Source organism: Cupressus sempervirens, chromosome 1 (assembly GCF_028749045.1).
Source record: "Cupressus sempervirens isolate cs-2001-9-10 chromosome 1, ASM2874904v1, whole genome shotgun sequence".
Taxonomy (NCBI): Eukaryota; Viridiplantae; Streptophyta; class Pinopsida; order Cupressales; family Cupressaceae; genus Cupressus; species Cupressus sempervirens.
The window spans coordinates 357,865,777-358,009,955 of record NC_143118.1 but is presented as its reverse complement, the minus strand read 5'-3'; positions in this window follow the sequence as shown (position 1 = coordinate 358,009,955).

Genomic DNA, 144,179 nt, shown 5'->3' with positions numbered 1-144,179 from the left:
AATGCTTCACTCAGAGAATGAGGAAGTAAGACTATGACCATTGCTACAATTTTCTTTGGGTCAATCTCCTTAGTGTTTTGAATTTTAGGTAAATCTTCCTATTCCTCTTCTTGTTCCTTATCATCTATATTGTCATAATGTGTTACTTCTTTATCATCAATTTCTTTATCTTTTTCATGTTCATCATCATCTTTTTCACTAACATTGACAAAAAAATCACTTTTCTTGTGAATATTGTAAATGTTCTTCCATGTATTGGTGGCATTCCTTACCACATGTTCAATGTTATTGATCAATATCAAGCAAGTGTTGAACTTCGAGGTAAGCTTTTCTTGATTCTTCTTTAATGATTCTTTCACTTCCTTGTCATTCAAGCTCAGCATGAGTTGCCTTATAGTTTTCTCATATATGTCTTTAGCAATTTGCCTTGCATGCTCCCATATTGGCTTTATCTTTTCTAATAACTCATTTGGAATCTACAGAGTAAGTTGATCTGGAGAATATTTCCATTTTCCCAATTTAGACATGACCATGTCTTCAACTTGCTTCTTGATCTCCTCTGTAGTCCTAGTTTTATACCTTGAATATTTGAAGTTTGTTATGTTGGAACCTAAATCTATTTCTTTCAACCTTTCCTAAAATGTGGGTGGAGGCTTCTTGAAAATTATGTACTTTGCTTCTTAACCCATCTTTTATTTCTTCTTAGTTGTCCTCCTTATGAACACATCAATAGATGGCTTGGCAGGTTTGGTTATAATGACCTTCCCTTTCTCTTTCACTGGCTCTTCTTTCTCTAACTTCTCTTCGTCTTCTTCTTCATATTCCTCAATGTCATCACCTTTTCCTTAGTCAATACAAGAGTGGATCTAGTTTTTAATTTTGCAATTCTCTTCTTTCCTTCATTGACTACCTAAGGGAGTTTTATGTCTAGTTCTATTCTTTCATTTTCTTCTCCTTCTCTTCTCTTGTATCCATCTTGATGATGGATCATGGAGTGTGATCCGAAATGTTGATGCAAAAAATTGTTCATAAAATCAAATCTAGATAACAAATTACAACATTGATAGATTGTGGAAATCTGATAGCTCTTATGTAGCTTTTGGTCAACTAGCTCATTTAACAAAGTTTCAGTAATATCCTTGATTTCATCAATGTTAACCTCATAACCTAGAGGCTTGATCCATACAATTCTTGGTCTAACTACTTGTATATATGCTTTTTCACTATTAATCATGAAACAAATATCATCTTTGTAGTATTAAAAAAGTTTTTTTGGTATCCTAAATCTATTATTCATCTTGTCCTTAGATAAATCAAAGTAATTATCCATAATACTCACATATTTTTCTCCCATTTCAGCTATATATTCACTGATCTAATAAAGAACAGGTACATACTTCCTCCATACAATTGTAATCTTAGATGGGAAGAACTTTTGTACATAGAAAAATAGACAAATTAAGCATGAACCAAAATTACAAGGATTGTTCTTTGAAGTTCTTATACTCTCCATATTTTTGTTGAACTAGTTTAGCATCAACTCAGTAAGGGCAAGTGACATGTTATTCTTGTCCACTTTGTATGTGAGATATATTGCTTCACATGATACACTATTGAGACTTCTTGAGCTATATATTTTATGCACAATGACATGTATTTTGAACTTTAGTTTCATATCTGCAACACATCTAATCTTCATTCCCCTTCCATCTCACTTGGCAAGGGTTTTCTTTACAAGCTTGACCCAACTTGGGATTTAAGTCATTTTTTCTTTCACCAGCATAGGAAGATCAGTGATCATATGGATCATCTTCTTTTTTATCAAAATAGATTTCTTTAACCACAGTTGACCATTATGCACATGGCTAAGGATAAATCTTATCCATTTGATCTAAAAATCTCATGGCATGTGCATAATGTGAGTCAAACCCTTTACTTCAAGGTGTTGACACTCTAATTTTAATGCACCATTCACACATATCTTCTCCAAGGTTTCATCCATTTCTAGTGTTTCAATATCTAGAATAGCACAATGAAAATGTGAGTAAATTCCATTAATCAACAATACCTTTGATAAAATTTGAGATTGCACTCTGCTCAAATTTATGGTTTCTGTGACAACCAAACTTAGCTTAAAGTCTGGTGCCTTCCATTTTATGCCTTACACTTGTTACAAGATAGAGTTACCATTGCACCAAAATATTAACCTTTCAATGCCTAATAGAACCACTAGACTTATAGCATGAATCCTAAAGGGGAAGGCTAGCGGTTAGTCCAACAATTCCCACCTCAGCATTACCCAAGGAGATTCAAACTTGTGACCAAGCTCTAATACCATTATGAATTATCCAAAAGTCCTTTTCTTAAAAATGTGGAGCCATTTGAACAAACATAGACTTATTAATCTTAGGCCTCCATATCTTAGTTACTTTAGTAACAAATTCTTTATCAACTTATAGACTAGCATAAGATTGATCATTCTAAATTGACTTAGTTTTGCAATTACTCATAACATGACCAAAGACATTGCAATTGTAACATCTTATACCATTCATTTTAGGAAAGTAATAACCAAAATGAAAATTTGAATACCTCCTTGACATGTATCTGCAATTACTTATTCTATGTCGATATTGATGATGCATAAAGCAATACCCATCAAAGAAAGAAGTGAACATATTTGAGTATATTTTACCCATGAATGAAATGCTTGATATAAAATAGTTTTTATCATTAGAAATTTGATTAAAATATTCATTTTTACCTACATTTGAAGTGGCAAAATTTTTATTTGTATCCTTACTTTCATATTTAAATATCTCAAATAAAGATTTATCTTTCTTGTCACTAGAACATTGTCCAAGTTCACAACCAATTCCTATTAGATCATCAATTCTTCTTTGTTTTAACATATCATCCAAATAAGTGTTCTAATATTTTTCTAACTTTCTTCTATATGATACCACTTCATTCATTAACCTTGTATATTCCTAATCTTTAGTACTTAACTCTTCCTTAGTGATAAAGACAATTCTCTTTTGTTCCTCAACTTGTAATTTCAATTCTATAACTTGTTGGTTTAAGTCCTTAGTTTCTTTTTCAAAGTTCTCTTTTTCTTTTAAGAATTTATTTTCTTGAACACTTAAATTCCTTGTTAATTCCTTGATATTTCTAAATGCATAAAGAAATTCACATTCTAAATCAGCCTCAACAAGTTCAACATCATCATCACTATCTGATTCTTGACAAGTAGTTTCTATAGCCATGAATGAAAATTCATTTTCATCACACTCAAAACTACTAGAGTCACTATTTGATACATCAACAATACAACTCTTCTTCTTCTTGAATAACTTATTTTTGTTATAGAATTTCTTTTTACTTGATTTCTCTTTCTCATCATCTACTTCATAATGACTATTATAAAGACATTTAGATGCAAAGTGCTCTATTTTACTATAATTAAAGAATTTGAAAGGAATTTTATCTTTGTATTTACCCATTCCTTTATTTAATTTCCTTAATAAATGTGCTTCAAGAAAATCAAGATCTTCTAATTATGAAGAGATTTTCTTCACTTTCCTTTCCACCTTGAATGCTGCTTCTTTGCTTGTGGATTCTTGTTTGCAAAACTTTCTCATTTCACAAGCTACAAGTGCTCTACGAATATCTTCCATTGTATACTTGTTAATATCTCTAGTTTCTTCTATAGAAAATTTATTAGAATCAAATTTATTAGGAATATATCTCAAAACTTTCTTTACAAAATCAATATCATCAAGTGTTTCACCAATTTCTCTTATGCCATTTATAGTTTCATCTATCTTAAGGAGATAATCTTCTACCTTTTCATCATCACCCATCTTAAGGTCTTCAAATATTGATTTCAAATGTTGTATCTTGGCTTCTTTAACTCTATCATTACCATGATATGTGTTTTTTCAATTTGTCCCATACTTCTTTAGAAGAACTACAATGCATTACCTTAACAAAAACATCTTTAGATAAACTGTTAAGTATAGAAAACTTAGCTTTCATATTAGTTTCAAACTTCCTCTTTTCATCAAGATCTTTAGGCAAAGTATTAGGAATTTTATAACCATTAACAATTGAAGTCCAAACATCAACATTAATAGATAACAAATATGTTTGCATCATTACTTCCCAAAAAGCATAATCCGATCCATCAAATATAGGAACCTTTGAAGAACTATCTTGAGCCATAAAAGATAAGTATTCCACTCAACCAAAATTTACCCAAAGTTGTTAAACTTGATATAGGGAACCTTGCTTTGATACCACTTGTTACAAGCTAGAGTTGTCGTTGCATAAAAAAATTGACCTATCAATGCCAGATATAACCACTAGACTTATAGAACACAGGAGGTAGTTAAGCCATGTCATGAATCCTAAAGGGGAAGGTTGGCAGTTAGTGCAATAGAACTAACATATCAAATACTTTCTTTGATTTATTGTTGGTGGATGCCATTTTTTTGGGTAGGGTTTTAGAGAACATGAAAATATTTAACAAAAATTTGCATAGATTGCTCAAATGCACTAAAAATATTCTTGCACAAATAGCTCTTGAAGATTCATAGTGAGAAATGACTTCAATTTTGCCCTTTTTATCAATTTTTGCCTTTCGATCGCCATAAATGCTTGGTACAATTGTTCACTTAAATGATAGACTATCTTCCACTTTAATTGCACTAAGTAGTCAGTAGAGTCATCCATGATGCAATGACCACACAATGATCTTAGTATCTCTCGACCTTTCTCGACAGGGTCTTACTGTTAGAAATAGGGATTACTGAGGGGTGGATGAATCAATAATCTACAAACTTTAGTTGCCAACTAGATATTATTAATTACTTTAAACCATGCATAAAAATGCAATAAACTAATGTTGAATAGTAATAGTAATTATGCACAAAGATAACTCATAACACCATATTTTGTTAACTAGGGAAACACTAGCCAGGGAAAAACCTCAGTGGGGATGATGTCCACTAGATATTATACTGATATATAAGCTCCTTTTTAGATGATGGACCCTATTAGGAGTCAATAAGAAAATTTAGTATAAATTTTCCTATTAGGAGACTTTGAATCCCCATTAGGAGATTCCAACCTTGTTACGAGTTGTGGTACAATGTATGTAAGAAGATCCCATTGCTCAAACATGAAATTTCAACTACAAGAAGAGTTCACTACTCAAACAAGTAATTTACTATTATCTTTCTTCCTTGACTAATCTCTATTCTTCAACTCCATCTTGGATCACCAAATATCTCATATAATACTTTGCATATATCACTTTCGTAGAAGTTTGCATATAGTCACAACTCACATTTTAAACTTGTACTTCAATTCAAGATAGCACACTTCTTACCGCTAAATTTCCTTTTCATAAATATCATGCCTTTACACAAATTTCTACTGGGTCAACTAAGACCACAAACCACTTTTCAAGGTTAAAGTAAAATCTAGGATGTCAGACCTAATTGGACAAGTAATTATTTTGTAAACAAAACAATTCTTTCCTTCAATTCCACTATCTTGTTTCACTACAAACATTATTATCTATGTTTTGTATAGTCCCTACTAACTTTTGAGGTTATACACATCATCACCAACATGTATACTATCTCCATGTAACTTCTCTAATCATAACATGATGTCAGCACCAAGTTATAAAAAAAACAATACACTACAATAAACCAAACTCTATACTTAGACAATTTTTTGATTACCAAACACTAAGTATCTTTATTTCTATGGTTTCCTATGAACATGTACTGTTAGAAACAATAGTCTACCAAGATAACTAAGAAGGGAGGGGGGTGTGAATCAATTATTCAATAATTTAAACAATTACTTTTTATAATCAAACTTAACCATTCAACCAAAGTAAACAGAAACCATACAAAGATGCACATGAACAGTTACACCATATATGTTGACTAGGGAAACCCTTGATCAGAGGGAAAATCCTAGTGGGACTAATGTCCACAAGATGATGTACTAATATGAATATTTCTTGTTAGAGGATGGACCCTATTAGGAGTCTATTACAACATTTAGTACAATGAGTCCATATTAAGAGACTTTGAATTACTAGTACAAAAACAACTATATGTCACTTAAAAAACCACTAAAAATTATATATGTGTGACTAAAATCAATCAAGTAACTAATAGTAGTTAATATCCAATAATTTAAAACACTACTAAATATACTACTAAGTGATTTTAGTCATTGATTTTGATCTGTGACTAAAATATACTACTAAATTATATTTTAGTCATAGATCAAAATCAAAGACTAAAATCACTACTAAATATACTACTACATTTAGTAGTATATTTTAGTCACAGATCAAAATCAATGACTAAAATCACTTAGTAGTATATTTATTAGTGTTATAAATGATTGGACTGATGTTTAGTAGTATATTTTAGTCACGGATCAAAATCAGTGACTAAAATTGCTTAGTAGTATATTTAGTAGTATTATAAATGACTGGATTTTAACTACTATTAGTCACTTGACAGATTTAAGTCACTATTTTTTATCCTTGATTTAGTCACATATTTAGTCATATATTTAATAGTATTTTTAATCACTATTTAGTCATATATTTAGTTTTATATATAGTGATCTATTTAGTCACATAATTAGTATATTTAGTAGCATATTTAGTAGTATATTTAATTATAATAGGGAAATGATAGAATCAAACCACCATCCTCCTACTTTAAAAGCAAGTGCTCTTCCATTGAGCTAATAACCTTTGAAGAATAATCATACAATGTGTATAGCATTGTATGAGTACATTTTGTAACATATTTAGTAGTATATTTAGCTATAATAGGTTATGTATACCATTAGGAGTTCTAGAGCTAGATGACTTGAAGTTGTTTTCAATCCTATCTTTCATTATATCAAGTATTGCAAGGAGTACACTAGAATTTGTGCCTTTCTCAGATCGTTTAGCTTGCAATATTTTCATACTCAAGTGTTTGCATTTACGTACTAGCATTGCTTTTCAACTTATGATTTTAAGTATTTCCTTAAATTTTGATGTAACATCATGCATCAAACATGTAGTTGGTACTATAGATTTTGCATCCACCCTTTGACCATGCAGTTACACAAAATAAATGCTTATTTTTTAAGGAAATAATGGATGAAAAAATTGATTATAAATTATTTTTCATTTCAAAATAAACTGGTGACTACTAAGCCCACATGACATTGCACACATATAAGGCACAAAAGAGTTTATTTTTAGGAGTAATAGTAGCCAAAAGGAAGTAAGTGAAAATGTATCAAGAACACTAAAATAATAATTACCTATATAGAAAAATTCAAAATTTTTGTTGAAGCCACATCAATGAGCACAAATATGAATGAGAAGTGTTCCATGGGTATGTATAATATTTCTATTATTAAATAAATTATCTTTAAAAATTGGACAACTAATTCCACCCAAATTCTTTGGAGGGGACAACTTGTAAGATTCCATGTTAGAAAGGCTAAAGGGGTTTTATTCATTATTGAAAACTTAGTTACTCTATTTTGTTGGTTAACACAAAGGTTTGAGTAAAAATTCATATCAAAATTTTAAGTACCAAATCACTATTATATTTTAACTACTATGGTCCACATGGAACATCATATGAAAGGAAACTCATAGTTGATAATTAAGGTTGAACAAGTTACTGAGGTTGATGTAGTTGAGGCTGATATTGTTGATGGGTCTGTTGAAGTTATGGTTGCTATTGTACATTGGAATACTACATCTAAGGCTATTTTTGTTGTTGGGGTTTCAACATTTGAGAATTTTTTTGTTGATGAGGTTGTTGTAGTTCTAGCCAAGGATGTTATAGTTGCTTTTGTTGCTAAATTTTTTTTTAGCATGACTACTAGTTGCAAGATAACATAAATTGGAAAACATAAGAAACTGTATCATATTTTTTTCAAATGATAGAATTTTAGCTTAAAAGAGTGGCCTCTACTAAGAAAGTTGCATAATCTAAATGTCTACCATTAATCACAAAGTTTCAAGTGAAGCTAACAAGATTGAATACAAGAATGTTTCTTTAAACCTTACTTTTTCCTATCACATTATTATAGAAATACTTGTATCCCTATGGAGATGTATGTCCTATCTAGACACAAGTTAGCAATATAGAACTAAGGGCACTAACTAGTGCAACAACTACAATAGTCTTGGTTTTAGCAAACATAAAAATTGGGTTGGTGAAGCTAGTTATCATAATTCCTTGCAGCTGTGCTAAGAATGTCCATGGCTTTATCAACAACATATAACAATGTTAATATTATACCACATTAATAGTCCTAAATAAATCAACAACTAAGTCATAGATACATTGTTGACTTGTTACAATCTATCTTATTGTGTTGGAGCCACTTGAGAAGAACCATAAAAAATGAAAATCATAAAAAAGTATTCTCAAGATATTTCACATTCACTCAAGTAGTTTGAGTCATTACATTTATTAACTATATTTATCCTACACTTTCTTTTGCTGAGGGCACATCAATAGTGGTTGCTGCTGGGATTGAGTTGAGGCCTACACTAAAGGTGCTAGTACCTTAGGTAACTGGATCTTCTTTTGAAATGAAAGGTGTTTTTGGGGTTGAATATCATTCTATACAATAGGTGCCTACTATTGTAATAGCTAACTAGAGGGCCATTTTTTTGATGCACTGGCTACTATTGTGATAGTTGTTGCACTGGTTGCTATTGTGATAGTTGTTGAGCTTGGGCATGTATGTTCGATAATGACATGCTAGGATGAATCTTCTAGAGAGAGGAAACAACATTTGGCTAGATTAGAGACTGATAAATAGGTAAATACCTATATGTAGATATTTTTTATGAAGTTAGTGCATTGCCAAATGAGGTTTGTTGAACATGTTTCTATGAATATTGTAAATGTTGACGATAGTATTGCAAAGATTGTTTGGCATACAATTATGAATGAAATTGTGTGGGTTATTGGGCATGTGGTTGTGAGTATTGTTGCACCTATTAATAATCCTTAATAAAAAAACATTTTAAATATATAATGAAGGTGTATTGCAGCGTGGTATATCTTCAGTACAGTTCTTTCTCAAAGGTAAGAGCTACTATCTATGGTACATCTCCCTTGTATTGATAATTGTTGGAAGTAAAAATAGAATCTTAAATTAATTTTTTTTTAAATATATGCTAAAGTAAGTGTACTCCATCTATAAGGTATACCAAAATAATTTTCCAAGACAACTTACTAAGTTACATGAGAGACTTCCATGAAACAAATCTTGCACCATAGTTTTTTCTTAAGGAATATTCGAGTGACTAAGAAATTGTTCCAATAAAGAGAGAAGTAATGTAAAAAATTCATGAAAATCCTTTTGGAATCCATTATCTAGTTCCAATGTTCTTGTAAATACAACTAAGTCTACTATAACCTTTTTTCTCGAATGTAGCTATGAAAAAAGTCATGAAAGTTGGCATAAAACTGGCTATTCTTGCAAAAGTTCAAGCTCGACAGGAAAAGAAACCATTTCTAAATGTTGTATTCATGCAAAGGCATTGAATTATGTTATTAGCATAACATGTTGCACCTAGGTTTGTTAAACCTAAAGGAAAATCCAAACTAGAATGTAATGATTCATGTGGGTCTAGACCAACTATTGTTATGGTTTCTACCACTTTTTTCCATAGCCCTTATTTTCATGCTCCATTGTGTAGTGGGATCAATCTACAAAAGAAATTTGGTAAATATTTGGAGTTGACTTGGAAACCTTGGCAGATAGGTTTCCCAACATGATATAATTATATCATATCATCTCTAGTTATCTGACCAGTCAAATTAATTTTCCTACACAACCAACTCTATTAAGATCAACATTCAATTATATTGAATTTTGTAGAAATGACCATTTCTCAACTTTTATAAGATAAGAATCAAAAGCTTGACAAGAAAAATTAACTACACAAAATATGGAATTTAAAAAAGAAAACAAATTTCAAAGATACTACATATTACATACAATACCCAACTAGAGTTTTTGCAAGGAGTTTGACATCTAGTATAACATACTTATATCATATCAAAGTGGTAACTTGAAATACATAATAACAAGGGAACACATCAAATCTCACACAAAAAGCCAAAAGTTACTTGAGACATCAGACAAAAGGATGACACACCTTAATATTTGGTAGTGGGTACCCTCAACATTTCCTTGTCATTTCCTTTTTCTCTTGCCTCATGTATTTTCCCAACTCATTTTATACCTGCTAGTGTTTGTACAGTAACAAACTTCAAAGTACCTTCAATTTAAAGTCATCCAAAGTTTTTAATGATTATTGCTAGCTATGTAGAAAAGAATCAATAAAGAAATGACCAAATTTTATGTACTATAAGAAAAATTTGTCCTCTTTTGTTCAAATTCAGGTATTGACAACTCCTAAGGTAGGGTCATAATTGTAATAATATGCAAACTAAAAAGAACATTTGTAGCCTAGAAAAATCAACTTAATGCTATTTTACTTGTGCTTCACTAAATCTCAAAAGAGCATTTAAACATTACTTAAAATATAAGTACACTAGTACTACAACTATCTTGACATAAAAATGAAATACATTACATTTTCCTTATAGTTACACTCTCTAGCATTCATAATGAGATATCGAAATCTAATTTATAAAAACAATACTACTCTCTTCATTTCAAAAAGTGAACCTTAACTATAAGGCAAGGAGCCTTCAACTCAGGCAAAAAATTAAAGAAATAATTTTCACTTGATGACAATGAATTGGTAGGATACATTCTAGTTATTGAATGTGGTTGGAGAAAAAATCAACAAGATTCAAATTGAATCCATAACAGAATCCATGCAAAGATTTGATGATGGTAAAGAAAAAATTCAATGTGAAGTCAATAGATATCCCATGTAACACATTCCAAGACATGACAACAAGATCGCATAGAAAAAATTGAAAACTAAAAAAAGACCAAGATTAAAGGATTGACTCGCCTCCTCCTTTGATACTAGTATAAGCTAGTAAAAGGAAAGTGCAAAGTAGACATCTTGTGCATCATCATACAAAGCATTAGCTTGGCATTGACCTAGCAATGGTCAAATTAGTAACTATTTCTTATAAAGCTCAAAGATCTCAAATTAACATAATTCTCCATGAAGAGTGTACTAGAGTTTCTCCATTAAATCTACTACACAAATAGAGAAATAATGGATGATACTAAAGACAATGATTTTAGGAATGTCAAAATGGAGCTAAATTGATGAGAAAGAAGAATATCTCCCATCTATCATAATTATAAGTGTAAGTGTTTGTTGAGTATTAGGAAGAAAGAAATGAAAAAATTATTCATAGTTCAAACCTTGAATGTACATCCTCCTCAGTAAAGAGAACTTGTAGATAAGCTGGAAGAATAATGAGAGGAATCCATTACTTCTAAGGCACAATAAATAATCTTAACTTTTGGCTAAAAAATGAGAAAAAAGAGAACAAAGGTATTTATATCACTCTCCCTGCAAGGGCAATGAAAATATTACAATAACAAGATGAAACTATGAACTTTAGAAGGAAATGATGTAGATTAGCATATGCTAAGGAAAACATCACCAAAAACACTGTAAAAATTGGCTTGTCAACTATGATTTCTTTCAAATAAACTAGAAGAAAAAGGTTCTCATTAGAGACCAGTGATATTCTAGACACTACAAAAAATTCTAATTATACTAGATTTGTATCCAAGTACGTGACCGCATAGATGTACTCAAATATATTAAAAACTCAATAAAGACAAAACATTAAAAATGTCACTATAAAACATAGAGTGTCACTTTCTAACAAACAACTTTACTACTTCAATAACAAGTTACAAATTATGAGTATCAAAAATCCAAGAAAAACACAAAAATGTCATAATCCTTGGAATAAGAAAATTTCAAGCTCCTTAAAGGATTTTGTGACACTAGTTCAAGTCACTTAGCGCCATAATTTTTAGCCTCAAGCCTAGATAGAGTAATGTCTTCCAATTATCAAAATAAAATTTAGCTATATATATATAAATAAACATCTTGCTACCACTAGAGTGTATATTGCAAATTAGCAAACTAATAAAATTCAATTGAATCAGAGATGGAACATCGAATCTCAACTGTCTCACCTAAACCTTACTTGAAACAAATATTTGACCCTCCTACTAGAGTAGACACATGAAGAGTCCCTTCAATAGGGCCATTTACTGAAATTTTGGGGCCACCAATGGATCTAACCTATACATCACACTTGATGTCTATATTAAACAATGATACAACTCTCCTTAAAAAGATTAGTGGAAACTTCCACATGTTTACAATATATATAAATAATATAGTCTATAAAGTGATACTCGAATGGCCTTACCAATGGTGAATTTCCTCCTCCAAATCATGATCTTCCACTAGGAGATGATGGTCTACCATATGGATGTTATGCAATTTGTGGAGATGGTATTCTCATATTTTCTACACCTATGGGTAACTAGTTTTTGAGTGCACCCATCCTCTTATGTGGCCTCCACCACTCATAATAGGCTACATGAGCAACACAAATGATTCTACTAAATGCATTATTCAAAGCCTCCAACTCAAACACATTAAATTACTAATGGCTCACCTAGATCCAACTGGCCTCTATTATTCAACAAAAGATCTTGGTCCTCCAAACATAGGGCCATTTCTAGATAATATAACAAAAAAATTAACACCTAAAATAAGTTGGGAATACACTAACATTTCAAAAAATATATTGATGTAAAATGTTTTAGGTGACAAGATAAATAGAAGTTGATTGCATCCCTCAAACAATACATTTGCATAAGGCTAAAATTTATTTTACATTTGATAACTATATAAAAAATAAGCACCCACTACAGGAAATATTTGCAATTGAAAACACAATGTTTACCTTCATTGTGAAAGCTCCATGTAATTTGTTACTTGTGAAAGACTTTATAAAGATTACCAGTACCATACAAGCCTTAAGAATCAGAAAAGGAACCAGAATATTTCAAATTACCCACCTCATATATTTATTGATAGTACACTTAATTCACAAAAAGGAGGGAAAAAAGGAGAAAGTGTTGAAAAAAAGTAGTGAGGAGGTTAAGGTCAATGTAGTTTGTATTTCAATTGAACCCACTTCAAATTCCTTTGTGTGCTTGAAAAAAGTTGTGACACTTAAGGAAAAAAAGGAGGAGAAGGAAGTGACTGCTAGTTTTGAAGAAAGAAAGATTAATATTGTTCATGTTTCAGATGAGCCAACAGTGAAATAAAAAGAACAAAAGGGTAGAAGGAGGGAAAACTTAATTGTAATAAACAATATTGAGGAGGCCAAGAACACAGTAACTGGTGTTCCTATTGAAGCCATCATGAATGATTTTGGATCTCCCAAATGAGTGATCACTTGAAAGGGTTATAAGCTTGAGTAGCCTGAGCACAAGAAGGAGATGTTGCAAAATAGTAGTGAAGAGGATAAGGTTGATGTAGCTTTTGTCTCAGTTGATCCTACTACAAGTTATTTAAAGTCCCCAAGAAAAATTGTGACTCAAAGGGGACAAAAGTCAAGCCACAAGGAGGAGATGGAGACAAATGCTAGCTCTAAACAAGACAAGATTGATGTGGTAAATGTTTCAAATGAATATTCTCTTAATCAAAGAGGCTGAAAGGGTGGGAGGAAGGGAGAGCTAGTGGTATCCAATAGTGTTGTGAAGGACAAGAACATTGTACACGATGTTCCTATTGAACCCACTATGCATGCTTCTTAATCTTCCAAAGGAGTGGTCACTCACAAGGGTTGTAAGGGTGAGCATAAGGAGGTGCTGACAATTGGTAATGAAGAGGATAAGTTTAATGTAGTCTATGTCCTAGTTGAACCCACTTCAACTTCTGTTGAGTCCCTAAAACAAGTCATTTCTTGAAGGGGACAAAAATGTAGCCTCAAGGAGGAGAAGCTAATGAATGCCAGCTTTGAAGAATACAAGATTGATGTGATTAATGTTCCAAATGAACCTATTGTTAATCAAAGAGGATGAAAGGGTGGCAAGAAGGGGGAGATATTTGTAACTAATAGTATTGAGGAGGCCAAGAACACTATAACTAATGTTTTTGTTGAAGCCACTGTGAATGTTTCTAAATATCCCAAAGGATTGGTCACTCACAAGGGCCATAAGGGTGAGCATAAGGAGGATTGAAAACTAGCAACAAAGAGGATAAATTTAATGCCTTTTATGTCTCAAATGAACCCATGTCAACTTATTTGCAATACCTAAAACAAGTTGTCACTCGAAGGGGACATAAGAGTAGTCACAACAAGGAGAATGTGGTCAATGCTAGCTTCAAGGATATTTTTGACATACCTACTATTAATCAAAGAGGATGAAGTGGTTGGAAGAAGAAAGAGTCTATTATTACTAAAGGTTCTCAAGAGATCAAAAAAAAATTGAAACTGATGTTCCTATTAAGGTCACTATCAATGTTTCTGAATTTACCAAACAAATGGTTAATTAGAAGGGTTGTAAGGGTGAGCACAAGAAGGGAGAGTTGTTGAAAGCTAATACTGAGCTGACTATGAATTCTTTGGAGAGCCTCAAACAAGTAGTAACTCAAACGGGTGTAAAATGTGGCAAATTATTGGTAAATGATACTATTAAGGAGTCTAAGAATGATAAAACTAACATTTCTATTGAAGATAATGTGAGTGATTTTGAGTTTCTTGAGAGACTAGTGCATGAGAAGCTATTGGATGCTAAAGAGAGAAAGGCCAATTTAGTTAGTATCCTAGTAAAACCCACTATTAAGTGTTCTAAAAATCTCAAGCACGTGGTCACTTGAAGATAAAGAATCAATAAATAGGAGGGGAGAAAATTAGTCACTAGGATTTCCTGTGAGTGTCAAACACTAGTAGTGGTAATTCATTTATCAAAAGAATATTAATAGGTTACAAGAAAGTCTCCTCTTCATATTTGGCCAAACAATGTGGTCTCCATATTCATAATCATAGAATAAGATTTTTTCCTATGTGTGTAAATTTTAGAAGGGAGAACACACCAAATGTAATTGCAAGAGAAAATATGCTAGCCAGAGGTACATTCTTAGCAAACAAACCTTAGGAGTATTGCCAATGTGACCACTCATCTCAATAAGAGAAATATCCCTCTCCATGTTGGAGTAAGCTGCACTTGTCCTCGAACAGTGAATTAGATTGATCATGTGAACTATGAAATACATCTTCATAGTTTTCAAATGTGAGATTAACATCTAACATATTAAGACCATCACCATTATCACAATCATGACAGAGGCCAAGATCTTGCATGTGGGATCCCACAACTATAGATTTCAATAAAACAGAGTTTTTATAGAGAACACTAGAACATATAAGAGGCTAATCCAAGAAAGAATATGTTATATAGCCCTTTTCAAGTACATATTTAGAAGCATATCATATGGATGATTGAGGACAAGGAAAAGTAAAAAGAGATGAAAATAAATAAAACTCCTATCTTATCACAATATTAATTTGTACTTCTGCTTTATAAAAAACATTAAGTTTTGTAACTCCAATGGATATCAAAATAATTTATGGTTTATCAAAAAAAAAATTAATTTATTTTATTTCTTCAAAGAGAACAAGCTATAATAACATATATACTACCACTTTAGGAATCATAATTATTCTTAGTTAGAATCAATTTTTCTAAGAGTGTCATTAAGTTATCTACAAGGTAATGATTCTGAAAGTAACTTTTATTATTATAAAATATCTAAAGAATTCATAATTGAATGAATAAGATAAATCATTGAGAATGTAAAATATCCACTATACTTGTAATACACCTGGTTAGTATCATTTGTAGGATTGCATCATCAATATGTGTCTCCTTCCATGATATGTTCAATATTAGTATTAGGCTACAGTTGTTGCATTCCTGGCAGAAACAATTAAACTGATGGACTCTCCTTCCATACTAATGGTAGAAATAATATTGAAACATGACTAGGTTCACTACAACTTCTGTACAGCCTTGGTAGCATGAAGCACTGTTGAAGTCTTGAGTAAATCCTAGCTTAGTTAATGAGATGAATTCTATCTAGAGGAGTACAAAAAGTCTCTTTACAACTGATTTTTTCCCCTTCTATATGGCTGGGGACAAGAATAATGGATTCAAATGAGAAATCCAACTTGATAGGAAGTTGGGAGATCTTCTTATATTTTATTTTCAATAAGTCTAAGACTCTAAGGTGGAGAATTGAGGGAGAAATCTTATCACAATCTGCAAGAGGTTGTTATTGGCACATAAACTAGGTTACCCAAGTTCAAAACCCCTTATGTCCAAATGCAACCATTCCAAAAAGGTTCTAAACCTAGTTCAAATGAGAGGTAAGGGAGTTTATTCTAGTTTTCAATTGGCTTCAAATCAATTGGTTATAGCTCATGTGAGATATACATGAAACCCTATCTAGGCATCTCAATGTGACTAGCACAATTAATTAGGAAAGAAGCAATAGTCCTCCATAACTTTGGATGGTCATTGAATCAAAGCTTCAAATTAAAGGATTGATGCTAATTTGAATACCCCTAGATGTCCCTATGGTTCTTTTGACTAGATTCCAAGTTTGCAGGGTACTTCCAATTGGTAGAATGTTTGTGATAACGAGCTCACAAAAGTGGATTTGAGTGATAGAATCACCTTTTGAGATTGCAAATAGTCTATAGTGAACAATAATGAAATTAATGGCACTATTCACCATTATTGGATATAATGAGGCAAGTGTTCAAAACTTTGGAAGAAAGGATCCATCAAATCTTAAGTCATAATTATTTCTAGTCTTTAAATTCATAGAGTGTGAGACACGCGTGTGATAAAAAATGATTGCATAAGGATGAGATAGGAATTAGGAACCTTTTTCATTTGCAATAATACTAATATTTATTTCCTCAAAGCAATAGTTTGAAAAAGAGTGTTACAAATCAATGTCTAGTAGAAGAAAGGAGAGAAAATGTTCTATGTATCAAACAAGGATTATAATGAGTTATAAAATGAAAAGGATATACTTTATTTGTCAACTTAAACAAACATGTGTGAACATTAAAAGATCACTAAAAATGTGTTCAATAAATTACATCAAGTGCATAGAAGAAAATATAGTAGGATAAGTTGAGTAAAAAGTTAAAACCAGTATCTATAAATTTAATCAATTGAAATGTAAGCTGATTAATTTTGATTGATATTACTATAGTGTATATATCTAGAAAATCTAAAAGCTAGCCCCAAAAATTAAAAAATTTAACAACATGATACATTATATCATTTACGAAAGAAGGAAATCAAGCAAAGCAATTAGTAAGATTGCACCGGAAAGAATTATTATAATGGAGTGCATTCATAACAACGCTATTATAAATCATTAAACAAAAAAATATTGCATATGGAAGTAGAAATTTCTTTTGATTCTTACCCTCAGTTCACCATAGGCCCATAAGTACTATGGATATTTTCCTCTAGAAACAACAAAAGCTTCTTGCAAGGAATATAGTAGTACTAGGATCTTGTCTCTCACATTCATGTCTGCCTAAATAAAACATAAGAATAATTTATTACTCTTTAAAAAAGAAGATAAAGTGACATACACAAGATACATGGAATCTTAGCTATCTAATCCAAGTCCAATTAATTATATTAATGAGGCTTATAATTTTAAGATAAATTAATCATTTGAATTACATGAAATACTAAGCCTAGCATTGCTTCTTGTCTCCATAAATTGCAATAAGACAAGTAAAGAAATATAGACATATTATAGAAGAACAAGAACATTTCTAGATTATAATCAATAAGAAACTACATCAAATTTGTGTAGAGAGACACGTTACACCTACAAATGTGAGAGGTTCCACATACAATGAGCTAGTCATTTCTTCTTGTCTCCATAAATTATGATAAGATAGTTAAAGAAATATAGGGGTATAATAAAATAACAAGAAAATTGTTGGATTATTCATACACATCCTTTTTTCATTTTATGGTCTATGATTACTGGCACATACATTTAGGCACAAACCCATTGTTTAGATATATAATAATGTTAAATAAAACAAGAATCTTAAAGGTAATTGGATCAATTTGTAATGAAATCATTACACAAGTAGTTACTTCAACTGAAGTATTAGAAACCATGTACCTTGAACTCTCCAAGTTGAAAACAAATTCACAAGTTACATTTCATCTCTTTGGACACTATGTCACCTAGGCCTTGCAAAGTTTTAGTTACTACTTGTAACAAGCTCTGTAATAATATGATATGCATCAAATTGGTGCAGGGCACTTTGACCATCTCCCATGGAATCTTGAGTCTTATTTCTAGTAGGTTTTTAGTCTTGATAAGATTAGGAATTAGTTATTTCATATCATCTTATTAGGTTTTCACATTAAGGTCATGTTGACCAATTCTAGTGTTTTAAGTATTATGAGTCATAATGAGTAAAAAGTGGGAAAATTCCATGCAAAGGCATAAATGGAATATATGATAGTCTTAAGATGTTATAAGGTGATGATAAACATTTTAAGGTGCCTAGGAAAGTATATTAGAACTTAAAATGCAAAATGTGGAAAAAGTGTAAAAATTGCCAAGAAATGTTGTGAACACTTTCTTTGCAAAATTGATAAAGTATAGAAGTTGAACACTCATGCATATTGTTCAAACTTCTTAGGGAGGTAAATATTCATGCCATGTTATAAAGAAATGTAATATCATATCAAGAGATATATAGAAGAGGGAGTTGAAATGTGGAGAAGGGAAAGGAATGGATAGTGTTTGGTACTAAATAAGAAATCAATTATTTTGGGAAGTTCTATAGACATACTATGTAATGCCCGACCCAAAGATCCTTGGAAACAAGGATGAAATAAAAGCCAAGAATTTTTATTTTTATTTTTACAAGTATGAATGCACATGACAACATCATACAGGGATCACAATGATCGCAATGGAAGACTTCACCACCATCTTGGCAACCAACGAATCTCCAAACACCACTACCAAACTGACACACACAAACAAAGCCAACAAAGAAAATGCACATGATGAAGGCATGAGAAACAACCACTCATCAACAAAACACCAAGTTGGGGTAAAGTGCAAAAACCTGAAATTTGGCTAAGCCTGAAATCCTGAAGCCTTGAAAATTGGCTAAGTCTGGATTTCTGAAGCCTTGAAATTTCCTAGAATCCATAACTTATCTCCGAGAGGTCTGAAACCTATCTCAAAAGATTCATCACATATATTAAAATATATCTTAAGTATAAAAAACTAAATATACATCAACTTATACTTAAACGATATATTTTAAACCCCAAGAGACTAAAATAGAAACACAAAAATTGGATTTCAAGAGAAATCGATAGAATTCAAAATACAACAACATAGGGTTGAAGAATGCCCAAAAGGGTATCCAAACAACTCTTACAAAGTTTGGATCATGAAGAAAAGTGCTTGCTAACAGCACACGCAGGTTTTTTTACAAAAATCGTGCAACACTTTTTACTAAGGGAGGGTGACACTTCTCCTTAAGGCGTCTGACACTCTTCTAGTGTCGTACGATATTTCTCAAGAAGCGTGCGATACTTTACAAGATCATATGACACTTCTCAAGAAGGCATGGAACACTCTTCCAGTGTCATACAACATTTCTCAAGAAGGCATGTGATACTTTACAGTATCGTACGACACAGTTTGTATGGGGGTGCGATACATTTTTATGTCACACAATGCCAACAAAATATCGCCCATAGAAACATGAAAATGCTTCTAGAAGCACAAAAGATTGAAATAGAGCGAAGAACCTCCACACTAGGGAGTACTGGATCCACAAAGGCTCGAGGAATGAACACTCGAGTGCAAGAACAACATAGAAAGAAGAACATCCATCCATCTAAACCATAACAGCAAAGAGCATACTAAAATAAACATCACCATGAATAGAAATATATAATAGAACTAAACAACCAAATAAGTACACAATTACTCCCAATCGTCAATAGCATCATAAGACCATCATGGGTCCTAGCCATCCCTCGCGCGTAACATCCCAAGCAACCAACCAAATCATCAGTACTATCATAATAGGGATGTCACTACTAAAACATGCAACAATATAAGCATAAGGAAATCTAACATGCTAGTAGTAAAGCATAAGATAATCCTATAGTAGATAACATCACCTATCACATGCTAAACAACAGTAAGCAACAGATATACTACTAAAGAAAATCACATCATCTAATCATATGCTAAACATCATGATAAGGAAATGTGTCAAATAAACTAACATCATCTAAACATGATATCCAAGCATTCCAATGAAAGCATAAATCACAAGGAAGCATACTTCAAAACCCAAAGTACCAAGTGAAAACATCTAGCAACAGTCGCACTAGGATAAAGATCATCTCTGTACATTGATCCCTAGTAGTGGTGAAGGTAGCTATGCCTCCCAACCACATGGCACCCATAGGTCCACACCTACCATGCTGATGGAGATAAAGATCCAACCACAAACACACATAAAGCACAACATCCAAGGCTAACACTCACGCCAAACAGTATGATGGCTGCAATCAAGAACCTAAGACAATGTAAGGAGTAAAGGTCTTGGTCAGACACTCAAAAGGCTACTAAGTAGGGTCTAACATCATGGAGAGTCACTTAGCATTGACAAGCCCAAGCTTGAATCATGTGTAGAAACACTCGCAAGGTACTTCCCTCTCGAGGTACTCCCTTGGAACCATCACATGAAGTTTTATTATCTTAAGTTTTATTACCAATCACACATTTTATTTAATTATCACTTATTCAAGCTCCTCTCAGCCATACCCATGGTGTCATGATCGTTGGGCTGCGAGATAGAAGCCTCCTCCATATTTTACCCTACCCTACCCATGCTCATCCTACGACAAGTGCCCATGGGCATGCATACTCCCATCCTAACCCTAATGATCATAACTTTCGGCCAAACCACGAAAGATCAAGCCTCGCAAGTCACCCAATAAATGTACACACACGTACTCATGTGTGGTCCACCACCATCATGAAGATCACAACACAAGGATAGGAATGAGAACACAATGCAAAGAAAACACCCAACTAAAAGCAACACAGGAAGGATGGATTCTACATGAATCCCAAATCCAACAAAACCATACATCATGAAATCACTCAACCAGCCTCAATCCAAGAGTTTGGATTCTACGTGAATCCCAATGATGCAACAAGACCAAACATCATGAACTCACTCAGTCAGCCTCAATCTGAGAGTATGGATTCTACACAAATCCTAGCGCTCATGAAATAAAAGCAAAGGTCTAAAAGAAACAATAACACCAGGTATAAAATCACTCAACCGAACACAACATCAAGAGTACAGATGTAACATGCATCCCAATGCAACATAAAAGTGTAGAAGTGGTCTGACTTATATCCAAATGGATCATCCAAGTCCATGGCCCACATTGTGTCAAGAAAACCCAAGAAAACAAGGAGGCGCACAAAATGAGGTAAAAACCCCAAATTTTAGAAAAATTCCAAAATTAAAACCCATTTGACCTTTGGGTTCAAAAACTCTAAAAATCCAAAAATAAATGGAATCGGACACCGTATGAAAAAATGGCAAGCATAACAGCATAAAATCCCAAAACCTCATCCTGAAAAATAGGAAAATGATCATACCCACCCAACCGGGTAGAACTAGCATACAGAAACGGAGGGGAACAATAGTTCTCAGCCTCCAAACAAACGGCTACCAAAAATAGAAGCAAAAATGGAGTAGAAACAATAAAATAGAAAAGCCCTACCTCACAGCCAAAAGGGAAAAATGAAAATCTAAACCATAAAATAAAATGCCCGCAAAAGTGGCTGAAAATCATGCCAATCCAAGGTTTCCCCAAGTTGGATCCAACGAGCTCAACCTTGCGACGATCCCACGCCCGTAGCTCCCACAACGAACAAAACAGTAAATCCTCATGAAGAGGATTTTGGGTTTTACTCTCCAACTTTCCAATTCGAAAGTGAGAAGTGAGGAATTAAATTCCTTTTTGGATACTTATTCACTTTTCGAGTGAATAATCGATTAGGGAAAATAACCAACCAACCTAGTTAAACCCCAAATCGACCCAATCAAAAATAGGCTACTCCTATAAATAGGAATTCATCTATGGAAAAGCTACCAAAAATTAAAATAAATCAATTGAAAAGCCTAAAAACCCAAAAACACATAAATCTCCTTAACAACTTTCGCGACAATGCGAACCTCTAAAATGCACAGACACGCTTATTGGTCTAATCACATAATGCAAATGAGTTTGGATTTAATAATCACTAAAAGGTTTAAATTAAACTTTTAATAAAGGATACATCGACCATATAAGGACGACATTGGTAAAATATGAATGGTTGAATCACTAACTCCATGTGCCACTGCTAGGGATATAAATCATGCACACTAAACAGCACGATCAAGTGCAATTGCATATAATAACATAAACAAAGCACTAAATGCATTAAATCACCTAATTTAACCATTTATTTAATTATATTAAAATAATCTATTTACATCACTCACGTTCGCATAAAGCATAGCAATGCAGGAATGAAGTAAATAACCATATCATTAAATCCATCAAATAACATAATGAGAGATATGTCCAAATACTAGATAACCAAATATCATCATAGAACACACTGTCATCTCAAAATGGAATCATCATGCAATATGATTAACTGAACAACATAGTAGTCTAAAATCCATGATACTGGAATCAAAGTGTAACATCTGACCTTCAGGTCCTCTCAAATGTAAACATAACATGAGTAACAAATATCTCTCTAATCAGAAATATAACAAGGTAAATGTCCATAGCACATAACCAAATAATCCAACATGAACAATCCATTCTAATTACTTAAGAATTTAATAATGATTTATTACTCTGCATTAAAAAGGCAATTTAAAACACATAAACAACCATAGTCATAAACATGACTAACCACTGCTACAGGAACCTAGTCCAGTGTAGCATGGTAATAGAACATAGTGCAATCTCTGCACATATCTCAAGGTAATCATGAAACAACCTCATGACACCACATCGATCCTGGTAACCACTAGCACAAACCTCAGTGAACCAAAAATCACATCATAATCTCAAAGATTAATCAAAAGCATAAACAAAGCAACTGATACAAAAACATAAATCTGAACACCTCGACAGTGTAGACCACTCAGGGTCACAATCATGATCCCATCAGAACAAAAGATCAACAAGATTGCATCCATCAGGATGACTTACAGAAGTTAAACAAGAGAGGCACTACATACTAGTATTCAAATCTCAATCCTCATATCTCCTTTTCTTACTTCATGGTTCTAATGGTCTTTGAGATTCCATATATATAGTAAGGAAGGTTAGAGTCAATACTAATGCAACATATATATCCACCATCACTGGTTGTACAGATTATTCTATATATATATATATATATATATATATATATATATATATATTCAAAGTGTAAACAAAAAATTGCTTACATCCCCAAGTTAATTAATCTCAATATCTACATTCTTCCATTGTGTAAAGATCGGGAGAGAATTAAAGACTTCTTTTGGCTTCTCTAAATGATCATCTTAAGAGTTGGAACCTTTTTTTTTATTTCCATTCTACCTAAACAATATAGGTTATTGATATAGTTGTATGGATTTATTGGATAATTAGTAGAACACTATAATTTTAGGATTAATTATCCACAACAACTACATATGACCTTGGTATAAAGATTGGTTAAGATTTGGAGGATCATTCTTGTGGTTTAATTTCCAACTTATCAAGTTGACTCGCCACCTTTGTATTAGAAGATGTCATGAATCAGTAGTGTTTTTGTATGTAAAAGAATGGTGATTCATCATTCTATAAAACTATGTGAGCTTGTTTTGAGAAATACATATGTTGAAAATCCATTGGAGTACAGAAGAATCATTTTAAAGAATGGGACCAAAGAGATATGGGAATTTGGAGATACATTTATAATATACAGCATGGAGCTCACATAATAGCATGGCTTTGACATGCTAAATGATCTCTTCAATCATTGGGAGTGAGACATCTGCAATTTGGAAAGACCTTGATGAGGTAAAGAAGTATATAAGTTCTTTTGGTAGAGTAAATTGAGGTTGTTAAGAGTCATAGTTTAAGTGAGAATTGTATACCTAATGGCATAGTCCCAAGTCTTTGAATTATATGCTTAGATAAGCAAGTCATAATCTCAGATTTTGGAGTTAGAAAAAAAGTGTAGTAAAAGGTATTGGAGTTTACTTTTAGTATTGATAGATGAGTTCTTAACCTAAATTCCAAGGAAGGCTATGGGATAGAATAGTTTGTATGGGTGTTTTGAAGTCTCTAAGGTGTCTAGAACCTTTTAATTGTGAAGGTATTGTATTGGAAATTAGTTAATTCCTTTGAAATATTATAGGGAGATGGTTTTGATAAAGATCTTGAAGGTGCAAGGTGATGGAGGTGGTGTGTGGGGTGGTGTAAGGGAGTGGTATGTGATTTTGTGTAGGTATAGGTAGAGAGAATTCAAATAGGTGAAAGTGGCACAAGGAATAGGCTATTCACCTTGTTTCTAACCTTAGAGAATTGAAGGGGATAGCATATTTTATGCTTAGATAGGCTTGGAAGAAACCTTGCCTAGTTTGAGAGTTTTATTATTATTAAGAAACTAGTATCATCTCCACCATCCTTACATCACAAACTCAACCCAACTGGTAAAACCTTGCCCACCTTTTCATTCATTTAGCATGGGAGTTCAAAGAAATTTTCATTCAACATAAGTACATGGCTCAAATCTCGTAGGAATTGCAGTAAGACTTAACTATTGAAAGCTAGGGACAATAGGTAGAATGAGTTGGAATTCAACATAATGGTAAATTTTAATTCAACATAATGGGTCATCATTGAGCATATTGGTCACAGGAGTTGGAAGGAATCATTGGCCTTGATCCATCTATCAGACCTTCATTGGGCTTGGAGTGCTTAGAGGCATTGTGCTAGACCCAATGTTACTCTAACTAGTGGGACAATTTTTCTAAAGAATTTTAGGCCTTTTCCTTAAGCCACAAAGATTGACTAGTAAAAGATATCAATAGTCTAGAAAGGTGCAAGCCAAGATAGGACAATTTAATCATTTATTTCCACATTAAATCTCGTATATAGTCTAATCAATATAGACTAGATTTAATCATGGCCTCTTTGTCTATCTTATTGATATAATATAGATCATCATGATGCACAATTGTATTAGGTATGACTAACCTTCTTTTTTTTAAGTATAGTTTGCATTGAATTTTATTTTCAAGCTACTTCATGCTGATTGTGGATGTTTAAACAATCCCTTTCATTTTCACCCTTTCACAATCTTCATGGCATTAGAATTGTAGAGTGTAGGTAATGAAAGATCATAGCATATTTGAGGAAAAAAGGTCTATTTTATTTTATGATACAATTCTCAGAAGGAAGTGAATTATTTTACCACTTACAATAATTATTAAAGATAGAATCTTTTAAATTGTTAATGATAGAGGAGTTAATATGTTTGACTTAAAGACTCTATAGTTGAATATGTGGAACAGCTCTATGATTATTGTGCATAAATGGTTGTAGTGTGGAAATATACCACTATTGAAATGAACTATTTTCTCTTATCTTATCTTAACTTATCTTATGAAGTGTTTGAAAAAATGCCTTAAAGAAATGATCACATGCATAAAGTTGCTAGAGGAAGTTATGAAAGAGGCAGGCTAGCCAAGAAACATAAATGCCTTCCAAAAGCTAATTAGTTATGAATTATCTCATCAGAAGAAAAAAAAGAGGTTAGACTATAAGTGACATGGCAGTTTACTAGAATTAGAAGGGCCAAAGCATGGGGTGCAAATAGAAACCCAATCAAACATAGATCAAATAATAAAAAAGAACCATTGGCTACTTGGGAGGATGAAGGAGACTGAGTGACTAAACATATATAGCCATGAAAGGTAATAAGGAAGGGTTATGTGATAATTAAGAAGGTTTTCACACATAGAGAGGACAACATCAGGCATGTGAAAATGCAAATCAGTCTAATTTCTTAGGTTGGACGTATGGAGGAAAGAAAGAATGAGTAACAAGATAGAGGTACAAAGTGTGGAATTTACAGTTAGGATCTATGTGAAGATAGATGCATGATGGAATTTACAAAGTTTAAAATCTATCTAGGGAGATACTCTGTATAGAGAGAAAGGCCGATGAAACGCTATTACTATAGTTTACTATTACAAATTTGACACAAATGTAAGTTTGATGATTGTAAAAACTTGAGGGAACTTATTTGTAAGAAATATTTGCATCTATTTTGATGTTTTAAGTTTGTAATTTATATGTTGAGGGAGTAGATCTTGCATCAAATAGTATCAATTTCAATGATATTGAGTATGAGGAAAAATCACCAAGCATGAGTTAGTCTATGCCAAGACTTAAGGATAAAGAGAAGAGTCATGTAAACAAATCACCAACCACAAGATAGTTTGCATGTGGAGGTAAGAAGTAGTTGTGGAAGGCTAAAGAGGATTGAACTAGGTGTAAAAATTCTTGATTTATTAAGAGCTTGAAGCCATAAAAAGAGTAAACTAGTGAGAGTCTTGAGAGATTGGTGTAGGTGTGAAGGAGTCCTGGAATGGTGAGAGCTAGAGCAACTTCAAACCATTGATGGAGAAAATGAAGAAGCCTAAGTTTTTTATTGGTTAAGTTTTGATCATCCCTATGTTGGAGAAGGGGAGAAAGAATAGATGGATGACTGCATTGAGAAGGAAACATAGAAATTACAGCAAGAACTACAAGATGCTTAGACAAGATAAGGTTGGAATTAAGATAGAGAAAATTTAAAGAAGTAGAGAAATGTCCTTTGGGGACTATGGATACAATAAATGAGCATAAGGATGAGATAGAGTGTCTAGTAATGCATAAAGCTTTGGTATTTGATGAGAAATCTAACAAATAGAACAAGTTTCTTGAGGAATAAATTGAGGGATAAAATAATATTTTAGTACAATGGACAAATCTATAATAGTGGTGATTGAAAAGGATGAATATGTGACTATAGTGGAATGTAACAAAGCTAAGGATGATAAAGATGATAATAAAGAGGATGTTGGGGCAAAAAAAGAGAATGAGGTTAAATGTGAAGATGTTGAGTTTAGTTTTCCTTTATTTACAAGGGTGAAAATAAGAGACAAATTTGTATATTAGTGTTGAGGATGTTGATGACATTGGTGGAATTGGTATATTTAGGATGGACAAGATTCCATGAAGTAGAGGAGAGTAGAGACTATTTGGAGGAGAAGAAAGAGATATTGGTGGAGGTTGGAATATAGTGAGCATGAGTCAACAAGGAAGAGGAGAAGAGGGCACACTTGGTGGAGGAGGTTGGCAATAGCCCAAGCTAAGTGTTGGTTTTGATGTACCTGAAGTAATAATGGGATCTTTTAGGTTGTTTACAACCTAGAATTGTAGTTTTATTCTTACCCTCCTTTTTGTAAGCTTATGCCCATGAATTTTCTTACCACTAGATCAAACCAATTAAAATGGGTCATGTAAATCATAAACTAAATCAAACCAGTTAAAATGGGTCATGTAAATCGTAAAATAACAATTAAAGCATTAGAATGTTGATGTAATCTAAGAAGTAGAAAGTCTCATGCATTCTCTATCTAGTAGATTTAATTGAACTACTTTCCAGTTCTAGATCCTGAAGGAATCTGTCCATCTTAGGGCATGGAAAAGTTGCATATTTTTCCCTATTTATTATCGCTAAAAGACATTTAAATCTACATATGTTTCCTTAATCTTCTTCCAAATTTCACTAAAAAGATCAATTATAGATTCAAATTCATGTGGCCACTTACCTAATCAACTTATAACAATACTCTGAACCTTCACATGGGGAAGGAGATCTGATCTTAGCATTAATCTGATGATGTTTACTCCCTATTAGGGAGCTCCAAACTTGGCAACAGCTATGGCTAACAACCAAGTGAATTATAGTAAAAAAAGGTGAATCTTCCCTAAATTTGACCAACCCCTCATGTTGAGAAACTAGACATCTCATAGATTTGTTGCTTGATAGCTCATTTGATTGTTCCAATATATTTTCCCTCCATGGCAGTGTCACAAAATTCATGTTTTAATTTTTGCATCAAGTTTGCTTCACATTATATTACCATTTTATTGTCTTATTTTCTTATTTAAACTTTGAAATTCTATGTGAGAAAGTGTGCTTTTCTTAACATTTAACTAAATGGTGTTGTATTTTAATGTTATTTTTAATTCTTATATAGATTATATTATTTTTTATTTTAAAATTTTGAGTTTTACAAGAATAAATAATGTGTGTTTAAATTTTGTTGTTTGATTTATAAGTTGTATATCTTATTTTTATCAACATTTATTTCATGGTCCTAGTTTCTATTTGTAAGGTATACATTGACTAAGACCATCTTCTATTTTGATAAATAAAAATAAGATAGTGAGTTTCCTTGCATAGCACTAAAAAATTATCTGGGGTACCATTAATGAGAATAGAAAAACAAGTCCCAAATAGACAAGAAAATATCTGCTTACAAAATTTATCTTTAAAAAAAAAAATTTAAGAACCTTGATAACAAATAATCACTTAACATTATTATAAGTATTTATTTAATAGTTTTGGTGACTAGTTATTAGTGACTAATTATTTAGTAGTTTTTATTGAGGGAACTAAATATTAGTGACTAACAATTATTTAGTAATCTATTTGGTCACTTAGTGAATTAACCTTGTGATTTTACCAGATGATCAATTAAATCACTTATTTAGCACCTTTAACTATAAATTACAAAGAAACAATAGAATTTGATCACTTTTAGTCACTTGACTATATATTTTAGTGGTGTGACTAAAGGTTTTAGTCATGTAGTCATGTATTTGCCAAAATGTACTAGTGAATCCATGTTAGGAGATTCCAACCCTATTAGGAGTTGTAGTACAATGTATGCAAGAAGAGCCCTTGTCGAAACATGCAATTTCAACTACAAGAAGATCTCACTACTCAAAAAAGTAATTTACTATCTTTCCTTTTTCTTTACTTCATCTTGTCAACTAGACCAATCACTGTTAGACCTTTTGGACTAGGTCATGAGCCATGGATCCAAATACCAAACCTCAGATCACTTAGCAAAACCTCGATAATGAAGTTTTCTTCACTTCCACACTGCTCTACTTAATTTCACATTCCACAATCTCTATTTCTTTTTGAAAATTCATGCTTCACATATATCGATGTCATGATAAAGGAAAATATCCTTCCTTTATACCAAGTCCATTAAATAATTCATTAAGTTGGTTCTTAGTCCTTCTCAATTAATTATTATAGGACCACATTAAGAACTTGTTACACTTAGCGATAACACAAATCTTCCACCTTGTAACTTAAATAACTTTTCATACACATAATATTATTGTGAGAAAAATTAGTCACACCATCCTCAACATGTATTCTCCATGCCCTCAATCTTGATCCTCAAGATATCAACTCTACTAAGAGATATAACAAGTTTACTAGAACATGGCTCTATAAACTCTATCTCAGAATAGATATTACAAAAAATTTCATAACTTCTTCTAGACTTATCCTTTCTTCTTTCAACATTAATTGCATATAATAGATACTTCAAAGTATCTCTCATAACCTCAGATGGTTATCATGCTCAACTATCAATTTGTACCAACTTAATATTTCCAATGTTCTTCTATTAGATACCATAGAAGACATCAAATATGCTATGTTGACATCAATGACAAACTCAAACATGAATGTAACATATCATCATCAAACATATCATCATCAAACCAAACTCTCCAAGCTTCCAAAAATCTTTCCAATCTTCCAAAAATCTCCCACTTTGGATTAATGGCAACATAGATGAAAAACCATCTAGTTCCAAGAATACCAAAAAAAGAGACAAACAGTCTTCAAAACCTCTTCATCAATCATACTCCCCATTTATGTAACTCAAGGTGTTCTTTACCAAAATTTTATTTCAAATTCATGCCACACTCTCCCATATTCATGCAAAATATCTTCTCAGCCATATTATATTGTTTTTCGTGCCAGACTCTCCCCCATTGACATCAATGTCAAAGGTTTTAGCAACCAACATCTTTGCACCAAACTCTACAATAATTTACTATCCCAAGTTTCAAAAGGAAATGTTTACAACAATAAAAGTCTTAGATGACTCTATCCAACACAGATACTCCCCCATACATGAAGCATCAAGATCCAATCCAGACAATCAATAGTGCTTTGTTACCCTAGATTGACACATTTGTGCATCTTTAACTCTGATGTAGGAAGGGGCATAACCCCAAGCATATCTCATCAATACTCAAAATTTTCTTAGGGAAGAGGCTTAGTGAATATATCTACAATCTAGTTTTTAGTGCTCACATACTCTAATTTGATTTCCTTTTCTACAACTTTCTCTCTCAACATATGATACTTAATAGAAATGTGCTTGGTCTTAGAATGCAACACTAGATTCTAAGAGATATTTACCATGCTTTTGTTTTCACAATATATAAAAATAGGTTCACTGATTCCTATCCTTATATCCTTTAGCATCTATTTCATCCAAATAACTTGATTGAAATTATTTTTTGTTGCAACATACTCTACTTCTATTGTACTTGTAGATGTACAATCTTGTTTCTTGCTTAACCAAGAAACTAATCTTTCTCCAAGAAATAAGGATCATCCACTAATTCTCTTTATGTCATCCATACTTCCTACCCAATCTACATCAATATAAGCACTTAGAGTAAAATCATTATATCTTTCATACCATAATTCAGATTTTGAAGTTCCCTTCATATATCTAAATATCCTTTTAACAACTGCATAGTGTGCTTCTCTGGGATCAACTTAGAATCTTGTAACAATTCCAACTACATTTGCTACATCTAGCCTTGTGTGAGTCAAATATTTCAATCCTCTGATTATAGATCTATACTTTTTCTACTCAATAGTAGGTGTCTCATCCTCTATAGATAACTTGTGTCCAATTACCATAGGTGTTCCAACAGGTTTACATGTTTCCAAACCAATACTTTTCAATAAGTCCTTTAATTACATAGTTTGAGAAATAAATATTCCTTCCTTATTTTTTACTATCTACAATCATTGGAAATATTTCATTTCTCCTATCATACTCATTTCAAATTCTTTCTTTATTTCTTTTGCAAACCTTTTTCTTTCTTCATCATTATCTCCAAATATAATGTCATCAACAAATATTACCAAAATTATCAAACCATCATCAATTTCTTTCCAATACATATTTCTATCTATCTTACCTTTGCTATATTTGAGCTTTGTCAAATGCTTGTCTAACCTTACATACCAAGTTCTAGGTGTTTGTTTCAACCTATCCAATGCTTTCCTCAATTTGTATATAATATCCTTGTCATTTGTCAAAGGAAATCCTCCAGGCTACTCAATGTATACCTCTTCTTCATGTTCTCTACTAAGAAATGTTGACTTGACATCCATCTGATGTATTTTTAAGTTCTTATGTGTTGCATAGGCTAAAAATAGTCTTATTACTTCTATTCTAGCCATTGTAGCATAAGTCTCTTCATAATCTATTCCTTCTTGCTATGAGTAACCTTTACATAACAACCTTGCATTATTTCTTACAAATTCTCCTTGTTCATTCATCTTGCTCCTGAATACCCATTTGGTTCCTATCACATTATTGTCTACTAGTCCAGGGACCAATTGCCATGTTCCATTTTTTTCTATCTGATTCAATTCTTCTTTCATAGCCTATTTCCAGTAGTCATCTTTACATGCTTCACCTACATTCTTCGGTTCAACTTGAGATATGAAACATAGTTCTTCATTCACTCTACTTCTTTTCATCACACTTTTGTCTTTTCTTCTAATGATTTGTTTGGATGGATGATTCTTTATCATTTTCTTTCTTGAAGTAGGAGTTGCTATCTCAACTCTTGGTTCTATTAAAGGTTCTAAGCTTTGTCCCTAACTTGTCTCTCCTCCATTCTACAAATCATTTTTAGTCTCAAGAAATGTCTCATCATTCCTTGGTTTAGTGACAACATCATTATCTAAATTTTAATCAACTATTCCCTCTTGTATTCTAAATTTCTCATCAATTATCACATTTGCATTTTCTATAATAGTCCTAGTTCTCATATTATAGCATCTATAAGCCTTGTTTTTCATTGAATAACCAAGAAACATACCTTCATCACTTCTAACATCAAACTTACTAATATCATCATCTCTTTTGATATAACACTTACTACCAAAATTTTTGAAATACTTAATTGTAGGTGAGTGACCAAACCATAGTTCATAAGGTGACTTGTTTGTGTCCTTCTTAACTTGTACTCTATTCATAGTGTAAACTACTATATTTAAAGCTTTTCTCCAAAATATCTTGGATACATCATTCTTTTCTAACATAGTTAATGCACCTTCTATAATAGAATTGTTCCTTCTCTTTGTGATGCCATTCAGTTCTAGAGTTCTCAGAGATGATAGCTTTCTTTTAATTCCATTTTCTTCACAAAACAAGTTAAACTCATTTGAAATAAATTATCCTTCTCTATCTAGTCTTACAAATTTAATCTTCATACTAGATTCATTCTCAACTCCATTCTTGAATAACTTGAACTTGTCAAATGCCTCAAATTTCTCTTTAAGTAAATCAACCCACATCATTCTAGAAAAATCATCAACTAGGATCGTAAAATAACTTTCACCATAGAATCCTCTAGTTTTTATAGGACTACCAAGATCTATGTGTAAGTCTCCAACTTAACTATAGTGGTAAACTTCTTGCTAGAAAAAGAAGTTCTATTATGCTTTGCCAAGACATGCTCCTTACAAATTGTGTTAGTGAGCTTTACAATCCTTGGCAAATCTCTAACAAAAAACATTCTACTTTTCCATACAATACTATCAAAGTACATATGATAGATTCTCTTATGCCATTGCCAGATATCATCTACCTTTGAAACCAAACATGCCATTTTAATAGGACTCAATTGAAATACATTACCTCTAGATCTGGTTCCTATTCCAATCACCTTTCTATCTTTATCTTTGATCTTGCATGTCTTTTCTGAGTATTGCTAATATCCTTTGTCTACTAGTTTTTCAATGCTCAAAAGATTGTTCTTTAAACCATCAAAAAAGTATACATCCTCGGTATTAGTTTTAATATCAAGAGTTATAGATCCAATACCTTTTACTTGGCATACTACATTATTTCCAACTTTGACAATTACTCCATCCTAACTTTTGAAGTCAACAAACTTGTTCACATCACCAGTCATATGATCTGAACAACCATTTTCAATTATCAAATTAGATTTCTTCTCAACATATGATAACAAAGCTACCTTCTCTAGAATTTCTTCTTTAATTGCTACAAATCCAATTTCACCACAAGTAGAGCTCACTACTCAAATAAGTAATTTCATATTATTTATGTCTTTCCTTGTTCTTTCCTTTGTGTTTTCAACTAAACCAATCACTTTCAAACCTTTTATATGAGTTTATGAACCATGGATCCAAATACAAAGCATAAGATCACTCAGCAAAACCTCAGCAATGAAGTTTCCTTTACTTCCAAAATGCTCTTCTCAATCTCACACTCCACACTCTCTGTTGCTTTCTAAACATTCAAAATTTGCATATATCCATGTTGTGATAAAGGAAAATATCCTTCCTTTATACTAAGTCCATTAAATAATTTCTTAAGTTGGTTGTTAGTCCTTCTTAATTGATTATTTTAGGACCACATTAAGAACACATTACACTTAGCAATAACACAAACCTTCTGCTTTGTAACTTGAATAAATTTTTGTACACATCATATTATTATGAGTGAGCTTAGAAACATAATCATAAGCCTATCTTCTCCATGGCCTTACCCTTGATCCTCAAGATATCAATTCTTCAAAGAGATATAACAAGTTTACCAAAACATGCCTTTGTAAACTCTATCTCAAAACCAATATCACAAAAACTTACATATCTTCTTCTAAACATATCCTTTCTTCTTCTAACATTAAATACATATACCAGATACTCCAAAGAATTTCTCATAACCTTGGGTGGTTGTCATGCTCAACTATCCATTTGTACCAACTTAATCTTTCCACTGTTCTTCTATCAAATACCACATAATATATCAAACATGCTATGTTGACATCAATGACAAACTTAGTCATGAATGTAACATATCATCATCAAACCAAACTCTCCAAGCTTCCAAAAATATTGCCAATCTTCCAACATGTACATCATGTATTGCCATAAATGAAAAAAATTATATATCATTGATAGCCAATTGTCAACAATCTCGCCCTTTGGTATTGATGGCAACAAAATAGGGAAAATTGGCTAAGTGACAAAAACAAACTACATAAAAATAATAATTACATCTATTAAAACTTGTTCAAATTTACATATGAGCCCCCTTACAATATAGTTTACACTCTTTTCTTCTACAACTACTACTCCCAATTATATCTCTCCCTTTTACTATCCAAATTTTTTGCTTTCCAATTTTATGCAACTATTACTCCCCCTTTGACATCAATGAAAAAGGTCAAAATGTTAAGATTCTGTCCAAAACTATCCAAAAATGTTGTCCTTCCTTATGCTTATATGATCTTCATGCAATTGTCAAAATTATCCTTCAGACTATCCATTCCCTTAGTCCATGTTTCCTTGGTAGACTCAGTTGAGTTGAGAATTGCACATAAACCATATGATGCAATCTCAACTACAATAATATCTAAATAAAAAATTTGGAATATGTGTCTTGGCCTTGACACATTCTTCTAACTATTTCTCAACAACATATAATTTCACAGTAATAGATTCTTTGAAATCAGACGTCCTCTTCAAAATTTGTTCTTTTTGAAGTTCCAGTTTCCTGATGTCATTGTAAAGACTGGATACTTGTCCTTCAAAATCATCTACTTTACAAGATGGATGTTGGATCTAGCTTAACAAAAGCCTCTAACTTGCTCATCTTTATATCTATCTGACTATCAATGTCTTTAGTCAGCTTGTATGATAAAGCACACTTAACATACAAATTTTTCCCTTCCTGTTGGCATTTTCAAAGTTCTTTTATACAAGCATCAAGATTAACTAAGTCATTCTTAATATTCTAATAGTTGGTGCTAAACAATTTAGCATCATACTAAATTTGTGCCTTTGCCTCTATAACATTCAACAAATTTGTAAACTCTTCATCAAATGATTTTAGCACTTCTTGTGCTCTCTATTTAGGATTTGATTCTGTGTGATGTATTGCCAATGTACTGTGCAGTCTATTTGTCACTTCCATTAATGTCCTTCATAAACTCTTCACTTTCCTATTCTTCTTAATAAGTTTGGTCAAGGATGAGATCAGAGCTGTTTGATCATCATCATTAGTAGATAAACTACCAAGAGAGAGTGGAATAGATGAACTAGATGGTTTAGTATCATCTTCCCTCTATATCTTCATTGCTTCTATTGTTCTTCTCTCTTCTTCTTCTTTCTTTTCTCTTTCCTCTCTTTCTCTCTTCTCCTCCATTCTCTTCTTTTCATCTTCCTTAGTTTTCTTTCTCATTTCTTCTTCTGCAATCCTTTTATTTTCTTCCTCTTTCTTTCTTTTCTTTTCTTCCTCAAGCAATTTCTGCTTGGCTTCATCTATTTTCTTCTTCTAGTAGAGTTTCCTCTTGCTCAATATATCTCAATTTATCCTTAATATCCTTGGTGTCTGGTTCATTTGGTTTAGAACCACAAAATGGATTGGTATCATCAATGTTAATGGTAACATTGGTCTGATCAATTTGCATAGCATCACCACTTACTAACACTTCTAATGTTCTAGGTGCTAGAGAAGATGTCACCTCTATCAACATTTGACTAATAGCTTCTACAATCTCACTTCTTAACTGGTAGATTTGATTTTTAGTAATTGGTTAGGTACGAAAGAGGTATTATTCCATGATCAAGTTTTAAACTATTTTACTATTCTCTTTACTTCAATCAAGACTAGGGATTGGGTGCATAAATTCAAAGGGTGGTTCTGTAAAGGTTTTGGCATCTCTACCTGCCCATTTTCCCCAAAATTTTCCCCTAAATTGAGTGATGTTATCTTTTTTCTCCACTGGATAGAATTACCAGATTTTCCCCTCAAATACAAAGATAAAGAAATTGTTGAATTGATAGCAAACAAGGTGGGTATCTTTATCAGGCATGATCTCATCCCTTTTGAACAAGTCTTTCAGCCAATTAGGATTTTCTTACTTCTCAGCAATTAGAAACCAATTCCACAATTTATAATTTGTCATTCTAAATGGGGGGATTGGAAGCAAATTGTTCATATTCAAGAACCAGAGGTAATTGATAAACATTCTTTGATTTTGGGTCATTTTAATGTCAATTTCCAAGGTGTTGATTCAAACTAGATTATGGTATGTGAGGACCATTCATCAATGCCTGAGAAATGTAAATTTAGATAGGTTGTTGATGTAAATAGTATAGATAATCATTGAAGTAATAATGATGCTATTTAGTCTATTTCTCATTCACGCTTGGATTTACCAAATGAGCCTTCACAAGGTCAGATCCTTTCATCAAATTTGGAAATTGAGGGTAACAATCAGTCTCTTTATTCAGATTATTCATCCCTCCCCTTCTCAGGTCATTACTCTTGTGTAAATACTACAATGGAGGTATGTAAGTATAATCAAACTATTCCTGGGGCAGAATTATAGATTTCTAATACTTTAGAGAATTGTCATAAGATGATGGACAAAAGGGGCCTCGTCAAATGTCATTTTCGAAATAGTTTCCAATATATTTCTAGGAGTAAGTTTTAAAAAACAATTTTTTTGACGGTACATGCTCAAAAAGTCCATAACATTTCATATCATCAAACAACTTGTAGGCAGTTGAATTATTAGGATTTTAGTTTGTCTGATTGGAACAAAAAAAGTTGGTCTATGGTAAATTTAGTGACACATCATATTATGTTTAGTTAGTCCACTGTAGAGATGTTTGTCCCAACATGTAAATTGACTATGCAAGGCCTCAAGTTGGGCAGTAATGTGGAATCTAAATTACATCAATTAGCTAATGAGATTTCAGCATTTGTGGTATCAAAACAATTTCAATTAATTGAAGATGAAGTTATGCAAGAAGATATGTCCTAGATATCAGTAGAAAATTTTGAGGAATCTCAAAGGAAATTAGGATATTTCCAACCTGAAAAAATGATCAATGAAAATATTGGTTGTGGATCCACTTTTGATTTCTCACAAACCCTTTCAATTATGAAGTCACTTGGAGATCCCACTATGGTATCTTCTACACCAAAGACTCGGGGCAGAAAGAGTAAAAGTAAAAAAGCTAAAGAAGAAATTACAATAGGCATTCAATCCACTTTGGAAGAAAATTTTCAATCAATAAAAAGAGTCACCAAAAGGACTAAGTGTCCTCTAGTGGAAGGATAAAGATCATAACATGGAATAAAAATTGCTTGATGAGTTGAAAGGTGACATTATATTACTTCAAGAGGAAAATTTATTAGATGAAAAGTATCATGAGTCAATTGTTGAATGGAAACAATGGAAATCTGTCCATTATCCTAGTGCTACGACATTAGGAGGTTTAACCACTTTTTGGAACCCACAGGTTGTTACTAGAAGCTTAATAGATCAAGATTTGGGTTGAAATGTTTTAAGTTTCAACATTTTAAAATTTAGATTGTTATCTTTAACATATATGGTCCCTCAAGTATTTTAGATAAGGTTAAATTGTGGAATGTCATTTTAGAAAAAATCAGATCTTTACCACAACAAAATTGTATCATAGGTGGTGACTTCAATGCAATTTGAAATAATAAGGAGAAATAGGGAGTAATTTTTCCATCTCTAAAAATTATGGAGGAATTTGATAACTTTATCACTACCAATGAATTTTTTGAAATTGAAACATCCAGTGGATGCTTCACTTGGCATAATAGAAGAGATGGTTTCCTACAAATTGTTGAGAAACTGGATAGATTTTTAGTTTCACAAGCATGGAAAATAACATCTATCTCATTCTCAAAAAAAATTCTCTTTCTCTCTCTCTCTCTCGGGATCAAATCACTTTCCTATTTCATTATCCTTAGATAATAAAGTGGACTAGAAAGCATTGTGTTATAAATCTTCAATTAAATTTGAAAGAATGTGGTTTAGACATCCAATGTTTCTTCCTTTAATTGGACAATGGTGGGTCAGTACTCCATAGGAAAAAGGTAATAGTATGTTTTAGTTCTATAAGAAACTCCAATATCTTAAAGATAAAGTTAGAGTCTAGAATAGATAGGTTTTTAATAATATTTTTGAGGATAAAAACAAGGTACAGAAGGAACTTCAAGAAATCAATGAAGAAATCATTAGTTTTGGCTTGAATTCAAATTCATATTCTCAATAGAAAGAGAAGAAAGTTCAATGGGTGGAGTTGTTTCATAGGGAGGAAGAATATTGGTGGCAAAAATCTAGAGAATTATGGTTAAGTGATGGTGACCATAACACAAAATTATTTCATGCTTTAGCAAGTCAAAAAGAGGCAAGTATATCCATTTTTTCAATCATGGAACAACTTATGGGTAAAATTTTATTACATCAAACAAGTATCAAAAGGGAAGGGGTCAGATTCTTTAAAGAACTTCTTGATCCATCAGTGAAAATGGATGTAAATGATCATCAACTTAGCTCTTTCTTAGAGGTAGTTCCAAGAATTATATCAGATCAAGATAATGATGCTCTAATGAAACCCTTCACTTTGGAGGAAATTCAAAAAATAGTTCAATCCATGCCCCCAAATAAAGCACATGGCCATGATGGCTTTATAGTTCTCTTCTATCAGAAATGTTGGGATGTTCTGGGTTGGGATTTACTTATGGCCATAGAATCCTCTCGATGCAAGGGTTACATGTGTGGGAATTTTAATTCTTCTAATATTTCCATCATTTCTAAGTTTGGTGATCCCTAAACTTTTGCTGATTTCAGACCATTTTCATTGTGCAACACTATATATAAAATTTTTACAAAGGCAATTTATTCTAGACTTCAATTTTTCTTGCCCAATATCATTTCTCCAGAAGGGGCAATTGTGGCTCATGAAACTCTTCATCATATCAAAGAAAAAAAAATCCATTCCTTTTTTATTAAACTTGATATGATGAAGGTGTATGATAGAGTTAATTGGTCCTTTATTATCAAAGTATTGGAAAAATTTGGTTTTAGTAAAGCTTGGTGCAAATGGATCAAAGCTTGTATTTCGAGGGCTACATTTTTAGTTCTTATTAATGAGTCTTTGAAGGGGTACTTAAAATCTTCTCAAGGAATTAGACAAGGTGATCCCCTTTCACTTGCCTTAGTTATTCTAATGGTAGAAGCTTTTAGCGGGCCATAATTCAATCTCAATAGTTGGAAATTTTGAAAGGCATCCAATTTGGGGGAAATTACCTAGTAGCCACTCACTCTCTCTTTGTAGATGACACTTTGTTGTTTGGATTTGCAAACATTAATAAAGTCAAGCATATTAAGTATTTACTAGACCAATATTCACTATTCTCAGGTTAGAAGATCAACATGGTTAAATCTAAAATCTTCTTCTTCAACACAGTGCCACCTATTGCACAAAGGATTAAAAAGATTCCTGACTTTGAGGAGGAAAAATTACCATCTACATATCTGGGTGTTCCCTTTTTCATGGGTATTAATAAAGCTTCTTATTGGAAAAATACAGTAGATAGAATTAAAGCTAGAAAAATGGGTTGGAAGGTAAGATGACTCTCTCTATCCAAAAAAATTCTTTTAGTTAAGTCTATCTTATCAGCTATCCCAAATTATTACTCCTCTATATTATTACCACCGAGGTTTATTATTAAGTGGATTGAAGGCATTATTCAAGGTTTTTTATGGACAAAAAATATATTAGGTAATGGAAAATTTCCTCTCCTCTCATTAAAGAAAATGTCTTTAGAGAAGCAATAAGGTGGGATTAATCTTCCTAATCTGGCTTTAACGAATATTACTTTTGGAGGAAAATTAGTTTGGTCTTTGTATGAGAAAGTAAAGGCTAAATGGTGTGGGATATTATAAAGAAAATATTTAGATTCTTCTGACCCCTCCATAATTTTCACTAAGGATCACTTGCCTAAAGGGTCAACTATTTGGAACTTCTTGGTGGAATCTTGAGATTTAGTTGCTAGATATTTAACTTGGAAAATTAAAAATGGTTTTAAGGCACTCTTTTGGAAAGATTCATGGAATGGCCTTCCTCTGCTTTGCAATTCTCAATCCTTTGACAATTGGATTACAATTTTTTGTGCTGAATGGGGGCCCTATGTAGCTGATTATTTTCAAACTATTGATCCAACTTCAAGTAGAGTTACTTGGAAAGCCCAGACAAGTTACCAATTCCTAATCAAATCAAAAAATAATTTTTTAGTATATGTAATACAAGGACTATTTTAGTGTCTAATATCCCAAATACACTAATCTAAGCCCCATAGTAGGAGGGTAGATACTTAATAAAATTGGGTTACTTAGTTGCCAAGAACCTAGAAATTGGTTACAAGTCATTTCGGGCATTCAAATTTTGTTGGAACTCGGTAGTCTTACCAAAGGTAGAAAATTTTTCTTGGTTAGCTTTAAAAAAGAGAATTTTGATAGGAGAAAAGTTATCAAAATTGAATATTTTTCATAATATGAAATGTGTATTATGCATGGAGGTAGAGGAGAATGTTGATCACCTCTTTGTTTAGTGTAAATTGGCATATCAATACTGGATCTTCATTCTTCAAAAATTAAATTTCAATATGCCCCTTCCAAACACCTTATGGGATATATTCTAAGATTGGCCAACTCTGATTAACCACTCTTACTATTCATGTATTTGGAAGTGTGTCCCAACAATTGTTATTTGGGCAATTTGGTGGGACAGGAATAAAAGGATTTTTCAAAATCAACCTTCTTCATTAGAAAGTATGCTATCAGCACTAGAAGTTGTAGTGGGGGAAGTTGTGGTAGCCTATATCAAATGAACTTCTAAACATCTTATTGTCATAGGTTGGGATATTGCTTTGGCTAACAGATGGACTTCTTTACCCTCACCATCTTATCAATTCATTACATCTGGCGGTCCTCGTGAGAAAGTTAATAGAAAGATGATGAAATGGATTCTCCTTGCTAAGAGAGATTGTAAGTTAAATTTTGATGGCTACTCGAGAGGCAATCCTGGTGAATTAGGAGCTAGAGTGTGTATAAGAGATCATAATGGGTGGGTGTTAGGTATGTTGGCTAAAAAATTGATAGTTGGTACAAACAACAAAGCTGAAGTCATGACACTCCTACTTGGTTTAGAATTGTCACTTCAACTAAACATAGTTAATATTCACATTGAGGGGGATTCTTTAGTGGTTATCAGTTCATGTGTAAAGAAAAAATTAGAGAACTAGAAGTTTGGTTATATTTTGGAAAAAGCTTGGGAAATGATTGATAAATTTAAAGTGGTTTCCTTCTCTCATACCTTCAAGGAGGGAAACTAGGTTGTAGTTAATTTATCCAATATTGGTTGTGACTTAAAGACTAATGAGGCAAGTATTATAGAGTTTATATACCTACCAATTTTCCCATTTTATTTACCTATATTCAGCAAGAGAAAACCTTTTAATACTAGCTTGATCCATTTATCGTTTTATGATGGTTGCACAAAAAGAATAGATCTAGGTTCAGTATTGACCGAGTTACTCTTGGCATAATGTTTATCGAGTTCAGTATTGACTAAGCTACTTTTAGCCTAGTTTTTACCGAGTTTAGTATTGATGTTCATTAAATTCAGGTTCAATATTGACCGAGTCACCCTTGGCTCAATGCTTACCAAGTAACCTCAGTTATAGTATTAACCAAGTTACTCAAGGCTTACCAAGTTATTCAATTTATCGAATTCTAGCTAAGTGTTTGTTGAGTTAATAAGGAAGAGACTCATGCCAAGCTACTTGACCATAGTTCTTACTGAGTGCCCATGGGTATACTGACTAAGCTATCTGATCTTGCTAAGTGATTCGGGTCCACATGGTGGTATGGTGTCCAAGTTTGTGAAGGTCTTAATGAGGAATTGTAGTGGCACAAATTTTCTTTGATGATCGAGGAGGTTCACATGTGCGAAATTATGGTAAAGTAATACTAAATCTTTTTTGCACTACTTAGTATCATTTTTTGTTGCCGTCACTTGAGTACGTTGTGTGGTTTTGCATTTGGCAAGATCAAATCTACATTTTAGTCAAAAGTGTGTCTCAAGTCGATCATGGAGGACATTAATAGATGGTAATAAGGTTTTTTATCATTCCAATACATATAGTTGTAGAATATTCATTCCTAATTCAATTTTGGGATTGTCAGTCTTGTACTTCACTCTACACAGTTGCAGTTGGGCTTTGATGTAATGGCACCTTATTTATTTCTCACATGAGAGCATGTGTGTCATTCTTTTTGAGTGTTTGGTGGGGGATTTTTATAGGCAATCAATGGATTTCTTTTTATGATTCCTTCTTCCCTACTCTCTTTCCTTTCCTTCTCAAATTCTAGCATGTCATTCTCATTGGATACTTGTGTGAAATGTGAGTCTTGTCATCAATATCATAGAAGCATCCTACCTAAAAATTAAAGAATTTTGCTTTAATTGGAAATAGATGAAGAGGCACTCTCTCATCCCTTGGATGATGAAGTGTTGGATATTATGTTCATTCTACTTTCTTCCTCCACCCATCATGTGATTTGTCATGTCATTGGGGAGAACTTCTTCTCTGCAAATTTTGGGCATGTGTTATACCCTTCAAATTTGGACTCCATATTTCTATCTAATGCTATGGATCTTCTTCAATCAACATCAAGATTATAAATCATTGCTTACAAGGTGGTCAGACTAGAGTTTTGGGCTCAAAATAAACTGAAGTGGGCTATGTAGAGTTATGATTTGTGGTCCAGTAATGCCTTGGTGGGAGGACTATTTTCAAGGACCATGCTCATGCAAAAACATGAGGTTCTGGTGATGTTCAAGGCATTACAGAAGTAATGTGAAAAGTACAACTCACAGATCTTGTCCAAGGCCTTGCAAGTCACGAAAAAATCTCTAGGTTTTCAGATGATTGATGGTGTGAGAAAAATTGGATTTGTATTGCTTGACATCTTGGGTGTTCTAATTTTTGATCCTCATGCAATATCTGTTCATAAGAAGCTACCTCTGGCTCCCTCAATTTAGTTGGTTTGTGAACCTGGTTACTTGTCAATTTGTGCTTATTTGGTTCTTGCTTTAACTATTTTGGGCTCAAGACACCTTTTCTCAAAACCCCACTCAAAACATCCCAAACCAACAGCCTAGGGTGGTATTTTTGATGTTGTTGTGGAAGGCTTGAGCTTGGGATGGGAGGTGGCTCTACTACCATGCTCAAATTTTTGATGGGTTCACTCATTACAAACTAGTTTGACGTCCACTTCTATAGAGAGTGTCAAGGACATGGAAAAAAAATAGTTTATTGACATTATTCTATTTTTGGACTTTCCTTCAGGCATGTTTTGAAAAATGTTTGAAAAATTTGGTTGTATTGACTCCATTATGTTTTTTTCCATTGATAAACTAGTCGATATCATTGTTTTTAATTTGTACATACAATGACGATGTTGGGTTTTCTTTTTTGGTTCTTTCCCATTTAAGCTTTTGAACCAATTTTATTTTATATACATATCCAGTGGCTCATCCAATTTTGTAAAACAAAAAAAACAATTTTGAGTTAGGGTTTTCTTTAGTAGGTTTTAAGGAAACAATCTTTAACTTAGGTCTATCCTCATTCTCGATACTATGTACTACTAACATATCAATGATTCTATTGATTGTGATATATTACTGAACAAATTTGTGGTAAAACAATAAAATAACTCTTTCCTAAAATAAGATTTTCTTTGAAATTAGTGTGACAAGTTACTTTTGAATGCTTTTTGCTTTGGATGTGTTCACAATGAAGTGAAAATCAATTTTGTACTCCACTTATCCCTCAACTTGAACTTTTCTATAATTGCATACTTTGCAAATATGAAAAAGTTTTCAATTACATTTTGTAATCAAATAACTAATCAAGATCATCTATCCTATCTTCAGATGTCACCCAAGGTTTACTATAGCCTCCTTTTATCATGACAAAACTCTACAAGACTTCGCATCATGAAATTCTCTGCAAAAGCATACTTTTCATATTTTGTTACAGAATTAATCTTTACTGTAATACCATTAACTCTAAATTCCTTCATAACCTATTTAGATAAGCTCCAAATAACATGCAAGCTTAGGTTCCATCTAAACATAATTGAATACACCTTTTCCCAACTTTTCTACCTCTAATTTGGCTTCTAATTGAAGTTCTCAAATTCTAATGTTGTGAACAAGCTTAATTGAATCAAACTCAACAACTGACTTCGATCTTCCTATCTCATCATCATCTAACTTTTCTTTTGAGATATCTACTACTTTCGCAAATGCTTCATTATGTTCTTCTCAAAGTTCACTCACAATGTTCCAGTGTTCCTCATTGTCTCTATTAGTTCTAGACATCCTTTCATGGTTCCTTCTATAATTTTTGACATTCTTTCCATCATTCCTTTTGTTCCCAAAGTTTCTTCCATTGTTCCTTCTATATCTGAAGTTTTTGTCCATTCTGTAGTACTTCATTGTGTGTTTGAAGTTGTTGCATAACTGACATAGTGGTGCTTGACTATAGGATTTGACTAATCATTAGGTGCATGACGATTCCAAGCAATGTGTCCTAAGTTGTTACACTTATAACACATGATCTATCTTCTATCTATAGGGTCAGTATTTCTAGATATTCTACTATTTCTTCTATCATTATCATACTTAGGTTTCCTACAATCAAGAGCATTATGACCCATACCATGACAATTATGACAATAAAAATCCTTAACATGATTAAATGACTTATTTGTATAATCTCTTTTCATATGACCTATTTCATTACATAAGAAACACTTAACTCTAAATTCATACCTGGTTTCCTTAGGAGTTTCCACTTGCTTTAGTTCATCCAATATTTCAACTTCCTTGTCTTGTCTAACTTATTTAGGTTTATAAGAAGATTGACTAGATTCAATGTTATCATCAGATATGTCTTTTTCTTTTTTATCTGATATGATCCCAAGTTTCTTCATAGATGTGTTAATTAGATAACCAAGACTAGTCTTATCATAAGTAGGTCTCTATATAGATATTGAATCATCAATCTTTTCTTGGCTAGAATAAAGCTTCTCAAGCTATTGCTTGCACTGAGTTAATTCACCTTTCACAATAGTATTGTACTTATGGAGTTCTTCATGATCTTCTTTCAATGTTTCAAACTCAATTGTTTTCTTTGCCAGACTTTCTCTTAGATCTACATTTTTAGTCTTTAAATCACATTCAACTTTTCTAGGATCATTTCTCAATGTCAACTTTAGAATTGTAATCTCAATTAATATTTCAAGATCTTGTACTTTACCTTCAACTTTGAATAGTCATCATCACTAGTTCCAAATTTAGTTGATTCATGTTTAGATTTGAGATGTTCAATCTTTTCCTTCAATTAACCAATGTATACTTTGGAGTCTTCATATTTGTCCTTCAACCTATCTCTTTCTTCAGTAAGAATTTGTTCAAGAGATTCTTCAAGGTTCTTGATCAACTGTTCCATATCCATAGGGATATTACTTAAGCTTTGAAGCCTTTTTAAAGTAACTATGCTCTGATACCAATTGTTAGAAATAGGGATTATTTAGAGGAAGGGTTGAATCAATAATCTACAAACTTTAGTTTCTAGCTAGATATTATTACTTACTTTAAACCATGCATAACAAAGCAATAAAGTAATGTTGAATAGTAATAGTAACAATGCACAAAGATAACTCATAACACCATATTTTGTTAACTAGAGAAACCTTGGCCCAGGGAAAACCCTGGTGGGGATGATATCCACTAGATATTATACTGATATATAAGTTCCTTGTTAGAGGATGGGCTCTATTAGGAGTCAACAAGAAAATTCAGTATAAGAATTCCCTATTAGGAGACTTTGAATCCACGTTAGGAGTTTTGGTACAATATGTGCAAAAGAGCCCACTCCTTAAACATGCAATTTCAACTACAAGAAGAGCTCAATGCTCAAACAAGTAATTTACTATTATCTTTCTTCCTTGATTGATCACCAATCTTCAACTCAATCTTTGATCACCAAATAGCTCATATAAAAATTTGCATATATCACTTTTACAAAAGTTCGCATATAGTCACAATTTTCATTTCACACTTGTACTTCAATTCAAGATAGCACACTTCTTATAGCAAAACGTCCTTTGCATAAATATCATGCCTTTACAAAAAAAATTGTTGGGGTGGCTAAGACCACAAACCACTTTTTCAAACCTAGAGTAAACATCTAGAATATCAACCCTAATTCGACAATTAATTATTTTGTAAACAAAACAATTCTTTCCTTCAATTATGTTGTCCTTTTTATCTCTATCTCATACAATCTATACTAACCTTCAAGGTTATACACGTCATCACCAACATGTATACTATCTCTATGTAACTTCGCTAGTCATAACATGATGTCAACAACAAGTTATAAAAAAAAATACACTGTTGTAAACTAAATTCTATAAATAGACAATTTTTTGATTACCAAACATTGAGTATCTTTATTTTTGAGGTTTCTTGTGGACATGTACATCATGTGTTGCCATAAATGACAAAAATTACATATCATTGATAGCCAATTGTCAACACGTGTGATCAGACCTTGCTCAATAAGGTCTGCAACTTGACATCGTTTGGTAATGACTAGGATGTTTTGAGTGCTTGATGATCCCTTTGCATCTTGAATGCTGATATGGATCTTTCATTTTACTGACTAGAATTGATGTAAACAAATTTCTTCAGAATCCTAGTTCCAATATTCCTTGTGAGGGATCAAGTGAAAATGCTTGATAAACCAAATTTTTGAGTGATATGTTCATTATTGCTCATACTTGCATTCTCAAAAGATTTTGGAATTCATTGTTGTCTCATTTTCTTTATAATGTTATCACCTTTTTCCTTCTTTTCATCTTCATTTCTTCTAGTATTCATTCAATTCTTGGCAAGATGACCAAGTTTTGTATAAATAAGACATCTTTTGGTAGTTTCTCTTATCCTCATGTGATGTTTTACACAATTCATTCCAATGTGTCCAAATTCCCCACAGTAATGACATCTGCACCAAGTGTTATAGTCCCAACCAAATATAGCTTTTACAATCTATTCTGCTGGGTTCAATATCTTAGTTTTGCATTCTCAAGATTTTTTCCCATGCTTCTTACATTTGTGACATTTGCCTTCAAATTTAGGTCTCTCTTTGCATTCATTAGCTCTATGACCATGTTGATTGCAATTGTAACATTTTCCATTGAATTTTTCTTTTCCATTGCTCCAACATTTATTTGATGTATGACCTATCTTACCACAGTGACTGCAAGTAGGTCTTTGATTGTTTTGAGCTCCTTTCTTGGATGATTCACCTTCTTCTGTATATCTGATTCGTGTTTTTCCCTTTTGTCTATAATGGATTTTCTCATTCAATTGATTCATGTCTACTTGAGATTTCATCATCCTTTCATTGGTTTTATTTTCAATGTTTAGTTCATTCAACAATCTTTCATTCTCTAATCTTAGACTCATGATTTCTTCATTTGCATCGGTGAGATGATTAATGAAGTCTGCCTGCTGAAGGGATAGATGCTAAATTTCAATATTCTATCCTTCTATCTCTTCTTTTATCTTATTTTTCTCTTCCATGACTTCACACAATCTTACTAACTAAATTTCTTTCTCTCTTCTTAGTTTTCTTACTTCTTCTTGAAGGTTACCATTCTTCTCTAATAGTTCTTTGATTGTTTCATTGGCTTCATCTGAATTACTTGAATAGATGTCTTCAATTCTTTCTTCAATGTAGAGTTTTTCATTCATCTAGATTGCAAGATCTTTTCTCCTTTTTAGGGATTGAGAGAGTTGTTCCTTTTCTTTATTGAGTTGTCCAATATCCAATTCCAAATCCAACTTCTCATTGTCAATAGCCTTATCAAGTCTAAATATCTCCATAGCCTTTGATCTTTGCTCAAGTTGTTAAACTTCTTTCCTGAGAACCACAATGCTCTGATACGAATTGTTGGAAATATATGTGAGAGGCTAATTTATAGAGAGGGGAGGGGTGAATTAGTAACCAATAAAACTTAATCCTTTATGTGTATTCTAATCTAATTGCATGCATGAATAACTGAAAGCATTAAAAAATTCATAACATTTTGACACATAATATGGTGACTCAGAAACCTTCCAAATAGAAAGTGAAACTGGGCCGGGGATGCTACCCACAAGATTTAGTAATGCAATATAAAATTGGCCTATTAAGGCTTACAATGATCACTTCTGATGATCTTCTCTGTTAGGAGCAATTAGGACTACTAGGTCCACCTTACAAAAGGATTTACAAACATACAATGAAGTATGCACTCAATAAAGAGATTTGCAAAAGAATATTAAGTCTTCCTTATGAAAGGATTTAACTGATTCACTTTTTAGGATGAAATAGTAGCTGATCTCTGATCTGCAACATGGTTTTCCAAGTGAGATTCCTTTGAGTATAATGATCACCTTCCTGTGATAGATAAATCTTTGCTACTCCTTATATTAATGTAGCCTTTGTATTTCACTATTTTTCTCTTTTCTATTGTTTTCATGCCATATATTTTTTCTTATTGGATGTGATACAAATCATTACATATATACCAATCTAATTTACAAATTAACAAAGTTAGCTACAATACAAGTTTACACAAAATACATAAAGTTGACCCAACTGCAAGAACTCAAGTTCTAAAGACTAGCTCGATGAGGTTCTTATACTCAAAATCCACTATCAATTCTTGACATCATCATGCATTTGGTAGAAATAGAATCTCAGTCCATACTAATCACTTCCAAGTAATTTGAACTTAGTCTCCACTGGTGACTTGGTGAATACTATGACACTTGGCATATAAATTGAATCACTTGATTCACACTACATAGCTCAGTAAATGCTATCACAATGAGCTCAGTATAGACTAAGTCACTTGGTTAATACCGAGTGGCTTGGTCAACACTAGATTCATAGTAGTATAACTAAAAACTTGGTGAACACTAAACAACTTGGTTTGCACTGAAAGACTTGGCATATATTGAGATGCTTAATTTACACTGTTGATCACCAACTTGGTAGAAGCTACTTAGTGCAAACTGAATATTGTTCATTGAATTTAGTTGAAACTCTAGAACTGGGTAATGCCTGGAATGTTTGGTTAACACTGCTAACTATACAATAAGCTTAGTAGATACCATTTGTCTGAATAAGTGTGTGTCACTAATAACAAACATGACCGTAATGTCAATAGGATATCCTCTAACACCAACTCTATATGTTTTGGTTAATGAGCGATTTGGGTACTTGCTGACCCATTCCATCTCATCTAGTGATGTGAAAGTCATTGCCCTTCCCAAGGATCCCAACCATCTTGTCAATGGGTATTATATTGAGGACTCTTTTCTCACACATCTTAAGGGCAACTAAAATGTCTCAAGTTGTCTCCAATTTGTGGACACTTTTTGTTTGGTTTCTAGGTCTTCTTTCTCTATCATGGTTTTCACAATATTAGTGGAAATAGATTCAACACATCATGCAGAGATATTTCCATTTTTTGGTATTCTATTTTCCTTTCAAGCATTGGTTGTGGATCATTAGAAATCCATGTTTGAGAAAATTTACAAAAAGTTTGACTCTTAGTTTACCAAGACTCTTTTGTTGGTTGGTAAATTCAAAATTTTCTCCAAGGTTTTGGCTACTGCCCATGTGTACTACTCTTCATACTAGCCTCCCTCTTGAACCTCTTACTCTAAATTCAAGAACCTTCTCAAATATTTTCTAAAACCTATAATTCTAAGTATCATGAATTTCACAAAGTCACTTAGGAATTTAGTTGATTACCCAATGAATCTAGATACCTTGGCCTGATTTCTCTATAAGAATTTAGAAGTGTATAATGATGTGGAAGATCTCAAATTTTTTTCATATGAGTTAATTGAAGCTATGTACAAATAAATTTTGGAGTATTTGAAGAATAGAAAAATATATTGGTTTGTAAAACATTCAAATAGAGATATAAGTAAGGAGGATTGTGTCAAACAAATTTTATGAAAGATTTAATTGAATAATATATGAAGATATGGTACACATTCTAAAAGATACATGTTTTCTATTGGACCTATTATACAATGTCCTAGATTGAGAAATCCATCCTTCTCACCCTAACTTCTATAAAATGGCATACATATTTTATTCCTTTTGTTGCCTTTCATTTAAAAATAAAAGGTCTACCGATCAGCCTATAATTTTTGGTCTTTATGTAACATTATCAATAAAGGAAATATCAAATTCATACCTAAAGCTTGTGATCATGAATATATTTTGTATTTGGAGGCCCAATACTTTGCTCAATGTCTCCTACAAGATCATAGTCAAAGCCCTGGCACTTGAAACTTGCCATCTCTTATCATTTTTTTATATCCAAAGTAGAATGGTATAATCAAATCAAACCTTATCCTAGACAAAATCATTTCTGTCTGGGAAGGTATGGAATGGGGCTGTAGGTTTGACTAGCAAGCTCTCTTTCTCAAAAGTGACTTTTACAAAACTTATTATTGTATAGAATGGTCATTCATTCTTACTATTCTTAAAGCTTTAGGATTTGGACCAATTTTTCTCCAATTTGTGGATATGCTTTTTGGGGAGGCTTGTACTTGCATCACCATAAATTGTCGACAATATGAGGATTTTTTCCTCTATTGGTCCATCCACGAGTGATGTCATCTAGCCTTGGCTTTGTATGTTTTTCCACTAAAGGGTTTGGGTACCTACTAGCACATTCCATATCCTTTAGTGATGTTACACTTTTTTGGAGGAAGGAAATTCTTCAAAATCAGAAATTCTTATTTTTTTTATGGAGTATTGATAAAAATTGTGAACTAGCTCTACTATTCAAAGGGACAAGATGCTCTGCTACAAGCACTCCTTTCTTCTTGCTTTGTCATGGTATGCATAATATCAATGGAAATGGATTCAACATTGGAAAATATTTCATTTTTGGGTATTCAGTATGCCTTTCAAGCTCTAACTTAGACCTTTGGAATTTTGTGACTTTGAATATTTTAGAAACATTGGATTATTGGCTTACAAATCTTCTTTTGTTGGCTAGTAAATTCCAAGTTTTCTCCAAGATTTTGGATGCTACCCATGTGTACTATTCTAACTAGACTCCCACTCTAGCATTTTACTCTAAACTTTAGAAGGTTCTTAGCGATTTCCTTTGGGCCTCAAATTTTGAGCATCATGGATTTCAGAGTGTCTTTTGGAAATATTATTTCCTACCCATGCTATCTTGATTCCTTGGCCTAATTTCCACCCAAAATCAAGGTATTTCCTTGTGTGCTAAATGGGCTATTAGAGCCCTTTGAGGAGTTTTTGTCAGAGAATGAAGAGAGAGACAATATATTCAATATCTCATTTATCAAAAAGCTATGTATTTCATACATAGCATTGTAACGTAGTGCAGTGGTTACATAACTAATCACATAAATAATTGCACAAAACCAAGGTAATATGTCATGGTTATGCTAAGAGTTTTATATTTTCTTTGAAGCAATATTACTAAATTAATATTTTTTAAAATATTTTTTCTTGTATTCATAGAATATATACATTTTAAAATAATTCAAAATTGTAAGATTAAAAAATGCTTTATTTGTTCCTTTTTTCTTACTAGGATCAATGAGTTCAGATAGATCCTTTGAAGTTTCTAAAAAAATAGCTAAAGTGATTGTGTTTTATGAAAATAATTATCTCTATTTCTTTTGTCACATGCTTTTCTTTCTAGAACATGTTAAATAATTCAACAAATTTATAATGCTAACACATGATCATTATTGAGTTTATTCATATAGAAATAGCGGTAATGAAATAATATCTTAATATTTTTGGTCTTTAGGTAAATATTATTAGATTTATTTAAGTGACTAGCCATATCTAAGGTGAATCAATACGGATATGGAAAGTTTATAGTGATGGCTATTAGAAAAGTAGAAGGAATATTACTTATTGATCCCTTTATTATATTGACATGGTTGTGAACTTTAGCATTTTAAATAAAAAATTAGATGATGAGTATTGTGCTCCATATGTATAATTCACTCAAAATAGATAAATCGTGTATATACTCAATTTATTCATCACATTAAATTAAATCTACATGATATATTTAGCTAAATTATGTTTTGGGTGATAAAATATTTTATTAGAGTGATTTTATCTATTTTAATATAGCATTTCCTGTTACCATTGAGATGTAACCAAGGTTGTGAAAAAAAATCATCTTGTATTATTTTGTAATTCAATGAAAATTATTGCCTTGTCTCTCATGAACCACATACATTATGAGTAAACTTTTACAAGTTAGTAAAATAAATTGGTTTGAGATTTGAAGTTTTGCGTTTTATCTATACCCAAATACTTTTGAGAATTGCACTATCAAAAATAATTAAAAGAAAAAATCATCTTGTAAAATTTTTGTAATTGAATGAAAATTATTGCCTTGTCTCTCATGAATCACATGCATTAAGAGTAAACTTTTACAAGTTAGTAAAGTAAATTGAATTGAGATTTGAAATTTTGTGTTTTGTTTATACTCAATTACTTTTGAGAAATGCACTATCAAGGATGACTAAAAGAAAAAACTTCTCTCCTAAAGTGTTTAACCCTTTTTTTAATAACTTCTAATGAAAACTTATGTGAAGTCCTAAAATATTGCATAAGCATACAACCTAAATTATAAATATTCACATAATCACTATATTTATTGATCTAAAGAAACCAACTCTAATTAAATTTTACTGCAGATATATTATATCATCAAGTCACATAAAGAACTTCTAACATAATAAAATATCAAAATTATATAAACATTTTTCATGCAAATAGAATATAACATGTTAGAACTTGACTGTTTGACTGCAAACTACATTATTTGATTGCTCACCCAATATTATGGTCTTCATTTGAATCATCTCTATTAATCATAGCTTCAGGAATGATCTCAACTTATCATAAGAAGTAGTAAAATTCAATGTCAGATAAAGTAGGGTTTCAGCCAAACCAAAATGAGTAGAAATAATCCATTGACAATTTGAATTGGATAACATTGGTTCCCTATTTTCCAGTGAAGTTCACAATCTACAGATAAAGACAATATAGTAGAACTTGAGACTTATCAGTAGTAAAGTATTATCCAAACACCAAAACACCAGAGGCCGCTGTTGGTGATAGACCTTATATGAATAGATCTAAAACAGAAAAACACCAGAAACCGCTGTTGGTGGTAGACCCTATATGAGTAGATCTAAAACAGAAATCGATGTATTTATAGGAATCAAACAACAACAAGCCAACTAACCTTTTATATTAAAATCTGATAACAGCTAGAACTGTTAAAAGAAGGAGCTTTCATTCAATGGAAGCCGGAGACATAGTAACTGGAGAGGTCAAGTTTCTAATCAGTTGAAGGGGGATGAGCGGATGGAGGGGGATGAGCGGATGAAGGGGGATGAGCGGATCTACCATTACATGGGAACCCCTGACACCCTACTCCGCAATATTCATCTGTGGTTCCACAGTAGCCCCATTGACTGCAGCACATATTTCCAGTGCACCCGCAATGTTGTGCTGAGACAAACTCCATCTCTCCGATGATCATCAGCGTGGCCATGACTATCAATATAATCTTTGCATATTTGACCGCCATTGCGCAAATGTTCTTTGTACTTTGATTTGTGAACTATGTTCAGCATGAGCGGTATAAATAGATAAACAGGAAGCTCTGTACACGTCGATCCTCGTCTATGTTTCTTGTCCTTGCTGAATATTTAATGGTGCTCAAGATATCATTTTTTATGGTGAAGATTTTATCACATCAGAGCGGAGTTATCAGTAGAGATATTGATATCTGAGAGCGGAGTTTTCCCTGGAGATATAATATTCGAAATCTGAACTCGTAGTTTTAACCAACGTTATTGGCCCCTGTTTCGCTTTGTAGAATTCGTACCCTTGGCAGTCGCTTACGATGGGGCTGGATAGCCGTTGTCCTTAATTACTAAACAAGTAATATGGATTGGACTGGCTAGTCCACTAGACCACTATTTGTATTTCAATTTTCTCGGCACCAAATTCAATTTTTCGATTTTCTCACCAATACATTGTGTTTCAATTTTCTCACCAATACATTCTATACCATATGTACTATTCCATTACAATTGAATTAACTTTTAAAAAACAATATCTACTAGTTAAATGATCTTATCCATAATCATAGCCATTTAGTATCATCTTATCACATAGGTTCTTATTACATGTCCTCTCTATAAGATATTCATACTTAAGTTATTATAATGTTATCTTGTTTTCTGAAATGTTAAAATCTTTGTGTGAGATTCAATTTTGATGTGTACCTAGTTAAAACCTCTTCGACGATTATATGCTAAGGTTGTTGATTATTGATTGATTTAGCACTTCAAATTTTATACATATGCATAAAAATGTCCCTTATAGTTGATTCTTCATGAATTATCTCTTTGGACATCATATTCCCTAATCCTTATTTAAAGTCTAATATTAACCATGAACTGATGGCTTAACCATGACAATACACATGTGCATAATTGGGGCTCAATTAATTTTCCATTGGCACTACTAGCTAGTGATACACGATGGTTTTCCTATTTCCTCAAGCTCTCAAGTTGGTTTGAGCTACTCCCATTTGTCACAAAAGTTAATCCCTAATGTGGGTAAAAGCACTGTCAACTTTCACAATTTTAGAAAGGAAAATGTTAACAATATTAAAACTGATAAACTTCAATAACTAAAATGTGACATTTCTATTAGGAATTTGAGTATGATGTAAATTGATGAAATGTATAAACCAACATTGAGATTATGCATATAATCTTTATTTTTTTTCAAATAAAGATTGACATGTTCTTTGAAAAATTTAAGATAATTGTTTATTGCTAAAAAATAGAGAGTTTATGCCCGCCACCCCCGAAATAAATAAATATATGGAGTAGTTATTTTAATCAAAATTCAAAATATGTATACCTACTGTAGGAGAAGAGAAAGATTCATTTTTTTGGTAAATTGTTTGACTAATTTTCCAATGTAAAAAATTTTAGATATTGATAGGTTTCATCTCCCACGATCATTCCCCTATCACATTTATACGAAAAATTTAAAAAATTATATATTCTTGAAGATGACTGTCTCCTCATAATAAACAGATGTTAAAGGCTCTAAATGCTACTTTCCTTGCTCTTATTCCCAAGCAAGAGGGCGCTGATAGGGTGAGTCATTTTCGACCCATCTCATTATGCAATGTTATCTACAAAATCATTTCCAAACTTATTGCAAATAGGTTAAAGAAGGGGCTGGCTGATTTAATCTCCGAGGAGCAAAGTGGTTTTGTGGCTGGCAGACAAATTTTGGATGGGATTGTTATTGCATCTGAGGTCATCCATTCTATGGCCAGTTCAAAAGAAAAAGCAATGTTTATCAAATTGGATATGGCGAAGGCATATGACAGAGTAAGGTGGTCCTTCCTGTGGCGGGCTCTTAGTGCTTTTGGCTTTGCAGAAGATTGGATTCAATGGGTTTGGAGTTGTGTTACTTCAATCTCTTTCTCGGTGCTTATTAATGGGAGCCATTCTGAGCTTTTTGGGGCTTCACGGGGGCTTCGTCAGGAAGACCCTCTCTCCCCTTATTTGTTTATTCTTTTGGCTGAAGGCCTGGGAAGATGGATTAAGTAGAATTTAGAGTCTGGTTTTGTTCAAGGCTGGAGGTGGGGAGGAGCATTACCCACGCAAACTCACTTGCAATTTGTGGATGACACTACTTTGATGGGGTTGGCTACAATGAAGGAGGCATCTAATCTTCGCAGGGTCTTGGATGTGTACTTGGCTGCTTCAGGTCAGCAGATTAATGAGGGAAAATCTTCCATCTACTTCTTCAATACTCTGGGTTCTATTCAATAGAGGATTTCCCACACTTTGAGGTTTCAGATTGGGAGTCTTCCTTTGAAGTATCTAGGCATTCCCATCTCTGTGAGTAGGCTTTCGAGGGAGTCTTGGCAGGTTATTTTGGACAAATTTAGGGTGAAAGTTAATCATTGGACCCATCGCTAGTTATCCTTTTCTGGTCGTGTCCAGTTGATTAAGTCAGTTGTGCAGGCTCTGCCCATTTATAGATGCATGCTACAAGTTGCTCCTAAGGGCTTTCTTAAGGACCTTGATTCTGTGATGCATCAATTTCTTTGGGCGGGCTGCTTGGAGGCCTCCAAATGGAGTTTGGTTAGATGGGAAGTGTTATGCAGCCCGAAACACTACGGGGGATTAGGTTTGAGGCAGTCAACTCTGACTGGAGAGGCGTTGGCTATCAAACTTTACTAGAGGTGGTGCAATGAGTAAGATAAGAGTTGGGCGATGGTTCTTTCTCAGAAGTATCTTCTAGGGATTCCTCATCTTGATATTTCCAAGTACCCACTTGGAGGGAAGGGCTCTGTGATCTAGGATACTCTAAAGAAAGGGGCCAAGCTTATTAAGGATGGATTGTTCTAGATTGGCAATAATGGGGCGAAGGCTCAATTCTGGTCTGACTCTTAGGATGATTATCCCCTAATCATTTCTCAGTTCCCCAACCTAAGGTATCTTTGTCAGCGGTTTCAGGATGCCAGGTGGTCTTGCGTAAGTGATTTTAAGTCTTTTTTCCCTTGTGGGTAGTTGGAAATGGCTAAATGGAAGTCTCCAGATGAATGACCAGTTGTTGATTTATAAGAGGAATGTGCTATGCTACAAACTATCCTCTCCAGTAGAAGATGTTGTGCTCTTGGGGAGGCTGATGTTCTTGCCTGGTCTCGCAATTCTAAGGGGATCTATACGATTGCCTCTGGATATAGCAGATTGGTGTCTCATAGGATGGTTCTTCCTGAAGTGTAGTGGTGGAAGAAGGTCTGGAACAAGCCTTCTTGGCCAAAATGCAATTGTTTTATCTGGATGCTGGCCTGGAATAATTGTTTGACTTGGGAAAATATTCGAAAGAGAGGGTTTCACAACCCTTCTATTTGTGTCATGTGTGGGGCGAATGAGGAGGATTCTTCTCATTTTTTTTTTTGTTGCTCCTTTGCTCTACAACTTTGGCATTTCTGGTGGGGAGTTTGGGTAGTTTTTTGTGTCCATGCGTCCTCTTGAATTGAGTTTTGGCAAAAGATGGGATGTCCCCCTTTTATGGCTCCTTTTCTATAGAAGGTGTGGTTTGTGGGGCCTATCTTCTTATTTTGGCAGATTTGGCTGGAGTGCAATCGTAGGATTTTTCGGGGAGAGCAAAGGCTTGTACAACAAATTTGGCAGAGGTTATTAGGCATAATTCAAGAGACAGTGGAGGCTAAGTGCGAAGTGGACTTTCCTTTGGGGAAATAAGATACAGAGTTGGTGGAGAGATTGGGGAAATTGGGTTCTTCTTTGATCTTAACCAAAGCTAAGAGGCGGCATCGTGAGAAGCAAAAAATTGACAGGGTTGGTAGATGGAAGCTACCCCCCATGGGTATCTTGAAGATCAATACTGATGGTTCTTTAAGGGGTAATTTGGGTCCAGCTAGTATTGGCGAGATTGGTAGAGATGCTATGGGTGCAGTGATTTTTATCCCATCTATCATGGGATTCAGACCATTAACCTAGTGGAGGGTTTGGCTATTATTGTTGGAATGTTGATATGCATGCAATTGGAACATATGACATAAACATACTTTGTTACAATTTTCACTTCAAACTCTTCTACAAGAGGAACAAATGCTTCACAAACAAAGAACCAATCTTCTTCTCACAAACTGCAATCTTCTCGATCTTTCATTTTCTATCAATAATCAAACCAATGTTAATTTGCCTCCCATTCTGCTACTGAAATATGGAACATCATGTACAAAAGAAAATCTCTTCTTTTATTTCTATAATAAAAAATACTTTAAGTTTATGTCTTCTTTCTACTACATGAACATAATTTGTTTGAGCAATATAGGACATTTAAATAGAACAAATATTTTTCCACAAAAAAATTCAGTCTTCTTCTTTCACTCATTACCTTCAAGTAGTGGTAATTGTGTCTTCACATTGATAGGAGTTTTGTCAAACACTTATCCCCTCAACTAAAGAAAACTAACCATAGTTTAACCATGACCAAAACAAATTGTCCAACTCGTTGCTGCTGATTTTAGAGCTAGCGATTTATTTCCAAATGGTAAACTTGAATGTCTTTCAACCACATTCCTTCCTAACACCATGAAAATTAAGGAATAAAAGACTTTTCAAACTTCTGCCTTCCTGTAGCAACAATGGCAGTAAACATGACAAATTTTAGAAACAAGTTTGTTTGACCCCCCAAATCATGAGATAAATTTTTTGGAAACAATGAAAGTTTTTCAATGAACTATCCTCGAACCACAAATTTTTAGGTCTCGATGAAACCATATGTGACTGTTATAATTTTTGCTTTGGACTATAAATTTAAAATTAGAATAGACTAGCTTCACAAAATTGTGCATAACTTGCTCATTTCTAAATGAAAATGAATCAATATTGAACCAAATGAGAGTATAATAAATAATCTTTCCAAAAATATCTCATGCATAACAAGGAAATACTTCATGAAAAAACAAGGAAAGGCTTTCCACTACACTGCACAAAATCAGGAAGCTTCAAATCTAAGGAATGTTGATATGCATGCAATAGTTTCAATTTTAGATATTTCTCTTTCAAATGATAGTGATTTACTTCCTTTGATTCATCCAAGTGATTTAGTAACAAATCAATCCAAAAATCATTTTGATCCCTTCTCCTTCACCATTCACAAAGAAATATGTGATTTGATTCTTTCTTGCATGGAACCCCATATAACTTCAAAATCAAATAAAATCACTTTCCTCTTCCCAAATATTTTGTTGGGATCTAATACCAAAAATGATGCAGAGGGATTTTAGAACCTTCCTAAAATCAAATTGCACACGCATGCATGCAAATTTCATAAATTTTTCTCAACAAAGGTTCAACACATGATGATGTTGCCCATCCAAATCTACATTACAACTGGAATTTCCTGTAACATGATATGAGATAACAATAATACAACAAATAAATGCATGAAACTAAAGAGGATCCTCCAATGGATGAAAAATACCATTGGAGGATCTTTAGAAAACCTCCATGCAAAGGCCACTCTCAAAACAACAGAGAGATTCAACTAATAGGAAAAGAAAAGTAAGAAAATGCTAAACTATTAAGATTTGATTTTTAGATTTCCTCCAAAATGAAGATCTAAATACAAAAAGAGAAATATATGTCGAATATTACACAATCAAATTTTTACAACACTAGAAACTCAAGAAATTATAGGAAAACTCAAGGACTTCATTCTATTCACTTTCTCCAAAAAATCTCTTCAAAAAATTTCTTTACAATATGCACCCTTTCTCTTTTTCAAAAACCTTATAATGTAACTCCCAAGAAACCGTCATAGCTTTCTTGTGATATTTACATTTGAATGCCAACACATGATGCTTTTAGGAATATTCTTCATCTTGTCTTTTGATTTTTCCCATAAACATTTTTGAAAATTAGAAACTTTTAATACACCCAAAATAAACTAAAATAAAATCATACTAAGTCCTAACTGGATAATGTTGGGTAGGCTAATAAGAATTCCACCTAAACATTTCTACCACATGGAAAAATGACATTTATTTTAAAACATAAAACTCTAAACTCACACACACACAAACATTTCAAATTTCATATTTTAAACTCAAATTTTTTTGATATTTTCTTTGTACCCTTACATTTTTGTAACATTGCAGGTTGTCTTCCTATCACCACTAGACTTCCTGTCACAATATAATTATGCATTACTAAATCACGTGGATGAATCAAAGGAAATAAATCACTAGCATTTGAAAGAGAATATCTAAAGTTGAAACTGTTGCATGCATATCAACATTCCTTAAATCTGAAGCTTCTTGATTTTGTGTAGTGTAGTGGAAAGCATTTCCTTTTTTTTCCATGAAGTATTTCCTTGTTATGCATGAGATATTTTTGGAAATATTATTGAATATACTCTAATTTGGTTCAATTTTGATTCTTGTTTAGATTTTAGATTTGCAATCCAGAGAAAAAATTATAAAAGTAACATATGGTTTCATAGAGACCTAAAAATTGGTGGGAGGATAGTTCATTACATTTTGAACAACTTTCATTGTTTCTAGAAAAAATTATCTTGTGATTTGAGGGGTCAAACAAACCCATTTCTAAAAACTATCCTATTTACTGCCATTGTTGCTACAGGAAGGTAGAAGTTTGGAAAGTCTTTTCTTCCTTGATTTTCATGGTGTTAAGAAGGAATGTAGTTGAAAGAAATTAAATTTTACCATTTGGAAATAAATCCCCAACTCTAAAATTAGAAGCAACGAGTTGGACAATTTATTTTGGTCATTGTTAAACTACGGTTAGTTTTCTTTAGTTGAGGGGATAATTGTTTGACAAAAGTCCTATCAATGTGAAGACACAATTACCACTACTTGAAGGCAATGAGTGAAAGAACTAGACTAAATTTTTTTGTGGAAAAATATTTATTCTGTTTAAAACTCCTATATTGCTGAAACAATTTATGTTCATCTAGCAGAAAGAAGACATAAACTTAAAGTATTTTTGACAACAGAAGTAAAAGAAGAGATTTTCCTTTGTACACATTGTGCCATATTCCAGTAGCAGAATGGGAAGTAAATTAACATTGGTTTGATTATTGATAGAAAATGAAAGATTGAGAAGATTTTAGTTTGTGAGAAGAAGATTGGTTCTCTATTCATGAAGCATTTATTCCTCCCGTAGAAGAGTTTGAAGTGAAAATCATAAGAGTATGCTTATGTCATATGTTCATGTAGTAGATTATATTATTATAGAAAAATATAATATGTAGATTGTGAAGGTTTCTATATTGATGAGTGTGAGCCTTTGAAGAAACCCTTCAAGTTGAGTATATCCGTGAAAGATTTCCAAAGTCTAGCTCTACATCATAAAGGAAGAAGCAGAAAGAGAAAGCTACAGCCAAGGACATTCTATATTCTGAACAAAGTGTAAGTGCAAAAACAAAGTATGTAAAGTTGTAGTTGATAGTGGTTCCTTTGAAAACATAATCTCAATAGAAATGGTTGAGAAACTAAATCTTCCAAGATTACCTCATGATTTACCTTATAGAGCATATGGGTTAGGAGATGAATAGTGAATTGATGTCCTTGAAAAGTCATATATTTCTTTTAATATTGGACCATATTTTGATACCATTGAATGTGATATTATGCCTTTAAATGATTGTCACTTGATCTTGGGAAGAGCATGGCAATATGATAGGTCAACCATTTATTATTATAGAGAGAACACATATACCATCAACAAGGATGGAAAGAAGATGGTGTTGTTTCCATTGAAGGATGATGCAACTTGGAAGGAATCAAGAAGTCTAGGCCTTATTGATAGGATAGCATTTCCAATGCATTATGAAGCTAAACATGAATTGAAAGAAGTTTTGGTGGAGGCTAATGAAACTGTGGAGAAGCAAGCCATAAAGAGTGCAGATGTATGTGAAGTTGGGAGAGAAATCTCAACAATGATAGTTGTAAGTTTTCCTTTGGAAGGGAAAGAACATGAACTGCAAAAATAACATAAATTGCAGCAAGAAGAAGTAAATTTTGATGAGAGAATTAAAGAGGAGAGTCCTATGGGATTTGAGTGTGATTAAGTCATGGTTGGAATAGTAATGTGTCCTTTGAAAATAGAGATGAGTGCAATGTTGGAAAGCACTCATATGAAAAATATTTTGGAGGAAAATGATGAAGCCTTAAAACTACTTGGTGAAATGCCAAGAGGAATGGCATGAGGATGAAGATAAAGAATTTACAGCAGCATGTCATGAAGAAGAATCTAATTTATGCAAGAGTTTATAGCCATCATGGGAGAATGGAAAAGGAATTGTGGTAGTATGGAGGCTCAACATGAAGAAGTTTCCAAAGAAGAGATATCAAATGATGTTATGGAAAAAGAAGATGAGGTTGAATATGTTTATAACAAGGTAAAAAATTATTTTTGGGACATAAGAACCAGAATAAAAATTCAAGTATATGCAGAAATAATAAAAATTTAGAATGTGATGAAGTTACATGTGTATGTAGCATCCATACAAATTCAGAATATGATGAAGTGGATGCATAGTGAGCAACTAATTGTTTTTATTTTACCAATGGGAGACAAACCAAAGGTAAAGATAAAGGAGAAAGATAAAATTCAAAAGACACAAGTTCAAGCAAGGCCAAGTTTTTTGATGGAACAAAAATACAAACCAAAAGTCAAGCTAAAGGGATCCATATGTTTTTCTAATGCTTTATTTTGTAGGTGTTTCCAAAGGGACTTGGAAACTTTTGAAATTTGAAAGTATGGTTCAAGAGCACATATATGACAAGAAGATATCATACAACATTATTAATGTAGAATTGTATTGCGACAGGAAGTCTAGTGGTGAAAGGAAGACAACTTGCAATATTAAAAAAATGCAAGGGCACAAAGCAAATATCAGAAAGTTTTGAGTTTAAAATATGAAATATGAAATGTTTGTGTGTGTGTGAGTTTATAGTTTTATGTTTTAAAATAAATGTCCTTTTTTCATGTGGTGGATATGTTTAGGTGGCATTCTTATAAGCCTACCCAACATTATCCACTTAGGACTTAGTATGATTTTATTTCAGTTTGTTTTGGGTGTGATAACAGTTTCTAATTTTTGAAAATGTTTATGGGAAAAATCAAAAGACAAAAAATGAAGAATATTCCTAAAAGCATTATGTGCTGGCATTCAAAATGTAACTATCACAAGAAAGCTATGATGGTTTATTGGGATTTACATTAGAAGGTTTTTGAAATTTAAGAGAAAGGGTGCATATTGTAAAGATCTTTTATTGGAGAGATTTTTTGGAGCTAGTGAATAGAATGAAGTCCTTGAGCTTTCTTGTAATTTTCATGAGTTTTTGGTTTTGTAAAATTTTGGAAGAAATCTAGAAATTAGATCTTAATAGTTTAGCATTTTCTTACTTTTATTTTCCTATCAGTCAGATCTCTCTATTGTTTTGAGAGTGGCCTTTGCATGGAGGTTTTCTAAAGATCCTCCAATGGTCTTTTTCATCCATTGGAGAATCCTCATTCTTTTTCATGCATTTATGTGTTTTAGTATTGTTATCTCATATCATGTTACAAGAAAACCTAGTTGTAATGCTGATTTGGATGGGCAACATCATCATGTGTTGACCCTTTGTTGAGAAAAAATTATGAAATCTGCATGCATACATGTGCAATCTGATTTTATAAAGGTTTTAAACTCCTCTACATCATCACCTACTTCAACAAGTGTCTACTCAGCTTCCCTAGATGTTGATAGTCCATATGTTAGTTTCCATATTTGCTTGGACTTTTCTACAACATCCTCTATGTTATTTTGCAATATGCTGAAATCCCTATATTTTGGCACAAATTTTTCAACATACTTCTTAATGGATTTGGTCATTTCAGCCTTACTATGTTCTACCATAATTTGGGCAAGAGTTGTCTCCCTAATTTATTTCTCAATCTCTAAACAATAATGCCACTTTTTCTCAACTCTATCATACAAGATTTTAGGTACAAAGTTGGAAAGTTCTAGAGGAGTCATTTTGAATATTTTCATCATGGCATATACTTCCTCTCCAACTTGGTTCTTTTCAATCTTCCCAAGATTGTTAAACTTAGTATGAGAGAATCATGATAAATCAACACTATTCCTAATATTCTCATATAGATTGTCTAAATCTAAAGAGGGATTATGACACCACTTGAAATTAGTTGTTGTCATCTAATTCAATCTTCTCTTCATTAGTTTTAGTTGGAGCAATATATTTCCTCTTTGGTCTCTTCTAGGCTTCAGCTATCTTCTCCTTAGGCTTGGCTACCTCTTTAGCCTTTTGTACAATGACTCTTGTGCTAGCCCTTGTGGTAGGTGTTGTAGGGTAGGGCTGAGTAGGTTGAGTAACCTTCTTTGGTTTTCTCATTGCTTGTGTCTTTTCTTTTCTCTTTTTCTTCTTAGTAGCTACAAGTACTTCATTGGATTCTTCTTCCTCAACACCTTCTACAACTTCCACTTCTTCTTGTTGGTCTTCTCCTTAACCCTATGTTAATGCTAATAGTGCTTGAGATTGTGTTTCCTCTTCTTCTTCACCATCTTGTTCTTCTTCTTTATCTACTCCTTCAATGAATCTTTCTTTCATCTTCTTAACTATATTATTCTTCTTCTTGATCACTGAGGTAATCTTCAATTCTATTGTAATTTTTGATTTGGCCATGTCATAGTTTCCAAATGTTGTGGCTTCTTTATCCACTTCTTTTTCAAGTAATTTCATGATTTATATAGAGGCCTTATCAACATTTATTTCATATCATAATGGCCTTAGCAACCTCACTCTAACATATGTGAAATCAATGTCAACTAGGAAGCAAAGATCATCAAAATGTTTCTACACTAATGAAACTTGTATCCTCAGTCTTTTCTTCATTGATCATTTGAAATCTTTAAAATAACTTGTCATGATAGATTCAAAATTATCACCTAGTTGCTCAATAAATTCTCCTATTTAAACTACAATAGGTTTGTTTACTTTGCATGCAACTTTACCAAATGTGGGAAATGTATTCTGAACATAAAAAAAAATACATACAAGAATAGATCCAAATTTATATTGTGCACTTTTGGTTTTCCTTATAGCTTTCAAATTCTCCAACAACGAATGCAACTATAACTCAGCAAGATCACAAGTATGATCCTTCTTCACTATTTTGTAACCTACACCCTCTGTAATGCAAGGTACACTATTTAATCTGCTAGATTTTTAGAATGTGTGTACTATAATCCTCAGTGTAAAATTTATCAAGGGAACTATGATGGTATCAATTATCATCCCTCGTTTATTCCACATAGCCCATGTGTTTCTTTTAATTACTTAGCTAACTCATACACACCTTTCTAGACCTATTGGCATAGAAAGCTACTATGGAGATAAGTAATATATTTTGTTTGTTGATGATTATTCTAGAATGATGATAGTAATTTACTTAAAGGATAAATCATAAGCTTTTCAAAAGTTCAAGTGGTATCTAGATAGAGTTGAGAAGGAAACAAGAAAGAAATGAAATGTTTAAGATCTAATAAAGGAGGAGAATTTGTTTCTAATGAATTTAATGAATTCTACAATGAGAGAGGAATCAAAAGCCAAGTGTCTACACTTGGTACACCTCAATAGAGTGGCATAGCTAAAAGAAGGAATAGATCAATCATGGATTGTGCAAGGACCATAATGATAGAGAATAATGTTTCTATTAAATACTAGAAGGAAGAAATCAACACTACAATTCATTTATTTAACCAAGTACAATTGAAGAAATATTTTGAGAAAACACTTTTTGATCTCTGGTGTGGCTATAAACCTAATGTGTATTACTTCAAAGTATTTCGAAGTAAATTTTATATTCTAGAGGATTCTAGAAAAGGAAAATTTGATGTGGAAAGTGATGAAAGCATAATTCTAGGATGCTCCAATAAGAGAAAAGCATATAAATGTCTTAATCTATCTACACATAAAGTTATAGAAAGTACACATGTGAAGATTGATGAGTTTGGAGAAAAGAGTGTAGAACAAAGCAATTTAGAACTAGCAATCTTCACCCCGAGTCCCCAAAATTTCTAGTTCAACCCAAGCTATAGCTAGTGCAACCCAAGTCATTGAAAGGAACCATGTTTTAGCAAGGGGAAACTGAGTCACAGTCTGATGGACCCAAGTCAAATATTGGGGACCTAAGCACAATTTAGAAGATCATGGTGAATCTAGTGATTTCAAAAACAAGGATCCCAAACTAGTTGGATATGTTAAAAAAGTCATCATGCACCCAAGAAAATCATTAGAGATCATTCATCTTGTACAATGATAAGGAAGAAATTAAATGGTACATGTTTTCTTGCTAAATTTGAACCTAGATCTATAAAAGATGCATTAGAGAATGCAAGTTAGATTGAGGAAATTGATTAGATAGTAATGAATAAGACTTTGACTCTTGTTCCTAGACCTAAGGATAAGAATTCAATTGGCACAAAATTTGTATTCAGAAATAAGTTGAATGAAAATGGAGAAGTTTCAAGAAATAAGGCAAGACTAGCTTGCAAGGCTTATGCTCAAGAGGAAGCTATTTACTATGGAGAAACTTTTTCTCTTGTTTCTAGAATAGAAGTTATTAGAATACTTCTTACATATGCATCTCACAAAGGATTCAAAGTATATCAGATGGACATGAAATCAACTTTTTTGAATGGAATCCTAGAAGAGGCTGTCTGTATAGAGCAACCAGAAGGTTTCATTAATCCTAGTGTATCGTATTAAAATGGAAGTAGTTCCATGATAAGATCATTTAGCCCATCGAGTAAGTGGTCTAGGGTCATGTCAAGTGCCTTGAATAGGTCTTTTCATGGATCTAGTTATTTGCCCCCTATTCTTCTTGTCTCCCCCTATTTCCAGCCTCTTTCTAACAACTTTATTTGGGAAACTGAAAACTTTGAATTTTAAGGTCAATGATGACCCGAAGGGTCAAGGTTGACCTTGATCCTAACCTAGGTCAAGGAAAACCTCAACTATGACCTAGGTAAAAGTTGATCTCGACCCTAACCCTAGATCCAACTTTCAAGTTCTAGAGGTTTAGAGATATTGGGCTTTAGAAAGTTTCATTTTCAAACTTTTGGGTTAGCTTTTTCGGGTTTTAGAATGCTAAAATCTTAAATGCATTTAACCTAGGTCCATTTCTATGGGTTAAGGTTGACTAGGAATTAATTCTCCAATGTCAGCCTCTCTAGAAGTTTGTGCCCTAGATCACTATATAAGGAAGCCTCCTCCTCTCATTTTCTCTAACCATAAGCTAATTAGAAGGAGAACGAACATTAAGATATTAGATGATCCATTATTTCCACAATCAAGAAAGCATTCCATTAAGAATCCAAGCCATTTTCTCCATTCAAGTTCTCTATTGAAGATCAAGGATTCAATCATTCAAGCCTTTGAAGGAATTTAGTTCAAGAAATCAAGATTCACCATTCAAAACCCTAGATTTCCAAGCATACAATCATGGAGGTTTTAATTTACATTTTCTAATGTTATGTTTAAGCTTTCATATCAACATACTTTTTTGCATTTCAAATATAATTGCATATCTACTGAATATCATAGCTTCATTGTTAGATTTGCTTATACTACTAGCTAGCATTCTCTATTTTGATTCCATTATTTTCCTTGATTCCAAACCATGGTTTGACCAAGGAAAATCCCTCATCCAAACAACCTATTTTTCTTGTAGGTAAAAGTACAAGATAATGAATTGAAATACATATTTGGATACTGTTTTCATTGAACTTCTAAGATCCAGGAACATAATTTTTGTTGAAGTAGTGTAGGTCAAGGTTGACATTTTTTGTTAAGATTGTGCCCCAGGGTAAGATTCTACTCTATAATCTAGGTCAAGGTCAACCTACCCTCCAAAAACTTTAAAAAATGGGTTTTCTTTGCCTCAATATTTACAATCTAGAGTAGGTTGCAGAATCTCCTGAAACTATATATAGACATAAGAAATAATCATGTTCTATATTTTCTCTACTTTGAGGTTAGTATTTATCTTTTATTCATTAAACATTCTAAGTATGTACTTTCTATAATTGATTATAGGATTTTCTCTTTTCTTCATATTCTACATCATTTGGTTTTTTTGTGCACTGATCACTTATTTGTGATTAATAAATTTGGATGTTTCTTTTTGGGATTTTGGGTTAAGGATAGGTCCTATATTCCCCATCTTATATCATGTACCCCCACATATTTACCATCTATCATTATATCTTTCTATTCACCTAGCAAAAGGGACATGGTTTGCAGATTACACAAAGCTTTGTATGGTCTCAAACAAGCCCCCAGAGCCTAGTATGAAAGGTTACATAATTATCTCACAAAGATTGGCTTTCAAAGAACTAATGATAAAAGGAGCCTATAAATAAAACAAGGACCAGATAAGAAGATTGGGTTGGCATAAATCTTTGTGGATGACATCTTATTGAGTGGAAATGATGATTTGTGCAAATCTTTTTTTGATGAAATGACTAAGGAATTTGAAATTTCAATATTTGGAGAGATCAAATTCTTTGTTGGATTGTAGATTTGATAGAAGAAATATGGTATCTACTTTACTCAATATAAGTACATCAAGGAGATATTGAAGAAGTTTGGAATGTAGTATTGTAGACTAGTTGGATCTATGTCTACAAGATAAGATTTCTAAAGATGATGATTTAGAGGAGGTAGACCAGACTACATAAAGATCAGTGATTGGGAAACTTTAGTATGTGGTACATACAAGGCTTGATATAGCATTAACATTTGGAATGGTGGCAAGATTCTCTAATAATCCAAAAGAAAATCATATGATGGCAATAAAAGGAATCATGAGGTATCTAAAGGGTACTGAAGATTATGGTTTGTGGTATAAGAAAGGAGGAAAATTTGAATTGATGATAGAAAGAGCACTAGTGGTTGAGCATTCTCTCTTGGATAGAGGCAAGTATCTTGGATAAGAAAGAATCAAAACTATATCTCTTAGTTAATAGGAGAAGTAGAATATGTTCCTACAGTAGTCAATTGTTAAAATATTGTTTGGTTCAAACAATTGTTGGTAGGTAAGGAAGAAGAAATCAATAATTGTTGTTTTCTAAGATAATACCAATGTAATTAACATTTCAAAAAATCTTGTAATGCATACCAAAACCAAACACATTGCAATAAAGTATCATTTCTTGAGAGAATGGTTGTAAGACAATGAAGTAAGATTGTAATATGTGAATAAAAAAGAACAGATTGTAGACATATTCACCAAGTAATTACCTAGGGATGCTTTTCTATATCTAAGAGGTAAGCTAGGGGTCATTCCCCTTACTAAAGCACACTAATCACATTTTAGTGAGGCATCAACCAAACATGTTGAAGATTAGTACATTAGGTACATGAAAATTCATTGAATGCTATATTTGTCATGAGATATCAAAGAGGGAGAGTTTTCTTACATACATCAAAGAAATTTTATGTCTGATAGGGATAGTTTTCTATGATATATCAGAGATATTTTTATATATGTCAAAGATGTCAAAGAGTGAGAATAAGCTTGAGTTGATATGAAAGAGGGAGAGTCTGATATTGGAGTCATTGCAATAAGAGATTGATGATCGAGGGAGTTTACATTATTAGATGAAGTTCTCATGAGTGAGAATAAGAATGAAAGTAAGGATATTATCCTTACTTTTATTTTTCTCTAAAAAAATTTTGTATTATGACATGTTGTATTGTCATCCATACCAAATAGGGAGAGTGTTGAAAATATTTGTTCAATTGTATATTGCATTTGATGTTACAAAAAATGTCAAATATTTACCAGTAAGTGTCTACCAAGATCACTTGAGAAATGAAAATGGTTTGTAGTATCTTTTGAGTGTTCCAAAGATAATTTAGTTTAGAGTTAGTGTCTACTGAGTTCTCTCGGGCATCAAAGGAAGTTTGCAGGAAGACATTTTCTACCATGTTCACTTAAGCATCAAAGAGAAATTGGCAAGGAACTAGTGTTAACCAAGCTCACTTGGTTAACAAAGGGAATTCAGTTTAGGATGGAGTGTTAATCGAATTCTCATGGTTAAAAAAGGAAGTCTGAAGAAAGTCTTTTCTAAGTTGGTGTTGACTGACCTTGGTTAACTAACAAAGGATTTTCTTGAGTTGTCATATTCAGTTTGATGAATTTATTTGTTAAGTCTAGTTGACTTAAAGGATTATTGAATATTTAAAATTTTATTCAACCTAAATTGAGAAGGTAAATGATATAAGTATAGGGTCAAGTTGCCAGTTTGAAAGAAATGAAGCATGGGATTGAAAAGATAAATCAAAGAAGTGGATTGGAAGGATATTAGAGTATTCTAAGTTCACCGAGCTGCAAATTTTTATCCAATCAAGGAGGGTCAAATTTTTATGCTAGAATAGAGATCTAAAATTAGCAATACAATTGTATCAAAAATCAGGTCATATCATTTTTAATCCCTAATACTTGTAGTAGTATATCAAATCTCTTAACAAAATTAGCTTTGTTATTTGCCAAATCCTCTAACAAGGTTGAATTTTTACATTAAAGTGTCTAAAGACCTCTAAAAAGGTCACTCCTAATAGGGTGGTTTAAATCCATTAATAGGGTCACACCTAAAAATGTGTTTTGTAACCTTTAATAAGGTCAAATCATAATAGGGCTCCTTCAGAAGAGTGAAAAACAATAACTAGTTACAATTGGTGGTTTTTCCAAAATTGGATTTCCACATTAAATCCTAGTATCATATGTGTTCATGTTAATTTTTTTAATGATTCTGCAACTAAGTTATTTAACCTAAATCACTTTAAATAGATTAATTACTATTTATTTCAATGATTTTCAAGTAACATTAATTCTTAGTGTTTGTTGATTTATTCAGTGCTACCTAATTATGATAGTATTTCAGTTTCAACGGAGTTTAGTTTTGATTTATATTGACATCTAAAGGTTCTAGAATTTTTTTTTTTGTAAGTAATTCACTACTTCCCTCTTAGTCACACCTCTTATATTTCCAACAACTTGAACTTGCATTCTTTCTCAATAAGTGAATATTACTCTTCATGCTTGCATGTAATAACTCTAATGACCTTTGTGCATCTGCTGTAAAGAAATTTGTATCACACAATTTTAACTATAAATAATGAATTGTTTTCAAAGTTGTTCCCGATTGTGTAATGGTTGTAGAAGTCTTAGCTTGGCTCTTTACAATTCATGCGATATTTTTTGAAGTACTTTATGCTCCATTTTTCTTTCAAACTATTTTAATAACTTCTCATTTGTTTCTATGTCCTCTGTCTAAACTCTATCAACTACATATACTAGTTGATCCAAAATTTTATGTTGATGATTTAATTATTTAATGCCAAAAGCATCTATAAAAATATCTCTGACAGTATGTGATGCTTGTCTTCTCTAATGTTGCCTCTTTAGTTGTTCTTGTTTGGCCTTTTAACTCAACAAGATTTGTAGTTCATTCATTTTCTTTAATGTAATATTATTAAAACCATATGTAGGTAATGTAATTAACTCATTAAGGTCTATTGACTCATCATCTTCCTCTTCCACATGAGTCATAGCTTGAGATGATGTTGTATCAATCAAAAGTGATAGCTATATTTGCTTCCCTTTCTCACTTGATTCCTCCTTTTGTTGCTACACAAGTGTAGTTATCACCTATTGTATAGGTGTCACTAGTGTAGGTTTGGAAACCTTTGCACTTAGTAGTTGAATGAGAGCTTGAGTATCCTCTTTCTCTTTCGGTGTAATTTCTTCATCTATTGACTTTGTGCTTGAAAATTTCTGAGAACTTATTTCCTTTTTTGAAAGTCGCATGCAAGTTATTTGTGGTGAATATAAAATCAATGCCTTACCAAGTTTCTTAGCATTTGTAGCCTAGGTATGTGCAAGGTCATGGTGTGCCAAAAAGTGGCAATTTGAAAAATCTATAGTTCTGAAATATCTCAAACCATTTCAAAATCTATTCCAACTTTTTTCCCACCCACCCTAATACTAAAATAAAAAAATTAATATCTTTATAAAGTCTACTATATCTTTTGATACCAAACCTATATGATCAACTTTAAAAACATCCTAAAAATGTGCTTTTGGCCTATTTTTATGTGATTTTTACTTCAAACATGTAGTTGACGACCTTTTTTTCACCAAAATTTGTTGAAATGAAAAGGGTTTCTTAATAATGTTCTTATCTTTCCATAAATGTAAGGTTTGTCAAATTATAATTTTAGAAGTAATTATTACTTATTTTTTAATGGAGTTACGTATAAAGTGTTGACTGACACACTACTTGAAAAATAACTATAACTTTCAAATGCTACAATGTTTTTTTAAATCCAAAAGATGCATTACATTCTATGTTTCTTCTACTATAAGGGAAAAAAATGAAAAATTGTATTTTGCAAAGTTTTGAATTAGTTAAGGTGGTCAAACACGAGTGTTTTTTAATTCTGAAAATACTAAAGTCAAAAATTAATTAGTAATTATTTATTTAGAATAAAAAAACCCAAAAATATGTGTCACATCCAGACAAGAGTCTACAACTTATATCTAGAATATTATTTAAAAATATTATCATTTGATTTTGATTAAGGTGGTCAGACATACGTCCACTTCTTATTTTTGTTCTAAAAATTTTGTAATATTGCATTAGAATTCAAAATTTTGACCAATCAATTTTTATTTTCTTGAGATAGGTCCTAGTACTTTAGAAACTAGATTCAATTTTCTAGAGATTCTTTTCTCTCAACTTTTTGATATAAAGTTAATAACAAGTAGAAAATTGCATGTCAAGTTGACATAGCCTTGATTTTCTAATTTTTTATTGCCACTTAAGAGCATAGTTTGGTTGACCATGATCCTACACATACCTGCCTCTATAACTAGTGTGAATTCATCATAATTAGTCTTCTAAACTTCAACCTTTAGATATTTAATTACCTTTAAGAAAATATGATTTGTAAAATTCTTTCTTGAGTTCTTCATCAATCCTTCAATTTCCTCTTCTATGAGTACATTTGGATTAGGTGGATACATATCAATATCATCTTCAATTGTGATAGTATCCTTAAATATAATTTGATTGATAAGTTCTTCAATTTCTTCTACTAGCTCAAGAACTTCCTATTTTTCTTCTTTAATAAGTTTTGTATCATCTTGACCTTCGCCCACCTCTATAGTTGGAGTAAGTACTCAAAATACCTCTTTCTAGAATTTAATACTGGATTCCTAACTTCAAGAACTTTATTCTTTAAAACTATGTATGCCCTATCCCTTGGCATAAGATTATTAAAAGAATATTTAAGGGCTATTGACATATGTGCCTTTCCCAAATCTATCATGACTTGTGCTAGCATTGTTTCTCTTATTTTGTTCTATGTAGTCAATGCCCATTTCCATTTGGAATCTACTCTTTTATACAATCCTATAGCAATTCTAGTTTTTATTTCCATAGGTGAATGTGTAAACTTCATCAACATATTAATTAAATCTTCTTCAAGTTTATCTTGATCTTTATTGCTCAAAATATTTTATGATCCTATCATTTTTTCACATAGCTAATCTACAATTGTTGGAGGGAGTCTATTTACAACTTGTACTTTTCTAGCTTCATTAGACTCTGTAATTTCTTCTTCTTCATCATCCTCTTGTGCAACTATCAACTTCCTCTTTGGTTTTACTTTTTCCATCTTCTTTCTTTCTCTTCTTTGATGGGCTTCCTAGTAGTAGTTTGACACCAAGTTATGATGACCTCCTTTTTGTAATGATAACCTTGTTGTTTGGCCTTGATAGTGTTATTAAGTCTTCCATGTCCTTCTAAAGGTCTTCCTTTAGATTAGGTGCAATTATTACAACCATCCTTGGTCTTGTTTCCTTCTTCTTCATAACTGTGAGCTCTTTGACTTTGCCTTCCTTGGCCTCTAAGGGTTGACTTAGCCCTTCCCTTTGTTCCATTTTTATCACCTAGGAAAAATTTAATTTTCCTTTCTTATCTATCTTAGGTGTGCCAACTTCAATAGTTAGCTTAGTAATAACTATTTCATATGTTCCAAACTACTCAACAATAGCTTCTATGTCTTCTATGAATAGTGCAATGATTGCTGTTGATATGTCATAAACATTTACCTCATAGGTCACAAGCCTCAACCATGTTACTATTGGTATTACTTCTTGTGTATACGCAAAATATTTATTCATAATTAATTATATTTCATCAAAATATTTATCTACAACTAATTTCAAAATCCTCATCCTATTCTTCATATTAGTTTTGAATTCTTCAAAATAGTTGTCCATGACACCTTAAAAATTATCTCCTAACCTCTTTAATAGTTTGGTCAAATAATCTAAAACATTCTTGTTTCTATTCCATGTCACCTCTCCAACAATAGGAAAATATACAAACTAATAGGGAGCCAAACTTACACGATGTGTTCTTAGGTTTGCTTGTCTCTTTTAGGTTCTCTGTAAGTTGTTGTAACTATAGCTCACAAAGACCGTATGCATGATCTTTCTTCACAATTTTGTATTCCAAATCAACTTCATTGCATGATATGTTGTTCAATCTGCTGGATTGATAAAAATTGTGTGCAATCACATGAACAAAAAATTCAATTAGCAGATCCTCAATGTTTTCTATTGACATTCCATGACCATTTCACTTTTCCTTGGTTAGGTTTTCTATTTCATTTGGTATGTCATTCCTTATGCTCTTAGGTTTATCCAATGTAGGATACCCAATTACTCTTCAAATGATTGCCTTATTTTTTTTATTGGTCTGCCTTCCAAACATACTTTCATGTCATGAACTCAGCTTTAAAAAAAATTATCCATTCATTCTTGAAAATTTTAGAAAAATATAGGGCATAATTCTAATGTTTATTTGAAATTATTTTGAATTTAGCTTTCAAAATTCCATCTATGCATAACTTGTGATAAGATGTCCTGATTTCAAAATCTCCAATTTCTTCAATGTTACATTGATCATATGATCTGATGTCTTGCACACTCAAAACTCTAGGTGGAATAGATGAAAATGCTCCAACATTATCAATAAGTGTCTTAATATTAAGTTTGTTTCTAAAATTTGGTGGAGGTTGGTAATCATTCCTTATCATTTTTGCATAGTTATCCTTTAACATTTCACTTCTAGATGCCATTGTGAACTAGGGTTTTCAATTAAATGTTTTCACACAATACCTTACTTGACAATAAGAGTAATATTTACATCTCTTCAAAAATTTGATGATAACTTGAAGTGCTTCATTTCTTTGGTTGTTGAGATCACTTTTGAATCTTTAAGAGAGATCCTTGATCACTAGGTAAGAAAAATAATTGTTCAAATTTGATATATACCTCTGATCTTTCAATTTAGGTCTACAATAAATGTCCTCATATTCAAATAGTATATCACATCTATTCTCAACCTTAACTTTAGTTCATTCTAAATTTATGCACTTAGTCAGTATGTAATCTTTCTTGATTACTCGATCTATTCTAAAATATTTGGTGAATATAGACTATACCATTGATGCTCGATACTTAGTGAATTTTAGTTTCTAACATTTCCAAATGGATATCCAATTATGTAGATATATGTTTTCATCACTTTAATGTTAGGAACTTATGTAAATTATAACTTTGAGGTATACTGTTCCTACATAACTCTTCCTTTTAGTGAGATGTGGTTTAATCACTAGATCCATCAGATTGAATGATCATAGTGTCTTCTACTCTAGTGATTCTAGCTTTTACTACCTCTATCCATGTCTTCTTCCTTTTTGGTTTCTCATCTTCATTTCTCGGTGCTAGCACAAGTGTCCTAGTTTTGTAGTTCTTACTGATGTGTCCCACTCTAAGAAAATTGAAAATACTATCTCACTATTTAGCCATTTCTTGTAATTTCCTCTAAAATGCATCTCGAAACAACTCGTTGGAATGTGTCCATATTATCTACAATAGTGAAAATTCTACCATGTGTTATAATCCAAATCATACAAATTTCATTTCTTTATTGCATGATTCTATTTTCTAGGTGACTAGTGTGATTTATTCTAAAGTCTACATTCATAAGCCTCATGTCCATACTTTTGACAATTGAAGCATCAGGGTTAAAGTGCAAACCCATGTCACCTTTTATAAAGAAGTAGGATATCAAAATGTGACTATTCAACTTTAATGAGAAAAAAATGGTATTTGTGTTTAGAATTTGAACATGATGTAAATTGATGAAATGCGTAGAATTAAATGAATTGTATACGTATATTTTTTATAATTTTTTTAAGTAAGAATTTAATCATTTTTTAAATTTTGAAGTCCCTTTTTCAACTATAAAAAATATAGGTTGTAGTTTCTTTCAAACAAGTATATACAATTCATATATTTTTGTTATAATTTGAAATAACTTATAGATGACATGTATAGGTAGGGAACAATAAAAGAAATAATTCTTTTTTTATGTATATTTTCTTTGTTATAAGTACTCAAGTGTGACCTTATTAGAATCCAATAGTTTTTTCCTCTCGTCAAAACTTCCCTATCAAATCAGTACCTTTTTGAAAAAAATTACATATTCATGAAGAAGATTCTCTCCTCTAGAGATAAATATAATTTTAATATTTTTGATATGATTTACCATTTTTTTTCTTTTTTGATGGAGAGACTTCTTAAATGTTGAAATATTAGCTTATAATATATTAAAATTATAACATATTATAGTTAATCAAAATACTTAGAAATTTATATAATTATGATATTGAATCTAAGATTTATAAAAGGCTATTTTTTGTTTTTGAAAACAATTGTTTTAATAGGGAAATGAGATTTGACCAAAGCAAGTTTTAGTATCCAAAAAGGTAACGTAGGTCTATGCTTTTTACCTAGAGACCTTGGATTCTAGACACCTTTCTAGTTGAATATGTGTTTTATGTTTTGCATTCATGAGCTTGACGTCTTACTTTCTTGCATTTAGAATAATTACCACTTGGATTAGGTTTAGGAGTTTTCTTACCATTTTTTCTTTTGCAAATATTTGATGTATGTCCAATCTTTCCACAATAATGGCATGTAGCTTTTCCTTCAGCATTCCTTTGTTCTCCACTTTTGGATGACTATCCTTGTTTAGTAGTTGAAGATTTCTTCTATCGAAGTCCTAATGTTTCTTTTTCTCTTGATGACTTCATCATGTCTCAAAAATGTTTGATTGCTTTATTTGGTTTGTTCATGCTTTCCGTGAGTTCCATTTCATGCCTTAACTCATTCTTCAATTGCTTATTTTGTAACTTTAGATTTGTGATCTCCAAATCTTTTATGTTTACTTTCTGATTTACAATTACCAATTGATTCATTATATCAAGCTAAGTATTTGTAATCTTATGAACTTCAAATGATATTTCTTTAAGTCTTCTAGCTATCTTCCTTTTCTCTTCTTCAACTATGAATTTATCTTATATTGCTTTTTTCCTTTGTTCAATGATTTCATGTAGTATGATAAATTGAATTTCTTGATCTATCTTCATCTTTTTTTCTTCCTTCACTAGGGAAGTATTCTTTTCTAGTAGTTATGTCATTACTTCATACTTGTTACCAATCCTTTCATTATCCAACAATCCTTCTATAAGAACTTTTGTGCATTGAGTTTCGTTATGTTGTATATCCATCTCTCTTATCCTTTTGAGAGATTTTCTCAACTCTTCTCTAGTTGTCTCTAACTATTGAAACTTGGTCTAGATTTCAATTATCTAATTCTCAATGATATTTTCCATATTTTATGCTTCCATCTCCATGATATTATCCTCTCAAGTTGTTAAACTTTATCATATGAGAACTTCACTTTGATACCAATTTTATATATATATATATATATATATATATATATCTGTGTGTGTGTGTGTGTGTGTGTGTGTGTGTGTGTGTGTACATATATATCTATACATATATATATATACATGTATATATATACATGTATATATATACATATATATGTGTATATATATACATGTATATATATATATATGTATATATACATACATGTATACATACATATATATATACATACATATATATATACATACATGTATATATATACATATGTATACATACATATATATATACATACATGTATATATACATATATATACATACACACACATATATATGTATATATATACATATATATGTATATATATACATATACATATGTATATATACATACATATATATATATACATACATACATATATATATATATATGTATATATATACACATATATATATATACATATATATATGTATATATATACATATGTATATGTATATACATGTATATATATATATATATGTATATACATGTATATATATGTATATCTATATACATGTATATATATGTATATGTATATATATACATATACATATGTATGCATATGTATATATATATATTTACATGTATGTATACATATATATATATATATACATGTATGTATACATATGTATATATATATATATATACATGTATGTATACATATATATATATATATACATATATATATAGATATATACATACATATATATATATATACATACATATATATATATATATATATACATACATGTATATATATATGTATACATACATGTATATATATATATATACATACATGTATATATATATGTATACATACATGTATATATATATATATACATATGTATACATACATGTAAATATATATATACATATGCATACATATGTATATGTATATATATACATATACATATATATACATATGTATATACATATATATATACATATATATATACATATATACATACATATATATACATATATACATATATATATATACATGTATGTATATATATATATATACATGTATGTATATATATATATATACATGTATGTATATATATATATACATGTATGTATATATATATATACATGTATGTATATATATATACATGTATGTATATATATATACATGTATGTATATATATATACATGTATGTATATATATATACATGTATGTATATATATATATACATGTATGTATATATATATACATGTATGTATATATATATATATATATATATATATATATATATATATATATATATATATGGGAAACAAGATAGTGAGAGGTCAAGTGAATTAGGATCTTCAAATTTTGATATCAAAATCAATATAATTAAATCATACCTAATTCATCATTAAAATTATAATGCTAAAACTAAACAAATTCATCATATCTATAATAGTTCAACACATAACACAATGATTTGGTTACCCATAAACACTTCAAGATGAAGGTAAACCTAGAGTGGGGATGAAACCCACAAATCTTCATTATTGCCACAGTAAAGTAAACCTGTGAAGTTTATAATTTTTGACCATAAGATATGATCTACATAGTGAAAGGTTTGTCCTATTAAAGAATTAAAAATCTACTATTAGGTCTTTCCTTGTTAGAGGGCTTGACACTTACAATAAAGTAAGGACTTTGTTAGGAGATTTACATAGGCCTATTAGGACCACTCCATTAAGAGATTTTCCTTATCTCAATTACAAAATAAAATTGATTTAGTACCTAACACTTGGTATGCTCTACAAGTTGATCTTAGGTCTCCTCTTTCCTCTATCTCTAATCTGATTCTCCTAATCTAATAAATATATTTAATTGTTCACTCCTCTAATTTCTATCTCTATTGGATCTATTTCTATAACTCCATCACATGTGTATATCCTCTCTACATTTCATCCTTTCATTTTCATCTCACTCTTTATCAGTATTTCTCTTATTCTTGGGTAAGAATCCTCCTTAAATAGACTTCAGGTGAAATTTCCAAGTCTTGATGAACGATTTTAAATTCATCATTTTTTTTTTGTTTATATCCCTTTTTCTGATTGGTTGGATTGTTTTCCTAGGGATCATTACCTTCTACTAATGTTGCACAATCATAATTTGATCTAGCTCTGCAGATATTAAATCTTATAGACCTTCTAATCTTTTGTAGTACAATGACTTGCAAATGACAAGTATTTGGTCACTATTCAGCAACATAGGCTTAGAGATTAACAAAATAAAGATTGACATGTTCTTTGAAAAAATTAAGATAATTTTTTATTGTTGACAGTTAGATGTTTTATGTTCCCCCAAGAAAACATATGCAGATATTAATTTTAATCAAAATTCAAAATATGTATTTGAAAACATTTATAGCCAGAACAAGATAAAAGAAAGATTCATTTTTTATCTATATTTTTGAGTTATAACTTTTCAATGTCAACTTTTAAGAAATTGATAGGTTTCATTTCCCACCATCATTTTGTTATCAAATTTATACCAAAAAAAAAAAATTTAATATATTCTTGAAGATGACTCTCTCCTCTACTATAGAAGATATATTTTGTATGTTTTGGATATGATTTACTATTTTTATTTTATTTTTATCTCTACCTCTTTTTAAAAATTAATATACCTGATTTTATAATTTAATAAATTAAATATTACTTTTCTAATCCAATTTCTACAAATAATATTTTCTCAGGTTTGTGATTTTTCATCTTTGTTAATTCTAGTAGGAAAATTAGGCCTTAAATTTCTTAATTCCATTAAAATACATATTAAAATAGTGTTTCTCCCACATGACATGCCATATTAGGGAACTTAGTTAGGGCAATGTACATGTCGACCCCTTCCACAGAGTCAGGTGGGTGCTACACCCTCATATAAAGAAGGCATCAAAATAGTAATTTTCCCATCTAATTTATAAAAAAAAAAAATCTTAGTGATTATTTAGCTACCAAATTGGTGCCTTGGGATGAAGTAGTGAAAACACAATGTTTTAATGAGTAATGAAAAATATTTGTTTGAATACTTCAAGCATACTTGTAAGTCAAATTATCAAAAGAGGGATGCCAAAATGAAAGGACATACAAAATGTTACTGACAAGTTATTAACGATGAAGAGGTAACTACAGATGTTGAAGGAAATAGAAGTCCAGATTGGGAAGATATTGGAACCCATAATCAAAATAATTTTTTACCATAAAATATTGGATGGAATTGAATAATTATTATCTTTTTAAATAAAATTTCATGGAATACATGGTACATAATAGCACATCTAAATTGTATCTTAGAAAGATATTCTTTGTTAGATTATTTACGAAAAAGAGAAATGCCACCACTTCTAGAGTTTTTTGTTATGAACAATAAGAAAACCACATAACGTCAGGTAAAAGAAATGGTAGTTAAAAAATTTCTTCATGCTTTGAATATTATTAGAGTAAATGTCACAAGATCATTTACCTAATGAATGTAAACCATTGATGATTATGAGTTCTATATTGATGTTGTACTATAAAAGACAAGTTCAAGAAATTTCTTGCTTAATGAATGTTTCAAGAATAACCATTCAAATATATATTCAAAGGAGAACTACATTTAGTGAAAATATTTAAAATGACAACATAATTATTTTTTGAATTCCTTGAAAAGATAAAATATCCAAAGATGTAAGAAAACATCTAATACAAGGGATGTTATAAAAATAAGAGATGAAGATAGGGTGGAAAAATTTCACACGCAATTTTTTTGTTGATATATTACAAGGTGAATTGTTCAATCCATTCATGCAATAATTTACACATGTGAAAATAGGTCAAAAAATTTGATATGTTGTGATCTTTTTTTGTACACATAAATAAGGTTCATGAATATTGTTGATTCTAAGATCATATCAAGTTTCATCTATATTTTCAATCATATAAACATTTCATTGAATAAGTCAATAAAGATATTATTTTCTTTAAGAGTACAAGATAATTTATGAAGTCCAATCTCTGTGATAAATTAGAGGATGAAGATGAGTTTAATGTCAAGTATATAAAATGTGAAAGCATTCATTGTGGATACTTCCATAAATTTCCATTTTAAATTGAGAAGATTGCTATTACAGAATTAGTTATGTAAAAGAAATTTGAATACAAATTATACATCGCAAAGAATGAAAAAGAATTGAAAAAAAAATGTATATAAGGAGAGTGGATAGCCTATCTTGAATTTATGACCATATTTGGTATATGATTTATCCACATATTCAACATTTTCATGGTGCACAATGGAAAGCTAAATATCTTTGTGAATCCAAATAATCTTTATAGCATATTTGGATTCATTTAATTGTATATTTTTCTTAGAACTACACATTTTCCTCTATATCCAAGCTTCAAGAACAATGTTTATTTCCTGACTAAGTTGCAACATTTACACAAGTGACCTATAGAAATTTATAATTTGATTTGGATGGGGTAGAAAGTACTCTAAGTGAGTGCATTATCATCAAGGAGGTGCATTTCTATATTAATAATTTGATAAGGGAAATGTTAGTGTGAATATTCAATTACTATTTACACTTTACTTAAGTTTACTTAGGTTAATGCATTATCTAGACACCTAGGAGTATGTGTTATCATATGATTTGTCTTGTTGACAACACAAGAATTAGCAACTTAATTAAGCACATGGTGTCTACAACATCTCTACACAAGATACACCTATGCAGGCTTATCCTCTCATCATTGCACATACTCCTCTACTCAATGGAGGATAATCCACTTATGGTGGATGTGTGTCTTGTTGTCATACTTATCACTTTGTTGACACCTAGTCATTCTAGATGCCATTATATACAGGAACTTCTAGTGTGTATCATATCAATTTCATTCTCATATTTTTGTTATGATCATACATCATTTGGTCCATATTATGCTTTGTCCTTGAGCTTCTTGATCTTGGTGTCATTTTTCCCTAAGTCAAATTCTTACATGGTATTAGAGTTATACCAAATTCTTACATTGTACTAGAGCTAAGGGAGCATCATTTCATAGCCTTTGGAGACCATTTTTGCTTCACCTCTCAGAGGACCACGATTCAGATCCAAAGTATCTGTAGCTATTGGGAGCATCTAGAGCCAAAGTGGACCATACCATTGCATCTAGAGCATCAATTCAATGAAATTTGACTATAAATTTTTCTACCCTAGGCTATAGTTGAATTTGAGGCAAAAAAAAATTGCAAACTGGCACCTGAAGGCTTGATTTGTGGAATTGGTATGATATTTTTAGATTTGTATTATTTATTTTTGAATTTGCAATTTCTTTGCCATTTTTTTTGGATTTTTATTTTTGAAAAATTTTGGCCATCAGGCCTGTAGAGGAGTGAAGCATTTATTGCAGGGAAACTGGGTGATCAAATCCTAGTGCCTGCAACATATTCCATAGCATATTCCTTAGTAACTGGCAGATCATGACCAATTGGAAACATCTTCCAAATTCCATAGTGAATTTCACAACCCAACTAGTGTTCAAATTTTTGGCGACATCCAAGCCTCTTAATAGTTTGTGGCTCCTAGTTTTTTAATATAGTGGCATTCACTAGTTTGGTGAATGTGGGACTAAAGTCCTACACCCACCCTATCATCTTCTTTGATTCCTAGAATGGTCAAACAAACTTTGGTGGCTTCCATTACTTCCATCAGTGACAAAATTCCTCTGTTGGTGATCTCTGTACTTACGACATGGCTGACCTTACCTCCAACAACTTTTTCGGCTCTACTGAGTATGTCCTTGGCCACATCACTACCACGTAGATGCTGACTCAGATCCACATTATCAACCACATAAGTAGACACGTGGCACCACCACAATAGCACCCCCTACATATTCAACATCCATACTATCCATATAGCCATGTTCGCTGATACATCATCGTACGAACTGCCACATCAGCCTGGCTGGCCTCTTTCGTTGACATCATCATAGCCATGAGCCTAAATTTGATGATCATTTGACTATCAATAGTAGACCAAATTACATTGTCATGATGGTTTAAATGTCAATTTTAACACAATTTTTCTTGAGTAGACTGCTCACCATGTGTAGTTTTGATTTGATAGTCCAACTTCAAGAGACCATATCTTAGTCATATAGACTCTAAATCAGGTACAATTTTTTTTAATTTTGGCTAGAATTTCTTGATTTTTTAGTGGTACTATTATTTTATAGTTTTGGTACACAAATTTTTCAAAAAATTTAGTCTTTGGCGATTATACCTATCCAATCCTGCATTTTGCAACTTCAATTTCTCGTATGGGCTCATCTAGACAAATAATCTAGTTCCATTTTTTTTGAAAGTGCATAATTTTTTATCTACTTTCCATATTTTCAATTGGATTATAGGTGTGTGTAGATAGAGATACCACTTTCAAAAATAGGTCCTTCTTTGCATTGTATTGCTTTGATCACACTTCAAAATTGTTGTACATCTGAGCTACAGTACTTAGTACTAGATTTGAACTCCAAGAGGAGGTTACAAATAGAAAAATTAGAACTCCACTTAGGCCTAGATTGAAAAAGTGGCTATTGTAAATGCACTAATTATAAATTGCCAAAATCATTCATTTAGGGGGGGGGTGTGGATTGAGTGAAAAGTGGGGGTCTCTCTTGGTGTTGTGTTCCACTCTTCTTGCTATTATCTTTCTTTCCTTGCATTATGGAAAATCTTAAGATTCCAAAACTAACACCACATAACTATGCCACGTGGTCAGTTAAAATATGGTGTGAATTGATGAATAAAGAAGTTTCTCAATATGCTAATCGTAGTGGAAATATTATGAAAGGATAAGTTACTGAGAGGTGAGGGGTAAATCAGTAACTTATCAAACTTTTGAATTCAATTATAAATTAAACCTTTATGAGAATTCTGATCTAACTACATGCATGAGAAACTCAAAACTTGAAAGCATACATAAAACTTTGACACATATATTGCGTGACCCAGAGACCTTTCAAATAGAAAGTAAAACTGGGGTGTGGATGATAGCCACAAGCTTTAGTATTGCAGTATAAATTTGGCCTATTAAGACTTACATTGATTACTTCTAATTATCTTCCCTATTAGGAGCAATAATAATTTCTAGGCCCACCTTATTAAAGGATTTACAAACATACAATGAAGTATGCACTTGGTAAAGAGATTTTCATAAGACTGTTAGGTCTACCTTGTTAAAGAATTTCACTAATCCACCTATTAGGATGAAATAGTAGCTTATATCTAATATACAACTTGGTTTGCTAAATGTGATTCCTTTGTGTGTATAAATCACCTTGCTATGATAGATATATCTTTGTTCTTCCTTATACTATTGTAGCCTTTGCAATTCACTCTTTTTGCTCTTTTCTGATTATCTTTGATTACATTTCATTCCATATGTGTATTGGATGTGATATAATACATTACAAATATACCAATCCAAATACATAATTACAAAGTCAGCCACAATACAAGTTTACACAAATATTTCAAAGTCGGCTCAAATGTAGATACTCGGGTTCTAAAGACTGACTTGATGAGGTTCTGGTATTGAACATCCACTATCAATGATTGACATCATCATACACTTGGTAGATGTAGAAGCTCCATCCATACTAATCACTTCCAAGTAGTCTTGAACTTGGTCTACATTAGTGAGTAAGTGAATACTATGAAACTCGGCATATAAACTAAATCACTTGATTCACACTAACTTGCTCGATTAATGCTTCCACATGAGCTCAGTATAAACTGAATCACTTGGTTAACACTGAGTAGCTCTATCACACTAGACTCACATTATATCAACTATGAACTTGATAAGCACTACACAACTTGGTTTGCCCTAGTAAACTCGACATACACTGAGATGCTTAGTTTATACTGCTAGTCTTCTCAATAGTGATAACTACTCGACACACACTAAAATTTGTCCAAAAGACTTAGTAGCAACTGTAGAACTCAATAACAACTAAAATGCTTAATTAACATTGTTAACTATATAATAAGCTTGGTAGATACTTACAATATGAATAAGTGTATGTCATTAATAATAAACTTGACTGATATGTCAACAATCTCCCCCTTTGACATTAGTGACAAAAATAGTTATCAGCCAAAACTAAATTCAAAAAGTTTCTTGAATACCTTTATCCATTACCTTGTGATTCTAACTCAGTAGTGTATACTATTTTTGAGATTTTTTCATAATTGGTTTTGTAAGATGTATATTTGTACATGGTAAGGCTCCTATACAATATATTGTACATTTGAATACATCTCCTTTCTATTTATAATATGCACTTACTATACACTCTTCTTTGAATTATAATTTACATTTCATTTCACATCTATCTCCCCCATTTCCTTTATAGCTTATGTATCAATTCTTACATCTATCTCCCCCATAACTCATCATTCTCATATCTTCTCCCTATTTTTGACATTAATACCAAAGATTTATTATATATATTTATATATTAATGCCAAAATGAGAAAGGAAGTCTAAATGTACCTTTAATATGAGTGCCAAAGTTTTGTCCCAATTGTTTTGCAAAACCTTACATGTGCGTAGTGCAATCTATACTTCTGCTGACAACTCAATCATGTGCTCTGCTATGGAAAAATTATTGTGATGGATGAGAGTTTTTGCATGTGCAATATGCTTTTGTAGTGCATCCATGTTAGGGAGAATAAAATTTTTAATATCTACTATGGTAGATCTGATTCTTGCTTCTTCTCTAAGAAATTCTACCTACATATTTGTCAAAATATTAATCTTATTGAAATAAGAAAAACTTGAACTTGGGTCAAGCTGCAACTGCTAAGTACTCACCTTGAAATCTTCATCAATCTTGGACAATTTGTCCTTTATTTCCTTAGTAAAATCTGAAAAATCACATAACTTACCAAAAAGTGATGATACATTTGTACAAGAAGTTTTCAGAGAACCCAAAAATGTAGATAATTCTACTTGATAAATGGCAATCTGTTGAGCAATGTGCTCTAACACATTTTTCTAAAATTTTGTCACTACTTTTTGCAATAACTTGTCTTGCCCATCTACATTCATTATAATTATTTACTACCTCTACTAATTGATAAAAAATTGGTTGAGAATTGTCAACCTCTATTCCTAGGGTCCCTGCCAAAATATTCTTTGCATCATCAATTATTTTGAATTCCTTATCTCTCTCTTCTCTAAGCCTCTACTAGTTGGCTTTATTTTGGAGAAGTTCACCAAAGGTGTGCATCTGATATAGAGTAATATTAGAAATGTCCAATTTTGGAATAACAATCTCCTCATCAAGATCCATGTCTTCCTCCTTTTCTTTTCCTTGGCCCAAAAATTTTGTGCTTAGTTGAGGCTTGGTCTCAACTGTCCTTGCACTTATTTCTTGTGAATTTGGTATGGAAAAAATAGTAGAAATAGTAGGACTTACCCCAAAAATTGATACTATATTCATTGAAGTAGAAGTACAAATACCTGAAGTATCCAAAATTTATTTATCCAAAACTAATGTGTCCAACATGGTTGAAGAAGGAAGGGTCTGTAGCTCGATAGATTAAGTGGAGGTCACTTTAGTCAATGATGTGCTAAGTTGAATTAGTGCAAAGAGTGATTGGATGTTTGTGCTGTTAGTGGTAGTCACAATCAATCTTGTTGAGGCTATCTCTATGATTTATATTATCACTATTTTGCTTGGAGAGTGAGGAAGTGAGGCAATAACTACTGCAACAATCTTAACTGGGTCAGTTTCCTCATCATCATGTGTTCCTTCCTCGGTAGCCTCTTTCTTTTATTCCTCTTCATTATCAATATTATCAAAATGTATTTTTTCTTCATCATTTCCTTTGTCATCCTTTTCTTGATCATCTTCTTCATCCTTGTCACTTATGCTAACTGGAAAATCACTTAGTTTATGAAGAAGATATACATTATTCCACGTATTTTTTACATTCTTCACAACATGCTCAATTTTTTTATTAGTACTAGACAAGTGTTGAATTTCAGAGTTAATTTCTCTTCATTTTTCTTCAATGATTCCTCCACCTACTTGTCTATTTTAGAGTTAATTTGTCACTTATGCTGACTAGAAAATCACTTGGTTTATGAAGAAGATATACATTCTTTCATGTATTTTTTGCATTCCTCACAACATGCTCAATGTCTTTTATTAGTACTAGACAAGTGTTGAATTTTAGAGTTAATTTCTCTTCATTTTTCTTCAATGATTCCTTCACCTCCTTGTCTATTAAGCTCAGTATAAGTTGCCTCAGGGTTTGTGCATATCTATGTCTTTAGAAGTTTGAATGGAAAAATCTCATCTTGGCTGGATCTTTTCCATCAAAACACTAGGAATATGAGAAGTAATATGGTCAGGTGAGTATTTCCACTTACCCATTTTATTCATTACCAGATCTTCAATCTATTTCTATTCTACTTTAGTCCTAGTTTCATACTTTAGTGCTTTAAAAAAATTTATACTAGCCCCTACCTCCAGCTCTTTCAATCTATCTTGGAAGGTGGGTGGAGGTTTTCTAAATATTATATCTCCTTCTTCCTTATCAACTTTCTTCCTTGAGGATCTCTTAGTAAACATTGCAATAAATGGTTTAGCTAGCTTGGTAATGATTTCCTTGCCCTTTTTCATTAATGTCTCTTCGTCCTTTGATTCTTCTTCATATTCTGCTTCTTTATCTTCACCTTTTCTCTCATTCAAAAAAAGAGTAGAACTTGTTTTCAACTTGGCAATTATTTTCTTTCCTTTGGTTACCACCTGAGGGAGCTTGATTTTTAGTTCTATCCTTGCTTTGGCTTCATCATATGTACTACATGGGATCTACTAGTTCATTTATTAGTGCCTCAATTATATCTTTTGTTTCATCTATGTTAACCTCATATCCAAGAGGTTTCATCCATGTAATTCTAGGCCTAATTTCCTAAATGCATACTTTATCACTATCTACCATAAAACATATATCATCCTTGTAATCCTCAACTAGTTTCTTGGGGATTCAGAATATGTTATTAATTTTCTCTTTGAATGCATCAAAATAATTATCCATAATACTATTATAGTTTTCTCCCATCTCCACAATGTACTCATTAATTTGATAAAGTACAGACACATCTTTTCTCCATACAACTAAAACTTTTGAAGGGAAGAATTTCTGAACATAAAAGAATAAACATATCAGAAGAGAGTCAAACTTACATGGATTATTCTTTGATGTTCTAATTCTCTCCATTTTCTTGTTGAATTGAATCAACAGTAGCTTGGCAAGGTCAAAAGAAAGCTTGCCCTTGACTACCTTGTATGCCAAGTCTACTACTTCACATGCCACACTATTCATTCTACTCAAACTATAGATCTTGTGAGCAATAATATGAATACCAAACTTCAATTCCATGTCAGTGACACTAATAATTTTCATTCCTCTTCCTTCCCATTCTACTAGGTTTTTCTTTTCTAGTTCAACCTGACCTAGGTTTTTGGTCATTTTCACCTTTGCTAGCATTGGAAGACTAGTGATTCTATGAATCATCTTCATTGTGATCAAAATTGGTTTCTCCAACCATAACTAACCATTATGCAACTAACTAAGAATAAACCTAACCCATTTCACTTGGAATTCATCAAACATGTGAGGAATATGGGTTAACCCTTTAATCTCGAGGTGTTGATGCTTAGGTTTCAAAATGTTATTTGCACATAACTTTTCCAGGGCTTCATCCATTTCCAAAGTAGCAATATCTTGAATTATGCATTTAAAATGAGAATGAATCTCTTTAATCAATAGTACCTTTGGAGGGATTTACGACTATACTCCACTCAGATCTAGGGTTTCAGTTATTATAGGAGTGAGCTTGAAACTAGTGCTTTCCATTCTACACCACAAACCAACATGTTTGATCCTTGTTTCACCTTGCTACTGCTAGATGCCATCTTTACTTGGTAGGGTTTGAGAGAATTAATAATTTTATCTAATTGCTTGGATTCTCTTTGAAGACCACACAATGCAATAGCTATTGAAATTTTACAGTAAAAATGACTTTGAATTCAATTCCTTTATCAAATTTTTCCATAAATGCTTGTTACAAATGGTAGATCAAATTGACTTCAAACTGATAGACTATCATCCGCTATGCTTACATTGATTACTTGGTAGAGTCTTCCATCATTTGGTAACCACATAAAATTTAGTTACTCCTAACCTTGCTCATTCGAGTCTATGACCCGACCTCACTCAATAAGGAAAGTAACTTCATGGTAACTAGTACCTTTTTACTCAATGATCCCTTCATATCTTGAATACTGATTTGGATCTTCTTGTCCTTTCAACTAGAACTGATTTTGATGTCTTTTTTTATAACCTTGTTCTAGTTTTCCTTTGAGAAATCAAGTAGAAATGGTGGAGTTGCCCAATTCTTGAGTGACTTTTTCATTATTATTTGGACTTGTATTCTTGGTAGACTTTGCAACCCATAGTTGTCTCATCTGTTTTCTAATATTATCATCCTTTGTCTTCTTTGCATCTTCAATTCTTCTAGTATTCATACAATTCTTGGCAAGATGACCAAGTTCTATACAAATAAAACATCTTTTCGTAGTATCTCTTTTGCTCATGTGATTCTTACCATAATTCATTCCATTGCATCAAAATTCTCCATAGTAATGACATCTACACCAGGTGTTGTAGTCTCAACCAAATCTAGCTTTTACATTTTGTTCTGTTAGATTTAATATCTTGGTTTTGCATTCTGATGACTTGAGTCCATATTTCTTATATTTGTGACATTTTCCTTCAAATCTTGGTTTCTCTTTGCATTCATAAGCCTTATGACCATGCTAATTGAAATTGTAGTACTTTCCATCGAATTTTCCTTTCCCATTGCTTCAACATTTGTTTGATGTATGACCTATCTTACCATAATGACTCTAAGTAGGTTGTTGATTCTTTTGAGCTCCTTTTTTGGAATATTCACCTTCTTTGTATCCAATTCCTACTTTTACTTTTTTTCTATAGAGATTTTTCTCATTCAACTAATTCATGTCTTCTTGGGATTTCATCATTCTTTCATTGATTTTCCTTCCAATGCTTAGATCATTGTGCAATCTTTCATTTTCTAACCCTAGATTCAAGATTTTTTCATTTGCATTGGTGAGATGATTAATGAATTTAGTCTATTGAAGGGATAGATGTTGAATCTCATTATCTTTTCCTTCCATATCTGCTTTTCTCTTATTTTTCTCTTTCATGACTTCACATAGCCTTACTGACTAAATTTATTGCTCTCTTTTTAATTTTCTCACATCTTCTTGTAGTGAACCATTCTTTTCCAAGATTTTTTTGATTGCTTCATTTTCTTCATCTGGGCTACTTGTTGAATGAAGTTCTTCAATTCTTTTCTCAATTTAGAGATGATCATTCATTTGAATTGCAAGACCTTTTCTTCTTTTCATGGATTGAGAGAGTTCCTCCTTTTCTTTCTTGAGTTAGGTAATAGCCATTTCCAAATTCAACTTATCATTTGCAATAGCCTTGTCAAGTTTGAGTATCTCCATGGCCCTTGATCTTTACTCAAGCTGTCAAAATTTTCCTTGAAAACCAAAATGCTATGATACCAATTGTTGCAAATATTATGAAAAGCTAAGTTATTGAGAGGGGAGGGGTGAATCAGTAACTTATCAAACTTTTTACTTCAATGAGAAATTAAACCTTTATGAGAATTCTAATCTAACTACATGCTAGAAATTGAAAACATGAAACCATACATAAGACTTTGACACATAGATTTGGTGATCCAGAAACTTTCCAAATAGAAACTAAATCTAGGGTGGGGATGATACCCACAAGATTTAGTACTATAGTATAAATTTGTCCTATTAAGGCTTAAATTGATTACTTTTGATGATCTACCCTATTAGGAGCAATAAGGACTACAAGGTCCACCTTGTTAAAGGATTTACAAACATGCAATGAAGTATGCACTCAGTAATGAGATGTGCATAAGACTATTAGGTCTACCTTGTTAAAGGATTTGACTAATCCACCTATTAGGATGAAATAGTATTTGATCTCAGATTTGAAACTTGGTTTATTGAATGAGATTCCTTTGTGTGTATAAATGACCTTGCTATGATAGATATATCTTTGTTCTTCCTTATATTCCTGTAGCCTTTGCAATTCCCTCTTTCTAATCTTTTTTTATTATATTCTATTAAATTTCATTCCATACGTAATGTATTGGATATGATACAATACATTACATATATACAAATCCAAATACATAATTACAAAGTTGGCCACAATACAAGTTTACACAAATATTACAAAGTTGGCTTAAATGTAGACACTCAGGTTCTGAAGACTAACTCAATGAGGTTTTGATACTTGGCATCCACTATCAATGCTTAGCATCATCATGCACTTGGTAGATATAGAAGCTTGGTCCATATTGATCACTTTCAAGTAGTCTTAAACTCAATGTGCATTGGTGACTCAACGAATATTGTGAAACTCGATATATAAACTAAATCACTTGATTCACACTGCCTCGCTCGGAATAAACTAAATCACTTGGTTAACACTGAGTAGCTTAGTTAACACTAGACTTGCATCATATCAGTTTCAAACTCAATAAGTGATACATATCTTAGTTTGCACTAGTAAACTCGATATACATTAAGATGTTCAGTTTACACTGTTGATCTTCTCAATAGTGATAACTGCTTGGCACACACTAAAATTTGTCCAAAGGACTCAGTAGAAATTGTGGAACTCAATGACAACTCAAATTTTTAATTAACATTGTTAACTATACAATAATCTTGATAGATACTTATAATCTAAATAAGTGTATGTCACTAATAACAAACTTGACTGATATGTCAATAGGTGGATCTTTTCCTAAACCAATAGGTGATAAAGTATCTCAAAGTGATATCAATGCTTGAGAAATAGTAGATAGGAAAGCCCTAGGACTCATTAGGTTAGGGGTTAATGAAAAATCCTCTATTAGATCATGAAGTATAATACATCCAAGGAAACTTGGGATGCCCTTAAAACCTATATGGTAAAGCAATCAAGGAGGATGTCTACAAGATTGAAGATGAGCTTGTTCCCCTAGATCCTAAGATTTTTTATTCCATCTAGGATTTTATCATTAAGGTGAATGAGTTGAGAATAAAACATAATGTTTTTGGTAGTCCCATTAAGGATCAAAGGTTGATTTATCTCATTCATAATAAGCTACCACCTACATACTCCACATTTGTCTCTTCTTTCAACACCACAAAGGCTACTTTAGGGTCTTCTTATCAAAAAATCATGTTTGATGATTATGCTTAATTGCTAGAGGCTAAACAAGCTAAGTTGATAACAATAGGGATTCTCAAGTCTTCAAAGTCTAAGACATTGGTGGCTAATAATGAGAGTTCTAAAAATTCAAGTGGTGAAAATTCAAACAAAGGGAAGGGAAAAAAGAAGAAGTGGAAGGATAACAAAAAAGGGGATACAAAAAAGTCACCTCCAACATCAAATTAACAACAAGGCAAGTCTTCTCCTAATACTAACAAAAAGGGGGATAGTAATCAAGAAAAGAAGAAGTGTGCCTATTGTAAAAGAATGGGTCATGACAAACATCAGTGTTATCATAAGTAGATTGATGAATTGACGAACATAATGAAGAAACACAATGTTTCATTTCCTAATGCTTATAAGGAAAAGGGATCTTTATCTTCAAATTCTAAGGGCAAAGGGCAAGCCTTACTCATAGACACTATCATCCAAGGAGAATTGATTATTGACTTAGCTACCACACATCACATGGGTGCTTCAAAAAGAGATTTTTATTCCATGACATCTTCAAAGGTACCTCATATCTTTGTAGGGGATGATACTAAAGTGGAAGTTGAATCTTCAAATTCTAAGGGCAAAGGGAAAGCCTTACTCATAGACACTATCATCTAAGGAGAATTGATTATTAACTCAGCTACCACACATCACATGGGTGCTTCAAAAAGAGATTTTTCTTCCATGACATCTTCAAAGGTACCTCACATCTTTGTAGGGGATGATACTAAAGTGGAAGTTGAAGGAAAAGGTGAAGTTGAGATGGAAAATGGAGCATTCAAGGATGTTCTCTATGTTCCCAATCTTATTTCCAACCTTCTTTTAGTCTACCAAATCACTCACTATAGAGGTGGAAACAAGGTTGAATTTCTTCTAGATTTAGTGGTAGTGAAAAGCATCAAAGATGACTCTATGGATGTAATAGGTGAAGCCAATCATGATTCAAGGCTTTACACTTTTTCTTCCTTTGTGCCTAAATCTAATTCATAAGCCTTGTTGATGCATTCAAATATAAAAAGAAAACTATGGCATGAGAGGTTTGGAAATCTCAACTACAGGTATCTTCAACAATTTAGTAGTGAGAAAATATTTCATGGTCTACCTCAAGTCTAATTTTTAACTGGCTTTTGTTCAGGTTGCACACTTGGGAAGCATCCAAAAAAAATATTTGACAAGGGGAAGTCTTGGAGAGAAAAATGTGTTCTTGAATTTGTTCATAGTAATGTGGTGGGCCCATTTCCTGTGCCCTCATTTGGCAAGTCTCACTATGTACTCACCTTAATTGATGACTACTTTTGCTATACTTGGGTCTTCTTCATGGCTCATAAGAGTGAAGTATTTGAAAAATTTCTCAACTTCAAGGTTCAAGTGGAAAACCAGTTAGAGAAATTCATCAAAGTTCTTCGAACAGATAATGCGGGGAGTATGTGAACCCAAGGCTTCTAGACTTTTTAACTCAAGAGGGAATTAATCTTCAGCATTTAGTAACACACACGCCATAGAAAAATGGTGTTTCCAAAAGGAAGAATAGAACCCTCAAGGAGATGACCACTTGTATACTACTACTTAAGTTCGTTGATCAAGTCTTTTGGGCCGAACTAATGAATTGTGCTAACTAAATCCAAAATAGGAGTCCTCATAAAGCTTTCAATGGTGTAACTCCTTTTGAAGCTTGGACTAGCAGGAAGCCTTCTATAAAGAAATTTAGAGTCTTTGGTTGTCCAAAATTGGAATGAATACCTCCACAAAAATGCAAAGCATTGGATCCTCAAAGCAAACCTTGCATCTTTGTTTGATATGCAAACTCCCATAAAGCCTACAACTTGATGGATCCAGAGACACATGACATTTTCTATGGGAGGAGTATTCACTTTGAAGAAAGTTGTCCCAACTTTACTTCTTCAACTCCTCCTTCTTCCTCCTTCATTGAAGAGAGTGATAGTGACTTGGAAGATTTTTTTCCATAATATTATAGTTGCTTCTAATCCAAAATCATTTAAAGAGGCTTCAAGAATTCCATAATAGGATAGAGAAATGGAGGAAGAATATAATTCTCTTATGAAAAAAACACATGGGACTTAATCCCTCTTATTAAGGGGAGAAAATTGGTTTGGTGTAAGTGAATCTATCAGACCAAGTTTGCAACAGATGGAAGTGTGGATAAACATAAGTCTAGATTTGTTGCAAAAGGTTACTCTTTGGTACCTAGCATTGACTACATGGAGACCTTTGCACCAGTTGCAAAAATGAACTCCATTCATTTGGCACTAGCTATAGCAACAGCTCAGAGATGGGTTGTTCATTAGATGGATGTGAAGAGGACATTCTTGAATGGTGATTTCTATGAGGAGATTTATATGGAGCAACTAGAGGGGTTCATTCAGGATTCTACCTTGGTTTACAAGTTGAAAAAGTCTATCTATGGACTTAAACAAGCTCCTAGAGCTTGGTATGCCAAGATGGATTCTTTCCTTCTCTCAGCAAGGTTCACTAGATGTCATTTTGATCTGAATGTCTACATTCTTCAACATGATGATTCTCATTTGTTACTTTTGCTTTATGTTGATGACTTGATCAGTATAGGGAGTACAAGATCCATCATTGATAGTGTCAAGGCTACTTTGTAGGATAATTTTTTAATGACATACTTGGGTCTACTTCATTATTCCCTTGGTATTGAGATACATTATCCTTCATTAGGGATCACATTATCACAACCTAATTATGCTCTTGATCTACTTGCTCAATTTCACATGAGTGACTGCAAGGTTGCATCTACTCCATTCTTTTTAGGTGTTAAGTTAGAAGCCTAGTGTTCCACTCCACTTGTTGATGCTACTTTGTATAGACAATTGCTTGGAAACCTCATCTACTTGACACATACATGCCTTGGCATCTGATTTGTAGTTGGCATGGTTCCTCACTTTATGTAAGAACCACATGAACTTCATTGAAAGGTAGCCAAATTCCTTCTACACTATATCTAGGGTACACATAGATATGGGATATGTTATACAACTGGTACTAGACTATAGTTAATGGGTTATACAGATTCATACTATGCAAGAGATATTGATTCTCATAAGTGCACTTTAGGATACATGTTTCATCTTGGTTTTGGCCCCATTTGTTGGCAGAGTAAAAAGAAAAACACTATTGCTCTTTCATTGATTGAGGTTGAGTATCGAGGAGCTATGACTATGATGACATAAGCTATTTGGTTGTAGAATATTTTGAAGGAGTTTGGTTTGGACATTCATAGACCCACAGTCATACATTGTGATAATCAAATTGCTATTGAAATTTCAAAACATCTAGTGCAACATCAATCCACCAAACACATTGAGGTTCATATGCACTACATCAAAGAGCTTATTCATGAGTAGGTCATTGCATTGAAGTATTTTCCTATAGAGCAACAAATAGCTGACATCTTTACCAAGCCCTTCACTGATGTCAAGTATCTTTATTTGCAAGATCTCTTGGGAGTGAGGGATTTTTCACTAGGGGGTCACATGACTCTTCTCTTTGTTATTGTATAAATCTCTCTTTTTGGGGGAGGTTTTTTCACATGAGGTTTTCCCTCTTTCTCTATTTTTAGAGAGATTGCATAGCATTGTATGTATATCATTGCATTTGTATATGGGTACCTAACATGGCCTAGTAGTTGGGACCCATCATAGCTTTTGTGAGCTTAAGTGCATTCCCATAAGTTGCACTTAAGGGGGGTGTTAGTGTAAATATTAATTGCTATTTACACTTTACTTAAGTTTACTTAGGTTAATGCATTATCTAGACACATAGGAGTATGCATTGTCATATGAGTTGTCTTGTTGACAACACAAGAATTAGCAACTTAATTAAGCACATCTTGTTTACAACATCTCTACATGATATACACCTATGTAGGCATATCCTCTCATCATCACACATACTCATGTGTTTAATGGAGGATAATCCACTTTTGGTGGATGTGTGCTTAGTTGTCAAGCTTATCACTTTGTTGACTCCTAGTCATTCTAGATGTCTTTATATATAGGCACTTCTAGTGTGTATCATACCAATTTCATTCTCATATTGTTATTATGATCATACATCATTTGGTCCATATTGTGCTTTGTTCTTGAGCTTCTTGATCTTAGTATCATTTTGCCCTAAGGAAAATTCTTATAGGAAATTGTAGGAGCTATGTGGCTCATTATATTAGAGTACACATACATAAACATATACATTTATCGGTACATGTATGTACACACACACACACACACACACACACACACACACATACACACACACACACACACACACACACACACACACACACATTGTAACTTTTACATTTTAATTATCAAAATTATGTGTCATTTAAATTTAGAATTTATGTGTTCATTTATAAGAACATGTATGTTATATTAACAATTTTATGTTTCAATGAAATTTAAATCTCTGAAAGTGTTTAACTAGTTAACAAGGCAATAAAGTAGATGCAATGTGAAGTTCATCTAAAACTATTTTGAAAGTGGACATGGGAAAGGAAAGGTTGATGGAGAAAGAGAATGAATGAATAATGCACTTTGAAAACATGAACTTTAAGCAAGAAAACTGTTGGATTTTTTTTTTTTAATGTTTTATCTAGTTCAATGTTTCATTTTTTGTAGGTAACATGGTAAAGGAGTCAAAAAAAAATTTAATGATGTCAATCTCCTTTTTGTAGTCATGACACACAATACAATAAATGTAATTTTTGGGAAGTGAAAGGTAAAACTTTTTTAATTCATTTAGATAATTTAATATTAAAAGTTTTTAATTTTATGAATCTCAATTAGTATATACCACCTACTACATCTTTCTTGTTGATAAGTAATTTATTTCCATATTTGTATGTACATGCTCGAAATAAAATAATTGAACTAATCCATATAATTGTCAATACAATATTGGAATTAGAATTATGTGTAAGATATGATATTGGAAAATACAAGCCTCCATTGATTCTAATAAGAGATAGATCTTGTGTATGTGATAACTGTATTGAAAATAATCAAATGATTCAATGTGAGAACATTGCAAATGGATATGTATCACAATGGAATTTGGAAGAGTTGATTAGAATTACTTATTTTGAAGAAGATAATGAAAATATAGATAGTCATGGTCTTGTATAGTTAAGTGATTACAAATGTATTTCTAATTAAGTTGTTGCATTCATGTGTTTCTATGTGTACATGAATATATATATGTATATACACATTTGTACATTTCTTCTACTTTTTTTTTGTAAACAATAAATTAATTTCTCATGCACATAAATGAAGTTAAATTAATTTATATATATGTAATATAGATTTCTGTGTGTATGTAGGGTATATTTTTCTTTGGTTGTTGATCTTGGGAATACTGAAGGTGTGGACTACTGTCTTCTTAGATGCAATAAAGAAAAGTGCAATTTTCTAGAATTAACCATATATCATGACATATAATCCATTCCAACCACTTGATTTTTTATTAAAGTGAATATTATAAGAAATAAAAGATTGAAAAAAGAAAATAGAGTTAAATTTATTAAATAACATGTCAAATAAATTCTACATTATACTCACTATGTCATAACAATAAAACTAGACTTTTATATAGTGCCTAGAAGAGGAGTTGACAACCAAAACTGAAAGTTTTGTATTTAAGAGAATGAAAGTATTTTGGAGATTATAAAAGATAGGGATGATCCAAAACATATGTATGAATAACTTTACACTATCTATTAATTTTTCTATCTCTAGATTACATTCAAATTTGAAGTAGAAAAAGAAAGTGAATCCATGATGTTGCTTTGATTGTTGAATGACTATATTGGTTTAATGGTCCTATTTTTCTATTGTATAGTTTGTTGTTTATTGATAAATTTATGCATTGTTAAATTCTATATATAAATAATAAGTTCTAATAGGTCTAATAGGTTAGATTAATTGTGTTATATAGGTTAGACCCTATTGGCAATTTGGCTTAGGTAGACAATATACAACTGTCATCTATTAAAACATATATTCAAGATTAATTGAGAAAATTGTGAATATGAAGTTTTGATAGAAGGAAATAGAAAATTTTCTAAGTATCACAAACTTTACTATTAGCAAAGGGACTATTTGGATTGGTCAATTCACAAGGGTGTTATTGGTGCATGCACTCTTAGATACAACAAGTACAGTATGTCAAGATACCACATGTATGAGTATTAGATTGTATGTATAGTATAAATAGAGAAATTATAGTTTTTCTAGTTGTAGTAATAACTTGAAAGAATATGATAAAAACAAGGAATCAATTATTTTATGTCAAGGAATTATTTTTCTTATCCAAATAATTACTTAACCAATTATGACAGACATCCTAAAATAAAATAAATATTTTTCTGTATTCGACTGTGTGTGTTTTTTTTATCATCAACATTTCAGATCACATTACATGAATCATCATCAGGATGACAAAGTGCAAATAGTAAAAATATGGATTATGTAGTGTTATCCAAAACGTTGATAATAAAAAAACACACACAATCAAATCCATAAAAATATTTATTTTATTTTACAAATGGATTGTGGAAATCTGATAATGTGAAAAGACATCCTAAATCTTAACCCTAAGTGAGAAAGATATAATTTTGTATTTTAGAAAGTGTGTAAAGGTATGAAGGTCATAAGTGCATGTAATACTTAAATAATTACGTATAACAAACAAAATATGAGATACAAAGTTTTGAGATGTACACTACATTTAATTCTATTGTTTTGACATATGAATTTTGATTTTAGATTAGACCAATATAGATATATGATCATTTTTTTGAAAAGGAAAATCATATATTAAATATATCAATAGTAGTAAGATGTTTTCTACTTATCTCTTGTATTGAATAACATTAATGTATATTGCATGTTTGCATAGTAGGATCATCTTGCATACTTTCTATAATTGTAATAACAACTTCTTATAGGATTGAGGCTTCTAACAATGTCTACTTCTCTAACAAGGATTGAGACATTATACATATGAAATATACTCCTAACAAGGTCAATATCTTTCACCAAATAATTTTGAATATTTGATTATTGTGTGGGTACCATCCCCACTGAGGTTTTCCCTTGGCTAGGAATTCCTTAGCTAAAATAAAATGGTGTGATCTATTGCATTACTTTATGGTCATGTTTACTATTGAGCATAATTAATTATTTTTTAGGATAATCAATTTCCTTTTATATGCAAGTTATAAAATTGTTAATGGCATCTATAATTGTGCAAAAGTTTGTTGAATACGGATTGACCACACTCCCTAGTATATCTTATATCTAACAATTGGTATCATAGTATAGATACTAGAGAATGCCTAACCACTTGAGTAAGATATCTATAAATATGATTTATTCATAGAAGAAGCTAGAAGAATCCCATGAACCTAGAAGAATCATAGAAGAATTAGATCTAAGAAAAATTCTAAAGATCAAACCAAGGATTTCTATGAAGTTTTGATTCTTAAGAAAGATAATGAGATTTGAAACCTAAGCTAGAGATTACAAATATAATGTTGATCTTGAAGGATGATGATGAGAAGATTGTATCATATTTAAGATGTGACAATATAGATCTGAGATCCAAAATTACCAATATGACATCTAAACTTGAATTATCAAAGATACAATATGCAGATTTGGAGTTGTATAATCCAATTTTTAAAGGAGAGCTAACACAATCTAAGCAACTTCTTGAGAATTTTTATTGTAATAATGAAAAACTTGAGGAGAATATTTTAATGTAAAAGAATTCTTATGACAACATTGGTCTTTGATATTTTGAAAGAGAATCATCTAAGAAAAATGAGATTATAAAGAAAATGGATACTATGATCAAACGACCTAAAAATCCAAAGGAATATTTGACCAAGGTTGAGTCAAATCAATCTAAACATGTAGCTAAGTAACCTAAACAAGATAAATCACCTAAAGCTTTAAGGAAGCAATTCAAAGAAAGATGTTATGCATGAAATGAATTCATTCACATAATGAAGGACTACATAGGTGAGTCAATTACTTTTATAATTGCCATGGTTTTGGTCTTAGAGCTATTGAATGTAAGAAATGTAAATTCAATAATGATAATAGTGTATTGTTCATAGGTGATTACCTTGCAACTAATAGACCTATTGGAAAAACCAATGTTATGAGGAATATAATTATGTCTTATAAGTGCAACAACCTTGGGCATGTATCTAGAGATTGCAATGAGAAAATCAATTAGTCATGAACTAGATATGGAAACAATGTTGTAGTTTATTAGATTTGTAACAACTTGGATCATACTGCAAGATTCTATAGTATGAACAATATGATAATTCCTAATAACATGAGGAATAGCATGAGAAACCAAAATTGTTAAAGGAATTTGAACAACAATAAAAGGAATGAGAATAACAATAATAGTCATAAATAGAATGTGAAAGATCTTGCAGGAAACCTTGATGAATCATTTGTTGAAGCTAAGGAACAAGAAAATTTGTATGTTTAGTTGGAGATTTAGTCAAGTGAAACATCTAAAAATAGATTGAAGTCAGTTATAGTCCCCAAAAAATCATAATCTAAGTGAGTACTTCATTTCATCAATTAATATAAGAGAATTAGCATCATAAAAGTATATGAACCTCAGGGAAGGAATTGATACTTGGGAAGTTAGTATGAGGCATACAAGGATGTAAGGAAGCTATGGTTAAGAGCACATGGGACTTAGAATTTATATTTGGGTGTGCAAAGCAAAAGAAGTTAACTGGTAAAGAGAAATAACTTTTTTTTCACATGTGTACTTATGCAATTAATGCTGAAGTTAATTGGAAGTGAATCAAAGGTTGAAATCCATTTTTTGAGAATTATTATATCTTGCAAGAAGTTAATTAGTATTAGGAGTGAATATAAGATAAAATTTAAATACTTTTAAATTAGATTTGAAATAAACTTTAGCAATCCCTAATTTCATGATTTTGAGGTATTTATTGCTTGTGCAATCATAATTCGAAGTTGTAATTTGAAAATAATTACAACCTCAACTATCTATGATGTGAGTGAAGGCTTGGCTCTTGATTTTTTTCTAGGCTATAAAAGTTTGTGAATGTTATAGTAGTTGAGATGAAGGAAAGAGAGGAGGACCTAGTCATTGAGCTTGAGGAGGAGGGAGTTATGAAGGATGCTAATGCGATAATAAAACTACCCAAAAATGAACTGCTTGTTCAAAAGGATAAGGAAATATGGATTCCTTTGAAGGAAGATAGGCTTATTTTGTTTATGGAGAGTATTGAAATCCACAATGAGATGGTTCACTAGCAGTTTGTGGACTCATGAAAGATATGGTGGGTTAACATTAATGTGGTCTCATTCAAGGTAACTAATGAGCTAACTAGGAAGGCTACAAGGCTATTGTTGGAACAAAAAATTTGGAGGAAATAACCTAGGGTGGTGTGCATGACAAGGATGGGGAAATGTTTCCTTTCTAGTCAAGTCATTCATTTTGTGGCATATTTTCCCATAAAGAGCTCCCAAGCCCTTAGATATGGTTTTTTATGTCATAATGCAATGAAAAACCATAGAATATAGAATCAAGGTGTGTTACTACTACCACTTTCCCATCCTAAACCATTTTTAGAGTAACCTATTATGTTTATGATTAAGGCTTGATTTTTTCCCTTTTAAAACACCTTCATCCCCAACTCCAAAGCCCAAGTCCTCTAACTCTAACAATCATTGATATGGGATCAAACTTCCTCCCCATCCACCTGAGGTGAGAGTGATAGGAGATCCCATTACCTCTTCTTAGAAGATAAAAATGGAAAAGTTGAGGTCTTTGATTGAAAGTACAAGAAATACATGTACCATAATTAGGAAGGGAACCAAGATCAAGAAAAAGACTTGGAGAGAAAAATCCCTTTCCCAACACTTGTCTAGTTAATCCAGATAAATCTTCTTTAACTAATAATTCTAAGAGAAAATATGGCCCTAGATCCAAACAAAATAACACAACAAAGAACTATGGGGAGAAAGAAGATGACAAAATAGAAAGTGAAGTTAAATATGATGATTGAAAGAGGAGGAATTGTATAGCCCTTTGTGCTCTATGGTTTTTGACACCTTCAAAATAGATACCACTACCCTAAATTTTGAGAAAGGCAGAAATGTTGGTGAACAAGGTATAGTTACTTTGCCTATGAGAATAAAAAACTTAGGTAGTCAAATGAAAGTGGATGCTACTACAGAAGAGTATGGTAAGAATTATTTAAAATGGTGGGAGATTACATCCACCTAGAGGAGGCCACTATAGAAAAAATAGACCAAGAGTAGGGTAACTCAAAGATTAAAAAGCTAGAAAAGTCCATTGTTAATTGTGTCAAGAAGAACACAGAGCTCATAGATAAGTTTGACAAGGAAACTAATTTCTTAGTGCAGATGATTCACTCGAAGGACACTACTCTTTAACTCATGCATAATAATAAGGAAGGCATTGATGATGCTAAGGAAATTGAGATGACTCGCTCACTATATGGCTTCTTGGATTATGACTAGCTATGGCTGCTTCTAGAGAATCCAAGGAGCTATAGGAAGGAGGGTCAGTTCATTCTCATGTGCTTTCCATTTAGTTTTTTCTTCTATATTTATTTGGTTTTTCATTAGCCTGAGGGCTCTCCCTATTAGTTTTTACTAGACTAGTTTAATGATCATTGTGAATATTTTGGCTAAGTAAATATATAATGTTGAGATTCTTGTGATTTTTACTAGTAGTAGTTTTAAAAAAACTTTATTGTGGGGATGTTTAATTGTTAAGAAGGGGGTTTGGTACTTGCACAGTGATGAATTTTGACTAATTTTTAGTCTAAGTTTTTCTTTGTTTTGGGCCAGCCCCAATTTTGCCCGCTTCTTAATATCAAAGCCAACCTTGTAAATGTTAATAATGTTCATAAGTTAGAAGAAACAAATGTAAAATCAATGTCAAAAGGAATAAAAATGAATTTTCAAATCATCAATGAATTATAGTTCTACATTGAACTTTGTACCTAGTAGATTCATGCATGCACAACATACATGATGATTGATAAACTTTGTCATTATAGATTTGATATGTGTACAACATGTAGTACTAGTGGACTTTTTTTATTAAAAAAATCAAGATAAATTCTATTATAGTAAATAAAAATTTTTATATTTTGTAATATAAAAAATATTTAAAAAACTATTACAAATATAATAAATTTTAAAAAATGCTTAGTACTAGAAAAACCTTTATTTTTAAGAAACCTAGATATGTTTCACAATCAACACTTATCAAACTATATTATTATGTGACAAACTAAAAACAGTTCACATAGGTCAAAATAAGTTAATTTTAAATAAAATTTGAACACTGTATACAAAACACCTTACTATATGCCTACTGATAATTTAAAATAAAAGTATAATCCTTAATAAAAATAAATAATACATTTTTGTAATAAAAGAAAACTATAATGCTTAAATTACCTACTAACCTAAACATAAAGTAATTTGCTTATTTCATTTTACTTTATATTTTAATTTTTCATTTTGTAAAATGAGTGTTAAGTAAACAAAAATAATTTACATGATTCATTTAATCTAGATATATAATATACACAAACAAATATACATTAATAGTATCTAATCTAATAGACAAAAACTCCACCTACTTTATGTGTAGTCCAAATTCCTTTGTTGACCATTTCAAGAATTATTTAAATTGTTAAGTAGAACACATACCAAACATACTAAAAAAAGAAAAGGAATATATGAACAAAAACATGTGTCACAAAAAGCCTTAAACAAAATGTGTGTCAACCAGTTATAATATTATCTTACATGAGGATGAATAAATGAAATATTAGCTCCATCTAAAGTTAGAACAACTCCTTATAAGATGGCATAGAATTTGCAATGCAAACTACAAAGAAACAAAGAGTATGGTCCCCTATAAGATGGTTATAAGATGTACAATATAATAAAAAATATTAAATGGAAGAAACAAGGAGCATCTCTACAAGACACATATAAGACATCATAGAATCCTTAAAATCCTTAAAAGAAACTACAATATTAAAACTCATAAAAGAAATTGGCAAACAAGAGAGTTTCGAGGCTCAATTTTTTATTCTAATAGTTAATACTTATTAATTGCAACCCTAAGACAAACTAATAAGAGATATCAATACTAGGGTCAGCATGTATCCCTTTATACAATTCCTTGTATAGATGAAATTTGTCATTATCTATCAACGATGTTTTGTACCATATTTTCACCATTGTTTCTCTGATCGTACCAACAACTATTTTTTTTGTCATTGGTGGAAGTCATGATATGATGAAAACCATTGTGATTCATCCAAAACTACACATAATTCTTCACCTTAACATCTAACTTCTTGAAAACCATATCTAGATTATTCAAAAGAGGTATTCCAAAATAATCACTCGTTGCTCATGTTGGAAATATAAGATGAGAAACTAAGAGGGGAGGTGCATGAGTTAGTTACCACAAAAATAAATCTCAAGTCCCTTAGATGTCACTAAAAATCAAAACTATGATTAAATTGTATTCTTTGGTAACTCAACAAACACACATGCACTTAGTTTATACTATAAAATTATGTAACACGGTAAACATTGAAATAAATCAGCAATTTCCTAACATGAAAACCTTAAGATATTATCTATGATTATCCTTATTTAGCTTAGTTGTAAACACATAAAATAAATAGCATGACCACAAGTGATACCAAGATTTAACATGGAACCTAATTTGGGAAAAACCACCAATTACAACTAGTTACTAATTTTCACTCTTCTAAAGTGAGCCCTATTAGGAGCCAACCCTATTAAAGGTTACAAAACACATTGTTAGGTGTTACCTTGTTAGAGGAATTGATCACCCTATTAGGAGTGGCCGTGTTAGAGGACTTTAAGAAACTTCAAATAGAAATGCCACCTTGTTAAAGGATTTACAAATAGTTGTTAAGACAACTCTGTTAAGAGATTTAGATCACTGTTACAATTGTTAGATAGTAACATTGAGATGACATGACTTCTGATGTAAATAAATTGCTGATTAAAAATCTCACTTCTAGATTGTATACTTCATCATTCATGATCAAATATATCTTTGCAGCTCAACAAGGATAGTATTCTTATCCTTCTAATCCACTTCCTCTAAGCATCTTCAAATATTTTATTATTCTTCTACACATTCAATCCTCAATTTGACCTTATATTTGTATCTTACACTATGTCAATTTAGCTTAAATAAAACTTAGAATGCTTAATATTCATCTCCTCAATCAACTAGAGCTAACAACTACATTAATTGAACTCAATATGTTAAAACAAGAAAATCCTTCATTAGCTAACCCTACTTGGTAGACACTAACTCAGAAATGATTTTCCTATGTTAACCCAGTGAACTTAGTTAACACTACATATTAAAAAACTTCCTTTGGTAACCAAGTGAGATTAGTTAACATTGGTTCCATCCAAAATTTCCTTCATTAACTGAGTGAGCTTAGTTAACACTCAACTACTACAAACTTTCTTTTGACACTTGAGTGAACTAGATAGACAATGTCTTTTGAACTTGGAAAATTCTAGAATGCTTGGTAGACACAGGAAACAATCTTCATTTCCCATGTGAGCTTTGCATATATAGACTAGAAATAATATGAAATTTTGTGTAACATCAAAGACAATACATAATTAATCAATTATTTTTAGCAATCTCCCTCTTTGGCATTTATGGCAACACAACATGTCATAATATAATAAAATTTTAGAGCGAGAATAAAGTAAGGAACATATCCTTAGTTTCATTCTGATTCTCATCCATGAGATCTCTTTCTACTAGTGTGAACTCCCTCTACCTTCAGTTTCTCCCTTTGTCATCAAAATTTTGTCTTCAACATCTTCTTCTAATAGCAAACTTCCCTTCTTTGATATCAAACCAAGTTCTCCTTTTTTGATATCTCTAGAAATATATACTCTCCCTCTTTATTAAATTCCTATAAGGTATGACATCAAACTTCTACCTCTTTTGAATCTCATGACAAAGACAATATTCAATGAATATCAATGTACTTCATGTACCTATTCATATGAAATGTGCCCTTTTTAATACTACATCAACTATCTAATCTTCAACATGATTTGGTTAATGCACCACTAAACTTAATTTACTGAGCTTCAAATAGGGGAATGAACCCTAACTTACCTCTTAGATACAACAATGCATCCTTAGGTAATGGCTTAGTGAATAGGTCTACAATTTGTTCTTTAGTATTTACATATTCCAATCTTTCCTCTTTATCTTAGACCAATTCTCTCAAAAAATGATATTTTATAGTAGTGTGCTTGGTTTTGGTATGCATCACATGATTCTTTGATACATTAATTGCACTAGTGTTATCATAGAATATAATCACTAGATCCTTGATTTCTATCTTCATACCTGTGAATAGTTGCTTGAACCAAACAACATTGGAACAATTAACTATTGTTGTGATATATTCTGCCTCTACTATGGAATGAGAAATACAATTCTACTTCTTGCTTTTCCAAGAAACTAGTCTTTTACCAAGAATGAATGCTCCACCACTTTTTATTTTTATGTCATTAACACTTACTCACCAATCAACATCTATGAATGCTTTCAAATCTAAATTTCCTCCATTTTGGTACCATAATACATGGTCTTTAGTACATTTTAAATACCTCATGATTCTCTCAATTGCCATCATGTGATCTTCTTTAGGATTTGCAGAGAATCTTGCTACTATACCAATTGCTAATGCAATATTAGGCCTTGTCTGTGCTACTATTGAAATTTTCCAATCATTGATCTGTATGTGTTCTAATCTACCTCTTTGTAATCATCATTTTTGAAAAGCTTATGTCTAGTAGAAATGAGTGTTCCAACTGATCTTGAATCTTCCATTCCAAAATTCTTTAGTATCTCCTTGATATATTTAGATTAAGTAATGTAGATGCCATATTTCTTTAGCTGGATGTGTAATCCAACAAAGAATTTTATCTCTCCAAACATGGACATCTTAAATTCTTTACTCATCTCTTCTAAAAATGCCTTGCATAAATCATCATTTCCTATAAATAAAGTTTCATTGACAAAAATTTCAGCCAACACAATTTTCTTAGCTAGTCCTTCTTTGATGTACAAGCTACTATTATCATTTGTTCTTTGAAACCAAATCTTTATCAAGTAGTTATATAGTCTTTCATACCAAGCTCTAGGAGCTTTCTTTAGATGATACAATGCTTTGTGTAATTTACAAACTATATCCTTTTTGCTAGGATCAACAAAACCTTTAGATTGTTCTATGTAAACTTCCTCTTAAAAAACTACATTAAAGAATGCAAATTTTATATCCATTTTATAAAATTTAAATCCTTTATGTGTTGCAGATGCTAGTAAAGTTCTAATACCTTCTAATCCTACAACAGGAGAGAAAGTTTCACCATAATCAATACATTCTTCTTGAGAATAATCTTTACAAACTAATCTTTCTTTGTTTCTAGGAAATTCTCCATCTTCATTCAACTTATTTTTGTAAACCCATTTTGTGTCAATTACATTTTTATCCCTTGGTCTAGGAACAATATTCCAACTATTATTCCTCTTTATTTGTTCTATTTCTTCATTCATAGCTTCAATCCAACTTTCATTATCCAAAGAATCTTTCATTGATCTAGCTTCACATTTAGCAAGCAAACATGAACTTTTTAATTTGTTTCTTGTCATTGTTCCATCTAATTTGTCTCCAATAATCTGATTAGGTGCATGGTGCCTTCTGATATATCTTACTAACACAAGTATTTAGTATTTATAATTTGTTCCACTAACCTCTTCATGCTCTTCTATATCAAGCTCAAGTCCCATTATCTGTGCCTTAGGTCCATCAAACTTGGTTTGTTCTTGCAATAGCTCAGTACCATTTTACTGCAACTCAAGTCCTTTAGACTGTGACTCAGGTTGCACTTGTTACATCTTGGTAGATTTTGGATATTTTGGGGACGTGGGAGATGGGGCCTCCTAACTTATAATTTTATTGGAAATGTATCAAGTAAATAGAAAAGATACCTTTTGTAATCCTTAGGTTCTTTGTTGCTTTCTTCTTCACTCTGTTTTGCAAACTAATCAATTCTCATGTGTGCACTTTCTTTGATTTTATGAATGGATAAATTATAAAATTTGTATTCTTTACTTCTCCAAGAGTATCCTAAGAATATGCCTTCATTGCCTTTGACATCAAATTTTCCTTTCCTAGATTCCTTTAAGATATAACATTTGCTACCAAATACTTTCAAGTAACTTACATTAGGTTTGTAGACATACCATAGTTCATAAGGAGTTTTAATTGAGTCTTTCTTCAATTGTAATATGTTCAAGGTATGCACTACAATACTAATTTCTTCCTTCTAGTATTTGATTTCAACATTCTTTTCTATCATCAAGGTTCTTGCACAATCCATGATGGATTTGTTCCTTCTTTTAGCTATACCATTATGTTGTGGTGTACCAAGGGCTGATACTTTTCTCTTAATTTCTCTTTCAATGTAGAATTCATTGAACTCATTTGAAATGAATTTACCACCTTTGTCTGATCTCAAAAATTTTAGCTTCTTTGCAATTTCTTTCTCTACTCTTGGTAGATACCACTTAAATTTTGGAAATTCTTCAGACTATTCTTTTAGATACATTATAGTCATCATTCTTGAATAATCATCAATAAAAAGAATAAGGTACTTATCTCCATTGTAACTCTCTACTCCAATAGGTCCACAAAGTTCTATATGAACCAACTTGAAGACTTCTTCTGAATTATAGTTCTTTCTTTTGAAACTAGTCTTTCCAATCTTTCCAATAAACATTATCACATCTAAGCTTGTTGGTTAGTGAGATACAATATTTTCCATTTATATAACAAGGTTCATTTTTTCCAAATTTCCCACCACCACCATCATAATTTTACATGTATTTAAACTTTCTTTTATCACCATTCATATGATGTGAGCAGTCACTATCAAAAATCAATGTATCATTCTTGCTAACAGGAGAGATAAGTACCAATTTATCTCCTTTATCATCATATTCATCTTTTACAATAGTATATACCATTTCATCATCTTCACTACTATTTGAATATTTAGCTATAAAAAAAGTTTTCTTACCTTTATCCTTGTAGTTGTTGAAATTCTTGAAATTCTTCTTTCCTTTGTACTTGTTGTGCTTCTTTTCATCTTTGTCCTCTTTATTTGGACATCTTGCAGCAATGTGTCCAAATTATTCACAAGAGAAATAGGTTAAAGGAATTTTACATTTATACTTCCCATTGCCTTTGGGATACCTTCTTGCAAGTAATGCTTCAATGGCTTCAAGATCACTCTTAGAATTGTCTTCCTCTTCACTTTCAAAGCTAGGAGTATAATTATCATAGATATCTAGTTCAAAAGTTGTCAATCTTCCAATGAGAGCATCCAAAGTTATCTTGTTATTTGGATTACATCTCATCTCTTGAATAGTAGATACTCTAACTGTATAGATAGGAATAAGAGCTCTAAGTACTTTTCTTACCACTATTACATCTTCAATTTTTCCTCTAGAGGCTTTGATAGCATTGGAAATGGCATTGATTCTCTCAACATATTTTGTAATGTTTTCATCCTCTCACATTTTCATCTGATCAAACTATCCTCTCAAGCTTTCTTCCTTCACTTCTTTTACATTATCATCACATCCATATATATCCTTCGGTTTGGTCTAGATTTCAAGAGTAGTAACACATCCTTTGACTTCATCAAATTTAGCATAGTTAGGAGTTAATGCTATGTCAATCATCATGACATTATGAAATTTTATCAGCAATTTCTTCTACAATCATTGTACCATTAGGAGTTTTGCAATAAGTGTTTAAGTATTTCAAACCTAAATCAGTGATGGTTTCCAGATGCAACTTCATAAGTTGCTTCTGTATTGCAATTTTTTCTCTGTTTAACTTCATAATCTGTCTTTTGTAAGACATCCTAACCTTTAGCTTAGGTCTTTGAAATTTTCTCTGCAAGTACCAAATTCTCTAATACCAATTATTGGAAATATAAGAGGAGTAACTGAGAGGGAAGCATGAATCAATTACCACAAAAATAAATCCTAGATCCCTTAGATGTCAATACAAATCAAACTATGGTTAAACTATATTCTTCAGTAACTCAAAAAACACACATGCACTCAGTTTACACTTGTAAATGTTCTAACTCGATAAATATTGAAATAACTTTGCAACTTCTTAAGATGAAAATATTAAGATATTATCTTTGATTATCCTTATTTAACTTAGTTACAAACATAGAAAAGAAATAGAATGAACACAAGTGACACCAAGATTTAGCGTGGAAACCCAATTTGGGAAAAAAACTACCAATTGCAACTAGTTAGTGGTTTTCAATCTTCTATACTAACCTCTGTTAGAAGCCAACCCTATAAAAGGTTGCAAAACACACTTTTAGGTGTGATCCTATTATAGAATTTTACAACCCTATTAGGAGTGGCCTTGTTAGAGGTCCTTAAGACACTTCAAATAGAAATTTGAGCTTGCTAGAGGATTTACAAATAGCTATGAAGCCAACTCTATTAAGAGATTTAGATCATTGTTAGAATGGTTAGAGAGTAATAATGAGATGAGCTGATTTATGATGCAACTAAATTGTTGATTATAGATCTCAATTCTGGCTTGTATACTTTATCCTTTCTGATTGAATGTATCTTTTTATCTCAACAAGGATATTCTTCTTATCATTCTAACTTGCTTCCTTTAAGCATCTTCAAATCTTCTGTTAATGTTCCACACATTCTATCCTCAACTTGACCTTATATTTATATCTTACACATTGTCAAGTTATCTTGAATACAACTTAGAATGCTTAATATTCATCTCCTCGGTCAGCTAGAACCAACAATTACATCAATTGAACTCAATATTCCAAAACAAGATAAGCCTTCGTTATTGTTGAGCTATCATTGTACACAATGCTTAATGAAAGGAATCCTTTCAAACTCCTCTCTTGAAAAGTTAGTCTGGGATTAACTCCAAGGTTCTAGGTGATCTTGCAACCTATTGGAATTTTCTCAATTGAAGATAGATGTATTTGTTCATAGGGAGGCATTTTCTAGTTTGAACAATTTGGATAAGATGTAGAATCTACTTGCTATTTCAAAATAATAAAAGACACAAAAAAAAAAAAAATTGTATTTTTTTCTTTTTAATGAATACAATCTAACAATACAACTATATGAATTCCTAATTTAACCAAGTTTTTGTAAAAGAAAATAATGAAAATAGGGTAACAATAAATTTAAGAAAAATAACATGAAATTAAAATCCTAACGGACATAAGCCATAGAAACAATGCACTTGCGAGTTAAGCCTTCAAAAATATTGGTAGGTAACCAATGAAAATAGGAGCAACACTTTCTTAATTCCATTGATGCAATCAGTGATGAGAATTCAATTACCATATTCATCAAATCGCAAAGCCAAAAAAAGTGCACTCATGCAAGACAAGAAGCTATGTAGGAACAATATGATGATCTCTTCTCAAACTAAGTATGTCAATGGAATTTGATGAACCAAAGAAAACACTAGAATTAAAATATCACACAACCAAAAAAATGCAATAAAACTATTGCCTCAATTACATTCCATAAACATACATCCACAAAATATAACACACTTAGGCAAGAATCACTACACTCCAAATGTGAGCATCAATAGCATATATTATTACATCAAAATAATGGCAGCCTAGGATACATATTACATTTCTAAATTTATAATAAATCTTCTCCTCAATTTGGGTTGAGAGTGAGATATATCTTTATGCAATCATATGATTCTAAACTAATAAAACAAATCTATTTATGTAAAAACTAATTATCTAACTAGTACTAAGTAGGACTTCATCCATATTTATATCATTAAATAGATGCATGAGCCTTTACATAACTTAAAACAATGAAAGCATGAGAAAATAAGAAGAAGAAAGTCATTAGATGATGTAGGAGTCTCTGGAAGTGCCAAAAATAGAAGCTCCATCTTCACCAAGTGTCTGTGGGAGTTAAATTGTTGTCAAAATGCATTTCCAATGTATGGAAAGCTCTAAATTTTGAACTGGCAGTTAACTATCAATGCACCTCTAAATTCTTCAAAACTTTCAAAACACCACTAAAAAAGTGCACCTTTGAAAAATGCACCTATGCACCTACACACCTGGTGCACTTGCACACCTTGGAAGCAAGTTCAAAAAATGCAAAATTTCACCAAGTATCAAAATTTAAATTATGTCTTCTAGGTTTTGTTCCTGTTTATACTAGATATATGTCTAGGTATTTGCCCTTAAATTCTCAATGATATTAATGATTTAAGCTACATCTGGAAAATCTAAGGCCTCATACTTTTTCTTCACTTTCTACCTATAGTTGCCCACCTTGATGTGAGTGTTTACAAAATCTCCCAGTTTCACTTCCAACTCTAATAATGCTTCTTTCATTCTAAATGCTTTTCTAACATCATCATCATTAGTAGCTTCTTCAAAAGTCATTCAAAATTGCTCAATTTATCAATTTATCCCTTGCATCATTCTTAAAAATGTCTAAGCATGCATCATTATAATGTTTCTCTACCTTGAAAATTTTCTCTTGGGTTTGATCCTTGAGCTTATGAATCTTTGCATGTAATGTTTCCATTACTTTATTTCCATCAACAATTCTCTCTATCTAATCATCAATTTTATCTAACTCCTCTACTTTATATACTTCCATTAACATTTGGTACCTTTGGCCTTTGATTAACTGTAGTGCTTACAAGTCCTTGCCCCAGGTAAGTACTTCATCCATCAAACCAAAATCTTGATTCAAAATGGCCACTAGCCTATCTACATTATCTTGTATATGGTGTAGAAACTTAATATTTCCCTATATAATCTACAGACCCTTTTCTTCAAAACTTTATCACCATTATTGACAAGATTTCAAAAATGGGTCTAGTTGTATTGTCTCTTTGTCCCTTTTCTCCAATGTTGCACTCAAAGTTTCCTTAGGATTTGTAGGATATAAAGGACAAAAAACTTTGTTTAGATATCCTTTTAGAATTTCATTTTGTCTCCAAAGTGTTATCAATTCTACCCCATCCTATTCTAAGTTCCTAAACACTTCTTTAATTCCTGTTCTCACGATCAACTTAGTAGAGTCCAACATAGGTTTCCAAAGCATGAACTCCCTGATCAAAAAAAAAAGTTGGAGTCAATTCTTCAACATTTTTATGTAGATTAGGGATAGCCACATGAGCAAATAAGTCCTAGTTCTGATCATTCATAATGAAGGCTAATTCTCATGCATCCTTTGGCAGTGACTCGGGTTTCCTAAGAACTTTAATCAATTCCATACTATATTGTTCCTTAGTGGTGAATTGCTGCCTTTTGTTTCTAATGAATTCTTTCCTCCACCATCTTGGAACATGCTCTATCAAGGATTTTCCTTTTGAAGATGAAGGAGTTTTCTCTTCTATACTCTTCCTCTTATCACTCCTCTCTAAAGTCTTCTCCTTCTGTAAGAGATCCACACTAGGAGTCTTCATATATGTGGAGTCCATAGTTCTCACCTCTATGTCTTGGGAAGTTTGCTGAGGTTTCTCACTTATTTTTCCTTCCTCTAAAACTTCATTGGTGGATACTTGTTGTGGCTCTCCCTCTTTTCCTACTTGAACTTATTCTTCTTCATTGTTTGGAGGAAGAGGAGTAGCTAATCCCTTATCTACATAGAATGTAACTTGAAGTAGAGATAGTGAAGCTACTTTGGACCCTTATAGCTCATTTTCTTTATCTCCTTCTTCTGGGATAACTTCTAGGATTGATGGGAAAGGAATCACTCTCCTAATCACCTTTTGTCTCCTCTTGACTAGAATCTTGATATTTCTTCTCTTAGGAGTAGATCGGGAGTCTTGCACCTCTTATTATGGTTGAGACACCTCTTATACTTTTTTTTCAGCTTCTCCTTGTCCTTATTTAGTTGGTGGCACTTGAGGGTTATCTTAGGTCTATGTAGCTTCAACATTTTCTAACCCTTTTACATTTTCTACCCCTAGCTATTGAGGTGCATGATTTGCTTCCTCTTCTAGCTCAACTTGTTGAGGAGAAGTTCTCTTCCTCTTTCCTTTACCTTTTTGAGCCCTATAATATACAACTTTTCTATCAAGTTGGTACATTATTTCTAGCCTTACTAGGGATAGAGCTATAAAGGTAGGCACTATAAACTTAGCTCCTCAACCTCTTACTGGGTGGGCTTGAGCATGGAAGACTACCACTTGAGGAATTGGATCCAACTTTAAAGGTCTTTTGATCCAATCCTTTGTTAGTTTGATAATGTTCTATGATTGATGTCTAAGTTTTCTTCTTTATTAATCTTAGCATTCATAATGGGTCAATCACCAATCTTGTACCTATTAAAAAATGGATCAAGAACATCCTCAATATCTTGTTGCACTATTTTCAAATGAACTTTTATCTTCAAAGCACTACCTACTAGATAGAGAGTCATCCTACAATAATCCCTTATGCAAATATCATAGTCATCCACTGCATTCATCTAGTGGTCCTCAATTGCATCTTCACATTGAAATTTTTTACTAGCCAACTACTGCACCCTTCCAATGTTACCAAAATAGGGCCAAGAAGAGTTGTATTCTTCCAAAGGATATTGATCCCAATCAGATTCAAAAGATAGAATATCCTATCTATGGACCACACTAAATGCTCCAATAGTAATGGGCCACACCTAGGTTATTTTGTGTTTCTTCCTGACTCTGTCGCAAAAAGACAAGAGTTGTCAAGTGATCTCCAACAATATAAATCTGTCACTAGGATACCTAGGGAGCTTCTTGGGATTGAGAGTGGTGCTCACTACCCTTAAATAGGTGAATGTCTAATCATGGATGTACTAAGCTCCAACCTCTAAAATTTTAGCAACTACCTCATTTGACATCCACTTCGTATAATTCCCCTCAATGAACTGGATAATTGTGAATATAAATGCATCACTTACTATCTTGTATTCCTTGCTATGCTCTGGAGTCCTTTTCTTCATGAACTAGGGATAAACTATATAGGGTCATGCATTTGCATCTTTCATATTGCCCTTTCTATAGAGTCATAGATAATCCATTGCCCGTGTAGCTAACAAGTATACCAAATATGATGTCATGTAAAACTTAAAATTATTCTTAACCACCAACAGCTATTCACCCAAGTTATCACTATGAATGGAAGCCCAATCAATTAGCATCTTCATCATCTTAATAGTCTTAATAAAATTCACCATCCATATGTTCAAGTGTCTCAATGCTAGAGAAGCCATGAATCTACTCAAGAGATCCAATATCTTCCTTCATGTAACCTCTTTTCATGTCCAATTTTCCTACTTTACGTCCTAGAGGAGTCTTCTCTATAAGGTATGAGGGTTGGATGATCTCATAAGCTTCATCTACATGTTCCCTATACCATGTTTCTAGTTGGTGATAATTTAATCTAATAAGATTGATCTGCCTTTGAAAGATGGAACACTTTCTCTATGTTCTTAGGTGAGAGATCTAGGATGATTTCTCTAGTTATACTCTTCACAAACCTTTCTTTAGAAACATAGTTCTCTACTAGTGTCATGATCAGCTCTAAGGACTGTACTAATGTTGGGTGTGATGCTACATTGACTAGTCCTAATCAGATAAGATGGGATATCATTGGAGACCTTTCTGTTAGTTTTTTGTACAGTACCAAGAATGCACTCAAGTCTGTATGACCTAATTTCGTGTCCCAAATCTCTGAATAATTATCTTGAAAGTGTGACTTGGCTAGAACACCTTGAAACTTGAACACCATGAGTTTTGATACCATCTTTACAATAAGGGAGAATGATGAATGGCCATTGAATCTGTATAAAAAAAAAATTGTCAATAAAAAGATGAAGAAAATTCAGTTAAATCAAACCCTAATAATGACATGAAAAAGCCTAAAATACCTAATTGTTTGGAAACATCTAAAAAACCTTATTTTATCCCTTATATGAAAAAAGGGTGCACCTAGCGCACCTCTAAGGTATGGTATGTGCACCTATCCTTGAAAAATCAAAGTGCACACTCAGCACACTTCTGAGGTGCTCTGAGTGCACACCTTAATTTTGGTTGATTTATACAAGGGTAGAGGGTGTGCAATAATGCACTTAGATAGGTGTGTTTTTTTGCACCTACAACTTAAGTTTTAAAATGTTTTGTTTTTACAATTTTTAAGATTCATTGCATAGAAAAAGGTGCACAACTGCACACTTTTCAGGTATTTTAACATTTTTTGTCTTGAATGTGTAGGTAGAAGGAAGCAAGGAGAAGCAGAGTAATGCACCTAATGAGGTGTGGTGGTTTAGAATATGAGCTCGATGAGGAGAAAATAAAGTGAAAGGGGTAGGGAGTCTTGGGTTTTATAGACCTGGGAACCCAACACACCACTTGGTGTTGTGCAATTATGCAGTTGTGCATCACCAAGGGGTGATGCCTACTCTATGTGTTTGGTGCACACCTGGGGAGGTGCACTATTGTGTTATTTTTCTTTGCAAAAATGACTTTATCCCCCAAAATGATTATTTTTGTGATCTAGGTTTTTAAACCAAGACCCAAATTTGACCAAAAATACTAGATAAAACACTAAAAAAGACTTAGACCCTAGACTAGGGATCCAAAAAGCCAAAAATAAAGTAGGCGGTCCCCATTTCTAGGTGAAATATTGTGAAACCACAACAGTTAGCTGACCCTGCTCGGTAGACACTAACTCAGAAATGATTTTCCTATGTTAACCAAGTTAACTCAGTTAATGTTGCATATTCACAAAGTTCCTTTGGCAACCAAGTAAGATCAATTAACATTGGTTCCATCTAAATTTTCTTTTATTAACCAAGTAAGCTCAATTAACACTCAACTTCTGTAAACTTTATTTTGACACTCGAGTGAACTTGATAAACACTATCTTTTCGACTTGGTAAACTTTGGAATGTGTAGCAAACATAGGAAATTGTCTTCATTACTGGAGTGAGCTTGGCGTACACTAACTGGTGATGATATGACATTTTGTTTAACATAAAAGATAATACACAATTACTTAATTATTTTAACATATTTGTAGTTTCAATTCTTGCAATATCATTATCATGCCTTCAGTATTCATTGGAATCTCATAGGAAAAAATAAGTTATAAAAAAATGATTAATTGATAGAAAATATTTTTACTAGTGAAGCTATAGAGAACCGCCATAGTATTTATTTCCACTTGTGCAAGGATTTGAATAGGAATCCTCACAATATGGGTCATTTTAAACTTATTCTATATGGTATAGATCTACAAAAAAAACATAAATATTCTCATAATTCCCCAATAAAAATATTTTGTTATATTTAGTGACAATCAAAGCGATCCATCTTTTTACATACTTCTAGTTTTATAGGCGATGTGAGTGAAGAAAGTGCTAAATTCTCTATTACAAACATCAATACTTTAAATGGTGCCAAAAGTGGGGAAATTGCTAGTGCTGCCTCAATAAAGCCATCATATATGTAGAATTTGTTTCCAACATGTAAGAGGAAGTGTTTTGAGATTAAATATGGTTGAAGAAGTCCTTTGTGATAATGTATTCATTTGATGCAGATTTATAGCTTTACATGGGCCTTCTTAATAACCCTTTCCACATAAATCATTAGTGGTTCCACATTTTCCATATTGGCTGCAACAAATTTCTTTGGGGAAACCAGAAAAAATTTGTTAGCACAAATTTAATCTCTCCAACAATTCTCATTGTCATAGTAATTAACACTAATAGTTTTGTGTATCTCACCATAGCTGAAATTTTTTTTCTTTATATTTTTCAATTGTGTGTTACTTGTGAGGTGGCATGTATAGGTCGATAGGAAGGACTATAGACATCAACTATGGTCTTAAATCCTTGTCTTTTTTTAAACTAAATACTTATATTATTGGTTGTATGGCCCTCTTTAGATTCTTGGGATCTCATAATAGTACAACTAATCTAAAAATTCTATCACATGAAGGTAGAGGTTTCACAGAGAGAGAGAGAGAGAGAGAGAGAGAGAGAGAGAGAGAGAGAGAGAGAGAGAGAGATGAGGTGAGGAGAACAATATAGACTATAAAAAGCTAGGTTTTAGTGTTCTGTTAAAAATGAATTATTCTAACTAATTGGATAAGAATTTAGAAGTGTAGAACAATGTAAAAGTTGTACTTTTGGGTTTTATATGGGTTAACTAAAGTAATGTGCCGATAAAGGTTGGGGTATTTCAGGGATAGTAAAACATTTCGGTTTGTACCAAATTCAAATAGAGATAGAAGTTAGAAGAATGACATAATTTATTTTTTACAAAATACTTAATTAAATCCTATATGTAGAACTTGTACAAAATTTTAAAAGAGACATGTTTTCTATGGGACCTATTAAACAATGGTCTAGATTAACAAAATTATCCTTCTCACATATGACTTCTATTGAATCTGTTAAATATTTTATATATTATTTTATCTTTCATTTAAGAATAAAAGGTATACCTACAAACCTATCATTCTAAATATTTAGGTAACATGATTGATAGATGAAATATCCACTTCATGCCTAAAATGTGTTATCCTAAAGATATCTATAATTGAAGACCCATTTTCTTACTAGATGTCTCCTACAACATCATAGTCAAAGCCTTGGCACTTCAAATTTTTCATCTCCTACAAATTATTGTTCATCTAGATCAAACTATTTTAATAACATATCTCCATATCCTAGAGAACATCATAATCATCTAGGAATGTATAGAATGGAATTGTAGGTTTGAGCTGCAAGCTCTCTTTCTCAAAATTGGTTTTTCCAATTCTTATTATCATATAGAATGCCCTTTCATTCTTTCTATACTTAAAGATTCTAGGATTTTGACCATTTTTTCTCCAATCTATGGAGATTCTTTTTGGTTATGCTTGTACTTGCATCACCATTGATGGTAGGAAATATAAGGATTTTTTCCTCTTTTATTCCATCTACCAAGGGTGTCCTCTGGCATCGACTCTATATGTTTTGAGGGGTTTGGGTACTTGCTGACCCATTCCATCTCATCTAGTGATGTGAAATTCATTTCCCTTCCCAAGGATCCCAATCATCTTGTCAATGGGAATTATATTGAGGAATCTTTTCTCATGCAGCTTAAGGATAGCTAAAATATCTCAAGTTCTCTCAAATCTATGGACACCTTTCGTTTTCTTTCTAGGCCTTCTTTCTTTGCCATGGCTTACAAAATATTAGTGGAAATAACTTCAACACATCATGTGGAGAAATCTTCCATTTTTTTGTGTATTCCATTTTCCTTTCAAGCTTTGGTTGTGGATCATTAGAAATCTATGTTTGAGAGAATTCACTAAAAATTTGACTCTTAGTTTACCAAGCCTCTTTTGTTGGCTCTTAAATTCAAAATTTTCTCCAAGGTTTTGGCTACTACACATGTGTTACTAGCCTCCGTCTTGAGCCTCTTACTCTAAACTCAAGAAACTTCTCAAATATTTTCTTTGGCCTCTAATTCTATGTATCATGGCTTTCACAAAGTCACTTGGGGATTTAGTTGATTACCCAATGAATTTGGATACCTTGGCCTAATTTCTCTATAGGAATTTAGAATTGTATAACGATGTGGAAGTGACTTTTGGCTTTCATATGAGTTAATTGAAGCTATGTGAAAATAAAGTTTGGAGTATCAAAAAATAAGAAAAATATATTTGTATGTACAACATTCGAATAGAGATAGAAGTAAGGAGGATTGTGTCAAACAAATTTTACGAAAGATTTGATTAAAGAATATACGAAGATATGGTACACATTCTAAATGACACATATTTTCTATTAGACCTATTATACAATGTCCTAGATTAAGAAATCCATCCTTCTCACCCATGAATTCTACCAAATGGCATGCATATTTTATTCCTTTTATTATCTTTCATTTATAAATAAAATATCTACCCATGAGCCTATAATTTTTGGTCTTTAGGTAACATTATCAATAAAGGAAATATCAAATTCATACCTAAAGCTTGTGATCATGAAAATATTTCATATTTGGAGGCCCATTACTTTTCTCAATGTCTCCTACAGGATCATAGTCAAAACCCTAGAGCTTAGAACTTCCCATCTCTTGTCAATTGTTGTTTATCTAGAGTAGAATGGTATAATAAAATCCAATCATATCCTAGACAAGCGCTCTTTCTCAAGAAATCTCTCTTTCTCAATATTAACTTTCATAAAGATTATTATCATATACAGTGGTAATTCATTCTTTCTATTCTTAAAGCTTTAGGATTTGGACCAATTTTTCTCCAATCTATGGAGATGCCTTTTGGGGAGGCTTGTACTTGCATCACCATAAATTTTAGGAAATATGAGGATTTTTTCCTCTATCAGTCCATCCACCAATGATGTCAACTAGCCTTGGCTTTGTATGTTTTCCACTAAAGGATTTGAGTACCTAATGGCCCATTCCATATCCTTTAGTTGTGTTACACTTTTTTGGAGGAAGAAAATTCTTCAAAATCAAAAATTTCTATTTTTTTCTTATGGAGTTTTGTAAGAAACTGTGAACTAGGTCTACTATTCAAAGGGACAAGACACTCTGCTATAAGCACTCCTTTCTTCCTACTCTGTCGTGGTATGCACAATATTAGTGGGAATGGATTCAACAGAGGGAAATATTTCATTTTTGGGTATTCAGTATGCCTTTCAAGCTCTAGCTAGGACCTTTGGAATTCTGTGACTTCAAATATTTTAGAAACATTGGATTATTGGATTAAAAAGCTTCTTTTTTTGGCTAGTAAGTTCAAAATTTTCTCCAATATTTTGGATGCTATACCATGTGTACTATTCCAACTAGACTTCCACTCTAGGCTTTTACTCTAAACTTTAGAATCTTCTTAGAGATTTCCTTTAGGCCTAAAATTTTGAGCATCATGGATTTCAAAGTGTCCTTTGGAAATATTATTTATTACACAAGGGATCTTGTGCCTTGGCCTAATTTCCACCCAAAAGCAAGGTATTTCCTTGAGTGCTAAATGGGCTATCAGAGCCCTTTGAGGAGTTTATGTCATACAAAATGTTAGAGAATGAAGAGAGAGAGAGACAATATATTTAATATCTCATTTATCAGAAAGCTACATATTTCATGCATAGCATTGCAAGGCAGTTCAGTGGTTACATAACTAATAGGACAAAAACAAGGTAATATTGCATGGTTATGGTAAGAGTTTTATATTTTTCTTTGAAGAAATACTACTATTAATATTTTTTAAAATATTATTTCTTGTATTCATAGAATATGTACATTTAAAAATAATTCAAAAATGTAAGATTAAAAAATGATTTATTTGTTCCTTTTTTCTTACTAGGATCATTGAGTTCACATAGATCCTTTGAAGTTTCTAAAAATAAAATACCTAAAGTGATTGTGTTTTATGAAAATAATTATCTCTATTTCTTTGGTCTTATACTTTTCTTTCTACAACATGTTAAATTTTTCAACAAATTTATAATACTAACACATGATCATTATTGTGTTTATTCATATAGATATAGTAGTAATGGAATAATATCTTAATGTTTTTAGTCTTTAGGTAAATATTATTAGATTTCTTTAAGTGACTAGCCATATCTAAGGTGAATCAATATAGATATGGCAAGTTTATAGTGATGGCTATTAGAAAAGTAGAAGGAATATTACTTATTGATCCCTTTATCATATTGACATGGTTATGAACTTTAGTATTTTAAATTAAAAAATTAGATGATGAGTATTATGCTCCATATGTGTCGTTCACTAAAAATGGATAAATGCCTCGTATATACTCAATTTATTCATCACATTAAATTAAATCTACATGATATATTTAGCTAAATTATCTTTTGGGTAATAAAATTTATTTTATTAAAGTGATTTTATCTATTTTAATATAGCATTTCATGTTACCATTGAGATGTAACCAAGGTTGTGAAAAAAAAAAATGTAATATTTTGTAATTGAATGAAAATTATTGCCTTGTCTCTCATGAACAACATACATTACGAGTAAACTTTTACAAGTTAGTAAAGTAAATTGATTTGAGATTTAAAGTTATGTGTTTTATCAATACCAAAATACTTTTGAGAATTGCACTATCAAAAATGATTAAAAGAAAAAATCATCTTGTAAAATTTTGTAATTGAATGAAAATTATTGCCTCTTCTCTCATGAATCACATGCATTAAGAGAAAACTTTTACAAGTTAGTAAAGTAAATTGATTTGAGATTTGAAGTTTTGTGTTTTGTCTATACTCAAATGCTTTTGAGAATTACACTATCAAATATGATTAAAGAAAAAACTTCTCTCCTAAAATGTTTAACCCTTTTTTAATAACTTCTAATGGAGACTTATGTGATGTCCTCAAATATTGTATATGCATACAACCAAAATTATAGATATTCACATAATCACTATATTTATTACTCTAAAGAAATGAACTCTAGTTAAATTTCAATGTAGATATAATAATTTATAAATCAGAATTACATCATCAAATTACATGTAAAGAACTTCTAACATAATAAAATAACAAAATTATATTAGCAATTTTCATGCAAAGAGAATCTAATGTGTTAAAAATTTACTATTTGACTACAAACTAAATTATTTGATTGGTCATGCAATATTATGGTCTTCATTTGAATCATTTCTATTAATTGTAGCTTTAGGAATGATCTCAATTAATCATAAGAAGTAGTAAAATTCTATGTTGGATAAAGTAGGGTTTCAGCCAAACCGAAATGAGTAGACATAATCCATTGACAATTTGAATGTGATAACATTGGTTCTCTATTTCTCAATGAAGTTTGCAATCCATAGAAAAAGACAATGCAATAGAGATTAAATTTAAAATATAAATCAACATATTTCTATGAATCAAACAAGAACAAGCCAACTAACCCTTTATACTAAACTCTGATAACAACTAGAAAAATTAAAAGGAGTTTTCCATTGATTTTTATTTGGGTCAGGGTCTTTATTCATTCAATCGAAGCCAGAGACATACTAATAGGAGAGGTTAAGTTTCTATGTAGATGGAGGGGGATGACTGACTAGAGGGGGTTGAGTGGATCCTGATTGTTGGTGTAAATAAGTATTTACTATTAACACTTCACTTAAGTTTACTCATTTTAATGCATTTTCATATTAGTTTTCATGTAGAGACCTAGGCATTTGCATATTTATATGAGTTTTCATGTTGACAACATAGTAATTTGCACTCTAATTGAGAAAATGTTGTCTACTACATCTCTTTATGAGATACACCCTTGTATTCTTATCTTCACATTGGTGCACGTACATTCATGTAGAATGGAGGATAATCCACTCTTGGTGGATATGTTCTTAGTTGGTATGCTTATCTCTTTGCATGACTTCTAGTCATCTTGATTGCCTTTATATATAAGGCTCCTCTGTGATGTATTCATCCAATTATCTGATATTAATTCTCATTTGATCATCAAAAACTGTCTCTCTTGTGCTATCTATTAAGCTTCTTGATCTTAGAGTTGAATTATTGTCTTAGAAAAATTTTTACATGGTATCACAACCATAGGAGTTTCATTGCATAGCCATTGAAGAGATTTTTTTTTTGTTGGTCAAGATTGGAGCTTGTTGGTGCAATTCAGATGTTGGCATCACATTCAGAAGGTCAAAAAACCCCTAAATCAACTTTTCTTTCGTCAAAATTAGACATCTAAGGTGAAATCTAGAGTCATTTAATTTTTGGAGGTGCAACGGCAGTGATTTAGGAAAAATAATTATAGAGGTGATTTTCAAGCAGCGATATCTCCCTCATACAGACTCCTTTTTTTGAGCAATTTTTTTTTTTTTTTTGGGGTAGAATTTTGTGATCTACACATTTTTGTAGGTTGTTTGCAATCCCTGTTCCTGAATGTTTCTAAAAATTACAAATCATAATTTTTGCAACTTGAAAGGCTTAGTTGATGCTCATCTGGACACATATTCAGGTGCTATATTTTTTGAAAGTGCATGATTTTTTGTCTACTTTCCACATCTAGTATTAGTTTGGAGTAATTTTGAGTAGACATAGTACTTTCAATTTTGGTCTCATTTTGGCCTATTGGCATTTGTAATTAATTAGATCCTTGAGAGGTCTTGTGTCTTATCTTGTTGAGTCCAATATAGCTTCATATTTTTTGTTGTAACCATCAATATTAGAAGTCCACTTTGGTTCATTTTGACAAGTAGAAATTGTACACACACCAAGTATAAGTGTCAAAATCATCCATTTTGGGGGGGGGTTCTTTGATTGAGTGATTTGGGTGGTGTGTCTTGAGTGTTTTCTCTTCTCTTTCTCTTGTGTTATTTTATTTTGCATCATGGGTTCTCCTAAGTTTCCACTTTTAACTCCACATAATTATGCTAAATAAAAATTAGAGCATGGAGTAAAAATGTTTAATTGATTATGTTGATGGAATCATGGTTGCACCATCTGATCTTAATGAACTAAATGAATGGAATCATAAAAATAAGGTTTCTATTAGTACTTTGAGGAAGTATGTACATGAAGATCTTATCTTCCATATTGGTAATTGTAAAATAGTAAAGGAAGCATGGGATAAGTTTGCTAGCTTGTATGCAAAAATAGACAAAGCTAGGGGTTTTGAACTTGATGAAAATATCATGTCATTAAATCCAAAGGAGTTTGAAACAATTAAAGACTATATCACCAAGGCACATGAGCTAAGGTCAATGGTTCAGGATTGTGGAATTATCATAGAGGATGAAATATTGATCTATAATCTAATGAGAAAACTTCCTCTAGAGTATGCATCATTTTCTTTGAGTTTCAACACTCATAAGTCAACCTTAGGTTCTTCCTACACCATTCCTTCATTTGATACCTTCATAGAGATATTGATGGTAGAAAAATCAAATTTGATGAGCATGAGGATTCTCAAGTCTCCGAAGTCCAAAGCATTGGTTGCTAGTAAAGGGAATCAAGGAAAAGGGTCTAACAAGAAGCATAAATGATGGAAACAAAATTCACAACAAGAGAAAGAACACTCAACCTCCTCACCATAAGACAACTCCAAAAACAAAGGAAAATCATCCAAAAGGAGTTGCTCACTTGTACATATTGCAAGAAGAATGGACATGAAGAACATCATTGTTATAAGAAGGAGATAGATGAACTCAAGAATCCTCTTAAGAAGAATCAAATTAGTCTACCTTAAAGAATGACTACTTCACCCTCTTCTTCACATTTAGATTTTGAGAAAGGAAAGGATCACACGGGAAAAGGTCAAGCCTTAGTAGCTACTTCAAGTCAAGATTCAAGGAGATGGTTTTTAGATTTAGGGGCTTCTCATCATATGGCATCTTCACATTCTATGTTTTCATCATTTGATCCATGTCATAGTCCACCGGTTTTGATGGGCAATCATACTTATATGAATGTTTTTGGCAAAGGCAATATTGATAAGGGGGAGGGATACTTCAAATATGTGTTGTGTGTACCTTGCCTAAGTCATAATCTTCTTTCCATCTATTAGCTCACTCATGGAGATGGAAGGACTATGGAATTTACGCCTGATTAAGTTTTTATCAAAGACTTGGAGACTAGAGAGATCATTGTTATAGGGATGGTTGATCATACATCTAACCTATACTACTTAGATTTTTCTCATGATGATGAAAGTGATTTCTTAGTAGATTCTTTAGCAGATTTTGATCACACTTCTAGTGATGATTCAGACTTTGAGGATAACTTTGGCTACTTGAACTTGGGTGTTCTCACATGTGATCAAGTTGTTGAGCCATCCATTTCTTCTCCTCCTATTGATATTCCATCTTTTGTTTCTCCTAATGAGATTGTATTCACATAGCTATGGATTCAAGTGATTTAGTGTAGCAGGATACTCGTTGTCTTCCAAACTAAATTCCATGGGATGACTACTTGAAAAAAATTTCTAGTTTGTTTGTGGAGTCCTACATTGTAGATTTCAGAGACACTATTGATGACATTCATCTTCTCTTTAGTGAAGATGATCCTTCTTCAATTTTTTTGAGGGAGCATGCTGACTCTCATCTTCATTCTCTACTTGATTCATCTTTTGAGGTTGACATGATGGTAGATCCTTTGATACAACAGTTGGAGGAGGTCACTTTATTTTAAGAAAAGATATTTGAGTCTTTGAGACATGTTCTACATTCATCCTTAGTTGATCCTGATTTTCCTTTTTCAGAAAAGTGGCATAGTACACATGATTTAGAGGAAGCACACTTTAGTATTGACGTGGGGACACTTGAGTAGGTTTTAGAGACTTCATACATTTTAAGGTTTCTTCCTACAGACGGGAGAGGCTTCATTGGTACACCTTTAGTTATATTTCTTCCTAAGGAGAGGAATGTTATTCTACACTCATCAAATAGTTTCTACATCAAGCTTGGAGCATCTTCCATTGGTGTACATTCTATATTGAGGGGAGGCTACTTGGTATATCTTCCTCTTCTTCTCTCTTATAGGGGGGATCTTTTCCTCGTATGAGGCCTTCTTCTCTCATTTTATTTTATTGTACTTATCTCTCTTTTTGGAGGGGGTATTTTCCCAAGTGTTTTTCCCTCTTTCTCTTCTTTATGAGAGATTGCATTGCACATGTTTTGCACTTGCATTTTGTACATGGGTACCTAACATGTCCTCGTAGCTAGGAACAATCTTGTATTATTATATAGCTTTGGTAAGCTTAACTACATTTCCCTAAGCTTCACTTAAGGGGGGGTGTCGGTGTAAATAATTATTTACTATTCAAAATTTACTTAAGCTACTTAGGTTAATACATTTTCATATTAGTTGTCATGTAGACACATATGATTTTGCATATTTATATGTTGTCATGTTGACAACATAGTAGTTTGCACTCCAATTGAGCACATACTGTCTACTACATCTCTTTATGAGATACACCCTTGTATTCTTATCCTCACATTGGTGCACATACATTCATGCACAATGGAGGGTAATCCACACTTGGTGGACATGTGCTTAGTTGGTATGCTTATCTCTTTGCATGACTCCTAGTCATCTTGATTGCCTTTATATACAAGGCTCTTCTATGATGTATTCATCCAATTATTTGATTAACCCAATTATCTGATATCCATTCTCATTTGATCATCATTTATCTCTCTTGTGCTATCTATTGAGCTTCTTGATCTTGGCATTGAATTATTGCCTTAGGAAAATCCTTACATGGTATCAAAGCTATACCAAATTCTTACACTAATCTATGACATGGGCCCTAATTACACCCTACTTAGAAGTGACAAAAGTAAGAGTAGAATAAATATATTATATATAATAAATTTTAATTACTATAATAAAAAAAAAATTATAAGATATATTTATATATATAGTATATATAAACATTAGGGAATTCTTGAGTGGTTGTTCCTATGAATGGTTTTCCTGGCTCTTGTGGCCTTTTATTTCTTTGTTATCTAACATGGTAAGGGATTTATTGTCTATTCCTCTTTTTTGACCATGGGTTTCATATGCCCGTTCAAAACCTATTTGTGTGTTTGATGAGTTCTATTTTACCAGCAATGCTACCCAAGTCACTGTGTCTTGCTAGGTGACTTGTTTCACCTTTGGTCTCTAGTTTAGTTTGGTTTGGGCTTCATTGAAATTTTATGATTTGTAAAGTGTTTTAGGCTCCCTTCAAAAACTATTTTCTTGATCAAAAACATTATATTTTTATAAGCATGGATGAGTGTTATTTTCTCATTTTGTATTTTTTTTTTGTAATTTTTATTAAATATAAAAATTAAGTATTTTTAGAATCTTTCATAATCCCTTTAATTTATTACTTAGTTTATGATTTGGAAACTACCCACTATGAGAAACCACTCACGATGGACCATGGCATCCAACTCCATAGAGCAATGGGGCTAGATAGTTGTGGCCTTTAATTACTAAACAAGTAATATGGATTGGACTGGCTAGTCCACTAGACCACTATTTGTATTTCAATTTTCTCGGCACCAAATTCAATAGTTTGATTTTCTCACAAATACATTTCATTTTTCAATTATCTCACCAATACATTCTATACCATATGTAGTTTTCCATTAAAATTGAATTAACTTTAAAAAATTAAATCTACAAGTTGAATAATCTTATATATAATCATAGCCATTTAGTGTCATCTTATCACATAGGTTCTTATTACATGTCCTATCTATAAGATATTCATACTTAGGTCTTCATAAAGTTACCTTGTTTTTTGAAATGTTAAAATCTTTGTGTGAGATTCTATTTTGATGCACGTACCTAGTTAGAACCTCTTTGATGGTTATATCCTAAGTGTTGTTGTTTGTTGATTGATTTAACACTTCAAATTTTATACATCTGCATAAAAATGGCCCTTATAGTTGATTCTTCATGGATTATCTCTTTGGACATCATATTTCCTAATCCTTATTTAATGTCTAATATTAACCATGAAGTAATGAATTAACCATTACAATACACATGTGCATAATTGGGGCTCATTTAACTTTGCATCGGCACTACTAGTGAGTGATACATGATGGTTTTCCTATTCTCTCAAGCTCTCAAGTTGGTTTTAGCTACTTCTATTTGTCACAAAAGTTAATCCCTAATGTGGGTAAAAGCACTATCAACTTTCACAATTTTATAAAGGAAAATGTTAACATTATTAAAATTGATAAACTTCAATTACCAAAATGTGACATTTTTATTAGGAATTTGAGTATGATGTAAACTGATGAAATGTATAAACTAGCATGGAGATTATGAATATAATTTATAAAAAATTTCAAATAAAGATTGACATGTTCTTTAAAAAATTTAAGATAATTGTTTATTGCTAAAAAATAGAGATTTTATGCTTGCCACCCCCAAAAAGAATAAATATATGGAGTAGTTATTTTCAATCAAAATTCAAAATATGTATAGCTACTGTAGGAGAAGAGAAAGATTCATTTTTTTGTATATTGTTTGACTAACATTCCAATGTAAAACTTTTCAAATATCAATAGGTTTCATCTCCCACAATCATTCTGCTATCAAATTTTTACCAAAAAAAAAAGATAAAATTATATATTCTTGAAGATGACTCTATCCTCTATTGTAGAAGATAAATTTTGTTTTTTTTTTAGATAGGATTTACTATTTTTATTTTATTTTTCTCTCTACCTCTTTTGAAAACTTAATATACCTACTTTCATTATTTAATAAATTAATTATTATTTTTCTAATCCGATTTCTACAAACAAATTATGCCCAGGTTCATGATTTTGAGATCTAGGGCAGGCTATTTTTGGTTTTTCATCTTTGTTAATTTTAATAGGAAAATTGGGCCTAAATTTTCATAATTCCATTAAAATACATCTTAAAGTAGTGTGGCTGCAACATGACATGCCACATTAGGGGACTCACTCATGGAAATGTACATGTCGACCCCTTCCATAGAGTCAAGTGGATGCTACCACCTCATATAAATAATGCATCAAATTAGTATTTTTCCAATCTAATTCATCAAATAATTTTCTCCTATTGATTATATTGGCTACTAAATCAATGCTTTTGGATGAAGCTATGAAACCCCAATTTTTTATTGAGTATTGAAAAATATTTATTTGAATACTTCAAGGTCACTAGGAAGTTAAATAAATAGAAGAAGTATGATCAAATGAGGAATGAAAAATGAAAGAACATACAAAATGTTTCTAGCTCAATGTATGTTAGTATAATAGCACTTGATATAACCCTTTCTACTATATTGGTTAATTTTTCAATGATGGGCTTGTTTTCATCTAGAGTTAGTAGACTGAATGCATCTAGGAAAATATATTTGATATCAATCAAAGCTTTCTTCTGCCTATGATCCCTTCTAGGCAGTTCTTGATTTTTCTTCTTTTCTAGGGCCTCTTTTAATATAGCCATCTACACAATTGTGATTGCTACCAAATCAAATTAGGCAATGCAATCTCTTCATCTAGGCTAACATCACCATATGTAGTTACCTCTTCTTCCTTAGATGAGCTAGAATTTAGCCTTGAAAATTGCATGTAGCATCTATTCTTAGCCTATAAAGAGCTTGGTTAGAATGAGTAGCAGATTCTACTAATATCACCAGTGTTTGAATTGGTAACTACTTGGTTATCAAACTTAACTCTTCAATCTTGTCCTTCTCTTCCTCTGTAGTTCCAATTGTACCTTTATCTTGTGCTAGATGTGTTGGTGTATCTACCTAACCTATTTTTCCTTTAGTCCATTTATTCTTTTGTGTCTCTACCTTGTCTTTTCCAACTATCTCATCTTTATCTTTTTCAGTTTCTTGTATATTCACCAAGATTGGAGTGTCTTGTATAAGTATACTGATAGTGGAACTTTCTATCTCCTTCCTTTGATATACCATTATAGGTAGTGAAGGTTGTACACTTGTGACTTGAGGAGTGACTATAGATGTGTCTAGTATTTGTACTTCCTCCCTTGTAATTATTGTATCTAGCTTCTGAATTTCATCTACACTCACCAATATAGGATTGTCACATAGTTTGGCCTGGAGAGTGGTCTCAACATGTATCCTTTTCATATCATCCTCTATAAGGGGATTTATTTTCTAAGAAATAGTCTCAAAAGAATCCTTAACTTTGTCAATTTCAATGATTTTACTTGTTTCATGTGGGCGGCTAGCACTTGCCACTTGTGTATCTTGTACACTCTATTCTATTTGTTGCTCTTCTTCAATTGGATCCTAGGTATCAATGCTCATATCTATTCCTCCCTCAACTATGTCTTGTTCTTTGTCATCTTCTTCATCCTTACCTACCTCAATAGGTGTCTACTTAGCTTCCCTAGATGTTGATAGTCCATATGTTATTATCCACATTTGCTTGGACTTTTGTACAACATCCTCTATGCTATTCTGCAATATGTTGAATGTCCTTTATTTTGATGCAAATTTTGCAACATACTTCTTAATGGCTTTAGTCATTTCAATCTTACCAAGTTCAATCATAATTTGGGCAAGATTTGCCTCCCTAATTTGTTTCTCAGTGTCTAAACAATAATGCCACTTTTTCTCAACTCTATCATACAAGCTTTTAGGTATGGAGTTGGCAAGTTCTAGAGTAGTCATTTTGAATATTGTCATCATGGCATATACTACCTCTCCAACTTGGTTCTTTTCAATCTTCCTAATATTGTCAAACTCAATATGAGAGAATCATGATAAATCAACATTTCTCCTAATATTCTCACATACATTGTCTAAATCTGAAGAGGGGTTATGACTCACTACTTGAAATTGGTTGTTGTCATCTCATTTAGTTTTCTCTTCATTAGTTTTAACTGGAGCAACATATTTCCTCGTTGGTCTCTTTTGGGTTTCAGCTATCTTCTCCTTAGTCTTGGCTACCTCTTTAGCCTTTTGTGCAATGAATTTTGTGCTAACCCTTGTGGTAGATATTGTAGGCTTGGGTTGAGTAGGTTTAGCCACCTTCTTTTGTTGACTCATTTCTTGTTTCTTTTATTTTTTCTTTTTCTTCTCAAAAGCTACATGTACTTCACTGACTTCTTCCTTAGCACCTTCTAAAACTTCCACTACTTCTTCTTGTCAGCCTTCTCCCTAACCTTGTGTTAATGATAATGGTGCTTGACCTTGTGTTTCGTCTTCTTCTTTATCTTCTCCTTCACCAAATCTTTCTTTCAACTTTTAACAAGTTTATTCTTCTTCCTGATCACTAAGGTAGTCTTCAATTCCATTGTAATCTTTGATTTGTCCATGTCATAGTTTCCAAATGTCATGGCTTCTTTATCCACTTCTTCCACAAGTAATGTCATGATTGCTACAAAGGCCTCATCAATATTTATTTCATATCATAATGGCCTTAGTCATCTGACTTTGGGAATTTCTGCCTAAACATATGTGACATCAATGTCAACTACGAAGCAAACATCATCAAAATGTTTCTCCACTAGTGACACTAGTATCCTCAATCTTTTCTTCATTGATTGTTTGAAATCTTCAAAATAATTTGTCATGACAGATTCAAAATTTTCACCTAGTTTCTCAATAAATTCTCCTATTTGAACTACACTAGGTTTGTTAACTTTCGATGCAACTTTACCAAATGTGGGAAATGTATTCTATACATTAAAATAAATTACATACAAGAATAGATCCAAATTTACATTGTGCACTTTGGTTTTCCTTATAACTTCCAATTTCTCAATCAATTGATGTAACTACAACTTGGCAAGATCACAAGTATGATCCTTCTTCACTATTTTGTAACACACACCAACTACAATGCAAGGTACATTGTTTAATCTATTGGATTGTTAGAACTTGTGTACTATAATCCTCACTGTAAAAGCTATTAGGGGATCTATGATTGTATCAATTGTGATCCCTCATATATTTCACATAGTCCCTATGTTTCCTTCAATTACTTTCTTAGCTGATTCATACACACCTTTGTGGGCCTAATGGCATAGTAATCTACGATGGAGATAAGTACTTTATTTCATTTGTTGATGATTATTCTAGAATGATGATAGTAATGTACTTGAAGGATAAATCATAAGATTTTCAAAAGTTCAAGTGTTATCTAGCTAGAGTTGAGAAGGAAACAAGAAAGAAATTAAAATGTTTAAGGTCTAACAGAGGAGGATATTTTATTTCTAAAGAATTTTACAATGAGAGAGGAATCAAAATCTGAGTGTCTACACCTAGTACACCTCAACAGAGTGGCATAGCTAAAAGAAGGAATAGATTAATCATGGATTTTGCAAGGACCCTAATGATAGAGAAGAATGTTGCTATCAAATACTAGAAGGAAATAATCATCACTATAGTTCATACATTTAACTGAGTATAATTGAAGAAATATTTTGAGCAAACACCTTTTGATCTATGGTATGGTTGTAAACCTAATTTATGTTACTTCAAAGTATTTGGAAGTAAATTTTATATTCTGAAGGAGTCTACAAAAGGGAAATTGATGTGAAAAGTGATGAAAGAATATTTTAGGGATAATCCAATAAGAGAAAAGCATATAAATGTTCAAATATATCTACTCATAAAGTTATAGAAAGTGCACATGTGAAGATTAATGGGTTTGTAGAAAAGAGTGAAGAAAAAAGTAGTTTGGAACCTGTAAACTATAGTGACTTTATTTATTATGATCTTGACACATTATCTAATGCAATTGGGAATCAATAATCTTCACCATCCAAGCCCCCAAAATATCCAATTCAACTTGAGTTACAGCTAGTGCAACCCAAGTCATCGAAAGGACCCAAGTTTTAGCAAGGGGAAATTGAGTCACAATCTAATGGACCCAAGTCACAAATAGGGGGACCCAAGAACAATTCAGAAGATCATGGTGAATCTAGTGATTTCAAAAACAAGAATCCCAAACTAGTTGGATATGTCAAAAAAGGCATCATGCACCTGAGAAAATTATTGGAGATGAGCAAGCTGGTACAATGACAAGGAAGAAATTAAATGGTACATGTTTTCTTACTGAATTTAAACCTAGATCTGTAAAAGATGCATTAGAGAATGAAAGTTGGATGGAAGCAATGAATGAAGAAATTTATTAGATAGAAAGGAATAAAACTTGGACTCTTGTTCCTAGACCCAAGGATAAGAATGCAATTGGCACAAAATGGGTATTTAGAAATAATTTGAATGAAAATGGAGAAGTTTCAAGAAATAAGGCAAGGCTAGTTTGCAAGGGTTATGCTCAAGAGGAAGGTATTTACTATGGATAAACTTTTGCTTCTATTGCTAGAATAGAAGGTGTTAGAACACAACTTGCATATATAGCTCACAAAGGATTCAAAGTATATCAGATGGACATGAAAAAACATTTTTGAATGGAATCCTAGAAGAGGATGTCTACATAGAGCAACCAGAAGGTTTCATTGATCCTAATCACTAGTACAAAAACAACAATATATTACTAAATAAATTACTAAAAATTGTAGATATGTGACTAATTTTGATCACATGACCAATAGTAGTTTATTGCCAGACATTTATCTCCCAAAAAAATTTATGACTAAACTATTTTAATCATTGATTAGGTCATTGATTTAGTTTTTTATTGTTATTACTTGGTAGTTTATATGGTAGTTTATTTGGTAATTTTGGTAGTGTATTTGGTAGTATATTTGATTTTTTTGGGTAGTATATTTGGTAGTTTATTTGGTATTTTATTTAATCATTAATTTAGTCATATTAGGGCACAATGGAATTGAACCACCATCCTCCTACTTTTAAATCAGGTGCTCTTCCATTGAGCTAGTACCCTTTAAATAATAATGGTCACTCTAACATGATATATCTTCTCAAAGAAGACAAATTTTAGTTATTATGAAAAAGAATAATCTAAATCTTTACCAATAACAATTCAAGAATTTTAAATTCTTCTTTTCAAGCATTTTAAAATTATATTTCATGTCAATTACACTTCTCTAAACTATTGTAGTGGTAGACTCTTATAAAATATAATTTGGACCACACACACGTATTATTTATGTAATTTATGTCAAGAAAATGAACCTTTGCATTAAATAAAAATACCAAGCCCCATTAAAAAATTACGTCTATTAAAAACTATGTGATGGGGGCACAACCCAAGAATAGAATGGACACAACAAAAAAGGGAAATTGTATTAACTGAAAAATAAGCTAGTACATTCAGTACAGAGAAAATAAACTTCAAAACATGCCCTAAGGGATTACAATAGCATAAATGTGGAGATAATTTCTCCTTTCAGTACCTCCTCTCAAACTCCACTCCGAACTTCCTTTTACAATGCCAGGAATCTCCTTAAATAGACCCCGGAGGGTTAAGGACTAGGAGTACATTCTAGAAAGTGCTAGTAGGCACCCACCGACCAAATAGAAGGCTCCAAAAGCTGCGTTATAAGTCGGCGCAAATCTAGAAGAATCCAGAAATGGTAACCAAACTTTCGGGAGGCATAACTTTTGAACCGTAGCTCCGATTGACGAACCATTTACATTTTCAGAAAGCTCTCGAAGCGCTCTATAGCCCTATGGATGAGCTTTGATCATCCCCCATTTTTTGGCCCTTTTTGAGGTCATTTAATGCCCCTAACCTGACTTTGAAGAATTCTTAAGAGATCTCCAAAACTCGAAAAACTACAATAACTCTCAAACCATGGGGCCTTTTCACCTGATTCTTTTTCTGGAATGCTCTAAATTACAATTACATTCATCTAGCCAATTTACACCTCCTAGTTCACCAAAATGATGGCTCAATTACATACTCCTATTTTTTTGGGATTTACACGAACACTGATAGTGGAACTGTGAGAGTTGGAACCTTTATTTGACCCAAATGGGTGTCCAAAAATGAAAACACATGAAACAGAAACTAAGTCTAAGTACATTTTTTTGGGTGACACAGGATTGCCCTTATACCTCTGAATGCTCCTGCATCACTATGAAACACAATCAATTGAAATATTCACTTTTTAACATATGGAGGATCAAATATTTCCTCTTCCTTATGCTCAGGTGGGGGTTAAAAGTGCTCATTACACTTGATGTTGACATTTATTGAACCTTAGTCTACAAACAACATAAAAATAGGAATTTGATAAAAATAAGGCACATGAAAAGATTTTTTTAATCAATGATCAATAATTAAGTTATTCCTAGTAATAGGGAAAGTGGTCCGAATTCATAAATGTAACAAAGAACTAAATAATAGGTTTATGATAAATTGCTAAAAATACCTATAATAAAAGGAAATAATGGACTAGTAAAGTTTGGTAGGCAATGGTTGTTCTTCATCTATTGATAATCCCAATTATAGGATAACCCCCAAACCATACATTGATGGATCCTAAGATGGTTGATTGTAACCATAAACTTCATATCCTTGACCATAATGTAATGTCCCCTTTTTAGAGCTAGTTTTTAATGATAATAGAGCCTAAATACAAAGTTAAACAATAAATTAAATTAAATATAATCATAATCACAATCATGTTAATCAAATAAATAATAATACACTATGAAATATTATTATTCAAATTATTATAATAAAGAAAGAACATCTTGTTACTAATATTATATAATATAATTTATTATTACAAATATGATTAAGAAGCAACACGTAACATAATATTATGAATCATCTATATCAAAATAAAATATTAAATTATGAGTATAATATTATCCCAAGTCAATATTTTAATACCATGGATATAATAATAAATATAATAAATATAAAATATATAAAATATCATTATAAGAAAGCTACATGTTCATAGAACAAAAAAAATTAATGGAAACTTGTACTATGCAAAAATGTAATACAAATAACAAATGTAATAGAGAGATTGCCAAGGAAGAAACACCAGACCAATCAAGGCATCATATAAAAATAACAAGACAAAAGACTAGAACAATTTCATCAAACACAATATGGACAGAATCAAAGAACAAAAATTAAATCTATTGGTGAAAGAAAGGGATTAAGGACACCATAAGCCAGAAAAGATAATTGATTTTGCAAAAAAAACTTTAGAAAGAGATAATATTTTGCAATAAGAAAGAGAAATTCCTAGTCACTAAAATTCCCTTAAATTGTTCTATTGTCATCTCCACAAGTATGGTTAGTGTGATATGTTACAAGAAATGAACTATAAATTAGAAAAACATCATGAAAATATTTAAGCATGCAATATTGATTGTACAGTCAAGCACAAATAACTGCTAAAAGAAATTCTAATACATTCAAACATTTCCTTAACAAATTTGAATTTATAGATTGCACTTTTTAGAAGTAATTACATTACAAAATAATTCAAAAGAACTTTCATGGGTATGTGCAAGATCATGGTGTGCCAAAAAGTGGCGATCTAAAAAATATGTAGTTCTGAAATGCCTCAAAGAATTTCAAAATCTATTCCCACTTTTTTCCCACCCATCCTGGTACTAAATGAAAACAATTAATACCTTTATAATTCCTACTATATCTTTCAATACCAACCTTATATGGCCATCTTTAAAACATCCTGAAAATGTGTTTTTGGCATGTTCTTGTGTGTTTTTTACTTCAAGCATGTAGCTGATGACTTTTTTTTAACCAAATTTTGATGTAATGAAAAGGGTTTCTGAAGAATGTTCTTAGATTTTCATAAATGTAAGTTTTGTCAAATTACGAGTTTAGTAAGTAATTATTACTTATTTTCTAATGGAGTTAGCTACAAAGTGTTGATTGACATACTGGTTGAAAAATAGCTATAACTTTCAAACCGTATAAGATTTGTGAAATCCAAAAGATGCGTCACATTCTATGCTTTGACTAGTATAAGAAAAAAAAAAAACTTAATTTTGATTTTTTTTGAACTAGTTAAGGTGGTCAGACACGGGAGTTTTTTAATTCTAAAAGTAGTATAGTAGAAAATTCATAATTAATTATTTATTTGGAATAAAAATTGCCAAAAATATGAGTCACATCTAGGCATGAGTCTACTTTTTATATGTTAAATTATATTTAAAAATATTATCATTTGATTATGATTAAGGTGGTCAGACATACACCTACTTTTTATTGTTTCCCTAAAATTTTTGTAGTACTGCATTAAAATCCAAACTTTTGACCAATCAAATATTTTTTTCTCCAGATAAGGCCTTGTAGTTTAGAAACTAGATTCAATTTCCTACAGATTATTTTTTTACAACTTTTTGATATAAAGTCCAGAACCACTTTAAAATTATGTGTCAAGTTGACATAACCCTGATTTGCTGATTTTTCACTGCCACTTAAGGCCATAGTTTGGTACACCATGATCCTACACATACCCTCATGAGTTTGCAAAAGGATCTTTTCATGACCCAATATTAATGCTCCCTATAAATCACTAGCAAGAAAAAATAGATTAAAGCATTGGTGACCAAAGAATTTCTAGTTTATGATCAAACAATAACCCAAGCTAGACTGCATATTTTTCCATAGTTTCCATGCTAGCTCATAGTTAGTGCCTTCAAATTGCCAACTAGGTCTTATTTGTTAAGACCCTTGTATAGATATAATGATGACACTAATGAAATTCAAAAGGAAGTAACTAAGAAGATTAAAATATTAGATATCAAAAATCTTACAGTAGTCCAAGGCTTGCATTTGTCTAAGAACAGGGTATGAGGGGCATTAATATTTCCTAAGATGCAACTCTCTTCATACAAAATAGCCAAATCTTCTCAATGTAAGGATTCATCCACCTAATAGTTTTAGAGTTTGAAAGAAGGTGGTGTAGCACAAGCATCAAGTAAGAAATTAAATTTTTTTGTTACACACACACACACACACACACACACACACACACAATAGCATCTTCAATGCCTTATCTTAAAACACAATTTATCAAATTGCTTGAATAAAAAAACTTGTGATCTTTAAATTATTAGCAAGAGAAAAGGATAATTTAATATACAAGTGAAACTCATCTTAGAAGAAAAAAGATGACAATTTAGGAAACTAATTGTATTAGAAACATGTGATCTTTGTTTAAATTATTAGCAAGAGAAAAGGAAAATTTAACATACAAGGGGAATTCATCTTAGAAGCAAAACGTTGTATCCAAGATAGAAGCATGTTTGACATGGAGGAGAACAATTTTCTTTAAATATTTAATGACTACATTTGATGCACCTAATAATTTACCTATTTTTTATTTTATTAAATATATCCTCTCCTCATGGCACATACACCTTTACACTCTCTAAGTGCAAATTTGGTCAACATCTCAAATTATAGAAAAATAAAATGAACCATGAAATTTGAGATAATTGGTTGCAAAACAAAAATAAAGCTCTAAGTTGTTGAGAATAGAGAACTTAACAACCAACATACTTTTAAGTAAAGCATCTAAACATTGAAATGAACAACAGTCTTTCCATTCACCATTGCAAGTCACAAATCCATTTTCTATTACTATATAGTCTATTTCTCATGGTAAACATTCATTCATACATCATATAGATTTCATAAAAGATACAGTAATTATTTCTCTTGAGAATGAATATATTCTTGCCTAGACCTTTATAATTAGAATGGTTATTCATATACTTAAAAGAAATTTAAAACATTTGTTTACAGATTTTATGATTATGGAAATTATAATTGAGACTTAAAATTATTTATAAAAATTTCTTAAAGGTGACCCAAAATGAAGGAACCCTTTAGGAATGAAATTAGTATTGTAATTACATTTGTGTAAATGTTTTGTTTGTGCATATTCCTATCGCATTGTTATTTTTGTGTTGTTTAACATTTAAAAAAAGTTCAATAAACATTGTGACATGTTAGGTTTATTTCTCTTGGGTTCCTGAGTGGGGCATTACACTTGGGCCTCCCCTTCTTTGGGAATGAGCACACTGGGCCTAATAGGAGGGGTTATATTCTTCCCAAACTCTCCCAATAATTGAATTGGGAAAAATGGTGACTAACAAAGTCACCAAAATTTAAGTCTAATAGGATGGTTAATTGCCACATACTAATACTCACTCCTTTCTTCTCTGGATTTCGATCCAACTTCTCTCAATCTCTTTTTCCATAATGTTTTTATCTCTCTACCTTCCCCTTTTCTTTTCTTCCCAAAAACATGTTGAAATGACCCTCAAACTACAATTTTAGGTGGTTTTACATCCTTTTATTATGAAAACTTGGCTTTATTCTTTGATCTATTTTGTTTTTTCATGTTGTCTCTAATTCAATGTCCACACAACTAGCTCGTAGTGTAGTCATGCTACATTAAATTGACAATTGAGTATGCCATTCTCCTTGTTTACTTTCTTTAAATTTACTTTTATTTCTTGGGTATCTGTCTTGTAAGAAATGTATGAGGATATGACATGCTTCTTGGAATCTCTTATAGTGTGATTTCATGTGTCAATTGGCTTCAAGAGATTAAAAAATGAGTTATTGTAGAGATGTGCTATGAATGTCTTTCTAAAAACAATTGACAAATTAATTTCTATTGCAAACCATCTTTTATTAAGAGAGTTTTGAGATCATTAATTTCTTTTAAAAGGATATCACTCATTAGATCATTGTGGAAATGATAAAAATTTATCATGATAATTCATATGAAAATAGATGTCAATGATAAGGAAATTGTAGAAAGGTTTATCCAACTTCAAAAACATGAGAATTTTTAATGACACAATTAAATGCTTGGTAGGGTGTATCTATAGTAGTGAAGTAGCTAATTAAGCACTTTCCATAAACTACCATACATCAAGGCTACCTCAAATTATTTGTTTAAAAAGAGACATCCATGATATAATTAAATGAACTAAAAATGAGATAGATAAAAAAAATGCAAAACTCTAAGTTTTTAACATTTTTACTAATTTACATTAGAAAATATAAATCCAACATCCAAGGCTTTAAGTAGTTTCTTATTTAGAAACCAATAATAGTATATGACTTTTTATAAAATATATCTAGTATATGATATCTATGGTATAAGATTTATTAGTAAGATAGTTTTAATTCAATGTGGACCTAATTCATGCAGCAACAACTATCCACTTTATTTTATTATCCAAAAAAAAGTTACACTCCAATAATTTCACATTTCATAGTCACTTATTTATCAAATATTTATGACATTTTATAACTGTGAATTAATATGCCAAAATAATAGTTGACAATTTAATTAAATAATGAGAACCTTTCTTTTCTTTGAGGGTATTGATCCCAACCATCTCTATAGGGGTATTGCTTCCAAATCCCTATCATGAGCTATTTCCTTGGGCCCTCCTCTATGGGGACAATCCCACTAGGCCTAATAGAAGGGGCTCTGCTCTCCCTCGAGTCCCCTGGTAATTGAATTGGGGAAAATATGACTAACAAAGTCACCAAAATTTAATTCTAATGGCATTATTTTTTCCACATACCAATACTTACTCCTTTCTTCCTCACATTTACATTCAACTTGTCTCAATCTCTCTTTTCACAATTTATTTTTATCTCTCTACCTTCCTTTTTTTCTTCTTCCCCAAAACATGTTGAAATGACCCTCAAACTTCAAACCTAGGTGGTTTGTCATCCTTTTTGTTGAATTTGATGAAAGATCAACCCCATGGCTCCCGAGAATCACTTGCATGTAAACTTCTAGAGAATTAGAGAAGTAAAAGCTATGGAGGCAGGAATTCCCAAATCCATAGATGAGATATTCTTGATGTGCAAAAAAGAAATTTCTATTATATTGAATGAATGAATTATTACAAAGAGATCAATTTTTATAAAGGAGATCAAAATCCTAAAAGGTAAAACCTAGGTTGCATGATAATAATTATTAAAAGAATTAAAGTATTATATGTCTAAAGTTTAAGTAAACTGGAGATAATAAGTGACTTAATAATTAAATCAATATGATTTAATTAATAAGGAAAAAATGTATTACTCTAACACCCCCCTTAAGATAAACTTAGGGAGTAGCTAAAAACCTAGAAACTACTACTGAAAGAAAATGAGGTACCTAAGAACAACCAAATCTCTAAACAAAGGAGAAGTAGAGAAAACCACATGGGAAAAGCCCTACTCCAAAAAGAGATGGAAATAATGCTAAAAATAACTAGTGAAAGACTAAAGAAGCCTCCAAGCTAGGGAATATCCCAGAAGATAAGAACAATAATCATGAAGAACACCATCGAAACATGTAGAAGTTGCAAATCTCTGTCTAAAGAAACTGTTAATCTAAAAAACTCCATTGAAATAGAACCTTACCAAGTAGAGAAGACTATAATCTACATGAGTGCTCTCAAAAGACACTACTAGAATCAGGAGGCACTCAAAGGAAAATAACTAAACTCCAAGATATAGATGACATGAAACACCAAAGCCTGAAGAATTGATCAATCAAACATGGAAGGTTGTAACCAAAGTAGGAAAGAAAAGAAGAGCATCTATATGGTAAATGATCCATCTCACTGAAATTTATGGGCACCCATCCATTGCATCTTCCTAGTACATAAGAACAAATATTGAGTACCTAGCTCACTCCATTAAATAGAGGAAGAATGAGAAACAATAGAAGAACACACCCCCAACTACCCCCACAAATGTAGACAAGGGTGAGGTGACAAGCAACTAGAAAAGTGGGCCAAGAAAATTACATGTCCAGGAACTACAATCAAGATGCACAAAAGAATACATATTTGTATACTAAGATGATCAATTTCAAACACATCATGAGCATAATTTCACATAAGGAAAACTCACTAGACAAAGGAGTATGGCAAATAAAGGTAAAACATCAACCCCCCA